We start from the raw sequence: 144,179 nt of genomic DNA on the forward strand, positions 1-144,179 counted from the left end.
TTTTTAGTTTTATTTATTATAATATTTCTACTTTAAATGAAAATGAGAAATTTGGCAACTAGTTGAAATAAGTTTTTATTTATTATTTTATTTTATTATTTTTTTTTTTATTTCAATCAATATAAAAATAAAATCTTATTCAAAATATTAACAAAAAAATAATAATAATAAAAAACTATAATAACAATGATACTAAAATAACATTGGATAGAAGCACTGCCTTACTTGTGAAAAAGGTATTTCATGGTTACGTTAACAATAACCCTGTTTCCCTCCCATGTGTTCAAGGAAAAAAAAAAATCTTTATGTAAATATAAAAATTAAAAGAAAACTTAATAATTACTAACTAAAAGAGAAATAAATGAAATGTACATCATGTAAATAATAAACAATGTACTCAAATATTCTTGTAGAAGCTACAAAATCAAGGAGAAAAGGACTTTATTCATTGTACCAACAGACTTTGGCAAATTAGCAATCTTCGCATTTGGAAATGCTTTTTTTTTCGGCAATGTCAGGGCTGAAACAAATAAATAGCACATTTTTTGCAGATGTACATTGCTGGAATAAAGATACATTGTTTTTCCTAATCAAAAGACATACAAGTGTGGTGTGAAATTAATGCATCAGCTACTAAAACATGATTTTCTCCTTTTTAAATAAAGCTTTTCAGTTTCTTAAGTACCTTCAAAAGCATGTTTTAGTAAAATAAATAGAATGATCTCCATTTTTAACATGCACAACTGATTTGTGTGGGAAAAGTATATATACACATGGTTTGAGCTTTCAATGACAGTACCTTACCACACGCACACACTCATACTTGTACACACACACACAGGCCGAGGAGACTGGAACACTCATGTACACACACTCACACACACTAACATACTTACAAATGCAGATACACTATACATATTTCCCCCTCTAAGCTTTTCTACATCGTCTTTCAGAGGGCTAACCTATCAAAGTGATAAAAATGCAATGTTGAACATAATGAAAAAGAGGAAATTCTGAGTCCGAACATCACATTTTCAACATCTGAACAACACAAGTTTTTTTTTTTCATTTTAGTTTTTTTTTTTTTTTTTTTTTTTTAACGTAACAATCACAAAGATATGGATTCATGCATTATGAGCTTTGTGTCTTGATCTTCTGCCTCTCCCGGCAGGAAATCATAAGTTGAGGCTTGATGCTTCAGTGACGTCAAACTGTAAATCAGTACTCTTTTTTTTCCACAAGCCAGTGAGAATAAGATGAAATGCTACTTCTGAGAAAGTCATGTACAAACAATCTACAAGTAACTAGAAAAAAATCTCAGCCTCAGGCGCCTGGGCGTCCAGAGCTGGTGCTTCACTGCAGAAAAATAAGGACGTAAGTCTTCAAGTTCACTTGTCTTTCCTGTTTGTCTATCTAAGACGTTTCGTCTTTGAGCTTTGTTGACGATTCTGTTGTATTTCCTTGATAGGCGGCATCTGACTTGTGAGCTGCAGCGAAGTGACCCACTTTTGCATTTCCTTGTCTGTAAAGGGTTTTCATGAAGCAAAGTAGGAGCTCTGCATGGAATAGAGTCGGTCGATGGGGTTCCCGACTCTCGCTTGCATTGAGCCCGCCTCAGAAGAGGCCATGAAGCAGTCACTAAGGCTGGTCAATGAAGTGTCGCTGTCAATGTCGTGGAATATTGAGTCGTTTCCTGTGGTCAGAGAAAAAAGCAAACATAGGTCAATATGATGCTCTTTTTGTCTGAATCTATTGATTTATAAAGAAATACAATAAAAGTAACACTCATATATACAATGACCTAAATACACTCCTTTTGTGATGATCATGTTTTAAATTTCTGTATTAAAAATTTATTTTTTTAATTTTTGGGGGCAAGTCAAAAATGGCAGAGTGATACAACTGTCCTCATAATGAAGAAAAAAGCCTCATTGAAAAAATAAAAATAAAAAATAAAATTCTTGAAAAAACTTTGTTTGTTCAGCGTAATCTTTTATTATTACTATTATTATTACAACCCCAATCCCAGTGAAGTTGGGACGTTTTGTAAAAATGCTATTAAAATCTAGAATGATTTGCTCATTCTCTTTAACTTTTATTTAAATGACAAAAGTACAAAGAAAAGATTTCCAAAGTTTTCACTGACCAACGTATATGTATTTTGTAAATAAGAACAAATTTTGCTTTTGATGGCTGCAACACATTCCAAAAATGTTAGCACAGAAGCAAAATAAAAGTGAAAAGGTTATAGAATATCTACTTTAGACTGTTTTGAAATAGCTCACAGTAAGCAGGTGAATTTGTAATGGGTTTGGGTATAAAAGGAGCATCTTAGTCTTTGCCAGCAAAGCTGGATCATAGCTCATCACTTTGTGCCAAATTTCAGAGAAGTGTCGAACAAATCAAAAATCACATTTCGCAATGCAAAATTGAATTGAGGTCTTCCACCAACTGCCACACATAATATTCTGAAAAGAATTAGGGAATCCAGAGAAATCACAGTATATGTAGGGCAAGGCAGGAAACCTCAGCTGAATGTGCTTGACCTTTGAACCCATAGATGGCATTTCATAAGAAACCATCATGCTGCGGTGCGGTGTTACATATAGCCACATGGGCTCAGGGGTACTTCAGAAAACTGCTGTCACTTAACAGTCTGCTGCTGAATCAAGAAATGCAACTTGAAACTCTGTAACTCTAGGAGAAAGCTGCACATCAATTCTATGCAGTGATGCCGCTAGGTTCTCATCTCAGATAGTCAAAAAGACAGTGAAAATGTGTGCTGTACTCAAATGAGTACACATCTCAACTTGTTTCCGGGAAAAATGGATTTCGAGTTCTTAGTCCCAAAGACCAAAGGGACCATCCAGACTTTCATTAGCGACAGAAGCAAAAGCAAACATCTGTCATGTTGGAGTTGTACAGAGAAATATACTGCTGTCAAGATGATGTCTTTCATGAGAAGTCCATGGTTATTAGATCAAGACCCATTCTGCATATGCTACGGCAGCGTGGTTTTGTCGACTCAGAGTGAATGTGCTAGACTGGCCTACCTGCAGTCCAGATCTGACTCCTATTGAAAATGTATGACATTTTGTATCACATTTCCAACATGGAGAAACATATTACTGTTAATTTAATATCACATAGATACTATTGTCACGTTTATTAATACTTTGAATCAGTTTTTATATTTAAACTTTCCATTTTTATTTTAATGTTAATTGTTAAAGTTTGAGTAATATATAGTAATATATAGATAGTGGAGTATATTTCTTTTTCAGTTTTAGTTTTAGTATATAGATGAGAAATGTGGACATAGGTAGGTGAAAAATATATTTTATCAAGTAACAGATTATTAATGATTTTAGATTTAGCTTCAGTGTTAGATTTAGTTTAATATAATAACCCGGAAACATACAGTACAGAAAAAAAATATCATAGAGAGACCCTTGCAGATCATCAAGAGTGTGTGTAAAATCAAAAATTTCTAATAATTTAAAATATGTGTGTGTGTGTGCGTGTGTGTGTGTGTGTATATATATATATATATATATATATATATATATATATATATATATATATATATATATATATATATATGTATGTATAATGATTGAGAGTCAATCGTCACAAAAACAACAGAAAATTTATGACTGTTCAATTATGTATTTGTATGGGATCCCACATTCCAAAAAATCGTATATTGTTAAACTAAATTGTTTCCCACTACAATTTTCCCACTACAACAACTGAGCTAATAGCAAATGTTTACTTCTGAGCTAATCTTCCTGCTCTATCATTTTCCTTGTGGGCACAGTTAGCTGTAATACGCTTTCCAGTACTTAATGACACCATTCCGCAAGACAGTGACAGGTTGATGGGCTATGGTTTTTTAATGAGCTGGCAATGTTGTCTGTCCCTGCTGCTCTCCCATAAAACCCAAGCTGGAGTGTGATGAGACCGGGGATTTGGGCCTTGCCATTCAGAAGAATGAATGACAAGACACTTGGGACCTGTTCTTAGGCTGCCTGTGACCGATGTCTCCAGATTTATGTGGCTAATGCTTGAAGTTAATGTCAATAACAGTGAGAACAACTGGAGTTATGCAGAAACAGCCTCACTCTGTGGAATTACAGTTCGCTTCTTACCCAAACTTTACACCAAATTTTGACGAATGTAGCTAGCTCTCAATGGTTTTGCTCAGTGTGTTGTTTTGCTAGCAGACCCATGGATGCTTTCCCATGGTACTTTGTGCGTCAGTCATCATGGTTAACCATTGTTGTTTTACATGGCGCACCACAGATCATCATTTGGCTCTTTTACGAAAATCCAATAGACAGTGTCACACAGCATAACAGACTACACCATTAATCCCTATGAGACTCGGGTGAATAAACCAAATGGGTCGCTCTGGGAACAGTGGATGGGGCGAGTATGGTTTTGAAACACACTGAATTCATTTTGGAAGGAAAACTTCAAAATAAAGTGGTGCGTTTGTGTAATCTCATGAGGAAAGAAGGGTGGTATGGTTGCATTCTGTGAACCTTGTGGTCCAAACACATGCCCCAGCTTCAGGGAGCAAACATGACAGAGCTCATGGGTTGATGCTCACCATATGGGTTCATGTGGTCACCGGGCATTTGAGGAGGGGTGAGGCCCTGCTGGAAGGGGTCGGTGCTGTAACCGTTCTCCATAGCAACCATCTGTTGTTGGGCTGGAGCCAATGGCGTGTAGGAGTTCATCATTCCCTCCATCCGATTGGACATCACCTCTGGAAGGGGGAAAAAAAAGTTGATGTTGATCAGCCTTTGAGATATTCTCACGGTAGGGATGACTGACATCATCTCTGCGAACTGGAGAGCATAGTTAGTTTAACAACTGTACATAATGCAAAACATTAATGCTTCGTTTAGTAAGAATTGTTCTTTCTAGTGGATTAGGTTTCTCCAAAAATCAAGGCTGGGTCTGGTATCTGGCCTTGAAATCAAGTTGAATTTCATGAAAACCAACAAACAAGAAACACTCTTGTTCTGTAGCGGGAGAAGACGCAGTGACACCAGCCCTATAGGGCAGTACTCTATGAGTCATACTCAATGCCGAGGGCTAGGAACGACTCTTGTGGCTTCCAGTCTGGAGCCCACCATCTCAGCCCTCTGCTTTTGAGTGGTGAGCACTCGCAAGAAAGATGTCTGCATTTCATTTCTACAGGCTTCCACAAGTTTCCATTACATCTTCTACTCTTATGCAAAGACATCTGATGTTGAGTTTTACCACACTGGCACTTTGCTAACCCATAATCCATGATTCTTCAAGTAACTGAGTATTATAAAAAAAAAAACTAAAATTAAAAGATAAAGAAATAAAGAAAAAAGAAAGAAAGAAAAATAAATTAAATTAAAAATAAAATAAAATAAAATAAAATAAAATAAAATAAAAAGTATAAAGTATTCTGTTCACAAAATCAAAAGTGGTCCAACCAAATATATATATATATATAATAGAGAGGACTAATGCAAACCCTTATGACTGTATATCAATAAGTCTTTTAAAATATTACAAAATTTGACCTTTTTATGACAAGACAAAGCCAGTTCAGGCTGTAAAATGTCATGTGTGCAACTCTTGAAAAACATAATATTTATGAATTCCTATTTTATGATATTTGTAGTATTTTTCCCCTTAAAACATAGTTTAAATTTAAAATTAGAATAAAATTCAATTGAAACTTTTCGTGATGGTGTAAATGTGGTTTTCAAAGGTTTTCATGATTATCCACTAAGTATGTCTTCATCTACAAAGCTTTTTTTTTTTTTTTTTTTTTTTTTTTTAATGTAAAAGATTTTTACTTTCCTTGCTTTTACTGACCCAAATACATAAAGTTGTAAGGTTGCGGTTAAACTTTGAAATACTCTTGAACCACAACATGACGCAGCAAGTCTTTTCTAGAATGTTTTCACACCAATCACTGGCCCCATAGCTGAAACTATTGGAAAACTGACACTTATAACCAAGACAGATAGGATTTACGATAACAAATATAACAATGTATTAACCGTGGGGCTCCATTGGATGACATATTCCAGCCCAATTCCATGATTCATGACATCATGGACTACTCAAGACCGCTATGGTATTTCCCAAAGGGGAGTCTGACTTCACAAGACTTCTCAATATCTCAGACCACCAGAATAGTTCATCTACACCTAGCTGTCTCTCTCGAGTGTCTCCATCACCCTATCATTTTCTCTCGTTTCTCTGAGAAAATATTTCTATTGGTTCATGAGGGCAAGGTTCATGACCAAAGATGGATCACTATCTGACTTGAATTATCCCATTAAATGTGACACAGCCAGACAAAGAGAACAGAGAGACAGAGAGAGAAACTAGTGTCAATGTGATGACTTTACACTTCTGACATTCGGCAGTGGTCTTTTTGCTCTACGCAGCAGAGTCGAAGCTCCATAAATGAATGCATCGTGAGAATAGTCCAACATCGGTCTATAAAATAAAAGTATTATTGCTTGTGGTTTATCACTGAAGATGATTTAATGATCGCCTGGATTATGGCTTTGCAGGAGAGCGGGCACAAGGGGGTCTGTTCAGCAATAAAATGTCAATATAAACCATCAGTTTTATACAAAATAAAGACAGAAATACTAGCTTTTATCTCAAACAACAAAAAATGTGTTTATATGTCTCTTTAAGGATCGAAAATGTAAATAAAATGTGCTAAGATGTCTTAAATATACTAAGAAATATTATAAGCCACATATATTCAGTGGAATTAATATGTTTGATTATTAAAATTTTGCTCTGGGAAGTACAACAACAAAAATTTGCTTTACGAATTTAAAATGTAAATAGGCTATGTGTTCAAATTAATTTCAAGGTCTTGAATTTATTAAGCAATGTTATTATCCAAGTACACAGAGTATAGTAGGCACTGAATGTTTTGATTATTAAAATTTAGCCTTAAGTACAAGTACTTTTATCCAAGACAGCCATAAGAGGAAAATGTGTTCTCTGTATTCAAACTTTATCTCTAAAATAAAACTGCTTTACAGTTATTTCCACAGTCTCTACAGACAAACGCAGAGAGTGAAGAAATAAATATGACTGATGGAGGAATGGACTCCACTGCCTTACAACAAATATTTGTACAGGAATTAAGACTCTTGAGCTGTAGAGGAAACATTTGTCCTCCTCCATAGAGCTTGGAATAATATTCTTCATGTTTCTATTTTCCAGACAGTCTCATCCAAACTCATCTGTTACAGAAGCTCAGTTGGATCTTCTCAACAACATATTAACTGTCCAAAAAAGACGCTACTTGACGGATTAGCTCTTTAACAGCCTAAAAGATGGTGTTAATACATGGAATGTTGCCAAGCATGACCAGAAACAGATATAGTCTTATAAATGTAAAGGCCATGAACTCGATGAGTGTAAAGATAACAGACACTCAATGGCTCATCCTTTGCGCCCGGCTGCATGGCAACTTGAGACAACCACTTTACTGAAACCGGGATTCTGGGCCAATTCCAGCAAAGGAGGGAATGGGGTGGGTGGATCGGTCAAAGTGGAGGCAACTTCAATGTGATTATGTTGTAAATTAATTCGTCCACCTCCACACTTCCTCCTCACACAAGAGCTGCACTCGTTTTTCGACCTAATCTACAGTGACCAGGTGTCATCGCCTGTGTCACTCACCCTGTTTTTGGGAGGGTGGACACGACTCATACGGCAAGGGTTGATGTGAATGGAGGTCAGTTGGGATACCTCACTTTCTACCATTAGATATACTTTTAAACCTAGATATTCTTTTGGACCTATGCGGCTGCCTTTAGGGTCATGTCAGGACATTTTACCTTGGCCCAGCCTTTGGGAGTTCTGCTGCTCCTGTTGCTGCTGCTGTCTCCGCGCCAACTTCTTCATCTGAAAAAATAACGATAAAAGCACAATCAGAAAACTTCGCGACTCCCCAGACCAACTCTCGGCTATCTAAAGAGAGATGCTCCTTGTTGTTCACCTCTGCTTGAACTACGCCAAGCTTGATCTGGCTGCATTATATTATCCACAGCCTTTTGAAGATAAAATCAGGGCTCTGAGGTGGGTTTCAGACACTAACGTAAGAGCAGGATGGATGTGAATACATCTCTCTCGAACGCTTGGGGAGTTTTTTGTGGAATGCGTCGAGAGGTTAAGCTTCAGGCAGATAGCAACTGAGATTTGCTGTCTCGAGCCTCGCTTGCTTTTTCCCTTTTGGCAGCAGTTGCGAGGAGTTTAGTGCGCTGTTGGAGGATTACTTGAAAATTGTTGTGTTATCTGGTCCTTGGATGTACATTATCAGGTTTGTGTGGGTAATACTGGATGATAAATAAGGTAGTGTACAGGGTCTGGACTCACCTTAGCTCTTTGGTTCTGGAACCACACTTGAACCACACGAACACTCAAGCCCGTCTCCGCAGCCAGCGTCTCTCTCACCTAGATTATACAATGAAAATAATTGATGATTCTTTAGTGACAAGTCTGTGTAATATATGGAAGCCCATTTCCACCTTAGAGTGTTTAAAAAAAAGTTTTTTTTTTTTCTCATTATCATGTCTTTATTTCAAAATATATTTCTTAGAACTAAATCTCACAATTGCAACCTCATACCTCACAATTGCTAGTTAATTTGACCATTTATTGCAATGTGACTTAACATCTCACAACTGCAACTACATATCTCAACACTTTAACATAATTGCAACTATTTCTCACAATTGCAATTTTATTTCTTACAGTCGAGACTATCTCACAATGTTACAGTAATTATTTATTAAAACTATGACTATGACAAATCTCAGTTGCAGTTTCATATTATTTCACAATTCCGAGGTTAACTGCAATTTGTCACAGTCTTTATTCCATGTAATTGTGACAATGTTACAATATGACTATATCTCACAATTGCAACTGCATATCTTGTAATTGTGTTTTTTTCCCCTCATTTTATTTTACACAATTGCAACTTGATATTTCATAACTGTGACTTTATAATTAATTATGTTACAGTGTATATCATAACTCTGACTAAAAATGTCAATTGCAACAGTTGCAACTTTCAAGTAATTGTGATATCACAACTGCAAATTTATATCATACAATTCCTTATTTTAAACATCATCTCATAAATACCCATTTTATTTTCTCGGAGTCGCAAATGACTTCAATAGAAAGATGGTGTTCAAGAGATGGAGGAAACTGATCTCACCTTTCGGCAGGGTTTGGAAGAAACCTCGAAGGATGCCTTGAATGCACGTCTCTGCTGCGTGGTGAGGATGGTACGCGGTCGCTTGGGTCTTCTTGGGTCTTTCCCATCATCTCCCTTCCCAGTTCCTCCCGAGCCCTTCTCCGGCTTGATATCCAGCTCCTCATCTTCGCTTTTCTCTGGAAAGAAATCCATCATTCACAGGAATCAGTACTTGCTTTTAAAACTCTGAAACTTTTTAGACAGCCTACTGATGTTTTTGTTCTTTTCAATTGTAAGCGATCTAGTCACACTGCATCCATAATGAAAGGAGACACATGTGGTTTTAATACTTTAGTTATCAATTTATTAGTGCATGAGTGGGCCACATCCACAGCAAAACAGCAACTCTGACTATGAAGTATGTGAATTTGTCATTGGACTGGACATTGTGTCATTTAAAATTAATAGCGCACGGCTTTGGCTGTTTTACACTATATAAATCTTTGATAAGAATCCAACACACAAGGGATGCAACATTTTGGGTAAGGTATGAAAGTGGAGTACATGGGAAATGAGGTCTAATATCCAGGGGAAGTGAATCAGATAGCAAAACCACAAATTCAAACAGTGAACATGCTCGCAAAAAGAACACTACGTGAGCAGAATTTGAGCTCGCCAATCCATAAAGTTCAATATCTCGCCTCATATCACAAAATGCACACTGCCTGTTCATATGAACTAATCAAAGTGTCTCAATTAGTCTAAGGTGATCCTCGGGCGGGTTAATCAAGCCTGCCCTGTGTCGTGATAATCTCTCTCAGTAGGTCCAGCTAATTTGCCATATTCACAAAATGGCTCCTGGCTTTCCTACTGTAATTATTATAGTCAAACGGGGGATTGGCTTTATTGTTCAGTGGGTGGAGGTTTCATCCAATAAGCCACATCAGCTTGTGTTTAATAGAATAATAATAGTAATTAAAAAAAAGGTGCCAAACTCCATAACGTGGCCTGGTTTGAAAGTTAAAAACCCAAATGGGCACGCTCCCAGTGTGACTGTTTTTCGACATTAAGGGCTTCTGCAATTTGGCACTAGTGGCTTTTGTGGCATCAGCAATGAACATCTCTGGCGATTAGGCCTGCAAATGGTTTGGCCTTTTTAAGTGATCAGCGGGAGATACAAACATGATGGGCTGATTTGGTCCTCTCTCTCATCTGTTTCTGATCTCTTTTTCTGTGGTGTAATGCAAACTAAACAAATTCTTAGAAATTACACTTCAGTTCTTGCATTCAGGTCAACTTAGAAACATTAAACATACAGTACATACCAAAAAAACTTACTAATGAAGAATAGAAAAGAGACAAATGTCCCAGAAAGTTGACGGAGTCTTGCTGAAGCATCTGACTAAATTCTCTGTGTTTGAGAGAGTGGGCTGTGTGCGTGTGTATGCGTTTAAATGAAATCCACATGGAGATGGTAAAAGTGAAGCTTGGTGAGATGCCTCATTACGGTGAAGTGAGGGAAAAGGAGTCTGAGGGGCTGATAAGAAGTGAGCAGGGCCTAAAATTGTCACTCACAGAGATTCAAGCTCTTCTTCTTTCCAGCAACTTATTTTGCCCACATCAAACCGCACAGTGTGACTTCTTTCTGTCAGAACTGCTCTTCATCTGCTGGATGTTGTTTAAAGGGGCTATATTCTACACTTTTGTGTGTATTTTTTCCCTTTTTTCCTCTGTAGCACACGGAAGAATATATTTCTAAAAATAGTTCTAGTGTTTTCTGTCCATACAATAAAAGTCAGTGTTTTGGCATTCATTGTATGAACAAAAAAACAGTTGAAGCATTCCTCAAAACACATTCTTCTGTGTTGTACAGGACAAAGAGAGTCTTCTGAAACTCCCCTAAAAATATATTCATGAATACGCTGGCATCATGGTCTGTGGCGTAGAGATTAGCCTGTATTCATACCTGAATCTGAGTCATCAGGGCTGACAGAGCCGAGGAGGTCTTTCTCCCTCTCATAGTCATTCTTGCACAGCAGCTGTCCGTCCTTCAGTACAAACTCGTCCCCTTTCCTCAGCTGTCGGTCACATACACAGCAACAGAAGCAGTTGAGGTGGTATACGCACTCGAGCGCCCGCATCACAAACTCTGTGGGGGCAATTTTCTCCAGGCACCCACTGCATTTGGTCGCAAATAACCTGAGAAAGTGACAAAGAGAAAGAAAGAAATATGAAAATGATAAAAAAAATCTGTCTGAAAAGGCATAAGGTCAAAATTTAGCTATAAACCTACACTACCATTCAAAAGGTTTAGGGTTGGTATGATATTTTCAAAGCTTCTTAAGGTCTTTGCAATGAGTCCGAAATTCTTCGCATGTAAAAAAATAAATACGACCGCACGTTGTGTCAATCACGTTGCCACACATGCTTGCAAAACTTTCATCTGTCATTAAAAAAGAAAAAAAAAAGGATCAGGTTCATTTTTCTGCGTTTTCGCATCTGTAGCAAGCATTTTGATAGGAAAGGATGACAAAAAAAAAAAAACATAAGAAAATTATGTACTCAGTGTGCAAGGACCTTTAGAGTCATTTAAGCTGGATTTATGTGATCAAAAATATAGTAAAAATTGCAAAATTCTGAAATATTATTACAAATTAAAATTACTGTTTTCTATTTGAATATATTTTAAAATGTAATTTATTCCTGTGATGGCAAAGCTGAATTTTCAGCATCATTACTCCAGTCATCAGTGTCACATGACCCTTCAGAAATCATTCTAATAAGCTGATTTGCTGTTTAAGAAACAATTCGTATTATCAATGTTAAAAACAGTTGTGCTGCTGAACATTTTTGTGGAACCCATTACACATTTGTTTATTTCTGGGATTCTTTGATGAAGAGAAAGCTCAAAGAGTTATTTATTTGAAATATTTCTTATATTATAACCATCTTTACTGTCCTTTTTGATCTATTTATTGTGAATAAATTGTCATAATTTAAAAATAATATAAAAATCTTACTTGCCCCAAATGTTTCATGGCAATGTACATGTCTCACAAACAATTGAATTCGGTCATATTTACTTTTCAAATATTTGCACTACTTTCATGGTGGAAATACAAACAGCATACTGGTTTGAAATGACATAGCAGTGTGGAAATAATGATAGAATGGACATTTTTTTGAGTGAACTTCCCCTTTAAGAGATTTAAAAATACAGTAAGAGTAAAGCATCAGAAGGCATCACAGCACAGTGAATGTCTTTACATGTGCTTGTCCATCATAGTGTGGTGATTAAGGGGGCAGGGGGCAGGGGGCATGAGGTTTTTGCCCCTGAGCGATCTGCTTTGACACTGGCTCATCTGTTAATGCAGCCTGGATAACTAACTCCTCAACGCTTCAGCAGAACCCAATGGAAGGAAATACGGGATCACCTCTCGACCCAACGCACCAGCAAACCTCAATCAGCGACATGGGCCCTCAGCTCCACTGGCTTTACCCCGCTCACTGCAGTGATTAGACAGGCTCCAGCGCCACTCACACAATGCTACCATGACTGGAAGTTATTTCTTAGGGAAGAGATTTTGTATTTTTATGTGATTAGACAACAACCTGTTGATTGGAGAAAATAAAAAAAGCATCAAATATTAAAATAGAAACAAAAATATTTTTCTCACTCATATTTAATGCAAATTTAGACTATGTTGCTATGAACTGATCTCCTGTCAGATAAACTCTAAAATCGTACGCTATGCCACAATACATTTCTGTTTACATAACAGACCGCGGTCACCCCCGCAGCCTTCATTTCCTCCGAACGGTGTCGATACAATCATTTTGGTTTGATTACAGGGAGAGATATTGGCGTCTCACTCTCATCTTGTGAGGTTCAGCGGGAGCCCACCTCTACAGGAAGCGGGTGTGTGACAGTGTCCAGCCCATAAAAGCTGATTTATTAGCCTTGGTTCTTTTGTTTGCTCTGACTGGTAGGACAGCTGCCCTGGCGCTTGTGCGTATCTCTGCATTTCATCTGTGGCATTGTTCATCAGGAGGGAGAGACAGGGAGAATGCCCATCATCATCATCATATTCTGTTGATGGTGGACAGGGTTGGTTGACAGTGATGAATATGTGTTAATATGAGTTCAGATGAATATGTGTAAATATGGTGGGTTTTGTGATGGTAATTTCATTGTGAGATGGTGATGGGGGACTGATAATGACAGCCCGCTGGACACACGACCAGCTGCATCGCTGTTTGTTGGAGTTTTGTATAGCTGGGTATTTTTTGTTGCGACTGTTGTTTTGCCTGTCAGACTTTCTATGGGCGTCCTTTGAGATGTCATGAGAATAAAACGATATGGCATACAGTGGAATCATCTTGTCATTTATGGAGCAGCATCATTATTAATGCTGGGAAAATAACTGGCAAATACTAATTGCCAGATACTGTAGGTTTTATGTACTATATTATGCACTATTTTAATCATTGCCGTTTCTGTATTTTACTTCATTTAAATGAGTTTATATTTTATATTTAGTTCATATTTATATTTACATTTTCAAACTGGTGTTCCAAAACTTGAAATAAATGTAAAAAAAATCAAATAAAAATAAATAAAGCCAAATGAATTATATATGAATATAAAATAAGGAATTTTTGTACTACTATATATATATATATATAATTTTATATATAATATATATATATATATATATATATATGTATATAGTATATATATCTTACTATTAATGGGATTAATAAATGGGATTTTATTTTAACTCCTTCACAAGTTGGTCATCATATTTTGGGATCTTTGGGATCAAAAACTTTGAGAACTCAATTTTTTGGGAGAATAACAATATGATTACTGGCATTAGCAGGCTGAACATACGCTTATAATCTTTTATTTATTGTGGGACAATAAGAAGATTAGAAGATTTTTATTTGCCATTGGAAAACTATTAATCCTAACTAAACTGTTGGCATGCCAACAACTCTCTTGTCTTTGTGTGATATCCATCTACCTGGCTCCTTTCTCCAATCTGAGCGGAGGAAAAATTCTTAGAAACACTCCATCATTCTGTGTTTGGAAATGGCCTGATCTGTTGTGGTTACTCCCAATTGTTCAAGCAATTACGTCCATACAGATTTCATTAATCACATGAAAATAGAATTATATTCCCCCCACAAATCAAGTATTGAGCAAGTATTGAAGATTAGCATGGTTGTAATTTTTGGCACGCAGACCACAGTGCTGTGATATGATCTTAAGAAACATCTGTAAAAAAGATGAGTTGGTAACAATAACAAAATGATTTTGCACATTCCATCATATTTATGGAGTTTTTGTTGTCTAAACACATCCAAACACTCACAACGTTCGCATTAAACAATGGCTGACGTAATATTTTGGCTAGATTAACCAGTTACACGCCGGATCTGTCAAACCAGTCAGACAGAATAATGAATCTGTCATCATGACTCAGTTTGAATCAAACGTTCATTCAACAGTGCGAATCCTCGTCAAAGACTCCAGGGTGAAAAAGGCCGGAAAGCACAGGAAATAAATGCTATTGAGCAGTGGTGACACTTTCTAGTTTCGCCCGCTCACCTCGACACCGCCCCGCTCTCAGGATCCTTCTCATCCAAATGAAAACATTCCCTTTCATCCGCCTCTTTTCTTTTCACCTCCTTTTCCCCCACCCGTTCTAATCTTGTAAGCCATTATTTTTCTATTTCCCCTCTCTGTCACTTTGCATTATTTTTGCTGCTGTAATTCCCATTTGTTCCTTCTGGAATCTTCCTGTCCTGGCTTTGTCCCGGCATCTAATCCGGACTTTTTGGCTGTCGTCAGCCCCCCTGATCTGTTCCCCATTCTCAGCGGGACCTCTGATGGAATAGCCACGCATGACGCCCCTGCTATAGCAACCCCACCTCTGCAGGAAGGCGACGGCTAACTTTTCGGATGGGCAGAGAAAGCCTTTCACAAGCTGGCAGCAGAAGTAAATCCTTCTTGGAGGAACAAGGGGAATTAGCAGGGAGCAGTGAAGTAGGGTTTAACCCTACCCCTTTTTTTCTTTTGAAAGGCACAGTCACTTCAACTCCCACTGATCGCCACAATCAAACAGGGCAGAGGCAGGGGGTAACAGAAAGAGAGAGAGGGAGGCGGCTGGGATGAGGGGGGTGAAAGAGAGCAGCCCAGTGAATGATACAAGCGCTGGATTGTGGAGGAGCCCCTAATCCCACTTTAATACCTTTCCAAGTTCAGCGCCGAAAGAATGCGCTTTAAAACAACACCGCAGTGTGAGCAGGCGAAGGCTGACCGGGGTGGGGAGGTGGGGGATGCGTTGCTTTCAATCCCCCGTAACATTACCTGATTAGCCTGGGTGAGCAACGGAGTATTGGCACCCAGGGGTAGAGCGGACCGGACGTTAGGACAGACGTAAACAAGGACAGCGCTTACTGGGATGCCGCATGTCTTCTGGAGGGGATTTCTGTCCTGTGGTTTGAGATGAAAGCTGAAGAGAGACTAGAGAGTAGCATCTCCACATCTGGGCCTTTTTAATAAACCTCTACAGTGAGGGAAAGTACTACAACCACACACAAAACACAAGATCTACAGGCCCCAATTTTTCTGCTATTGGTCTCAAGAAGCAAAACGAGTCTGAAGAATCATTTACCTTATTGAGCTCCCTTATAAAACACTTAAAATAAATAAAATAAAATAAATTAAGTACTAATAATATGTTGTTATAAAGAAATATGACAAATAAGCAAACAAACAAACAAACAAACAAAAAACCTTCATGGAACGTATAAATTTACTCTATCCACGCTATACTGAACAATACCAATGAAAATGGCATTTTATATGATTATGCTTTTAAATAAATATGCATTTGAATAATTTGGAAGTTAAAAAATAAATAAATCAGGAATAAGGATAGTGAACAAAGCAGCATATATTATAGATATACAGTACCTATATATGTATCGTTCACTGATAAAAATTAATTGCAACAAGCTCAGTAAAAAAATTAATCCAAGATGGCGTACAAAGTGAAATTATTATAAATATACATTTCATTCATCATTGAGTAAAAAAGTGTCCAAAACAATTCGAACAACTCTAAAATGGCTTATTTTACTCAATTTTTGCATGTGCTATGTATTTTAATGCTCATTAAGAGTATTGTGGTGTTAGCTTAGCAACATGCTAACACTAAACTACTGAAAACAGGAGGAGTCAAGTTATCAATGCAGAGTTGCTATGTAGTTGCATTTTCATTCTAGATGGAAGGCATAGTAAACAATAGACTACAAGGCAGCTGCTATGAGGTACTATGAGGAGAGTGAATAATGTGTGTGAATGATGAATTATAAAGCCAAGATTATATATTGAGTCATTGATACAAATTACAACAAAAAAGGGGAAGAAAAAGACAGACCCAACAGGATTGGGGGGGTGGGGGACTTTAGTTCCTCAGACACCCAATTTGTTTGTCCTGAGGATGTACACTCCCTAGCAAAGACTTGAGCGCACAGATTAGCAGATAAAACCCTCACATTTGGATCAACAGACACAGTTCAGGCATCGGCGTGCCAATATTGATTCAGACCCTCCCAGAGCCAGACCCCACGAGTCAAATCAGAGATAATCCACACAGATAACTTCAGAAAAGCTCATTATCAGCTTCCAGACTCTCACAGTCCAGTGTAATCGCCAGAAGAATCGGTATTCATGCACCAAGACTGCATGTTTGGTGAGAAGAAATGTCCACCCTTGGAATCTTAGAGCAACAGGTACCAGATTAAGCTCAATAATTTTTTTTTCCCCGTTAAATAAATAAAAAAAATAATGGTTTGAATCTGGCATGTGCTATGTCCCAAACTCATTACCTTGTACATTACATTCATTTTTCCCTGCAGGGTCTCTGGATCTTGCACGGACAGAGCATTTGACGGCTCATCAGAGGAAGATATTTCTGTGACAAAAAACGTCTAGGCCCTCACCTTCCAATTCTTCTCAGAACGGTTGCCGTCGGAGTATGCACTTTCTCTTTGAAAAGCTTATGAACAACTTAAAGTGTGACAACATCTGAAAGCTTTCACCACATGTTGCCAATGATTTCCCGACCACTAAAGACCTTCCCTCAATGCCTCTAACTCGCTGATAAGGATCACATACCCAGAGGAGATTAAAGATGAGTCTAGAGAAGGGAGAGAGGTGTGGGGGAGTGTGCGGCTTCATAATTGTCGTACATTTAGCAACACATGCTCTCATCCCCACCTATCCTCTTGTCTGTACTGAACATGCATGGTAAAAAAAAAGAAAAATAAAGCCTGTAACAATTCGGAATGGATTCTTATGTCACCACATTTCCATCAAAGGCTCTGTCTAACAGCTGTAAACAATCACTTTGAAAACAGTCAGTCCCCCCAGGCTTCTTCAGCGGAGCCCCCCAGGCCTGCGATGTGTTCTGGTCGTGTCAATCATGAAGACACGAACGCTGAGGTGTTTGTGAGGGGGGTCGGTTGAAGGAGAGTTGATGGACACTGCATCTGGGAGCTACCTGGTTACAGGCTACATGGCTTCTATGATCTTTTTTTTTTTTAATCTGTGAAATCTTGTCTCCTGGATACCAACACAGAAAGAGAGATCAAAAAAAAAGTGAGAGAAAACAGTTTAGGCCAGCTTCACAGTTACAGATTAGAAGTGGAAAAAAAATCCATCCATCCATCCATCCACCCACTTTACTTTTCAAAATAAAAATTAGTTTAATTTCATTTTAATTTTCAAGGCATTTTCTTAAATTTGAATAGTACATAATCCTGTCATTAGAATCAGAACTGATATTTTATTTTTATGATATAAATCTTTTTTTTTTCTCCATCACCCATCGTTACACTACTGTAGAATGATTTGCACTGATTGCTGAGCTAGGAATCTGATTAAGACACGCTGTTCCACTTTCACACATACAAATTCTGGTTGCGCTTACACGCTGCTGGTTATACTGCACATTTTGCAGTTTATAATCGAAAAGACTATAAAATTAAAGTACATTTATATTACTTAAGTAAATATGAGCACTAAAAATCAGCATGTGAAACTGAGTACAACTCCAAGCCAATATCATGACTTGGTTGTGAACGACCAACATAGATAAAGTTTCTACTGGTTTAGTGTGCCATAAAATCTTTGCTCTTTAATATCCTTTAAGAATAACTGCAATGCTTCTACCATTTTGGGGGGTGAGATTAAATGCAATTGATCATAACTCAAGTCCTTAAACTTTAAACACAGACTAAAAAATGCTGTTTCATTAGACCGATACCATAATCATTAAAGTAAAACTTCTCTTTAATAATCCATGAGGAAATGGGCCTCTATTACTGCTTAGTATCAGCGTTTCTCTTCGGCGTGGAGAGATTACAGTGTGAACTAATGAAGGCAAATAAAGAGTATCTTCACCACGTTCCCCAGAGCAAGCTCAAGTCAATGCTAAGAGCTGCTTAATCACCTCCCTCTCTATACTAAATTAGCATAGTAATGGGCTTTAAATTGAGGCTCTTTGTTTTTTAATTAAACTCCCAGCAGGTAAAAGTAAAACACATTAGAGGAGAATGTGCACCTTCATTACTGGCCCAGAGGTGTTTTCCTCCATCAAACAATCTTTGGGCTCTTTTTCTCTTGAGGAACACTGAGGGAAGATCTCAGAAGACACGTTCCATTTCTCACTTTGTCCCTTGCTCGTTTAAAATATCTATCAAATTAGAAGCAAACTGTTTTTGAAGCTTGTGGGGTGTTGATGATATGCCTTGTGGCTAACAAATGGCTCGTAAGCCGTGGTATGAGTCACCATCCCAGCGAAGAACGTTGTGTGATCATCTACCTCGCCGTGATGGATAAGCGGATTTGCCTAGACAGGTTCTCTTTGGTCTATGGCACCATTGTCTTGTGCATCTAAGAATGCTGGGAGGTTTTTAGCGTAGGTAGGTGGCTGGCTGACTTTAGGGATTGTTATTCATATTTGTTTTGCAACAGGTGATTTATTACCACGCAGAATTCAACACCTGAATTGTTATACGGCATGCACATGAATTCCCACAATCATGAATCTGCCATTTAAGACTATTGAAATGAATGATGAGCGTCACAAAACATCTAATCACCACAATCAATGCGACGAGGATGTGGATCGATGTCGCTTTATGCTCTGAAGAAATCCCCAACGCAGCTTTACGGCCATCAACATCGTCAGCATACACAATTTGACTGGTAACTCTCATTATACAACATATTTCATGTTCAATCTGTGTTTTTGAGTGTGCTTTAGATCCAAAAACTCATGTGATATTTGAGGACTTAAATGAAATCAGTGCCTCAGGGTTCTGTCCTACTCTTTTGGAAAGTGGTCATGTTAAATTTTCTCTTTCTGTTCACAGAAACACATGTTTCGTGCGGCTCCTGACAGGAAAATATTCCACGCGTGGCTGAACGCGCTTATTGATCTGACAAACTGAGCTGTATCACAGCGTGAGGAGATGTATTCAAAAATACGATGTGTTTTCTACTTGGTTGAGCGGTTAAATTATTCTCAGGCGTGATCATCAAAAATGCTTTCTGCTCCGGTGAACTGAAGGATGTAGTAACTTGAGGGGTCATTCGCAGAGGTAAGAGGCACGGCTGAGGGAGAGTATCAGTGTCCAAACATGTCTACACACTTACCTCAATGCCTCTCAGTGAAACACATGGCCAAGTGCAACATTTACAGGCCAAGTTAACACAAATCAAGCTGTCTTAACATATTTCTGTGAGAAAATTTTGATGTTAGCATGTTGCTTAGCTAACACAATATTCTAACTACACAAATATCCATTTAAATAACATGGAACATTACATTTATTATATATTACCTTATATGTAAATGATACACGTCAAGTTTATATACAATCAACATTTTGCCTTGTCTGCCATGTTTATTTTTTTCTTCAAGATTGCATTCTGAGATTGAATCTTACTATTTTTGTGGTGATACTTTTGGATGAATAGATTCTATTTTTGGATGAATAGATTTTTGGAATCTTAATGACCCCAAACTTTTGAATCATATGGGGATAAAGGAAAAAAAAATCAAACAGTTCACAAAAAAAAAAAAAAAAAAATAGAATGAAAGATGAGTGTGGAGAGATGGCTGCACTGATATGAAAAGGACAGCAGGGCCATGAGCGGTGGAGGTTGAGTACACAGCTAAGCCTGGGCATCAGGCAGACAGGTACACAGTGTGTGTTTGGACAGCTGTAGATCTCCAGTGAGCATGTTCAATGCAGAACCACAGCTCCTATGTACAAAGAGACAGTGCTGCCTCTCACAAAACATGAAAGAAAAGGGGGATTGTGTGGGCGTGAGCATGAGGAACTGTATGCAAGATCTGACCCATCTGAATCTGATTTACAAATAAACATAAAATGCTGAGAGTTTGGAGAATCATCGGTTGCTTCATGATAATGCTGATTACAAGTTTAGATCAAACAGCATTCAAATCCCTTCTGAAAACAAAAAAGCTTAAGGTGGTCTGTTTTGATGGTTTAAGGTGAGAATTTGAGCATCTTTCCCTGGTTAGGTTGACCAGCTAAACACTTTTAGCTCCCTGTTGATAAAAAATGACACTATAGTTAGTATTTAGGCTGGTCTGGTATCTAGTATTTAGCTAATTTAACTGGTTGACCAGCTGGTTTCCTAACCTGGATAGTTAAAAACATGCTCAAAACCATAAATAAAGACCAGCCTAATGAGTTTGGCCATGCAGGCCAGGAGACCATCCTATACATCTTAAGACCAACAATCCAGCTTTTTAGAGGTCTCTTTCAGCAGGAGAAAAGACGAGATTCATAGATATAAAGATCAGTGAATTTCCCCCTTTTAGCATCTTCCGAACTCTTTGTCATTGTGCTACAGCGTGTTCCCTTGTAAAGGAGGCAGAAGTGCGTGAGTTACAGGCAGAGCTCTGCAGACTGCTCTGCTTCTCATCACAGCGTTCTGCTCTGTAACTTAAGCCTGCAGTAATGCTCATCTCCTCTCTGGCCCCGTTGGAGACCTGACATCTTTACAGCACATGCACTGCAAATGAGAGAGCATCTGAAAGAGAGAGAGAGGGGAAAGCGGGGACTCTTGAATCAACTCTATTTTGAAAAGCACTCAAATAAAGCGAATGAGAAAAAAAAATGGAAGGAACAAAAGAAAAATGGCAGAGATTTTGTAAAGCAAACAGACAATGGCCTCCCTGTAAAGTTTTCTGTATCTATTTAAAAATACTAATAACTCAGTGGTTCACCCTTCCAAGCCACTTTAAATGAGGTCTAACAGGCCTTCTTGCTGCACAGGCCACAGCAGACAATCTGCTTACAGTGGGACTAATAACTCTCAGATGGCATAACGTATGCTATGAGCCATAACTACCCATAGATAGCCTAATGAAAGGAACACTGGTCGGACCAAATCCTTGGCATTAGCGTCAGTGGGTGACATACTTTTGGATGAAGAACAGGGGCAATGTTAGACCACCATATAATTATGACACTTAAACTCCAGACATATGGTGAAATATTAAAAAAAGTCAAATTTAAAAAAAAATGTCTACATAATAATAATAATAATAATAATAATTTAGATATTATTTTAAAGTGATATGACATTTTTTCACATTTAATTATTGAAAAAATAAATTATACATGTTATACAGTATATGCATACAGTATATACATATAGATAGATAGATAGATAGATAGATAGATAGATAGATAGAAAAAGTAATTTATAATACATATTCAACTACATTTAGATAAGAAATCCAATTAAAAAAAATGCATTACTATATTTTCTGAACATGTAGCATTAAGTATATCAAAGTACCACTTGATATCATGAATTGGTGCACAGATCTGATTCACTGATCTAGTGTACCGTTCCCATCCGTTCCTAAAACACACTTGAGAAGGAAAACAATGAGCGGAATTCTTCAGTGCTGAAGTGGTTAAAAAGCAACATTTGGAGTAGAGGGCTTCATAATTACTATTGACCCTGGAGGGCCTTCTTCTGAGAAATAAAACAAACAGTAATATAAGGTGTTCTGAAGCAAGGGCTCTGCAAATATGCAAAGGCGGTATTCGGTGAAGAACGTCACGTGTTGGCTCCTTTTCAGGGCAGCCTAATCTGTGGGCCTACACAATATTAAGATGGCTTTGGAGCCACTTGTGACCCAGCTGTTCACTAATGAAAAATTCCTTAGCTCCATACTGGAGAAGCTTGTCTGCTAACATACCCCAACCCCCTTTTCCGCCATAGAGAACCGTGCCCTGTCCATCTTGTGAAGTTTACCCGGAATGAATAAATAGTGGATTACCAAAAGCAGAGTCTGGAAAGATGCTTGTGCGCATATGTGTGTCCTCCCCTCCTTTCTCTCTGCCCCCTAACTCCCAAAAAAGTGAAAAAGAAGAGTGTTTACCTTCGTTTTAATTAGCAGGAATGACCCTGTCATTATTTGGATGCTAGGCATGTTGAGGTGGGGGGTCTGTTTACGAGACAGAGACTTAGTTTAAGCTTGAAATCAAGAGAATGCGTGGTGACAAGGGCTTAGTCGACGTGGAGATGAACCCGGACTCGTTTGTTTGCACTGTCACTTATTTCTTTATTCCTATAGATTCCTTCTCCTGTTTCAAAAGGGGGAAATTCTCCACACCCACAAAGTCAACTTTGACTCTGAAAAGGAATATCACTGTTTATTTCTTTATTACCTGGCCTTTTAAATTAAAAAAGACTCTTTAATTAATAGTAATTGGGTGTTTGTGTTTTGAATGTTAAATTGGTCACGCTTATGGAATCTTATTCTCTCTATTAAACAAATAGTTTGCTGAAAAAATATGACCTGTATGATGCAAAATACGATATTTTGAAGAAAGACTGTTTTTTCTTTGCAATTAAAATCCAAAAGTTCAGTGTTGGTTTTGGACCCCGTTGACTTTAACACTTTAAAATCTTCCAAAATGTATATTCCACAAAAGAAAGAAAGTCATACAAGTTTAGAAAAACATGATAGTGAGTAAATTCATTTTTGGATGGACTATCTCTTTAAGAGTCAAGATGCTGAAACCAGGCTTTCTTTGATTTAAGATCGCACTTATCCAATGTGACAAGACAAAATCATCGGTAGGTTTATCTTCAGCTTTGTCCTTTACAACTGACGTTCAATAGACATAATACATTTTAACGTAACTGTAATATTGCATGTGCTTTACAGTTTCAACATAGTAAAGGACTGTAAGGAAAAAAGAAGAATAAAAAGAAAGAATATATATGACCATAAAAGTCAATACAGTCCCCATTCCCCATTCTTTACCTCTATAATGACACTTCTTTTTAGCAAGTTATATTTCAGTGGAGTTAACAAGAGCATTCCAAACTTGTGTACCCCTTTCCCTGGCTGTCTTGTCACTGTCTGGCTGCGATGTGGCAAATGCACATTTAATAGACCTGTTTAAAGTCTGTAGCTAGCTGTGAAACGGCAGGCTCTGCAGAGTTATAAAGTCAACAGGTGCTCTCTTGACCCCATGAAAAGCTGCTGAAGAGGCCCATGTCAGTTCACGGGGCAGTGGGAGAGATAGGAGCCGTGGAGGAACGCACGATTTACTGACAGATCGCCCCTTGATGAGTTTGTTGGGATCATCTATACTGTGTTCTGTACTGTAGATATATGTAGTACACATATTCACTATTAACTAAGAGTTTTCCCTGAACAAACTTCTAATTTGCTGATTATTAATAAGGTAGTTGTTAAGTTTAGGTATGGGTTAGGATTGAGGGATCTAAAATATGGTCATGCAGAATAAGGTATTAATATGAGCTTTATAAGTACTAATTAACAGCCAATATGCTAGTACTATGCATGCTAAAAGTGAGCAAGTTAATAGTGAGAATCGGTCCTTAAAATAAAGTATGACCTGTTTGGAAGATTGAATCAAGATTTTATCATAAGAACTGCTAACAAAACTGTTCAAACCAGCCAGATCTAGTTTGTTGGTTTTTGAAGATGTCTGTTTTTAAAACTGCTTAAATCAGCCAAACCTGGTTTGCTGGTCTTTTATTTAAAAAAAATAAATAAATAAAGGGGACAGAGTCTTTATGTTTATTTTGATAGAAATGTACATTTGATTTTTTATTTTTTTTTGAAGTTTTATAGTTTTAAAAGTATATAATTAATTCTTTTATTCAACAAGGATGCATTAAATTACTCAAAAGTGACTGTAAAAACAATTATTACAAAAATGTCTAAGTTTTATATATATAATGGTCTCTGTAATAATATGTAGCAGCACAAATGTTTTCAACATTGATCATAATAGTACATTTTTCTTAATCACCAAATCAGCATATTAGAATGATTTCTGAATGTTCACATGACACTGAAGACTGACGTAAACAATATACTGAAATATATTAAAACAGAAAACACTTATTTTACATTCTTTTATTGTAAAAAGTGTATATAAGCTTGGGAATCAGCGGGTTATACTGTGGCCATTTAGGTTTAGGTTAGTTAGCAATTCATTACCATAAAAACCTGTTAAACATTCATATTGTACTCTTCTGCTAACAGCTCCCAGCTAATACAACAATGCTGTAAATGTTGCCCAGCTTCTACACTCAACACAAGAGGCCAAAATGCCTCGAGAACTTAACCTGAGAATAACACTCTTAAAAGAACCTGGTTAGAGATTGTTTTGTACAGAGCCTTGTTGCCATGGCTTCACTAGCAGACTCGCTAACATTAAAGCCACCAGTGATGAATGAGAAAAAGAAGCTCGGTTTGCAAGAAAGAGCCTGGAGGGTGCAGGGAGAGCACACATCCTCCATGATGGATATGTTAGCCGTAGCGGGCATATATTAACCAAGCCGATGTCTGGGCGGCTGATGGCTACAAGTACATGCTAAGACCAGCTGCTACAGGGGAGCAGAGGGCAAAGTTCACGAGGAGATCCTGGTCTTGGTGCATTGCTGGGTTTCACTATGGGAACACACTATGGATATTCGGTCGTGGACGAAAGAAAATAAAGCTCTTGGTTATCGGTTTAACTGCGTCATGGTTCCTCGGTGCTGGTAAACAATGCTACATTTGAGGGGGATGTGCTGGAGAAAATGAAAAACAAACAAGGTTTTTTTTTTTTTCTTGCTGACAGGATGTTTCGGGACCCAAAGGCTGGAGGATTACCAGCCAGATTAGCATAGAGAAACTATATTTGAATTTGTGCTCAGCAGGCCCCTTCAGAAAGCTCAATTCCAGATTAGGAGGTGTTATGCTGAAAAGCGTCTTTCATTGTGGGGCCGAGTTACACTAGCCAAACAAATATCACTGCATTGTGCTGGCATGAAATGAATAGATGTAAACATCACAACCACAGCAAAAGTGAGAGTGCGGCGGAACGAAGAGCGATGGTGGAATGCGGGAAAAAGACACACAAACACACACCAGAGACCATCTGAGACCACCACTGAACAAAGGATGTTTTTCCTCTGTTGCCTTTGTTGCATTTTGAAGATGGTCTTTGCTGTTCTTCTGACTCATGTGATAAACATATATACTGTAAAGGAGACTGGGGCTAGTTGTCATGTGGAGATGATGTCACAAGGGCTATATATACAGTACATATAGGGTTTTGAGTCAAAAGCAAAAGGACAGAAAGGTTGAACTGTCAAAAAAAAGAAAAGAAAAGAAAAGAAAAGAAAAGAAAAGAAAAGAAAAGAAAAGAAAAGAAAAGAAAAGAAAAGAAAAGAAATACAACATAAAAATATGTGGATTAGAAAAAAATATACTAATATAAAATAATAATAAACATAATAATAACAATAATAATGTGACAACGTACCCCATTTCGTGTAACAACATGCCTTACCTTGTATTTAATAAACTTGAATCTTTTAGGTGATAATGTTGAAAATATGGATAATGGCTGTTTTGTAGACTTGACTATAAGGCACGTGTCTATACACAAATCACCTTTCAAAAAGAAATGGATCATGAAAAATATTCAGGGGAGGAAACAATATGCAAAAGCGTTCAGACTCTGAGACCAAAAAAACTTGGAGCAAATCTGCCTAAAATAATGGGCCAGATTTACACACACAAAAAAAAAGTCTGAAAAAAAAACTGCAGCTACAAAAAAAAGTGGCTCTCTGAAATATGTAAGAATTAATATTTATGCCTATAAAAAAGGTTCTTTATTGGCATTGATGGCTCCATGAAGAACCTTTAGCATCTATGAAACCTTTCCAATGCACAAAAGTGTAAAAAAAAAAAGGTTTATTAGATTACTAAAATGTTCTTCAAGCGAAAAAACAAAACAAAAAACCCTTTAAAGAACTGTTCACTGAAAAATGAACGTATATGGCATCGCTGTTAAAAAAATAATAATAATAAAAACTTTTTTTTGAAAGGTATAGTATTTCAGTCTTATTTGTGTTACGATATGACAATGCCACATACAAGAAAACCTTTTTAGTTTCAGTTTTTATAAAATACAAATACCACAGATGTGCATTACAGTGCAGGTTTTTAAAAGTGAGTGAAACACGTTTCAGGGTCTGGATGCTTTTGTGAAGGACTGTATCTGTAAAACAGCAGGTGTGTGCGATAGAAGGCATCCAACAATTGTTTCGACCGGCCAGGATGATGTCCAGAAAGGAGGAGTCAGTCTTCTCTCTGCTTTCTTTGCCCTGAGTCTGGGCCAGTTGGTGAGGCTCCAGGCGTGACGGGGAGCTGGCTAGGTTTGAAAGCCCATCCTCGAGCTGCAGAGGACAGGGTCAGATGTGGAGATGCCCCTGAACTCCTCTGGTATGTGAGGGAGAAAGCAGGAAGAGCACAGTGGTAAAGGATCCACCATGGACACAAAGCAGGGCAAGAGGCAACAGCAGGTCTTCACGCTGAAAGATCAGCATGCATTAACACCGCACTTCTCTTTCTCTCTGATGAACAAGTATTTCTTTAAAGCGAAAACATTTTGATGTGCTGATATAGATACCGTAGCACCTATAGTAAAAGTTCTCTTTCCTTTCAAACTTAAAAAAAAAACAGTATGTCACCATATTCCATTCATCTGAAATCAAGCAGAACAATACTTCTGAAGGCCGTCATGCATGACCTTTTGTTTGGAAAGAGCCAGGCCTTCAGATCTTTGTTAAAGAAATTTCACATGGCTGGCACAGGCAGGATGAAATGAAAGCCCCTGCTGGCACAGACTGGCGCTGGTGCGTGGGCACCGGGCTATCACATGTCCCATGGGACAAGGCACGTGCCAAACCGACAGACTTCCCCTCCAATCAGCCACTTACCAAAGGCTCTCCATTTCAGCCCACAAAGCCACTCTAAACACACGCATACACTCACACACAAATTCGCATACACAGATGGAGCTGGCCGCAGCTGACTGAATTACAGTTACAAATGCAATTGGAGAAGACTTTCAAGTTTGATTCAGAAAGAATTTCCCTGCTGCTAAACTCACTTCTCATGTCATGTGCTCTGATGCAGTGATAGACTGTTAAAATCCTGTGTGTATGTATGTAAATATATGGTAACTGAAATGCAGTCTTTTTAAGGACACTTAAGAAATTATCATTCATAATATATGTTTGATTAGAACTATGAGCACATTTGCCTAAAATGATATGCCAAATTTATGCACAATATGTCTGTAAAATTTACCGGAAAAACATGTGGCTTTAATATTAAAATGTATGAAATCAATATTTATGCCTATTCCAGTCTTATTTTTGTTATATTGGGACAATGTCCCATTATAATATGCAAATTTTGAGTTTAAGTGCTTAAAAAATTTCACAGAGCTAAATATTTGCTTAAGGTGTGCATTAGATGATGCAAAGGTAATCTAAATGTAAAAAAAATAAATAAATAAAGGAAATGAGAAAAAAAAAGCCAAAAAAGATGAAAAAACAACAACAACCCATTTTTATTGCCTTTTGTTCACCACTGATATCTGTTGACCAAAATTTAATTTAACATTTATTCAAAATACATTTCAATAATAGACTAACATTCCCACATCCGATTGTCACTGATTATTACATTTCTACCCAGTCGAATTCCTCAGTGCCCTGATCCTACATGAGATCATTGCGTCATTGCAGCAACAAAACAACAACATACATCAGTACTGGTGGAGATGAGTTAATACAATTTTTTTTATCTTAGAGGTAGAGCATCGAACCCAACACATCGTAATGTCTAGACATTACACCATAAATACTAAAGCAGAAAAACAACAGGCCGAAGAGAACAATAAATTAATTGTAGAAGATTTTGCTTGCTTGCTTGCTTAAACACGTCCAGTGTATCTGATCTGGAGGGATGTTTTATCTCTATAATCGCAATGGGGATTTTCTTTTTCACCCATACCATCTAATGTTACTATGAATCTATTCTAGTCTTCTCAACCCTGTGTGTTCAACTATGTATTTTGCCTCAAGTGATCTGGCAGTGAAAGTAACAGGAAACCCTCCATCTGAATGTGGGAATTTCTACTTTAGCCTTTATATAACAGTTCAGAGATTCATTATTTTGTTATCTGAAATGACAATTACAACTCAAAATGCAACTACAAAACACATGACGGACACATGTTGATCTGAGCACAGCAGAGTTCCTGCAGCTGTCTGAAGCACAGCTCATGTAAGCCCACAGGAGGTGCGGCTCCGTCACCTCCCTACACGGTGCGAATGCTTGTGTTGATCAGATATGCTGTCTCTTATATTGTTACATGCAGACAACGCACTCCCTTTAACAAACGGAGGGAGTGTGTGCTTATTCATGAGCCAATTGGACATCCTTTGAGTTTGGGAGTGTGTATGGTGTATTCATGGGGTGATTTTACACAGTCTTGGCCTGTTTTGTTCATATCAGTGTGGGCTATTGTTTACTCACGCAGCCTGTCGAAAAGCAGCTGCTTCTATAATGCAAAGGCAGCACTTTGTGCCACATAGTGACTAATGGCTGGCAGTGAAAATGACTGGCACACACAAACACACAGCAAGAATTCAAAGATACAAGGGTCTCTATGAGATACAAGTGTCCATATAAATAAAAAGGAAAATAATTTAAAATACTAGAAATCTTTTTTTTTTTAATTCATGTTGTTATAGTTTAATAGTTAATTTCAATAAAAGTTGATGAAATTACTCTGAAACTATAAAAATTACTCTAAAAATGTCATGTTTTTTATTCTTACGTATTTTTTTTTTTAAACAAATATCATGAACTATTATTTCATGAATATCAGAAACTTGAACTTGACAGTCATAAGGATCATCATGTATTTTCTCTGATATTATATTGAGATTTGATATTGATAATTTATATTATTTATTTATTTATTTATTCAGTGAATAAAAATGAAATTAAAATATAGGATTTTCAAACAAAATAATGCAAGATTATGTAAAAATACCTAATAAAGTTAAGGCGTTATTCTAGCAGGACAGTTATATATCACCTTGATAATTTTGAATTTATACCATAAAAAAAATTAAAATTTAATAAAAAAGAAAAAAATTAAAGAAAGAAAGAAAGAAAGTTTATAAATGAAAAACATGCTCATCATAAAATAGTTTTACAAATAATTTCCAATGCATTTTTGTATAAATTAACATTTAGGACAAAAAAACGATGAACATGTCATTGACCCAAAAACAAAACCAGAAAAAGTGGCAAAGCAAATAAAGAAATACAGCAGAACACACAGTATTTGACTGAAACTACTGAACACTAGCAAGTCAAGACGTCAGACATGTGATTGATATTTCTAACATGTCCCACCAACCCTGGGCTGGTCTCTGATGTCCCTCGACCCCGCTGAGGCTCTTCGGTACCCAGTGACCCGAGGGCTGTCATCAACCTCCAACCCTTGTCGAATGACAGCGCCTCCGGGCCCCATCCAAACCCCTGACCCCTCTCCCTTCCTCCAGGTGTCTGTCAGTGGGGTCCCCTGCTCCGTGACAGTGCCGTCACCCGTCCTCTGAAAGCCCTCCCCCTGTGCAGTGTCTCCCCGGCCCTCAGGCCAGCCTTTGATATGACCTGCCTCTGTGTCATTGTGTGAGGGCCGCTTGAATAAGCCTATTATTTCAACTCAATTTAGTGTGAGTAAACTCTGAATGATGAGGCTATCCCTCACACGCTCATTCTTACCCTCCACCCCTCCTCTCTCGCTCTCTCAGGCTGACCGTAGCGCTATAATAAACACAGACGACAAATCGCCTCTCTTATTCCGCTTTCTATCATTCTCTCCACAGTCTCGCTCCCGGATTCGAGCCCCAAGTGGAGGACAAGTGCCATTTGTGGACACAAAAGTGTGTAACCAAATGCTTGTTTTGAAGAGGCAAGATTAATTACCTGTAAAAAAAAAACAAAAAACAAAATAGGGACACTTATGTATTTAGTATTTGAACTGTAAAGTAATTGGTTAAGTGGGAAGTTTAACCAATTATAAAAAAAAATTATTTGTCAAGATTAGTCATTTTTGTGTAATTTCAAAACCTCTACAACATTTTGTATTCATTTAATTTATAATGAAGAATATTTCAACCCCAATAAAAGTCAGTGGTCCAAATCAACACTCAAAATATCTTATTATGACAGAAATTATTTTGGTTTATCTATCCCTTTGATGGGATAGACACTTAATAGATGGGAAAGTTAGTTTTTCCAAAAAACAAACAAACAAAAAAACATATAAAATAGATAAATAGTAAACACATAAAAATGCAGTTTCAACCTGTTAATGTTTACCTCGGCGTAAAGACGCAAACTCCCAAACCTTGATAAACACAAGGCCCAAATCCTAACAGCATAAATGTGCTGTCTGATTCATTTTATAAAGAAAAGTTTCCATTTAAAGACTGTTAAAGAGCCTTTATTTGCAAAAGGCTGCAGTAGTATGTCTTAATTACAGTGAATTAGAGGCTCGCTTTAAGTGGCGGCCGTTTGTACTGTAAGTCTATGGAGTTTGTGTGTGTGTGTAGTAACGTGATTACCAGCTATGTGCTTTATCTTGGGCCGAAAGAGTCTGACACAGTGCTAGAAACTAATGTGATAAACGCCAACGCTATCAGGGCTCCACTCACGGATCTTAAAGCTAACTGTTTATGACAAGCTAATAACGTGGCATGCAAAAGTCAGGGCCGTAAATTGGTTAGTTAGGAGCATGATGGATGAGGGCTAGCCTAACCTTATTTCCAATAGTGCCGCTTGATTTCCAGACCTGCGGATAATGAATTTGATTTAATTACCCTGTCCCTCATCTAATTAAGAAGGTAAAAAATCTGACCCCGATTGTAGTCGCAGCACACTCTGCAAAACCAACACAACACATACTCTCTCTGGAAAGAGAAAGTTTTGAATGACTGTACTGCCCAGACATATTTCTTTCTGATGATTGGCAGTATCTGAACCCTTGGGCAAAAATTCTCTCTTTTGCTTGACTGCACTGTTTATTTCATTAGGCACACATAATGGCAGGGACTTTTCTTTGGTGGTTCTCATGCTATGTGGTAAAAGTGAGCTCTTTTTTAGGACATTTCTTGAGAAGATCTGACACAATATCCAGTACAGGCAAATTGTTTTTTTCTAGCAGCTTCCAAGACATTCTGATGCTGTGTTTTGCAGATGTATGTGGTTAGGACAACAACACAAGTGATAAAAACCCACATTAAATCAAGGTTATACCCTATTAGTATAATAGTAGCCTGTGCAAAGTATCAATATAGTAGAGCCAAATACAAACTCAGCTAATTTTTTTTTATTTATTTATTCATTTATTTTTTTCCATGAGTTTAAGCAAAATGGTTAAACTTAAGCCAGATAAAATGCAGGGTCAAGGCTATGAAAAAACTGACAATAACTTCAAAAAATCAATTAAAACAGATTTAAACACATTAGCAATTTTCAAGAAGTTCATATTTTCATATATTTTTTATTATTTTAAATAAACACAATTATTTAACAAAAATGCAAGGAGCACATGATGCCAATAAAAAAAAAAATCTGATCAATCAGAAATATGTATGGGTCTTGAAAAAGTTTGAAGCATCATCAGTCAGTGCATCTGGTCATAATTTCATTAGTTTCAAGTGCTTTATTGTCAATTTGTATTTCAGTATTTCACTTATATATATATATATATATATATATATATATACTGTGTGTGTGTGTGTGTGTGTGTGTGTATAGGAATATATATATATATATATATTAGAAGTAGTACCTAAACTAGCAATCAGTCAATCTCTAATTCTATGACAAACACTTAAACTGACAACGATTAATGGGTTCCATGACTTAAGGAACTGTGGGGGCCCGCGGTTTTACCGTGTTTTTTTTTCCATTTTTTTTTCTTTTTTTTCACTCCTGTGAAATTATTTCCACTCATGCTGAACCCCTCAGATTTCCTTTGCGTTCTCTACCAATTACTAAAAAAGCTGTACTACAAGAATTCATAGTGTAAGTCCAAATAACCCTCATCTAATGTCATGACATTCTGGCACTGTTGGTCCACAGAAAGAAAAACCCATAGTCCACTGGTCTTTACCTGAAGTTAGCTCTGCAGCTTTGTAAATCTAATTACCTCCAATGTACACTTCAGTTTATCTCTTTGCAGGTCATTATCTAAATTGACGACATATCATTAGAGTACTCGGTTGTGAAGTGCCCCTTTGTGTCAGTGTACATGCAGTTGTTGCATGCGTATTGATGTGTATGTGTGAGTGTGTTTACGTTTGCTCTATCTCTTAATAGGGCCCAAAGGGAGGGTGTAGTTTGGTAATTAATCCTCTGTAGGCCATACAGGAACAGCTTCGTAACTGTTTTAAAGACGGCAAGCATAGAGCTGAACACAGCCTTTATGCAGTGAACGCAAACGCGGCTATCAGGAGACACAGAATAGCCTCTTGTTGCCTGGCTTGTGAGAAGCATTCATTAAGCAGTATTCTGAGGAAAGCAGCTCCGACTTTAGTCGGTACACTCATTACATTAGAGAATGTAGACGTGATTGATGCCAAACATTCATGCTCAGGGGTCTTAGAAGAGTAGTAATAGAAGATAAAGCAGTCTTCTGTTTTAGCTATCTAAATTAGCATAAAATATTTAAATCTTGTTAATTTAAAAAATATATATATATCATAAAGAAAAGAAATGAAAAATGAAAATGAAAAAAGACTATCGGAATGTCAGTCTTCTAAAAAAAAAAAAAAAAAAACTGTTTAATTCTATAGAGTGGGTCACCCCATGATGGGTGCCGCCATTTTGACATCACATGATCACTGATTTCATGCATTCGACAAGACGTTACTACCACTATGTTTAACATAAAACAGAAATACAGAGTGCAAGATTTTGAATAAATGAAGGGCATCAAGTGCTGAGCATGAACACACAATGGAATGGTGACTACTGTCACACCGCAAAATAATTGCAAAGTGGCCAGTAAACTTCATACATCCAGGCCAGTAGGTGTCAGCATAAAGTCTAAAACCACTACTGGGACAAATCTGATTTAGTTAAACTCAAGCAAAACCTTGTGTGCATTATTAAACAGTGTAAAACATTATATCACTAGTATTATTAGTGAACTGTATTAAAATATTATAATTAGGTATAATTAGGTACATATATATATATATATATATATATATATATATATATATATATATATTTACTGTTATATATTATATGTTAATGATTATACTATAACAGGAGTGCACTTATCAATGATTATTGCCAAACCAGAGTGATCAAATTTGTGACTTGTGGTGAAATAATACTTTTAAAATAAAATGCTTAACCTCAGTTAAAAAGAGCTACATTTAGTTAGAAACCTAACACAGCTTGGTTGAATTGTGATACATGGGAATACATAATAAACTATGCAAAATAACTGTAATATCACAAATCAACTCTGAAATGGACAAAATACCAGAAAACCATATATATATATAATTCAGAGAGAAAAAACCTGAAACATCTGATCGTTACCCAGCCTCGCCTTTTACAAACCCTGGATATGGGAGCGAAATTATTGCTGTCCTCCGAGCCAACTGGCCCAAATGACTCAGTATATCATTTAGAAAGATAAAGGCTTCATGTCAGTCCCACTCTTAAAAACAAACCGCTATGGTGTTGGCTCTCCACAGCATTCCCACTTTGAGGTTGTTTTCGCTCTTTGCCTTATGTAACCCCATGCCAAGCAACCCTACGGGAACTACGGCATGAACTACAGCTACTGCTGTTACAATACGATCAGGCTTGGCTGGGATTTGTACATCGTCATTCAGGAATTTCGGAGTGATTCGTGACCTGAGCCATTAGATTAAATTCCACTGGAGGAACACTTGCAAAAGGGCCTCGTCTACCGGTATTGTGAGGGACACACGGACGCCCGTCGCCACCGGTGTGTTTATTGGTAACATAATCACAAGGACGAAACGTAGAAGGAGAGCGGCCCTCGTGTCCACAGAGAGGTCCGTGTGCAATAACACTCTCGTCTGACAGACCGACAGCTAGATTAGAGGAAGTGACAGGCAAACAGACAGAGATCAAGCCGTATTCCCCTCGCCCGTCATCTGGCTATGCTTTTCTCAGGTCAGTAAAGCTAATTTAATTCCCTCGGTCCTCCACCAAAAGGCAAGTGCCACTCAGGAGAAGCGACGGTGGTGAGAGTGGGAAGGATGGAGAGAAAGAGAGGGCACTGAATAATTATGAATCAAGGGAGCTTAACCTTCTGGGGAGTTAATTTGAAGAGTGGCAGTGATGGGTAGTTTGAGTGTGTGAAAGAGAGAAAGAGAGGGAGAGAAAGAGACAGCTTATTTCCCAGGGGTGTCCCTATAGCCTTTTGTGTGAGTATGAAGAGATCAGAGCACAGAGCAATATTATGTCTGTTAGCAACCATATGACGAGCTGACCCCTGCAACCTGCCCTGGCGACCGCACCTGCCATCATCATGGCTAATTTGTTAAACAAATCAATAGCGCTCTATTGGCCCGTTCACACCAGCCGCTCTCTCTTCCCCGCCTGATTTCATCCCTCTGTTCTGGCCAATATAGTATTGAGTGCCAGTCAGTCTGTCAAGAGCAATCCACAGGTTCAGTTTCACACAAATACAAAAAACACATTTGGCTCGCTGTAACTTGTTTAACGCAAATCTTTGTAGCATTTTCAAATACATTATTTACAGACAATAAAAGATGAGGGCACAAAATATGCCTCCAGAAAGTTCTTTCATAAACAGAACAAAGCAAATTAGATTAAAAAAAAATATAAAAATCTGTAAAAATATAATGGTACATTTACAGGACATTTCTGCCTACTAATTGCAGTACTTTCAATTTACATCTAAATTTTTTTTTTCACCAATTTTTTTTTTCACTACATTAAATGACAACTCTAAATGGAAATTACTTATCATGAATGACTAAATAACTGTGACTAATTACTATAATGATTACTTCAAAAAACTATTTACATTACACTTTTAAAAACATACTAAAAAGTGCTACTTTGTTATTACAGAAAATGACCTAACAGCCACTGATTTCACAGAAAACCTGTAATTACATTATGCTGTTTTTGTAAGAAATTGCCTTTCATTTTTTTCACATTGGCTATTAATGCTGCCATCAAGGTTTTCAAAAACCAATTATTTTTTTTCATTAATGCACACTGGCTGTACACTGTTATTGTAGTAATGAATACCTATGTTTGCTTAAAAAAAAAAAAAAAAAAGACATTAAAATATTGCCTATATCCAGAGTTTGTGATGATTTTGTGAGAAATGTTCTAAATGTTAAGAAGGTTAATCATTTTGCAGGCTGGCTTTTCATAACCTAATAATAATAGAGTCAAAATTAATTTATTTTCATCATCCTTGTGCCCCTAAAACATTTGCCGCTATCCAGAGAAAATAAATAAATAAAACAAAATTATGACTACAGCCCCTTCAGCCCAGTTTTAGCGACACATCTGGTGCTACACCTCAGTCAGAGCGGATAAATCAGAATGTATTTCTTTTCTCTTTTTTTTCCACCACACTCTCTCCCGCAAATTCAATCACATTCCTCTGATCTGCCACAAAGATCAAATTAGGGCAGAAAGTCGCTTTGGGGAGAGAAGGAGGGATGGAGCTGAACAGAAAGGCAGAGATGAGGAGAAAAGAGGGGAAGAAGGATGAGACGAGACAGATGGGAAAGCAAAAAGAAACAAAGAAAGTATTAGAACTAAAAACAAGAGAAGAGGCAGATATGGAGGAACAAAGTGATAAAACAAGGCAACTCCAGCGCTGGTTAGTCCACCTTATGATTCTGAGCTCTGGGCTTTGTCATTACTGAAAGCAGTCAGAGAGTTTTTCTCATTTATTGTGGCGACTTGGCTCGGCAGCACCGCTGGGCTCCAGCACGTCTCATGGTGGTGTGTGGTGCTTTGCGGGCTGAGAGAGGGGGACGTGTGCATGGCAGGAGGGAGTGGAGGCCCTGCTGAGACACTCTAGCAGTCTGGTCAGGGCCCTGTGGCAGCCCACATCTGCTTCCAGTTTGGCACAAACTGGCTAAAAGGAGGGCCCGCTCTGCCAAGGGGAATCACAGGCCTTTGATTGTGCAGCTCTTTTGACTTGGTCTTATTGTCATCTCTCATTATACAGTCAAAAGGTGCAAAGATGGAGCAAAACGATGGGGAGGGAGCAATGTTTTCGTAATCCTGGAAAATGGAGGGTACTAGATAGAGTAACAGAATAAACAATAGAATGAACAATAATATAAATGAACAAAGGAACGAACGAACGAACAAACGATAGATAGATAGATAGATAGATAGATAGATAGATAGATAGATAGATAGATAGATAGATAGATGAGAAAATAAGACAAAATAAATGCATGGATTAATGGATAGAGGTATGGATGTATGGATGTATGGAAGGATGGAGTTCCTCTTACCCTACAAATTCAAACCAAATACTGCTTGAGACATTACAAAATAACTATAAGAATCAAAGTCATCAAAAGCAAAACATTCAGTGAATTAACATGGTCATGAGAATCAGTGAAAGAGCCTCATAAATTGTGGAAAAAGTCTCCGAATGAATTATATTAGGAGTGGTGAAGTTTTGTACCAGTAGCAATTGCTGGAATGACTGAGAATCGAAACAATATGTTTACAGTATTTGAAGGACACACTGGCCCGTCATCAAGATTTATTTTGACAGCGTGTATATTCTCATTTGTAAATGATGCAGTATGTGTGATTACACTGATTTTCAACACCCAAGTATGCAAGAATCATTTCCCAACAACCTAGAGAAAAATAAACTTACGAAGCCACTGACTATTCAATGTCTGAACAGCCATTGTCTATTAGTCGAGAACTTCTCATCATTTTTATGTTGTTCCTCCAAACCATTTAGAAGTGTTACAGTATTCCTTCAGTCAATTTTAACCATACTACAATGAATCACTGTCACCTACATCTGACATCCTTTTTTAATTATTTGCCATTGGATGAGACAGCAGTATGAAGATATAAGAGTCTAAATTGGACAAGAAAAGGAAGAGTCTCTAGCTTCATATATTAGACCTTTTTTGTTTTGGCCCCCATGGCTCTGCGGTTTCTCCTTACCCTTCTTAAACTCTCAATTTATTATGCTGTAATCGCAATACAAAGAAGCCACATTGAGTGCAGTGCTTCTGAAAAGCCTCCTCAGGTGTTCGCAAAGACTACGTGCTCAGTGCTTAATGAGTCCAAAGGTTGGTTTTTACCTCAAGGTGTTAAAATAACTATCAACACAGAAGCCTTCAATTACAGCTGGGTAATCCCTCCAGCGATGGCAGGTATGTATCAGGTGAGAACAGGTTAAGTCACACACACATACACACACACATCCCTGACAGGCTAGGGTGTTGCCCTTCTTTGATGTGTAGCCAGTTTGTTTGAGAAACACTTTGAGCTGCTGTGACGTGCCCGAGAGATCACCCCACACATGATATGTCCCTTGTCTGCACTTCCTTGACATCCTGGGAATCTTGCACACACTCACTACATTGTTTACCAAATATCCCCACAAGGATAGTAAAACCTGACATTTTTGACATTTTTGACGAGGGGAAAAAAAGATTAAAAATAGTAAATTATGTTTATCTGAAAGTGTAACAATGCAAACAGGTTTTCTGTAAGGGGTAGTAGGTTTAGGGGATAGAAAATATTGTTTGGTCAGTATAAAAGTAATTGAAGTCTATGGAAAGTCTGCACAATTCACAGAAGCACACACACACACACACACACACGCACGCATGCATGCACGGACACACACACACACACACACACACACTCATACACTGTTGTTCAAATGCCAGCCTTGACCTGTATTACCAATATTTTTTTGACTGTTTACAAAAAACAAAAAGCATATTTCTGTGCAATGACATATGATGCTACCATAACAGAATGAAAGACCATTTCTTGAACTCTGAGCACTGTTGGAAAAACACACCTTTTAAACTCTTTGGAACAAAAGGCAAAGATTATATATATATATATATATATAAATATATTTAAATAAATGAATAAAAAAACATATATATAATATATATATGAATAAAAAAACTTAAACTTATCTATGCATTATATAAATATATTTAAATAAATGAATAAAAAAACTTAAACTTATCTATGCATGTGTGTGTATTTATATATGCATGATAAATAAACACAGTTCACACTCATATATTAAGTAAACAAAAAATTTATTTTTGGATGTGATTAATTGCGATTAATTGTTTGACAGCACCGTAAATGTATGTATGTATGTACACACACACACACACACACACACACACACACATGCATACATACATATACATACACACACACACACACCCTATAGATCTTAAAAAATATATATTTCTGAAATGATTCTTATGTAGTAATATATTTACATATTATTATGATTCATTTGAATGATTTTAGAAAGTCTGGCTCGGCAAAAATGATAGCACAATAAAATATTTATTTTTTAATTATATATTAAATTCTTTATAATAATTATTTTCAATATAAAATTGTACTTATTATTTTACAATTAATTATCATTTGTGTCCATTTAAAATATTTATCATGATTAATCTAAATAATGAAATCTATGCATAAAAGGCATCTGAAATTAATGCATGAAAGTAAATGTTGAAAGCCTAGTAAAAAGTTTGAAAGATACACTGAAACAACAAATAGGGAAAAAAATTATTATCTGTAATCTGTTAGTTATTAGTTTCTATAAAAATCAACCATGGAACATTAAAGTGTCCATAGTTGAAGAAACACCCAATTATGCTTATCCATCCTTGCCCTTCTCAGTCACAGTAGACAGGAACCAGTGCTCTAATCTCTTTTCAGGTTGGTTGCAAAGAGCACATTTCTTTTTTTCCTCTCTCTCTAGCTCTCTGTTTGTCAAGCGTGCCATCAGATTAGCCTGCACTCTGGTTTCAGTGCTAATTGTGCTCGTCCACTTAAAAAGCTGACAGACTCTTGAGTGTGGAAAATCGCAGGCCTTGGGTGGCTTACCGCTCATCCATCATCAGCAAATAGATCCCTCACAAGAGCTGCACACCATCACCATTAGCACGCGGCACACCATCACTATTAACCTGCAGCGTGCTCCCCATCAGCTAGTGCTCAAACACGTCTAGCGTGGCTTGTATAGGACACTTAGACGTGAAGATTAATGTACACCTCAGAATAAAAACGGCACGAACGAACAAACGAACTGCTAAAAATGTCAATGTTCGAGGAATGTTTGGAGATTCAATGCTGAAATAACCTTGTTTCGATGCAAATCCGAACAGTAGCACAAATAATTCCCTCCATTTAAACAATATCTTTCGAAACAAAAAAAGTAGCATTTTCCACTCATGGTATTCATTCAATCATTTATTTTATTTATGTTCCTTACATGACGCTTTTCCCATTTTGCCTGTCTGGGAGATGTTGCTATACATCCTAGCCGAGGCTTAGCTTCCTGTTTCTTCCTCTGAAATACAATGCAACTGTAATTTCATATTTCACAATGACAGAAAACCACGGCAAGGATTTTTAATTAAAAACCGAATGAGTGAAATGAAAGTGGGAGGAGAGACAATAAAAGCAGAAATGTGCGCATCCGCGGACAGATTCCCAGCGTATTTTTTTATTTAAGACCAGCGCCTGTGCGCTAACAGCATTAATGACATTATAAAGAATTATGAGCAGAAATCGAATTTGCTTCGCCACTTGAGCGCCACTAAAATGCCAAACAATAAACTACCAGATTGCAAATTAGATCAGTAAAAATATCAAACACATTGCGGTGGTGGGGGAGAGAGAGAAAAGGGAGAAGGAGGGGAAAAAAATCCATAATTGTGTTTAGCGTCTGGACCCCAGGGAGCGCAGACACTAAAGATCATCAGGGCCCGACGTGCGAGCCTGCTATTGACAGTGTGCTAAAAATCGACAGGCTAACTAAATAAACACTGCAGGCTCCATTAAATATTCAACAGCTGAGATTTGACTGAACTGCCTGTGTTTCGCTTCTGCGCGTCCCCCTTGGAATCGCTACTCTCTCCTGTTTTGCCTCTCCTTCTCTCTGTCGCTCTCTCTCTCTCCGTCTCTCACACCCTCTACTCATCACCCCATCTTTTTTCCTTCCCTGACTCTTGACAGCAATAAATGATGTGGAGCCTGAGGGCCTGACTCAGAGGGGAGAGAGCGGAGGCCTCAGCCTGCTCAGAAAAAGCAATAGAGGAGAAACAGCCAATGACCAATGCTCATCACGCCAGCGCTGAGGCGAAGATCAGTGACATTAAATAAAGGCTCCGTACACCTCCCGCTACCAAGATGGAGGACCTGTCATGGGCGTACACATCCACAAAATCTACCCAGCGTGCACTCTGTGCAGGCAAGGCTGGATGGATGCACAGCGTCAAAGAAACCGGGAACCATTTTGGCAAAGCAGATGTTTATGATGGCTGCCATACAAGGTCTTTTATTCAGTGTTAAACAAACAGATTTGTTAACCATATGATACACTGTTTAAAAAAATTATTTGATTGTACCAGCAGTGATTGATTGGGTTTAGAAAATGGAAACGGAATGAAGAGATGGTAGTTTTCCTCCACACTCAAACGTTCAGTGATCATTGACCTCCAGCTCCATTTCAAGTTTTCTCAATCGCTGAATAAAGGAGCACGGCTCCAAATTTGCTTCATAGCTAAATTTTGTCTCTGTTACAGTTCTATCAACATATTTTATATCATGCAAATGAGTGAAATCATTTTTGTACAATTTCCATATAGGGCTATAGTTGATCTGAAAGTTTTATTCAGTCAATTTTTCAATTATTGGAATTTTTATCTGTTCACTGGGGTACAAATTATTTCACGACAAATTCAAAGTCAATTTCAAAATTAATTACAGAGAAATGGTAAGTAACACACTGAATTCAAAGAAAGACTTAAATACTTTTATTTCCATCTCTCTTTTATTCAAACTGCTTGAACATTTGTAACAAAGATTGCAAAATTATTTATTTATTTATTTATTTATTTCATGGCTAGGTTTAGGTTGGGCTTGCGGACATGCAATTGCATTATGGGCTGCCACCCGTTATGATCATGACAGAGTGGTAGTAGAGTGAGAGGGTCCACAGAAGGTTCAACTACCTAATCAAAAAACAAAAAATATGTGAACCACTCATATACTTTAGCTAAGTTTCCTGAATTAATATATCAGAATTTCAATGAAGCCGTGTGATCTCAACTGACATTCAAGGTCAGCTGTGTTGCACCAAGACAGACCTCTCAAGGACCATCACCTTGCATGTGTTTTAATCATATCAGCATCCTGATACTGATGGTCCAACTCAAGGGACAATCTCCTGTCCCTCCTCTACTATCCTAACACTCCGCTGCTGCCCACGGCATTATACATCTGTGTATTTCTAGGGGGATAGATCAGGACAGATGACGGTGCGAGCCGAACCCGTTAATCTGAACTGAAAACCAAACTCCTCCAGGTTTCTACTCCTCTGTCTGTGCTCATCTGCTCCCACGAGAGCAGAGAAGCACTTATGCAAATGAGCAGTGACAGCGTTATTGTGGAAGGAATATCAATGGAGTAATTACAGCACAGCCAGCACTCCTTTCCCCACCATCCCTGCCCAACTTCATCTCACATCCCAGCTATGGCTCTCCCTGAGGGGGGAGGAGGAGACAGCAGCCACACTCTCTGGATCCAGAGCTAATAATGGAGGAACAGGTACAGGCACTGAGGGAGACAGCCCGGGGGTCCTGAGATGCAGACGTGGCTAAATGTTGCCCGTGGTCCCGAAGAGTGATCACAACATGATCTAATGATTAATGTGCAGTGAGCTGTGTTTAAAGGCTCCAAACAGTGTGAATGTAAATCTATGTATGCTCAAGTGAATTGAGGTGGTGAGTTTTGAAGGCACCTGTGCTATTGCAGGATGCCAAGTCTCAATGGTAAACTGCCACAGTGGTATATACACTTAATAATTAACTTTGCAATGGTAAACATTAATGAATTTGTTTAGCGTTTTACATCTGTTGAGATCACCTATATTTGTAATGCATGATATATCTGTATCATCCCTTATTTTAGAATTTTTTTATTTATCAATATTTTTTTTTTTTTTTACATTTGTCATCTGATCCTCACTAAAAGTTTGAAAATACTAATGATTTAATGCTACTCTTAAATGTAATATATGGCAAATTTCCAAATGAATGTCTATTATTCATACTGTACAATATAATGCAGTATGCCTAAATGTACTTGCAGCATTTAAAATAATTAATTTTATAGTGTATTAGTATTGTATTATATATCCGATAGTGTATTTTTAGTCTTCTATTTTTAACAATTATCAGCTTATTTTATCGGACAGTTTTAATTAAATTACATTACTAATATATATATGCTACTTTACATTCTTGGGGTGGGGGGGGGGCAGATATGCACACTTATAATATACATATTGTCTCTTCAATAAAAATACACCAAAAATATTGATGACTCATCTTGCACTCATCTACACTTTCAAGTTTTGTGTCTAATAAAATGCTGTAGATTACACACTTAAGGATATTGACTATTTAAACAAAAAAAGGACAAGCCCTTCAATACGTGATATGTCAAGTTCCAGCTTGGTGTTTCGATACATTAGCACATCTAAACTGCACTCAAAGTCATGAACAATCACAACTGCACATCACAAAATTTCAGAACGTCATGTTGGTGTGAATGAATTACTGTACATAAAACATTAAGCTTCAACGTTGACCTTCAAGGGAAAGCAAAAAAAAAAAACAGTAGTTTTTGTAACTACCCATGAAACATCACAGCATATTTCAGCAGTCTGAAAATATACTGTTCGAAGCAAGATTTACTTTAGCTTAAAAGAATAAAACAAGGTCTAGAATCTTAGCGTACTTTTGCTTGCTTACAGGATTAGCGTTCATCAGTGAATCTAAGGTGATTTACTCTGACAGGCTCTGGAAACAAGTTGGCGATTGTCCAATGAGCAAACACTTTTGGCATGTAAGAGTTGTCTAATTTAATGCTCAAATTTGTCTCTTTGTGCTTAGGGAAAGCACTCCTAACCCCATTAATCCATGTGAAACAACAGTCATGCGCGCCTGAAGAGCAGTAATCTTTCATCCTCACCATCTATTCACAGGTGAAGGATGGGTACGGCCATAAATAACGAGGCGGAGAAGAAAAAAAGGAGGCAGGAGGGATCAAGGCGAATTCTGGGAGACCAGAAAAAGTAAGGGAGAAAAAGCATAGGAGAAAGAGGGGATAGCTTCAAAGCCACCACATTCCTTAATACCCGCCTTAGGCTGAGCATTAACACAGCCAGGACTGGAATGCTCCTGTCGCCCTATGCACACCATCACTGGCATGAGCGATACCCCTAAAAACTCTTTTGTAAACACTTCTCATACTCTTAAAAGTAAAGGTTCCTTACTGGCATCGATGGTTCCATGAAGAACCTTCCAAAAACAATTCCATAGAAGAACCATTTTTGGTTCCCAAAAGAACCTTTCAGTGAATAGTTCTTAAAAGAACCATTTTGTGTGAAAAACATTACTTTTCACTGAAAGCAACTTTGGGGAACCCAAAATGGTTCTATTGCATTGCTACGAAAACTTCCTTTCAGAAGAGTGCAGCTATCAACAGTTACAGAACAATGCAAAAGTTACAGAGAGTGTCACACATCTGTTTTAAGGGGAGGGGGAATTAATTAATGCGTGAGAGATCAGGAGATATCTTCAGAGGGCAAGAGGAGTGGAGCAGGGGTCAAGCCCAAGACCCCAAACACATTCTGTTACTACACGGCACTGGCGATGTCCAAGCACCTCATAGATCAGAGTGCGCTTATCCCCACACTTATCTCACCAGCAATAACTCCCAATTAATACTCGAAGAGAGTAAAACAGATGAAGTGAGAGACAGGAACCAGAGGTTTCCGAGGCCGTTCGCCCCTTCCGTCTGCACCAGCCTCTTCATAAGCACGTGTTTGCACTCCAACGGACAGCCAAAACAAATCGCTCGTGACCCCACTGGCATATAAATTCTGATTATAGGGGTGAAATGTGCTTGTGGATTCCTACCACACATTTCTGAGGTCTGTGTGGCCGTAAATAAATCAGAGAACCATCCCTAGTAGTTTGACCTGATCCAAAAAAACGATTTCTAATAAAAAACTATGTTTTGCTTCGGATGGGAATCATTTTACTGGCTTTGAAAGTGGTAAATGTATTGGGATATGCAATGGTGATATAAACAAACAACTGTGTTTTCATAATGATAACGGTTGGAGAACAGATACGCGTGGCAATCAGGTCAATTAAGACTTGCGGAACACGAAAGAATTGGCATTTATTGCGAAAACTTGCCTGACACACATCGTATCATTTATACAGCGGATGGATGAATGTTTCCATGCAAAGCAAACCTGAAAAATAAACAAATGGGATGGTGAATGTAGGAAAGAAATAAGCAACTGTCAAGTATGATCTTCATTTGCTCACTGGCCTTTCAGAGAACAAATTGTTACAGTGCAATAAAAAATATGCAGAAATAGGATATAGGTCTGTGGTGTGAAGTTTCGTGTTTCTTTTTCTTGTTCACTTTTAACTGCCATTGTTTTATGTTTAAGAGGTCTGTTTTGCATTTTCTCCGTTTTATTTTTCTTCATGGTAATAAAAATAACGAATTAAAATAACGGGTAACTCTCCACAGCATGAGCCCCCGCCATGGGAGGAGCTGTAAAGACGATGCTAACATGATTAACAGTGTTGACAACGAAAAAATAAAGAGTAAGAAAAAACATGCCCTCTCTATTTATTTTTCCTGTTCCCTTCTATGCCGTTTTTTCCTGCTTTTCTTTGATCCTGTGGGTCTTATGAACCTTCCACATAAACAGCTACGTGCGAAGGACACTTTTAGTGCATCCTGGGCTTGATGCAATGCATCTGCATGGACGTCCCCAGAATCAGAAATCTTGAGGATGAAACAGACATCTACACTCATGCAACCTCTGGAAAATGACATCTCTTTCTATCTGAAATATCTTAAGAATAGGTTACATGCTCCCGGTCTAGCACCTAAATGCATTTGGAGGACAGCGGGCGAGCGCAAGCTTTGAAATATCAACCACTTGGGCAATTACCTACAGTCCTCTGGTGGTTTGCTGCCACAGTGCGACTGTCCATCGCGAGGAGTACAGCTGAGACACGAAAACCAAGATAAAGAATGTGGACATAACAGAAATCAGTCTCTGATGTCCACATCTCTGAAATATAATCAAGATACAAGCTTAGTCATTAAAGGACCAAGGACAAGGTGATTTATAGGTAATGTGGGAATTGTACATGTAGGATGTTTTTGATATAAATAAAAATTCTTTAAACTCTCTAAATCCCAGGTCATGACTGTTTATAACTGTTCAATATAATTTTCCTCTGTGGAATTAGAAGAAGAAAAAAAAACAGCTCAGCTTTGCCTAGCATTTATGCATGTTGATTGGACTACAATTAGTCTTGGCATTGTGCATGTGCACCAACTGTCTACTGGAAAGTAAAAGTATATCATTTAACGTGTAGAGGTCCTCAAAATCTGCAAATACTGCCACTTTCCTCTTATACTACCCTCAAAAGACACCTATTAACCCTAACCCTGGACATACTCTGTGCACTCCTGTGAGAAGACGTAGGTCTCTCCATCAATTTTCCAATGAGGTCCTCATCCCCACAGATATCAAAGACTCAGGGTTAAATAACTAATCAAATAATAACGAAGGAAACAGAAATACAAATGCAACAAGAGAAGAAATGAACACTGATTACAGAGGCCAAGTAAGAGTTTCCATTTGGGGTTGCCAAAGCACCGTTAAATGTTATGGGCACATCAGGGTGCAAAGAGAGCCTGTTGGTCAGCCCAGAGGGGAGTATGACATCTGACACAGAGCAGAGGAGTTCTGGACCATGCAGACTCCATGCTTCAAAAGAACCGCATGGGAAACAGACAACACCACAGCATCTGGGTCACAAACAGGACCTTCCAGCAGAAAAATAGAAGAACTGGTACAGTATCATAAGGAGCACAGATTATACAATCCTAGTCTTTACCGAATGCAAGCAAAAACATATCCTAACAAAGTCATGTGAAACCTTAGAGTGCGTGCTGCTTACTTATTTAACTTGCTCTGACTTTCACCAACTGCGGTTGAATTCAAACCCAAGGGCCCCAATAGTTGTCGGGTCTCAGATGCAGTATGGCTTGAGGGCCGATCTCCAATGCTGTGTCAGGGATTCTGCTCTAGTTGTCAGTTCACTTTTATAGCTTCCTTGAAATATCTGTAAAAGAGGAGCTGGTGAGCTAAAGAAAACTGCTTTAAAACATTAGGGTGTAAATCTCTTTTAATACTACAGAACCCTGTGTTAATACTGCCTTCAGAAACCGCTCACCGTATTTCTCTCTCACCCTTTTCCTCATTTCTTCCTCGCAGCTCTCCATTCATTAAGTACAACATGGAACTAAAAGACCACATTTTCAAATTCTGCACAACTAGAAGTGTTTTTCAGATACACTACGTGAGCTCCGGCCAAGAGTCCACAAACTCTTCCTGTTTGGCTCTCAAGCTGCTCGTTTGTCTTTCTCTCACTGGTCAGAAGAACGTAACATTTCAATTATGGAAAAAAAAGAAACTTCTCATAATCCTTGACGAATGTCCGCTGAGGTTCATCCGATGGCTGGCAAAAGAGTTTCTTCGCAGCTGCTTGCATGTCTCCCACGGAGGGGAAAAAAACCCACATGGGTGGGAGATACTTGGATTTCTCAAAAAATGATGTTTGAGCCTTTTGATTGATCATACATCTCTCCCTGGAGTTTGATACGGTTTTTGGGAGACTTAAAAACCTGACAGAGAGAAATACAGCCTCAGAGAATGAGGAGAGGTCAGTATCGAGAAAACATGCACTGGAGTAATGTAAGGCCTGTCTGAACAATAGACTGTTTGTGAATAAAACGGCATGTTGTACCTGCAGTGACGTCATCACTACGAAATAACAATCAAGCAGAAAGGAGCATTGGGACAAGTGAAGTGAAGTGACGTGTGGCCAACTATGTTGATCCATACTCAGAATTTGTGCTCTGCATTTAACCCATCCAAGTGCACACACAGTAGTGAACAAACAACCCCGAGCAGTGGGCAGCCATATTTCGGAGACAACCGAGGATCACTTCCGGACCCAATACAATCACAAATCATCCCACCTAAACAATGTTAAAGAGGTCATAAAATAACCCCACTGACAATTCCTGCCGGACCTAAGACTCGAACCTGCAACATTCGGTTTACAAGTCCTACTCGCTAACCTCTAGGCCGAAAAGCGGCCCGCAAAGCCGATGAAACCCTGGTGGAAAATCAAGGCTAGTTTTTCCTTCTCTTACACTCTCAGGGCTGCGGTGAGCTTTAACCCTATAATAAAATAATGCACAGCAGTGTGTAGTGGATCTCTGTTTGAAAAATACTTGTGGAGAAAAAGAAAAACACATGGTCCGTAGTGTGGCACAAAACATATTTCATGCATGACTTTGGAGAATGTTAATAAGGATTAGAAACATACTTCAACTAATGTTCGGGTTCCTCATGGGGCCATGACTGATTTTTACTCATGTTTCTCAAATGGGGAGACATAACATCTGAGGTAAAAGTTAACATTTTTAAAAACAAAAAAGGTAGAAAATGCTTTTAGGGGTATAATTTGTGAGCACAGTACGGAGAAAAGGAATCATTCTTCTCTCTTAATAGCTAATTCTGAGCGGTTCTCTTGCGTTCGCTCTCTTTCTGCAGTCTTTATTTCATTAGGATGTCATGTCAGGGGCCCTCAAGTCTCCCTCTGACCCCACACTCCGAGCACGGCTTCTGGTTAATGTTACATTGATACGGCTCTTGTAAAAAAAATGCTTTAACGTACAATGTATGTTCGGTTTCCAAGGAAAGATGGACCAATTAATCTGATTATAGTCTCAAATCCGACAACATGTGTACGCGTGTATCTAAGCATGTGGGATGCAGATGTGTGGTGCGTATGTGCGTGCCTGCAAGCGTATAACTGGTGGATCAGGCCAAAATGTTGAGAAGATACAGCAGCTGCCCTTCCACTGCGAATAAACTGTACATAAGCTCTTCAAAAAGCTCTGCAGCCTGTCAGATACTGAAACATCGGCACTACTTGAAAACCACGAAACCAATACGCCACCATACGCAGTCACTTTGTTAGAAAAGCAAAAACCCACAGCACAATGCCACTGTGTGCATGTGTGAGCATCACATGGTATATACGGTGACATTTTTCAAAATTAGGTTGGAGAACTGGTATGTTGTGGACAACAGGAGAGGAAAAACTATGCTAAAGGTAAATAATAAACTGCAGCCAACCATGAAATTATGTATAGCATTGACAGAACAATAAAGAGTGTTTCCCAAAGGATATAAAAACAATCAAAATTTGCCACAAATCTGCACCCCAAAGCAAAACTAGTTAAGGTTTAAAGGTTTACTGTGAGCATATCCACTCTTGTTCATCACATAACGCTGTGTAATCATGTACAAAGACAACTTTAGCAACTGTATGCAAATACAGCCCACGTTTGAGTGACAGACAGCTGCTCTGAGACTGGGAAATAATGACAGGAAAGAGCAATGAAAGGGATACAGAAGTGAAATCATAAACCTCTGTCCAAGCCTTCATGCTCCATTTGATATCATAACACTAAAGCACTTAACACTTCAGAGCAGATCATTTGTATTTCTCCACTTACATCACTGGGTCCAACGTTATGGACGATATGTTTGCAGGACTCTCTTATGAAAGCTATGATACAGTACATTTCAGTCCTTGCTTTGATTTTGCTTTGTTAATAGTATGAAAGTTACCATCTTACCTAGATAAATTATTCTTAAGTAGTGGTTTGTGATCCAAAAATGTGTTGCAAGTTTATTCTAATATATCAAAACACTGGTCACGGAAAAACAATGCTAAATGCAAATTTTAAACAAATGCAAAAACTGGTGCTTCTGCTGATGGGTAAAACATATCACACAGATTAATAGAAAGAGAGGAGAGGTGGGAAATGGCAAAATATGAGAACAGAACATAAAACACAAGACACTTGCCCTAATTCAAAATTACCCTTTAAAAAAGGTAAGCCTGTTATAGCAGTACCGTGGTAAAGCGATGGAATCAGATGGTAATACCATGTTTGGAATAAACATCATGGTATTGATCGTTATGACAGTTCTTGTACCATAATATTTATATTGTACATGTCCAAAAATTCAAATATGTTTCTTTTAATTGATTTCATACATTTTAACACAAGTCACAAACCAGTTCATCAGTTTGTCCTATTCATTCATTCAGAAGAGACTCAAAGTAATGATTCATCCAAGAATCTTAAAAAAAAAAAAAGACAATGTATAATATTACTTTAGACCTTTATAGTATAACACATTCTTTTAGTCCATTAACTCCTGTAAAGAATACTTATGCAAACAAGGATGAATGTGACATCGAATTGTTTGGATTGCAGCAGACTGTTTATCTCACAGACGGAGATGTTTTTGGGCGCGTGAGGCATTCAGGCTTTGCCCTCAGGTGGTTTGGCACCGTGTCCCACTACTACAGAGCTGAAGAAGGAGGGCAGAGGAGAGTCTGGCGCATGGTGTCATGTGGAGCTGGAGGTCAGGGCTCTGCCGCCTCTCCAGCTGAGCACCAAGCGCCACACACCGGCTCTGGTTTCATGTTCTGGGCCGGGGGTCAGGATCGTTTTCCCCCTGCTAACTGCAGGGGCAGGGGCCGCTCCTCACGCCTGACAACAGACAGACGCCCACCTCGGGAGGGGGGAATAGACTTACTCACTCACTCCCACGAAAAAACAACAGAAGCAGGGAAGCCAGGAGAAGAGATGGATTGGTCTGAGATGGAGAACCTGTTTGAGGCCATAACAGAAATGTTTGACTCTTTTTGGGGGCGAAATATGCAAAAGTCAGGTCTATCTATTCTCCATATGTGACTTGAGTAAGTTTAGCTTTGTTTCTCATTCAGTCCTTACCGCTGAATAAGCAATTCTAAGGTTCAATGTTTCTTCGAAACACTATTATGTCTGAACAGCATGTTTGTGTTTGTGGTTATGAATCCTGCCAAAAAGGATGGCCATCGAGAGGACTGGTAAAAAGTGTACTATCAAAACAATAACATTCACAAGGTAAAACAGAATAGAGAGGATGCATTGTTTGACACAAAAACAAAGAATATCTCGCGTAATATATCTCAATATTAATCAGCCAATATTTAGTTTTTTTTTTTTTTGCATCACTTGAATGTAAACACAGACACATGAGTCTTCATTAAAATGGCACTGTGAATAAATCATTTTCCTTTATTCAATTTTCAGAAATCCTCAATATTTCATTCCCTCATCCACCTTTTTTTTCCAGACTAGCAGATCATTTTGCTGCACTTGCGAGTGGTGGAAATTCCCAAGAAGATGTATTGTGGCTCTTTTCAGAGAAATATTCCAGCCAGGAGAGACATGGAAATACAGCAGAGAGGGGGAGAGAAAGGAGGGGAAAAGGCACAGACGATCAGTATCATACTTTCAGGAATTGTTGCTGTTTTTTTTTTGTTTTGTTTTTTTTTGCCTCACAAAGGTGGCATCCATTTCTAAATAGCAAGATGAGACCTGACCTAAAAATGACAAAACAAATAACTCAAAACAAACCCTAAAAAAAAAAAAAAAAAAAAAACAATGATAAAAACAAACAACAAAAAAAGACCCGTTCTTTTTCTATTAATATAATATTCTGGGTGCAATAAGTTCAGTTGACAGCATAATGATGAGTGCCACAAAACTTTATTTTGACTTGTCTCTTGTTTTCTTTACAAAAGCAACAATAAAGGTTACAATGAGGCATTTACATTGGAAGTAAATGAGGCCAATTTTTGAATGACTGAAAAAGTATATATGTAAATCTAATAATTTTAGAAAAGCACTTACATCAATTCTTGTTTAAACTTGTATTTTATGTTAGCTGTAAAGTTTTGTAATCATTATGGTTGCTTAATTTTTTTTTTACATTGTCGTGGAAACAAAAATGTACTATACAACTGTACAACTGTTTCTCACTATAATCACATTAACACAAACTGTTTTCCATTGCTTTTCTGTTTAGCAGTTGGTCTCATTTACTTCCATTCTAAGTGCCTTGCTGTAAACCAGATTTTGTTTCTTTCATTCCTTTTTTTTCTTTAAGAAAAGCAGGGACAAGCGGATTTGTTGTAATCAACATTACGCCATTGCTGTTGATCAGTGTTAACTTGCATTGAACCCTGAATACTCCTTTAATTTCTATGCCAATAAAATTTAAGCCAATTGTGTTTACACTGCTGTGGCTTTGTGTTTAACTCCTCTGAATCGTCTGACAGAAGATTATTAAAATTTTAAACATCTGCAATCCAGTTAGCTGCTTACTCAACTCTTTTTTTCCATTTCTCAACTTCTTCTTTCATTCCATTCTCCATCACTGTGCCTTCTATTGACTCCTTCTAACATCCAAATATTTCCACTCTCCACTTTTTGAAGCCGCCATGGGTCTTTTGACCTCCAGCACAAATCATTTTAGCTGCTTGCGGGGGGCTCGCAGTCCCATGGAGGTATGGAAATACGATCCCCACCATCTCCTACTCACGTTTGTTTTCCTTGGTCCAGTCAGCGATGGGCCGATCAGCAGCGATCCCGATAGCGACAGAAGATCAGGACCGTGGGTGGGAAAACCGAAGGTCTTGCTGGTCAGAACACTGTTTTTTTTCAGTTTACTTAAACCTGTCTTCTACTTCAGCTTCCCCTCAACCCCGGGAGGGAGATGAGGAATATTTAGACCGCAATGTTTAGGATTCAGGATTTTGTCCCGGATACACACACTGAGCATTGACACACTTGCTTTGATGCACAACAGGATGAAGCAATTTAATTTTCATATAGCAATGAAGCACACACACACACAAATGTGACCATGGACCACAAAACCAGTCAGAAAGGTCAATTTTTTGAAATGGACATTTATACATCACCTAAAAGCTGAATACATAAGCTTTCCATTGATGTATGGTTTGTTAGGACATTATTTGGCCGAGATACAACTATTTGAAAATCTAGAATGTTAGAAAAAAAAATGGGAAAATTGAGAAAATTGTCTTTAAAATTTTCCAAATAAATGTATAAAATTAAAAAATAAATGGATATTATTAATCAAAAATTAAGTTTTAATATATTTACAGTAGGAATTTTACAAAATATCTTCATGGAACATGATCTTTACTTAATATTCAAATGATTTTTGGCATAAAAGAAAATTTTATAATTTGACCCATGCAATGTATTTTTGGCTATTGCTACAAAATCGTGCGACATATGACTGGTTTTGTGCTCTAGGGTCACATATGTAAAACTCATATTATCATGTACAAGGCATTTAAGAGGTACATGATTTCACAGTTTTAGTAATCAGCCTAGGTTTTCTTGGTTTTGAGCAGAAGCTTACTGTATAATGAAGCATTTACAATAGAAGTCAATAGGGCCAATTTTTGAAGGATTTAAAAGCAAAAATATGAAGTTTATAATTTTATAAAAACACTTACATTAATTCTATGTTTAAACATGTATTTTATTTAAAATGTCTGCTTGTAGAACAAGCTTAAGATTCTTCTCATGAAAACTGAGGCTTATTTCTAATATTTGATCCAAAAAACAAAAAAAAAAAAAAATCAAAACTTAGAATTCCATCAACACTGTTTAATGTTACAGCCACTTAAGATATTGCTGCCAACCAAAATGCAATCTGTCATGTTCACTGCAAACACAAGGATGTGCTTAATTGTAAGAATTCAATTGCTGACCAGAGTAACTTATCCAACATTTCTGTTTAATTTTCCTGAAAGGACCATACAAGTAGAATGACAACACTCAAGAACGTTTCAACTGCTGAAACTGAAGAAATATCACAATGCGGAATGTGAAGCTTTAGAACTGTGGTTGCGAAGAGGAAGGTAATTGGCTGGTTGAGGTAATCAGATTGGTTTCAGAGCATCTGATCTGGAGTCTAACAGACTTCCAACTAGTTGAATGAGTAAATAAAGAACTGTGGGAGCTCCAGCTGAAGACAGATTACTTCTAGCTCCAGGAGGGTCCGACCCGGAGAAGGCTTATTCCACGTGAAGGAAAACTGAGCGGCCGCAAAAGACCACAAAGCATCCAGCAAGAACCAGCAAATGTCATTCTTTCAAGTGACCCTTAAAAGGTTTTTACATTTAAAGTTGACCCAAAAATGAAGATTGTGTCATCATTTACTCAACCTCATGTTGTTCCAAATGTGTGATTTTAGTAACGCTTTATTTTAAGGTGTCCTTTTTATGCATGTTACATGTACTTACTATAGTAATAACAATAACTTATGCATAATTACATCCAAGTAACCCTAACCCAAACCGTATAATCCTAACCCTAACCATATAGTAAATGAATGTAGTTAAATAATATTACTCAGTACTTAAATATATAATTACACTGTAACAAGGACACCTTAAAATAAAGTGTTTTTTTATTTTTTATTTTTTTCATCTGTGGAACAACACTGGGGTCCAAACTAAGTTCTTAAAATAATAAATTTAAAGACATATTTTGTGTTCCACAGAAGGAAGAAAGAAAGTCAGGTTTGTATCCACATGAGGGTGAGTAAATTATGACAGAATCTTCCATTTTTGGTGGAATATCCAATGGTACACCTGCCAAAATTCCAAAATGCTACTCAGATATTTTATATTTCTGGACTTTTCCACCATAGAGAGCTTTGTACTTTCTAAAAATGCATTCAGAACAAGGGTTAAATGCAGGGAGCAAACTGCCTAATGCGTGTGTGACTGTGCCTGAGCTGCATAAGATCCCTCTCATGCTCACTTGGCTGTGAGAGAGGTTTCGGATGGAGGAAGTGGCAGTGGTGCCATTCCAAAGCACTGTCCCATTCCACCTTATTCTTCTCTCTTTTCTCCCTCTGACACAAATAAGAGGATTAGGGCACACAGCTTCCGTCAGTCCCTCTATTCAAGACAAAGCGGTGAAGAGCTTAGTAAGATACCCTTGGATAGCGGAGCAGACCTATCATTCAAATCAGCTAGTACTATGGTGGTTGGGAGGCTAATCTCATTAGGATATGAAAAAGAAAGAGAGGGAGAGAAAGAGTCTGAGAAGTCCAAGATGAGATTTGATTATCATCCTCATAACTTGCATCTAAGACATGCGCCAAGCTTAAATCTTCTTGTCTATGACAAGACAGTTGAAACACTCTCACAAGACAGCTTAACAGGATTATTTTGGAGGATGTGGAGACTTTGAAAGAAACCAATAATTGTTATATCACTGGATTATGTTGCTGTTGTTTTTGCATTTACGAATTCTATTTTTTTTTTTTTTCTTTGCTTTCATTTGCAAACTCAAGATTCTTGTTTTGAGATAAACCCACTTTCAAAATGTCTTCATGCACAGGTAGAATGTGTTAGGTGGGTGTGATAGTGGGCGAGCCACATGCCCCGTGGCAGCACTTGCCATCCCAGCGCCAGTGTTTTCTAGCATATCTGTGAAAAGCCTGTGTAGGAATAACACTGTGGAGACACTGAGCTTCATCATTATGTTGAGAACACTGTGGAACAGAGACAAGAAAAGAGCCTACAGCAACATTAGAGAGGAATGATGGAAAGATATCGTGCTTATGGCTTCTTAATATTATGCTAAAACAGAAAGAATCTTTTTATTTGCGTAGTGAATGATATATCCGCTTATGTGTGCAACGAAGTAGACCAAATTTTAAACTGATTCCCCTGAAATAAACACTGTGGCTCAGCATGTCAGCCAGTCCCACTCAGAAACGGATCTTAAATTGCAATTGGGGGGCAGGGTTTGCTCAACCAATGGATGAAAAGGGCGTGATCCTGTCATTATGTATGCAAATCATTTTGGTGATGTTATAATGGCAAATAAATTACATACTTGACATTAATGATCTAATACAGGATAAAATTACCAATGCTTAAAATTATAGATTAGATAAGTTTTAGGTGATTTATATGAACATTTGATGCTACAGTAATATCTACTTATTTAAGCATATTCTTAGCAATCATTATATAAATAGTACAACAATATATACAGTGTGTGTGTGTGTGTGTGTGTGTGTGTGTGTGTGTGTGTGTGTGTGTGTGTGTGTGTGTGTGTGTGTGTGTGTGTGTATTTCTAAATCATTAAGTGTGTCAAGCTAGAGTCAACAAAAACATCAAGGTCAATGCAAATAAATGAAAACTAGTGGCTGTAACAACATTTTCATAATCTCACATTCATAATATAGAGTGGTTCAAGAAATGTTAGCTTCTGCAAGTACTATATTTATAATAGTAAAATGAATACCCTTTAAAGTTGGCTCTGGCTGGCACATTAAGCATATAGACATATTTTCCATGGTTAAATACTATCACAGCTGTGGAGTTACATATCAAGGACATTAAGTAACAACAGTCGCACATCTAAAAGAGGAGAGACACACAGAGAAAACAAAATAATATATTCCACGGGTGAATTTAAAAGCAAAACCCAGTCATCTAACGCTCCCCTCTACACCAGAATAACATCCCGTTAGGTCAAAGCGTTAAATGTCTGGTGGTGGGGGGTGTGTGGCATAGTCATGAGATGACAGATGATTGCATCATTTTAATGCTGCCAGGAGAGGCTGGGCTAATGTTGACACAAAACCTAATACTTCCTTGCAGAGGAACAGGCTGGCTCAGGCTCGACTTCATCCCAGAGCAGAGCGCTACGAAGGCCTTCAACACGGCAAGCAAAAACCCCTGAACTCTGCAGGATTAGTACCTGCCTCACTCCTCTAAACATGCGAGCACTACCTTTTCCTCACATGTTCATCGAAACACTGCCTTTTTCATTTTTATATTTATACGACTAGCCAAACAAGTATTCAAACACATAACAAATCATTAATAAACCATTGTGCTGATCTACAGGTTAGATTTTAATTGAAGCAATAAATAGAGAGTAAAGGCATTCTTGGTAAAAACACAATGTCAGGGTGTACTGGGAGGGTGTACGGCTCCAGTCATGTAGAAAACACACTGCCAGACCCAAAATCCACTCATGTCAGCGGGAATGCAGCATCCCGCTCGCAAAGCAGAGCTAATTAAAAAACAACACATCGCAGGAGGACGCCCCCACAGTGCTAAAATAGAACTATCAGCACACTAGGGGGTCATCCACAACTTCCTACTTCAAGCAAATTATCCCTGGACCAAGACTAACAACAGACTTGAGCCAGGTTCCACTGACACTAAAGGCCAGGCAAGAACATGTGAACATGAAGCATTTGAATAATACAGAAATATAAAATCTTCAGTTAAACAAAAATTAATAAAATTGAACAGCAGAAGTTGAGGGATATCTATCTATCTATCTATCTATCTATCTATCTATATAAATACAACTATCCTAATATTTCCATCTATCTATCTATCTATCTATCTATCTATCTATCTATCTATCTATGCACACACAAACCATGAGTGCACAGAAACCCTCCTTACCTACTTCTCTCATGGTACAGAAATCCTGTTGTCTATTTGAGAATAAATCAAATCACAATAATGAATTAAATACAACAGCAAGAAACATTTAGTCTCTTTCTCACATACAAATTTAAATATATATATATATATATATATATATAAAACATATTTATATGTAGGCTATGTATAAATATATGAATAGGCTATAAAAAGCTATTATAATAACATTTACGGATAAGAAAATAACATTTCTAGCTTCCATGCATTTATAATTTAATTTTAAGATAATAAAAAGCTCTTTGTCCAAATAGCCTACTATGTAAATGTTTTTAAATTACTTTATAATGACAGACGATTTATAATATTCTATTTAGGTTATTTATTCATTTATATTTCCAACTTTAGGAAAGAAAGAAAGAAAGAAAGAAAGAAAGAAAGAAAGAAAGAAAGAAAGAAAGAAAGAAAGAAAGAAAGAAAGAAAGCAGGCTGCATGGAAGTGGCGTTGAAATTCCAATTAATTCCGATTAATTTACAATACAGGAAAGAGAATTCCCACTAATAGCTTGAAAACACAATTATATTTCCATAACCTGTGTCTTTAATTGGCGCTAACGCGATGGTCTGCTCAGCCATTTAAAAAACATTATATGCAGATCGTAATTCCAAAGCTAATCCTCTAATAACGAAAGCCTGTTATTCCAAGTTACTCTTGAGCTACAGCGAGGTGAATTTTTTTTGCGCCAAAACAAGCTATAAATTCCTGCCGGTAACTCGTGCTGTAAATAGCTGACAGAGAGGTGTGAATATGAACGTTTTCCTAATGTTGTGATTTACGGTTCAAATGATTATAGGGCATGAATCTATTGATGCTAGTATGTCATTAGGCGGGGTTCCACCAGAAACGGCCAAAGGCTTCAACTTCGTGCCACGGGCGCTTTACGGGGTTGACAAGTACAACCCAAATTAACGTCATAAAAGTCAAAAAGGTGGCAATTACATCGACTAAGTGGCCCGTCATTGCGAAATAAATAAACAAATATTACCTGTGTAGCGCGCGTGTGAGAGAGGACCCCCATAGTAGAGGTGTGAAATGAAACGGCTGTTTATGAATTGGAAGGTTTTGTAATGCGAGCAAAAAAGGAGATCAGACCAAGAAAATATGATTTACACGAACCTAATACCTGACTGACATTCACAAGGCCGTGGAAAATACAAGATTGCAAGTGGATGCAATGAAAACAAAAGTGAGAATAACAGGTTTTCCAATAACAGGTAAATCGTTTTAAATATGCTATGTAGGCTAATCTAGACTAAATATAATACCATACTAAAAGAAAAACGTTTTCACATGTTTGGCTTTTGTCAGTGCTAGCTGCTGTCTCCAGGGCAATTGAATATAAGACCAGAGCTATGAAATTAATTTTGTTAACACTAACTCTTCACGGTCAAGCTGAAAGAATTGGTGACTATTAAAGTCAGGCGGTAGATATGGCCCTTTAATTATTGCATGGTGTCAGACAGGGACCTCCCAGTTATCATCATGAGAGAGGGAGCGATATTTCAAAACCCCTGACACAAGAGCTTGCAAAAGTAGTGACATACATGGGGAGAAGACATGCAACATTAGGCGCCCCGCGGTCCACTCACAGCTTCAGGACCGGGTGAAAATCAACACAGCACCCACCCACTGTGCGAATTCAGACTATACCATACCATGAGTACACACGATTTTATAACCGAGAAATAAGAAGTACGATTCGTGAAGATTGTAATTGTTTAAAACGGTGTTTAAAAATAGGCATTTTGCATCTGCATCACTCATGGCGTTTGTACATTCTTGATGGCATGATTAGGTGTTAATTAAATCAAAAACATTCTGCAACACCACGATAGAAATGGCCCACGATTGCTAAATACAATAACAACAACAATAATCTAATTAATAATACATCTAATAACAACAATTAGCTAAACAAACTAGCCTAATGCAATGAAAATATAAAATAAAAGAAATAAAAGATAAAATATAAAACAATAGTGCGTTATTAAAAACAAAATAAAAAAACAATGGTGCGTTTATTTAAAGTCAGTCAAGAAATGAATGTGTGTGTGTGTGTGTGTGTGTGTGTGTGTGTGTGTGTGTGTGTGTGTGTGTGTGTGTGTGTGTGTGTGTGTGTGTGTCATACCAGAATTAATAGGCTAATGCCAAATGTCTCACTTAAATAATTTCTAACCATTTATGATTGGCATGTAAAAGATGTAAATAAACGTAAAATTAAAATGAGTTAACCAGCATCCATCTGCGGTAAATGGACATGGGCCTACTGCATTACGACAGGTGATTGATCGAATTATCTAAAAAAGAATAAATAAAATGATTAAATGAAATCGCATAATTTTGCTTGCCATTGCGTTGTAAAGTATCACAGATCACAGGGAAAAAAAAATCCAGTGCAGCATAAACTGAAATGAAAATTCAAGCCAAACTATCACTCATTAAATCACAGGACTGACGCGTCTCAGTTTAGAACTAGACAATGCAGGAACTAAATTCATTATGGCTATAACTTGCATAAATGCCTAATAAATATAAAGACAATTCTTCGACAATACCACAGTGCACTTGGCGTCACAACTGTAAAACCAACAGAATTTTAAGATGATGACAAATTCACCAAAATCATACCGTCAACGCCACTAATCAGTTCAACTTTACGAAAGGAAATATTGTGAGTGTTAGTGCGTAAAAACGAAAGATTTGTCACTCTCTTTGCTTGATCACAGTTGAATAAAAACAAGTCAAGCAGAAGCAATGAACCTGCGTGCCTGACACCAATCTTTCAAATAATCCATGCCCTTACTGTTGGTAGTCGTGTTTGCAGTAAAGTTTCCTCTCCCGGAAGTAGCAGCTGGTGGTGAGCGGTTGTTGACACACGGCGCATTGCAAACACTCCTCGTGCCATGAAGATTCGTTGACGCGCATCAGAAAGCGGTCGGATATCGGCCGCTGGCACCCCTCACACACCGCCTGGTGATGGCACTCCGTCCCTGGAGAGCAAATGCATCATTTTAATAACACTGTAATTTCATCTGAATGAAAAAAAAAAAAGGATACATAAATGGGCTATTGAGCAAGTGGTTATGATATAATTTTGTAATAGTAGGCTTCATTAAATAAACCAATATGACACGGTGAAGAAAAACAACAAATGGTGTGTGAATAATAACTGACATTTTACGAACACAAAGATAAAATGTATTATTAATATTATTATTTTTATTAGGCTATATGCTTACATTTTAAATAACGCTCAAACTATCAGCCAAAAGACTAAATCTAAAAAAATAAAAAATAAAAATAAAAAAGTTTAAATGTGATACTAAAATGACTGGCAATATAGCCTAATATATTTGTACTTTTTATTTATTTACCGTACAAAACATTTTTAATCAAAATTATAAGCCATAAAAAGATTATGGAATCCTGGACGTGTTTTGTTGTGCGTGTTTGTATGTGTGTGTGTGTTTGTATTTTTTATTTTTTTATTTTTTTGCGGTAGGCTTATTTTTTTGGCCAGCATTTAGACGTTAGACAGACATAATGAAGCAGCCATAATATTTGTGTAGATGTTTGAAAGAAAAATAAGTATAACGGTTTGTATCCAGAAAAGACAATACTGGAGCATCGAAATAAATATATAACGTTGTCCATGAAATGTAAGAAAAAATGTATACGTCAGTTGTGTATTGGAGTTATTTTCTTTTAGAAATAGTCTTTTTTATTCGACAGATATGCGGGCGGCCGGTAAAATGCATGGCACAGGAGGATGCATCTCAGCCGTCTGCATAGCTCGACTGCCACAGATCCAGCTTTGGTTCTCGCGTAGGCTACGTCTCGATAAAAACAGCATTATAAAATTCTCTGAAATGTTATTTTTATTAAAGCAATTAGTGTTCACAATAGTAGGCTATAATACTTTAGACAATGAATCATTTACCCAGCATAACTCCAAGCGTAGCCTGTCCCGACCGCAGCGGATGGTCTTCGATTTTTATACCGTCCAACATCTTTAAATATCCCCACTGTTACCAGCAAGGAAACGCCGTCCTATTGACTCAGGACCTGTTGTAATATCCACAACAACACATTTGTCAGAGTTGTCCACGCTTCAAATCCCAAAACTATAGCACATAACATTACAGAAATCTCAATCTCACGGCTCTGCCGCTGAGATGGCCAGCTCAAGAAAACTTTTCATTGCAATTGCCACTTGCAAGATTAGTATTTGCTCTCGATCAAACCTTGACACAGAAGGACAACAAGACGTAACTATAAAACTTAAAACACGCACTAAATCACCTGTTAATTAATGACCGAGTCAATCTTGACGTTTTCTGCACGAAGCGCAAAGTTTGTATCCCGGCAGTGCTGTCACGAGCTGCAAGGGAATATCCCCCCTTTCCTACACCGTGCACAAGTCGTCTCGTCCCGCGGAAAGTTTTCAGGAAATTAGTAAAATCCACGAAAACATAAAGGAGATGTCTAAACGTTAACTCTTAAATTAGTGCGCCATTCGGCTCCCTGCAGCTTGAGAAAGCTCAAAACTGAGATAGGCTTGAGAGAAAGCACCCTCCCCTTTTGGTCGCGTCACTTTGCAGACTATTGACTGACATAGGGATGCTATTGGTGCGCCAGTGTTCGTGCACTCTGCCGAGTGGAACTAAATGCGTTCCGCCTCCAAAATCGCATTGCCTCCCAAACTAGAGGCGCACAAGGATGGTAAACAACGTTACGAAAATTGTGGTGCAACAAATGAGTCTAAAAACACAGTCAAATTCAGACAAAATCTTGGCCTAAAGAGAGAGAAAGAAAGAAAGAAAGAAAGAAAGAAAGAAAGAAAGAAAGAAAGAAAGAAAGAAAGAAAGAAAGAAAATAAGTTTACATATTCATACATTAATATAGGCTATATTCGTGTTTTTGATCATTTCATGAATTTGCCTGAATGCATGACATACTATGTAAAATGTTGCATTTTAACCCCTCAAACATTTTTCTAAAACAAGTAATGCGTTTATAGACAGAACAGTTTGACACGCATTTGACAGCATTTTGGACAATATGCGATTTGCGTATTAATGAACAACTGCTTCTGTAAATTTAACGAAATTACAAAAAAGAAAAGAAAAACGGCAAATGCGTTTTATCTGTCAACAAAACAACAACGATGTACTATTAATGTTCATTTTATTCTTAGTTATAGTAGTAGTAGCAGTAGCAGTAGAAGTATACTTTTATTGTGTTAATGATACAGTGCGATTACGATGAATACACTACCGTGTAGTTTGTATTAATCTGTGGTAGTGCTTGCAATTACGCGATGGTGTTTATTTTGTAACTAATCACAATAACCTTCAATTTGTAACATGCCTATTGTAATGTAAAATGTTACTGTTATTGTTGTTGATGTAAATAGATATTGTCACTTCAAACCTTGAAGCGCATGTTACTCTTTGGTTTTATTCCGAGGCCCTTTCCTCCCATGCAGAGGCTGCTGGCTTTGATATCAGGTAGCGGAGCATCACGCCTGGCCCGTCCGCATGCTTTGTGCTTTTGTGTCCATTATGAAGCCTCGAACCTTCTGACCCTCGTCTACGATGCACCTGGAGATCAGGGCTGATAACTACAGACAGAGTCCGATGAAATAAAAAGCAAACCCTTGTGCAGTCCTATAGGATGGCAGAGATGGAGTAATAATACTACTGATAACACAGCAAAGATCAAATCGAGTTAATGAGTTAAATGTCCCAGATTTTATTTAGTGAGCTTTGTGGTTTTGTTCCGGAGGGACCGCTTTGGTTAGATCTATTCTCATCAAAAAACCAATAAACCAATAAAAAGAGGACGCATCTGAACAAATGAAACGATGCAACAGATAAGTGATGAATCTTTTATACATTATTAAAATGTGTAGCTTCTTTGTAATTGTATTATTCTGTTGTCTTGGCAGTTTACTCAAGAGAGTAAACTCCAGTAAATCCATCCATTAGACATTTCGTCTTATTAAAAAACAACGAAGTATCGCTTAACTGTTTAAATGACAAATACATTCTGCACAGCATAATTTATAGCAGTATTGTAAAGGAAATATTTTTGCTTACCGTTTTGATCATGAGGGAAAACAATAAATCAGCTGTATTTATGGCAGCTACATGCTTCACAAATGTTTGACGCAGGCTAACAATAGCCATGACTACCAATGATATACATTGACTACCTATTGAGAGCAATTGTTAGGATCCCAGTGCTGGATATTTAGGTTGAGAACCACAAATGGTTGCGCCTTTCATCTTCAGGTCTTTATTAATTGCATGTGTCCTCAGTTGTTGCTAAGATTTACTACACTCAAGTCAAGTCCTTGTTCTCTCTCTTTATTTATTTGGAAAACTCAAAGTATAAAAAGCCCCTGTTAAAATGCTTAAAATTCGTCAAAATAAGAAAAGATAATGTGCAATATTTATTTAGCTCATTCCATATTTCATAACGCATAATGGGATTTGGCCACTCAAAGGTCAGTTTTTAATATAACTAATACTTGCCTTCAATGTTATATAGTTATATACTCAAGCATGAGAGTCAGCACGCTCTTTTCCAAGCATCATACAGCTACACTGAGAGGGAGGAATGCACGCGCTTAACTCCTCGCTTTATACGGAATTCGTCACGCTCCCCTGTTACCGCCTCACTCCCGGGATTCCGTACTACCTCCGAGCCATTTAGGAGACTTCAAGCAGTCGCCAAGTGAGATACCTACGACGACCCTTTATTATCGAGTAACCCCCCACCAGCCCAACACCTTCAAAAATAAATATCTTCAGCTGACACTCAGAAAACCATAGGCCACGGCGGCCAGTTCATTACGGTCCCCTAAACGGTTTATTCTCGGTCGAACTCAGCTGAAGATGTATTTTTAGTACGCTACTTCCTCTATTAGCCTAGACTGCAGTCTCATGATGATCAGAAAGGCTACTGATTAAATAATCAATCGAATACAGGAGGTGAGTCATAGGACGAACTGTAAATGTCGGTAACAATGATAAATTGTGGGTATATTATTATTATCGTTACTATTATTTACTGTAACAACAATATAGTTTTATTCAGTACGGAGGCGAAGTGTACACTAATACGTAAAATAGATAATAATGCAAATATATTAAATGATAACAAATATAGGCCATATAGCCTGATTTTCATTGTTATTATTTTTTTAATTAATATTTATATTATTATTTCATTGTTATATTAAATATGTAGGTTACTCAATAAATTATTTAAAAAGATGTTTAAAACAGATTTTAAACCCAGCCTATTTCTGAAAATATATTTCAAAGGTGGAAGATTTCATGGAGCGGGTCGCCTGTCACGATTGCCGCCATATTGAGATCACATGACAATTTTTATTTAACATATATTAACGAACATTTCCCGGTTTAGAATAAAATAACTAGCTTTTTCTGAGGTATCGAAGGAAATTCGCAAAATGTTTACTTTGGTGATGTTGCATCCTTGTAGATCTAATTCAGACCACCAAAGGGGAAAAAATAGCGAGTGTGTCTTTAATAATAATAATAATAATAATAATAATAAAATGTGACACTATTTCCTAATTTAATGTAAAAAAAAAAAAAAAAAAAAAAAACCTCGTGACTCATCATTAGGGGAGTTCGATGGATCATTTACCTTGATTGAGGTTCATTTAAAAAAAAATATTAATTTAATTTACACAAAGTTTTTAAGGGAAGCTGGATGCAATCAATTTATTTTAGCTACATTTAAATAAACAAATTTAGTTGACTATAATTTCAACATATATTTTTATTATTATTATTATTATTATTATTATTATTATTATTATTATTATTATTATTATTATTAAATGTAGCTAAAATAAATTGTTTGTAACCACTTACCTTAAAAGTGTTCACTGAACATCCTTAGTAGTGAAACTGGAGCCCGAGGGTCATGCTTGTGTCTAAACAAGATTTGTGCGAGACTCCCCCTTGCGTTTCAATTATGATCTGCAAAGAAACGACTAGGTCTATAATGACAGACAGATTGCTTTAGGTAAATGTTGAAAATAATAATAATAGCTTGTTATTTAAAAAGATATACAATCATGAAATGAATGAATAGCCCATGTTTGATGCACAAATTCTCTTGCATCACTGGTTTAAATGAGTATTGTCTGTTGAAAAAGAAACACAGCTTAAACTAGCTTAGGCTTGGTTAAGATCGCCCAAGAAGGGTTGTGCTATGAAGAAAGTAATTGCTACAGAGAGGAGTGAACTGTGTCCAAGGCCGTCAGCAATGTGCTGGTGGCGTGACTTGTGTGTTTCAGGGACTTGGCCATTTGTTTGGAACTCTGGTTTACGAAGTGTTTCATAAAGACGGATCTCATTGGACAGGCATGAAAGGCAATCAGGGCGAACGCCGTACATGTTTAGAGTCCCTTAAAAGTCGTTTGACTTCCGTCACTTGTGGCGCAAAGGCCCAAATGTTGTGCCCACAAAAGTTGAAAGGCTTTTAGTGAACGCACGATATGGGTTCTGAACTCTGCTCTCTGAAGAATTTTGACAACGAGGCCCAAAAGCAAGAAACGCAAATAGATGTGATTTATGTAATGTTGCTCGAGAAAGTCTCTTTAATTGTTTTTTTTTTTCTCTCTCTTTCAGACACCCCCTCCCTCTCTCTAAATGGTGCGCCTGAGCGGCAGGTGTGTGGCACGTGCACCATAGTGAGCGAGAGAGAGGGTGAAAAAGCCAATCTAAACTCAATAAAGGTTTGCAAGCTTTGCTACACTGTTTTAGTTAAACAACTCGGATAAGTCCAACACAAGGTAAGAACAACGCAACACGCATTAAGAGGACTTGGTTTGTTTATAAAGAAACCAAAATAATGCAATTATGGGGAAAAAAGAAAAGAAAAAGAAACATTACTATTATAAATTCCAGAATATAAGACTGAAAAATTGTACAATGGCAATGAAAAATGTTTAAAACATTTAGATACTAATGTATGGACCTTTTTTTATTTATTTTTTATAAGCGCGTTTGCATGAAACATGTTTACAAGACAAATAATATAGCTAGAATGTATCAAGATTTGATTCCTGTATTCGGGCGCAAAAATTAGTTTTTTCCATGCTTTAAAAAAAGAGGTGAAAATATAACTCATAATGTAGGCTATCTACTCAAACAACCACCAACTAGCTAAATGACAGATTGAAAAATAAATTACGCTCATCAAACGAAAATATACTATTTAAAGAAAGGGTGTTTTGTTTAGTTTCTATTTAAAAACATACATGAAAAAGAAACAAATTGATATAAAATTGCCAAATAATTTCGTTTCCTGAGGGGAGCATTCCCTTGAAGTGTAATGCGAGATATTAAATTAACAGCGAGTTCACATTTTTTAACATTGTTAAATTTGCCCAGCCTAGATTTATCAATATTAATCAAAGAGCGCTTTACAATAAATTGCATATGGTTATAATGTAAACTAAAATTAAAGCAGCGATAACAATGTAATACAATTCTGACATAAGTAACAACAGCAATAATAATAATAATAATAATAATAATAATAATAATAATAATAACGGTTACTCTGTATACAAGGAATGTGCATAAAACTATTGTATCATAACTCTGTAAATAAAGTATGTGAAGTATGGGATGTGTTTAGGCTCTATATGTCATCACAGACTCTAACTAAGCCTGTCTCTCGCTGAAATGATAAGCAGTGTAGCGTTCACAGCTGAGACGCGGCGCGAAGAGATGCGCTCTGAGCATCACTGCTATCTAACGATGCTTACGTCTCCTTTCACTGCAACGAAATAACGTCATCGCAATTGATTAATACACAGATTTACATATACACATATTTAGATTATTATAATATCAATTGAAAAAAAATTGCAAAAGGCTACTAGATATTGGACAGCGCCAGCGTTCTGTACTTGCTTAATGTAAATAATAATAATAATAATAATAATAATACAAAACAACAATTCGTTAAATATAAATTTTACGAAACATTTGTTATGAAACAGTCAACAACTTGTGCTAGAAACGCGATACAATTTTAGCTGTATAACCGCGTTAATTTCTGTGCTAAAAGTTGCTAATGATGTTCTAAAATTATATGCTATATATATATATATTAGTTTTTTAAAATATAAAAACTACAAAAAATATCTATATATATATATATTAGTTTTTTAAAATATAAAAATTCTCAAACTTTGCACATAAGGCTAATGAACACAAGAACGTAGTAAAGACACATGATAGATGTTAACCTACACATAATATCTTGTATTTGGTTGCGGATAAATCCGGGAGCTGTTTGGAGCATCCTGTTTAATCCTTTACTTGTCTGAACAATTCCTGAAAAAGAAAGCAAACCCTGCTAATGGCAGTGAGAAGCAGACACATACAGTAAATTGTACGTGGCAGTGAACTTTCAAGTTTGGATCCACTTTGATCTTTTAATGAGTTTTGGCTATAATGAACCATTGCACTTTTCAGAGACTTGAAAACAAGATAAAAGGCAGCTTTAAGTTATTTTCAATCGTTTGAAAATATGCGTTACAAACGCCACTGATAAATAATTAAATTAGAATAAAAAAAAAATCAAACAAGAATTAGTACTTATTTAACGGATAGCTTATTGTATTTGGTGTAGCATTCAATTAAAAAATGTTTTTCTCTGTAAAGGTCTCTTTCTGAAAATTTCATTAATCTAAAGCCACATAAATTCTCTCTTAAGATTATTTTGTATGCTAACAATAAAAGCTTTTACTACAATAATAATAACAAACAATTGCACTATACGTTATGCATGGTTGAACAGAAAATGTACTTGTTTATTGGTTTTTAGTTGTCATGTTCCTTCATAAAATTTTGATTAACATAGTTTCATATACTTATTTTTTTTATTTATATTACCTACTAATCTGTATTAAACATAGAGTAATATTGATAAATGATTTATTAAACAATAGTTATTACTTCTTTAGCTCCGAATGCAGCTCAGTACAATTTGCCCCGGATGGACTTGTCTTAATTCTCAGTGTTATATAGATGGTCAATATCGCCCTCCAGTGGCCAATCTACTTTTAACAACTTCAGTTTCACAGACACATGATGAAACAAACATTTTTTTACCAATCACTGCACTAAAAATGTTTAATATACTGTTAGCTGTTATTACCTTCAAAGGGGTTGACCGTCACGAGGTGGTCTTCGTCGGTTTGAGTTCCCACATGAAAAAATACTATAGTGTAATTAATAAATACTATAGTATTTTTGAACCATACTGTACTGTTGTGGTAATTCTATAGCTGCTGTGGTAATATAACAATTATAGTGATATAAACAAATTACTTTACCCAATACTGTACTAAGTTTTCTATAACTATAGGGTATATTATATTACAATACACCACAGTTTACTGTAGTAAAAACTAAAAAATATATAGTATATAATAGTATACTAAAAAGTATACTACTGTATTTATTACAGTTTATCAGTTCACTAAAGTTAATACTACAGTATGCCATAGCATTCATTAAAAAGTGTTGTAAATACTATAATACAGTATAATACTATTTACTATGGTATGTTTCAACAACACTACAATGTTTACTATACATTACTAGTATTTTTTTTTCATGTGGGTTTGCACAGTTTTTTAATGCACATACCAGTAGTATGCACTATGATCTAATACTGTACATGAAAAGCAAACATAGAGTGTAATAAATAAATAAATAAATAAATCACATTAGACTAATTTTTGACTCATATTCAATGTTTTAAACATAAAACAACTAACATTTTGGTAACGTGTCTATTCAGACAAGGTGTAAGCAAGAGTTAATTTCAGCTACTTTAAGAAGATTTCTTGAACTTGAAATAAAGTTAGCACACTTCTAAGGACAGGAGGGAGAATTAATAAAGAAGACATAAAAAAGATGTAATCATGGTTACTCAAACTGTTAATCTTACATTGCAATGCACAAACTCTTTGAATAACATAATTCCGCAGGTCCAGTAAATGTAATAATTCATGAGCAAATATGGGAGGACGGTTCATTTGGATGCGAGTTTGATTCGAACATGCAGGAATTAAGAAAATAAAACAACAGGTATGACTGAAAGAAACAGTTCACTCAATAATGAAAATTTGCTGAAAATGTACTCATCCTCAGGCCATTCTGTGTAAATGAGTCTGTTTCTTCATCAGAACAGATTTTTGGAAATTTAGCATTACTTTATTTGCTCACCAATGGATCCTCTGCAGTGAATGGGTGCCGTCAGAATAAGAGTCTACAGCTGATAAAAACATCACAATAATACACAAGTAATCCACATGACTCCAGTAAAGTGAAAAGCTTCAAACTGTTGCTTTCTGCTAAAATACTACTATCCTTAATATAGTTTTTTTTTTTCAGTAAAAAGGTTGTTTTGTCTGAATCAGGAGAGAAATATGCACATATCAAACATTGTTTACAAGCCAAAACAGTTTTAAACAAATATGTTTGTGGATTTTGATGTAAAAGGACAACAGGCTTCTCAGTCAACAGACCGTTAATTGACATTATGGTTTATGGACTTCTGCATTTTTGCCAGAAGCAACAGTTTAAAGTTAATCTGCCTTAATGATGGATTTGTTTCTTACAAACACACAGCTTCTTGCTCAACAGACCGTTAATTGATATACTGGAGACGTGTGGATTGCTTGTGGATTATTGTGTTATTTTTATCAGCTGTTTTGACTCTTATTCTGACGGCACCCATTCACTGCAGTGGATCCATTGGTGAGCAAGTGATTTCTCCAAATCTGTTCTGATGAAGAAACAAGCTACATCTTGGAAGGTATGAGTAAACTAAAAGCAGATTTTTACTTTTAAGTTGATGAACATTCTATAAGTGCCAATAAAATAAGGTATAGATGACATACTACATAAAACAAAAAGGATTTAGAGCCAAACAAACTGCACTTGTATTAGCAGGCTTTCATCCAGACTTTTTTTTTATCAAAGGTCAGGATCTGACGCAGATCAAAGTTAGCTTAAGATGAAACAGACTATTTTAGGTACAGCTAACAAAGACACTGTGTTGAGAGAAGATGTGTTCGATTTATCCGTTGAATCTGGGAAATGTCACATGGAAACACTTTTAATTTTTGGCAAATTTGCATCCTTTTAATGCTAAAGAATACTAGCACACACAGCTAGCTACAAATAATCTTTTATCAATGCTGGTGCATTGTAATGTCACAATTAATCTATCAGCATTTGCATTGTTGTTATGGAAAAGAGTTAAGGCTTTTGTGAGGCCTGCAAATCCTTACAGCGCAACTGAAGGGATGGAAACGTTTCCCAAACTAGACGAGATTTATGATGCTTTTCAGCAGATGGTTGTCTTGTTCATGGGGTTCTTCTCCAGACTGATTTATTCATCCCATGGCAAAGCGGGCTCAGTGGCGGCTCCGAGTCTGATTTTAGGATACGTGCCATTTACAACATACATCCCCTGTTTCTCTTTTGTGGGAGGAATAACTTCAGTCAGAGCTCTTGAAATGAAATGTGTGTAACCAGTCCTGTGGCCTGTACACTGAGAAGTTCTAAATAGATTTGAGTCGCCACATTGAGGAGAGCTCATGTCTGAAAATTTGTCACTGGTTTGTAATTATGGCAAACTAACAATGTGCCATGAAGATTAAAGGGGAAACGCAGGGATCAAGGTAACTGCTTAATGTTTCACATCAAGACTTCAACTTGAAATTTCAGGTGCTTCGATGACCTGGCCTCTGGTCTCGCTCTTATTATTTTCAACCTTGTTATTACTACTCTCTTAAATAATAATAATAATAATAATAATAGTAATGAGAATAAAATTAATGGTTGTTGATGCATGTCCATGTACCATGCTATTTTTTTCAACATTAAGATTTTAGGTTAGGTTTTCTTGACAAATTCATTTTTAAAAATGCTAATATTCCACATTAAATGAACATGAGGTTATTACATTTCTTTTGAAAAAAAAAAAAAAACTGTTTAACATATATATATATAAAACACCACCTAAATCAACAAATGTGACAATTTCACAGGCCGCATTTGCCATTGGCGTGTTATAAATGTAACTGTCTGTGTCAATGTCTGTGTGGGTTGCTCCAGATGTTCCTCAGCTGGCTGGATCTGGAGATGAAGATCTGTGCAGCGTCTGTCAAAAGCGAGCATTTCTAATCTATCCAGCACCCCCTCATCTCTATCAACACATTCAATGCTCCCTGCATGTGCTGACCTGAGCGTCTCCATGTATCCCACGAGAGCAAAAAATGACTTTCAGAGCACTGAAACCAGTCCAAACACTGATCCTTTCCCCGTGTATTTAAGATCACTGATAAATAATGACCTGGAGTGGAGCTGGTGATTTCCGTTTTATGCTGGAACACAAAATGTTCCAGAAAATATACTTGAATTGCAGAAATGTACAGATATGTGAACATAAAGTTAATTTTGAATATGTTTTTAGTATATGGCCAACATAATATAGATACAGTCAGAAGTGTAAGGGTAGCAAAGCAGCTTTGGTTTAAACTCTTCAGATTTGTAGCCGTGTCCTGGCCATCATTTACTGGTCCATCTGCTCGGCTATTAGAGCCTGCAGTTTTGAACCCCCTGAATGGTCAAATGTAGTTAGCGGGCTGAAACATGAAGGTGTGAGTGGATTCTGCACAGGATTTATTGCTGGGGTCTCCCTCATCAAAGGTCAGCATGGAAGATGGGTTACAGCCTAGAAAAGAACAGACCTGCGGCATTAGAGCTGTGAAGTTCTCAGTCTTATGTAGTTTCCAGGTGTCTAATTGACTATTTTAAATAGTGCGGCTCTGCCAGATTCAAGACTTTGGGTAACAGAAAATATACATGATTTCATATCAAAAAGTAATATAATTGAAGTATTATATTATATCAAGTAATATATACAATTATTAGAAAATATTACATGATATAATAATGTTATTTCAACAGCATTTCAATTTAAGGACATTGAAAATGAATAGTGCTTATGACTTAGATGGGGATGAATTTTAAAATAATTATCCACATCCACATCTAAAATATATATTTTTAAAATATTTCATAATAATAATAATAATAATAATAATAATAATAATAATAATTTCCAGTTTATTTTTATATTACATAAAATACACACACAAACAAAAGTATTTGCCATTTGTCATGATACAACATTATTAGAAGATAATAAATAATATGATTATTTCAATAGTACATTCAAATTTATTATAATACATTAATGATATATAATACAAATAATAATAAAAAATAAAAATAATAATACATTTTGACTTTTAAAATAAAAAATGCTCTAAATTAATTGCTAAATGTTATATATTTCATTGTGTGTGTGTGTGTGTGTTGTGTGTGTATATAATATATATATATATTATATATATATATATATATATATATATATATATATATATATATATATATCTATATTATATATATATAAATATATATTACAATGCAAAAATTCAGAATTATTACATTAAAAAAGGTCTTTGCCACTAAATTTATGATTTAAGCTACAAGGTCTGACCACAGACCTATATATCAATGAACAGGAAATATGTCAATCCTAATGAAGTTATTAGAGCAGCCCATCTGGACTTGTGTCATTGCAATTTAATTTACAAACTTTCAGTGGAGTCTAGCTAATTCTTTTCTATTGTAGTTCATTCCGATTTTCTGAACTAAATGAACTACATCTAACAAATATGATACATATATGAAACAAAACCTAAAACCAACTGACCGATCATCAAATCACCCCAAACATAATTAAACACAGTTTAAAAAAAACATCTAAATGAATCCTGTTCTCCCCATGGGTTTAATCAGGAAAAGAGGAGGGAAAACAGCTCTCTGGGGGAGTGTTGGAAGTAACAAGAAAACAAGCTCCCTCTACAAAATCCCTCTCTCTGTAGTTGTCAGTGTTTTCCCCCTGGACCACTTTTTGAATCATAAACATCTTAACAGGCCCTGCCTCCCACGGGAGCCCCTGAGAGTTTCCTACAAGCAGGCTCAGGAGCTGTGCTCTTATTGCATCCAGGTGGCCATGGTAAAAAGTGCTGGCCTACCATAAATGTCCCATAAAATGCAAGTGGCACCTCCAGAGGTGGATAGGGTCACTGCACCTGTCTGTGGACTGAGACTCGATGTTTCCTCTTCCGACTCCACTCTCACGCTCCCTCACTCCCTCACTTTTATCGCCTAACACTGACTATCATTTTTTTATGATTATGATTACTATAATAAGTAAGGAATGAGAAGTTCTGTGTTGCTGGCCTCCAAAATAACACCATTTATAGTGAATATCAAATGATAAGTATACAGATTTGTGGTGTTTTTATAGCATACTGTTAAATCCATAGCATGTGTCCAGTGGTGAGTTGTCCATGGGGACCAGCATCCTTCTGGTCAGATTTAATTGGCCTTCATGCCTCGGCATAGGGGCACGACGCTTTGATCTCACTTAAAAGAAGCTAATTGATCTCTGTGTTCAGGCCACTTTGTGGTGTCCTAAAGGGGAGAAAAGAATGAACAAAAGCAGGCAAAGTTTTTTTTTTTTTTTTTTTTTTTTTAAGAAATGTAAGAAATTCCCTATGGAAAATGGACATTCAAAATTTAAGTACTAAGACTAAAATAATTTTTAATAAAATGTTTAATAATACATTTTATAATAATATATTATGATATATTATAAAGTTATTATTATTATTAGTAGTAGTAGTAGTAGTAGTATTAATGTTTAGCAGTAAAACATTAAATCAACATGCTGATAATAAACGTGTTGATTATAATATAAAAAATATATCAACAATCATCAATAAATGTATTAATAATTATAATAATATTATTAATTATTATTATTATTATTATTATTAAAGATTTAGTATTAAAACACTAAATCAACAAATGTGCTTGTTATAAACATGTTGATAATAATATTAGTAATATCAAAATGTAATCACACACAATCAAATAATCAATACATGTATGAATAATAATAATAATTATTATTATTATTAAAGATTTAAAATTAAAAACACTAAATCAACAAATGTGCTTACTATAAATGTTTTAAATTTTATCAATAACAATTAAATGATTAATGCATGTATGAATAATAAATAATAATAATTATTATTATTAAGGTTTAGTATTTAAAACACAAAATCAACAAATGTGCTTATTATAAACATTGATTATAATAAGAAAGAAAGAAAGAAAGAAAGAAAGAAAGAAAGAAAGAAAGAAAGAAAGAAAGAAAGAAAGAAAGAAAAAGAAAGAAAAAATTAAATGAAAAATCAGACAAGACCGAGAGAAAATGATTGGAATGATGAAAAAGAACTGGAAAAACATGAAAGTTAAACTTCCAGACTTAGACAAAGGTAGGATATGGGCCGCTGGTGGGGGTAAGTGTGTGGGACAGGACAGGGGATTGGAGCGAGCAAGAGAAAGAGAGAACGAGAGAGAGAGAGATCACCTCACGCCCGGGTCCATTGCTCCTCAATTACTCTAATGTGCCTCATATGGCTGAGGTACTCTGACAGAGAGAGGGAAAGAGTTCTTGCACTTGCCTTGCTCTTTGATATCACTTTTTGCTCTGTGCCAGATCCAGACTTGATGGTTTACGTCTCCCCCTCGAGTCCAGTTTGAGCTTGTTAAGGGAGAAGTGCAGTGAAGACCACACAGTTCAATCTCCCTCTACACTTTTCCTGCAACAGCATGATCTCTTAACCTCAACATGATGTCATCAACACAGAAAAGCATATATAATGTGCACGTTTTATGGCTTGTCATAACAACTCTTGTTAAAGGTGATTGGCAAAATAAGAGTGTATGGATGCTTGTGTTGAGCAACAAAGTGCTCAGTCAGTCAGAGTCCTCATATACTTGTTCGAGTTTTTCAGTTTTTTTAAAGGTTTTTTATTCTTAAAAACTTTAATTTATCAAGGACACATTAAATTTATCAAAATGACAGTGACGTTTCTAGCATATTAGAATGATTTCTGAAAGATCATGTGACACTTAAGACTGTAAAGTAATGACTGTTTAGTTTTATCATCACAGCAGTAAAATCACATTTAAAAATATTAAAATAGAAAATAGTAAATTTAAATCGTAATAATATTTCATAATATTACTATTTTCAGTCTTTGTATCTTTAATGCAGCCTGGGTGAGCAGAAGAGACTTTTAAAAATTAAAACATTTTACAGACCCCTAAATTTAGTCTTTTAATATTGTTATCATATATTGTAATTAATGGGTTTATTATTCAGTAATTCTGTGAGTTACATTTCAGTCATCTTTGCTATTCTTTAAACCTAAGCTAATTCAGATAAATCATTCAGTCAGAATTCACAGTGTTGCGATTATGACATATCTTCATTTAAAATATTGCCAAATTATGTATACAAAGCATTCATATGCAATGGTGTCATAGAACAAATGCACCTTTCACATGAATCTTTTTTTTTTTTTTTTACTGGGATTCTACTTTGTCTGTCAATGCTTATTCAATTATTCATCAAAACTGTCAAAACACAATCTAAAATAGATATTTGATTTATATTTAAAATACAATTTGAACATAAAAATAGATATACAGTAATTTGAATAATTTTCCATTTTGTGCTTTGACAACTAAATTACTAAATGCTTCATTCATTGGCTGATGCATTATCATCCTGCACATGCTAAACTTCTAAATATAAACATATTATAATTTAAAAGTAACTGCACATTATTATTCAGGTTAGCAGGGTTAGAAAGAGCTCTTTAAATGTATGAACTGCACACTTCTATTCATTTATAGTGTTATTTGGACAGTTTGACTCATTGTTTTCATTAACATCAATTTGCATGCTTCCAAGTTAAAGAACAAACTCTTGAACAACACGATCATTTCCACAAGCGTTTGTCATCTCAATGTAGGACTATGAATGTCTAATGCACATTGCAGTGTGCTAGTGCAGTGCATGAGGAGTTCAGCCTGGGTTTTATCAAAAGTTTAGACTCTGTAAATTTCATTATGTAGATTCCTCCTCAGAGACTCTGTCCATCCGAATGCATGAAAGACCCATCACGGGATTCCAGCTTATTCTCATGGACAAGTTTCCATGTATTCGCGTACTGTATGTCTTACTTTGAGTGTGAGTGTCTGTGAAAAGAAAAGAGAGACTAACAAGGTTGGGTCCACGTGCCCAGCGATGGATGGCTCCCTCTGCTCTTCTCTACATTGGAAGCAGATGACTATATCAGCGGTCTGTCCGTTCATGCACACCGAGTCATAGTCTGACAAACCTCTCATCTCTTCCTCCCTCCATCTCCTATAAAATAGAGAATAATTCAAGAAACAGAAACCAATTTCTCATCCTGAATGTGCATTGCTCATTGATCAACTAGAAACACATGAAAAGGAGTTTGTTTTCTAATTATAAGTATTTGATAAATAGACTAGCTGAGAATGGTTTCCTTTCATATTTCATGCCAAACCATTCCCTCCGAACACACATGGATTAAACACACTAAAGGCTCTGACCAGTGAGAGAGCCAGTCATTTTCATTTTACAGTGCGGTCTCAGGATATTATTATTTTCCCTATCATAAAGTCATAGCATGGCTGAAAGTAAAACCATGTGAGGTGGTTGTTTGAAGAGGCAGTGATGCTGTGAGTGGGAGTTGTGGTGACCTAATATTAAGCTCCATTTGGAGGTGAGGGTCCATGGTGAGGTGATCAGAGGTTTAGGGACCCTGATCACTTACAAGAGGGCAAATCATGGAAATATGGATTTTCCTGTAATAAGAGCATAACATTTTACAGTTATGTACGTAATTATATGTATGTAATATGTATTTTACTTCAATGTATCATTTAGGGGTAAATAAGTTAAAAATATGTACCTTTTTGCATTTGTACCTCTACTAAAGCATAAAAATACCAAAAACACCAAAACAATGCTAGAGTCAGTTATTCTCCTTTGAAAATGTGCGTTCCGGGTGGAAAGTCTGTATTTGTTTAGGTTTCTGAAACCCGCCCACTTCCAGTTTACCCAATTGTATTTCGACACCCCGGGTTGCGAGTTGGCGGAAAACACAGCATATTTAATTTCATTCATCGTCAAGTGCGCTCTTTCTTGTTGGTGTCGTCAATCTGGCAACCTGCGTGTGCGTCAAGTCTGATGAGGAGGGGCCGGGTGAAAAAACCCTCTCCAATATTTTGAATTTGGACTGCAATACCTAGTTCAACCACTCAGTGACAATCCTACATACAGCACCTTTAAGGTACAAGTAGGGCTGTCACAATATTAGATTTTTCATATCACGGTTATTGTGACCATAAGAATTCACAATATCAATATATCGTGATAACTATAGAAACCTTGGGGGGGGGGGGGATATATCAGTCAAATTATTTTTTATTTTGTTAATTGAGTTTTTCAAACGACATAAGGATACTGATAAACGTCTGGCTTTCTCCATCTTCTCTGAAGCTCCTATGAAATAACAAGCGAGAAAATACTCAACACTATGATGAATAAATATTAATGGTAACACTTTACAACAAGATGTCATTTATTAACATTAATGTATTAACTAACATGAATGAAAAATTAACAACACATTTATTACACAATTTATTAATCTTTGTTAATGTTAATAAAAATAGAGTCGTTCATTTGTTCCATGTTAGTTCACAGTGCATTAATGTTTACAAACACAACTTGTGATTTTAATAATGCATAAGTAACTGCTGAAATTAACATGAACTAAGATTAATAAATGCTGTGGAAATATTGTTCATTATTATTTATGTTATTTATATATGTTAACTAATGTAATTATCACTATTACTCTGCAACAGTATGAAAAACACTGATACATAAACAGTCAAACATAATACACTCTCAAAAAAAAAAAAAAAAAAAAAAAAAAGTACAAAAAGCTGTCACTGGGGCGGAACCCAAACAAAACACACATCTACCTAAAAAAAGAATCAAAATAGTAACCTAAAAAATGAGCATATTAGTAGCCTACCTAAGAGGTACAAAAGTGTACCTTTTGAAAAGGTACCACCACAGTGACAGCTTTTGTAGAGAAAATTTGAGGTTCTTAAAGGTACAGTAGCAAATATAGCCTACTTTATTCTGCAAGTCAGTCAGAAGGTTGAAAAATGTCATCATACATTAAATTACACTGTTTTTGGTAAAAACAACAACAACAATAATAATAATAATTTACAATAAATAAGTAAATAAATAAAATAAAACTAGTTCACAACCAGTATAGGACCCACTAGGGACCTCAACAAACTCCCAAGGGGCTTTCAGGATGACTAATAATTATCTATATATCTATCGATCTATCTATACAAAGTTCTGGCATGAAACTCTAGATGGCTCTGTCCAATAGCTCTAACTCAGTATGACATAACATCATCATCAAGCACAGCTGATTGGTTCTCTCCTGTATTGGTAGTTAATGACCTTGCTGCTCAACATTAAAATATTTAACTAATGTATGCTGTGGGGAGTCATTCATGTTATATGTGCAGCAGTATTTCTTACATGCTCACAGCAACATGTTGTGGATGTACTGGCAGTAGCAAGTCTCTGTACTTGCAGCAGCAGCAGCGTAGCAGATCTATTCTGCCAAGACCAAATACAATAAAGTGCCCCTATTATGGGTTATGAAAGGTTCATATTTTGGTTTTGGGAGGCCCCAACAACAGGTTGACATGCATGCAAGGTCAAAAAACAGTTTCATTTTCTTATAATATGCATTTTTTTTTTTCCTTACTTGCTCAACGACTCCCAAACGATTTGCTCAATGATTAATATTTCCAAACCCCTCCTTTGTGTGATGCTAATCTACAGTGATTGGTCAGATTTCCATTTCATCATGCCTGTAATGCATAATAAAGCAGCATTTGTGAACACATTTTTGCTTTGTGTACAGCTGTTACCGGGGAAACATCTATTTTCATAGCTCAAAAATAAAACCCACCACCTTCCCCAGCTCCACCTGTATAGATCTGCTGCGGCACCTAGTGGCAAAGAATGAATTTGCGTTTTCATTCAGACCAAGGCTACGTTCCAGTTCACTTTTAGGGGGAATCCCCGCCACCATTTTGAAGTGTGTTCCACTTTGTCAAGTGGACGAGGGAAGTTTACATAGACATACCCTTGACCCCTTGATTTTGACAGAGGGAGGGAGTCTGCTTCAAATGCACACTTCAAGCCACTCTATAGACCACAATGCAACACGACTATGATGTCATCGCAGATCACGTTTAATTTATCACCACCCCAAACAACTCTATAATATATAAATTATTATTATTTTTTTTACATTTATAACAGCCCAAGCGTATCTATATACATATAGAATGCTGCACAAATTTGTAATGGGAAACATGTAAACAATAATCCAACTCCATAGAGGATTCTAAGTGATCAAGGGCTTAGGACGTTCCAATTCAGCCCATTCCAAGGGTTCCACCAGAAGTGGGCACTTATGCAATGTAATCAATGGCGTACATCTGAGTAAACAAGACGGAGGGAAGTTAGCGAGTGAAGGTCATAAAAAAGTGAACTGGAACGCAGCCCCTTTTTACAAATTTTCCTGGGTATATACATGCATGTATGTACTGTATGTATAGGGAGCCTTTGTCAAAATACACTGATGATATTTACTTCACATGCTTTGGTTGGTGGATTACCTCGGAAAATAAATGCTCTACCTGTTCAAAGGAGTGTGAAGTGAGTTGATGGGAAGGACAGCCGTGAGATCCTCCTGTCCCAGGGTTCATGATGTCTTTACGGGCCAGTGAGATAGAACCTGTGCTCTGGTGCAGCACCTGTTTGTCTCCTTTCTGAAATCATCAACACACTACTGACTCTGACACCCACACACTCTAGAAAGCCCTATTAGCTTGTCTGGGGAGAAGAGCAAGAATGACATGAACAAAAAAAAGCAAAAATGCATCTGTGGTCACAAATAAGAGAAAATCATCTGGAAGAGCAAAAAGTCATTACCTTAAGTTTTTATTTCTTTATTGTATGTAAAATTTCCCACAAATGCAAGGCACTATGGAATGAATTGAGGTTGATTGGCTGTAATGTTGTGCCAAAGGAAGTTTTTAAAAAAATAAATTGCACCAATAGTTACTAGAAATCAGACTGAAAACAGGATGAAGGATCATAAGACTGGGGCTAGTTTTCACACTTTTTACTTAACATTTGGAAAGGAAGGAAAAAGTAAAACATATTAAAAGCATAGCCCACATACTGTATAGTTACAGAATTAAAGCCCTTGTGGCAAAAAAACCTAACCCTAACCCATAGTTCACTTGAAATGTTGTTACTGCAAAGTACATTTACATATACATGCAGTCATTTAGCAGACACTTTTATCCAAAGAGACTTACAAATAAGCACAATAGTAGCAATCAAACCAACAAAAGAGCAACATTATGTAAGTGCTATGACAAGAAATAAAAAAGTAGATTGAATAGAAAAAGTACAGAGTGCTAGTGTTAGAGGGTCATGTTTTTAAATAATGAACAAAAAACAAAGATAGAATAGAAATAGAATAGAGAATGCTAGAGTTATACGTTTTTTTTTAATTAAAATGTCAAATGCAAAAAATCATTCTAGAGCTTTTAAAAATATTTTGTTCTCAAACTAAATAAAATGATATTCAATAACAATTCATATTCATGTGAGTGTAATTACTGTCCTTTAAAAATCAAACTTAAAAAATAAAAACAAAATTATAGGCTATTTTATGGCAGACCACATCAATAAAAATCTTTACTAAAAAAAAAACAAACAAAAAAAAACCTCCCTGAGAACATTTATAAATGGTTTATATCCATTTGAGTTTTATCTATTTGATCATGTAAAGTCTTTATATGGTACAAGGACGGAGGGACATTTTCTGAAAAGAAAACAGTTCCCAATAATACCAGGAAGAAGAAAGATATAATGTGTATATACCCTGATCTTTGCATTTTCAGTTAGATTAGTTAGTTAGTCTGATTCCTTATACCAGTGTTAATAGTGAATCTCCACTTTCTGAGTCACTGAGTCCATGTGAAGGCTGCAGCGCTGTGTTCAGTGTTGAAACAATAGTTGTACTGCAAAACAAACAGAAAACAAAAAGAATGATGCCTTTGTCAATTCAACTGTAAACAATGGTGACAATGATAATGATTTTTTTTTTTGCCTTGCATTGCATTGTATTGTTACTCATTTTGTAGACTTAAAGCAGCATAAAAGTCAACACTGCATCATTTCATCCAAAAGCAATTGTTACACCTTAGACTTCTTCAAAGCCTTTTCATTTCTGTATTTGCCTAGTAAATGCTGCTGAATGGCGCCCCCTCTGTACATGTCCAGATACACAGCCACTAAATCATTAAGGTAAATTCAAACATATGAATGAACTGCTTTCCACAATACACAAAATCTCATGACTTATCACTTATTTAAGCTTACAACTTACCTAATAAAATGATAACATCTAGAGGCCCTGAAATTAGGTCTAAATACAGTGCAGGAAGTAGTCACTGATAAGTGTTAACATGAGACAAAACACAAACATAGACAAATCACAAAGAAGTATGCTGATTATGCACAGAGAGATCATATGATCACTCAGTTTACTGAATCACTGACCCCTGCTTCTATCTTCAGCTACATTCTGAATAAAACTAAATAATAATTATAGTGAAAAAATGTAATAAATAAATAAAAATGAATACTACTACTACTACTACTACTAATAATAATAATAATAATAATAATAGGAGAACTGGGAATTATATTCAATAAAAGTACATTACAAAACTGCATTTTCTCTTAAAATACATAAAAAAAAAATAAAGGGTTAATTGGATTTAATCTGTTTATATATATATATATATATATATATATATATATATATATATATATATAGATATATGATAAAAATAAAAGCACAAAAATCCTGCTTTTAACATATTGCTTTTAAGCTTTATAAAAAGCCCTTGTAAGATGTTATGCAGATTCACAGCACTAGGTGATGCTGGAGGATCACACAACAACCTTGTTCTTCCTTTCAGAAATCTCTCTCTTTCCTCCCTCCATCTACCTGCAGCAAAACTGCAAGTTCCACCAACATGTCACGTCACACACCGCTTAGTTATAATAAAAAGTCACACACAGCACCTGACTAAGTAATAAATAAACAAGTATGTGTGTGTGTGTGCGCACATGTATAAATGATGGATGGGAAGGAATGGGCTGTTATCACAGAGTGCATGTATCACTGCCTGCCATTTTTACACAGGCCCGTGACAGGACAGTGATATGCGGAACATGGGCGGCAGCCTCCGAGATGAGCAGATCTTCATTTCCTGTTCCTGCTCAGAGCAGGTGAAAATATGTGACATGTTGTCTTCATTAATTCCTCCTTCATTTGAATATCTTCCCGTCTGCTCTCTGGGTGTCCTCTCAGAGTCTCTTTCTCCCTCACATGACCAAATGTACAGTCACTCACACACACACACACACACACACACACACACACACACACACACACACACACACACACACACACACACACACACACACACACACACACACACACACACACACACACACACACACACACCCTTTAGAAATACATTATAGCATGTGATTGGTCTGGTTTAAAGTGTCACACTTTCATACATGCATGAAATCACACATTGTGCATATATATTTATATTATCATATTTTCTATCTAGGTAGCAGAAAAAAATGTATACACACACACACACACACACACACACACACGCACACATACAAATCATTAGCCTCCCTTCAATAACATTTTTTTCAGCTGTGCAAACTACATAAAGACGTCAGCTCAAATCACTAACTAATTAACACTTAAAAAGACACAAATTAGATATGCGTGGCTAAAAGCAATTATAATCTCTACGAGTTTTGCAAATCATTTGGGAAATGAAAAGAATGCGTAATTGCTGGAACCAGCATCTTCAACAAAAAAATGGCTCAAGTGATGCTTGTTAGAGAGCAGTCTTATCGACGAACCTGACTGTGATTACGGCGCTTTTCCGCAATTACATGTGCATATGTTTAATGTCACAAAATGCCTCTTTTTAATGAATGTGTTTTTAATAGAATTAGCAATCAGTCAATTACGATGTGCGTCAAGGCCCTGAGCAGAGAAGTTATCATCCAGAGACTAATGAAGGAATACGTGCCGATTTCTACTGGAAATATGTATTCAGCTCCCGGTCTGTAAATTCAACTGAATTATATTATACGCTCACTTAAAACTGTGACTTCAGTAACACTTTACATTATAGCATCCGTGTTATGCAATATTACATATTGATAAAATTGATTACTACGATAATAACGATTACAGTATGTGATTAAAAACAGCTCTACAAAATAATAACATTAACATAGATATATTATTTAGTGTAACACTAGGTAAGCACTGACACAGAAACTTTATTAAATAAAAAAAAATATATATATTTATACAACTATAAAATGTGCAACTGAATTTAAAAATACATGAACAAATTATTTAAAAAAAATTCTCTCTCTCTCTCTCTCTCTCTCTCTCTAAATAAGCACAACACATTATATTATACAATATATTATATTATATTATATTATATTATATTATATTATATAAACTGAATTTAAAAATACACGGACAAATAATTGGAACAATTTTCTCTCTATATACATAAACACACATTTTATATATAAAAAAATAAATTACTAATTAAATATTAGATATTAGACAATTAAAAATGATACACACACACACACATATATATAAATTTTTTATTTTATTTTTGAGTTTAATATATAAACTCAAAAATACATTTAAAAAGACAACAACAATAATAATAATAAATTTAACTTGTCCTTTAACTATTTTTTTTTTTATTTGTTCATGTCACAGGGTCATACACAAGCAATATATGACCAATAGTGACTGATTCAGAGCAAGAGTATCCCAGCTTGCATTTTTGACAGGGTGACAGGGAAACCACGTTCCAGGTCGAAGATGCGGCTGAAGAACAATAGCTGTGGATGCTCTCACACTGAGTCTAATTATCAGGGCAGCGCTCCGACTCCGTCGCCGTCAGCCCTCGCTTCTCCATTAATCTTGTGCTGTCGCCCACCTCACTAAACCCAGTGCTGTTACACTATCTCTGCTTTACTTCATCTGCGGAGCCTGCGTTAGGCTGTAATTAATGAATCCCCCTCCCCTCGTGCTAGGTCTGCTGCTTCTAATCACAGCCTGCTTCGAGGAGAGATGCGCCATGAAAAGTGTTGATGGGGAGGGGGGTCAATGTGATAGTAAATATGTATAACTAAACAAAGACGAACTGCCATCATAAAACAAAATCCTGTTGTTTTCTCATAATTTATTCCAGATATTCGATAATGACTTGTAATGAAATGAAAGCCATTATCAGTCTAGTGTGTCACCAAGTTCATTTTCTTTTGTTTTTAACAAAAAATTCTGGCCTCGCACTACTGCCTTTTTGCACAATATTTTTATTGCATTGCTGTTATTACTATTATTGTTAATATAACTAACAATTTGAACAATAATAATAAAACTTTTTGTTACTTCACTGCAGCTGCCTGCTCTCTCAACTTAATTATTGTGCCATTTTTGGAGTTTAGAAATATATCAAAAATTGTACATTTAAAAATATATACATAAATTATAGTAATAATAACAATAAAACATTTTTCACTTTATTGCAGCTGCCTGCTCTACCAACATCACAAACAACTTAAACCACATACAGAAGAGAAAATCAATATACTATATATATTATATATATATATCTTTAAATTTAAAATTAAATTTATGCATTTAGCAGACGCTTTTATCCAAAGCGACTTACATAAATTAAAATTAAATTTAAAATTAAATTTATGCATTTAGCAGACGCTTTTATCCAAAGCGACTTACAGTGCATTCAGGCTATCAATTTTTACCTATCATGTACATATAGAAAAGCCTTATAAGATAAATGTACACCAAAATATTTTTTTTAGAAGTTGCAAATAAAACAAAGTTTTACAAGAAAAAAAAAATTCTGTTTTTCATGTTACTTACCCTTTGTAACTGTTATTTTATAAATTGTGTGTGTAATTTCTACCAATTTTTGAGTGAAAAATCACAAAACAATACAAAGTAATGTATGAATATGTATGTTAACCTGATCACCTTAGTCTACCTGAGCATATTTGAACTTACTTCATCTTCAATCTCTTGTGGTGATTTGATGCTAATGTTCAAGAAATGGACTGGATCTATCTGGAAATAAAGAAAAAAAAAAATCATATGAAAAAAGAGGTAACAATATGGTGGTGACTATGGTTAAGTAAGCATCCTTAAGATCTTTAATCCTCTCTCTCGCTCTCATTCTCACTCCGACAATAAGAACAGAGCTCTTGTGACAGGGGCCAAATGGCCCTCCATGAGCCAGCTCTGCCTGGCTGCATGCATTCATCAGCTGCAGATCCATTACAGTAGTGCTGAAGGCTCGTGCAGCACGGACTCCACATCACAGCTCAACATCTGGGCGGGACGGGGGGTCTAGCAAAACTTCAAGTAGCAAGTAAAACTTGCATCAAGTAGCATAGTAACAGATCTATTTGAGCATCAGTGTCAGCGCGACACTGGCTCAACCAATGAGGAGGGACAATCAGTCTTTCCATCCAATGAAATTAACAATGAACTATGAACTAACAATGAAAAATACTAAATAAGCATTTACTGATATTGGTTTATGTTAATTTTTAGCCTTTACAAAATACATTATCAAAATGAAACATTTATCTATTAATAATATTTAACGGACCTGAGGTAACACAAACTATAATTAACTATAACTAAAGTTATTTTTTATATATTATATATTTTTTTATTATTAAATGTTAACAAATATTAATAAGCTCTTTAACAAAGGTATTGTTTATGTTAGCCAATGCATAATTTATGCAACGTTAACTAGTTAACTAATAGAACCTAAAGATAAAGGGTTAACTAGTTATTTAACAACAAAAACAACAACAACAACTATTATTATTATTATTATTATTATTATTTAAAGAAGCACTTACTTCATCTCTGGATGTGGAGGTAGATTTTTTGTAGATCATAAAGGGAATATCATCCATAGCTGGAAAGAGAAAAAAATATTGAAGTGAATATAGAAGTGATCATTACTGAAAGAACAAAACAAAAACAACAAAAACCTCAACAGGGTGATCAGAACATAAAGCCAGATCCTGAATGGGGTGTATTTAGAATATATATATAATATATATATAATATATCCTGATATATGGGGTGTATTATATATTTATATATATTATATATCATATATAATCACGATTATCACATAAAATAAAGTTTTGTTTATATATATCGTGGTATTTATATATGTATATATAAATACACATATGTATATATATAAGAATATATGTTTATATATAAAATATATATATAAAAAAAATACTATAAATCTAAATGTAATACATGTAAATATTTTTTAAATATAAAATTTATGTGTGTGTATAAATATTACATAATAAATATACCCTGTAACTACATAGATTATGTAAACAAAACTTTTATATTTTGGATGTGATTAATCGTGATATTCATTCGACAGCCCTAATATATATATATAATAAAAAAATACTTCCTAACTGCATGTTACATCAAAATGTTGATAAATGGACATGAAATATTTTAACTGATTTTTTTTTAATATATATATATATAAAAAAAGAGAAATCATAAGAGAGACGTGAAATGAGTACAGTGCAGGAAACTGACTGCCAGGAACATGGATCAAATACACAATCTTTACACAAGAATATTTGACAACTCCACTACTGACCAATCAGAGATCAGCATAATAAAATGCGATAAAAATAAATATTTAAATATTTCAAAAAACACCTTCAATATCGAGCACTGCTCTCTATGTTGTGAAAATGCATTTGACTTAATCTAATGGTCGAAATAGCAGAACACTGAAAGTTCCTGAATCCCCTCGGAAATTCGCTCAGACAAAGCGAGATGAAAGCCTTTTTTATCCTCCACTGTATTTGAGCCCCCCCGCACCCACTCTCCTCCCTCTTTCCCTGTTAATTACTCTTGATTATTCCTGATCCTGTCTTGTCAGAGAGACGTTCGACTCCAAAAACAAAGCCCCACTCGCACACGTCGAAAGAAAAAGGGGAAAGAGAGAGACAAAACATTCGCCGGATATCAATTTGCATGAAAATGAGCCAGAGTGTTCGGCTCTCTGAGTGAAAGCGAGAGCGAGAAAGAAAGAGAGAGGTGGATTGAAAGAGGACTTGCCAAGAGTGCGGTGGTATAATTAGCATTCTACCAAACAAACGAGCTTCAACAGAGCTATAATTAAGCAGGCCTGTAATTAAGTGTATGCCCTTTATCATAATGATCATGGTTAAAGCGCCTTTGATGGCTGCCAGTGGGTTATTAACGGCGTAACCCTGTGCCACAAGGCGCCCACGCAAGAATCAGGGTGTCACGACTGTCAGGCTAAAGAGCGCCCCTTTGTTTATCAAATACATTAGAGCCCAAATTAACACAGGGTGACACGAGCGCACAATAGCTCCCATTGACTGAACTGAAGAAAAATGTCCATCCCCCCAAAAAAAATCAGAAAGTGCCCAACTTTGTTCATGGAAAACATGTTGAGTATGGCATCTAACAGCAGCGCTATATATTAGCAACCGCGCATGGGATCTGCTGGAATGGAAACCGGAGGACCACTTCTCGTAAGTTACCTGGAGGTCTACGGTGTAACATTCGCAACTGAAGGCGGAAAGAATATCTTAAACTGTCATACGGTTTCATTACCTTGGCAAAAGCTGAATACTTCTTTGTCCTCAACCCTTCCACAGGGTGTCCAGTATACTTAATGAATATTTGAACATACAAGATGTCTTGGGGAAAAAGGTGAACATGTTATAAATGTTGACACTGTCACCCAATCGTGAGTTCAGCACATAAAGGGCTCCTCTTTTATAGAGGTTGGTACCGCATGATTCACATACTAAAGTATTTGAGTCAAGGATGTAATTAAATAATTAATTAAATGTAGTTATAAATAAAATAAGTTACAAAACAATAGGCATGTTTTTGATTTTGTAAAATTAAAGTCAAAATGTCAAGGTGATATACTTTTACAAAGACCTCATTTAAAAAATGAAATATGTGAGGGGGAATAGAAAAACAAGTAGTTTGGCATAATTTATATTAGAATAATAATAATAAAAAAGTATACTACTAAAAAAATCCCTAAAAAACAACGTCAAACAGGATCCAGATTATTTGATTATTAACTTTTGATTTATTTATTTTTGAGAATATATTTATGTTTGATTATCATTACCTTTTTATGACAAGGCAAGGTAATTGACATTTTCAACTTTTCTTGAAAATAATATATATATAAATACACATTACTTTAAAAGCAACATACAAAGAGTTTTTCAGGAACTGACAAGCATTTTAAACTTTTCTTTTTTAAAGATTTGTCGATTTTTTTTTTTTATAATCAAATTAGGCTAAAGTATTCCTTTGTACACCAAGCTGTATTAGAGCTGAACAAGTAACACAAAAATTAAATCTGTATGGGGGCTTTTTGAGAAGTTTTTTTTTTTTTTTTGTGACTGTGAAAGTTTTGTCGGTCTTTTGCCCATGTGATAACGTTTTGTAATTGTGAGTAAACCTGCTGTAATGCAAGACAAAATTCACACTTTGTCTGACAATAAAGTTATATTGTATATCGTATCTCACTTTATGTGGTACTTCAGAAAAAAACAAAAAACAAAACCTTGTATTAGTATGGTATCATACATGGTATCATACATTAATACTCATACTTTAATGCGGACTTATTCTACAAGCTCTAAAAAGAATGATATACAGTACAAGGCTAAACCATGTCACCGCATCCATTAACAATCTACTCAAACTGCTTCTTTGGGCTTCCCTATGAATATTTTTAACACCATTTTGGATACTACCTTTACGGCCATTAGACAGGCCTCAGGGAACATATCACTCGGCTCTAGAATGGACTATTGAACAACAAAGAGCTTCAAGAGGTCATTTCACCAGCAGGGCTCGGGTAATTGAAAAGAGGATGATAACGACTTGTTTCGGTCCATAAAAACAAGTGAATAAACATGTGCTAAAGCATCACTGAGCAACAGCATGAGGTAAGAGAGCAAGGCTGATGAATCGGCATGCGTCGATGGATGAAGGTAGGACTTGAAGGCCAGAGCGTTCTCTTTTATTGTTCAAGCATTGCCTTTTCAATCAGATTGAGCTTAGTATTCGCCTGCCATTCATACTGGGTGTTCCACACTAACACACACATACATGCACACACTTTTTGCACACACTCATGGCCTGATGGGAAGATTTGGGGGCAATTGTGAGAAGAGAAAAATAGATGTGAGTTTGGGGTCATGTTGGGGAGGAGTGTTGAGGTAATGTTTGTCCAGACTGCTGTTGCCTGGACTGAAGTCGTAAAGGTAAAGTATGGCGCCTGGCAGATTCAGCTCAAATAGGTTAGACCACAGGCAGCCTGATATATATACACTCCTCTGGAAGCACATAACTGAGATTATGGAAGCAGCTTAAAATGGTCTGTTGGTACAAATGCACCAAAATGCCAGTGTTTAGGAAATATACACCTATATAGTTAATGCAAATTGCTGGGTGAGATCACATTATGGAACACTGAGTTTTTGTGCTCTGAGCAGTTGTAAAGCATTTAAAACAGTGGTTGGTGCTTTAAGTGGTGGCCTGTGACCCAAACATGTTTTGCAGGTCACAGACAACAAGGAAAAAAACAATGCTAAATGCAAACAATAAAATGCAACCAATAATTATATAGAAACATGGGCTTAACATCTTATCAAATGGGAGAAGAAATGCTTCCCATTTTTTTTGTTGTTAGAGGAATAGTTCACTCAAATATAAAAAATTGCTGTTAAAGGGTTAGTTCACCCAAAAATGAAAATTAGGCCATAAATTACTCACCCTCAAGGCATATGACTTTCTTTTTTCAGACAGATCCAGTCTTAGTTATATTAAAAATCTGTCTTTGATCTTTCAAGCTGTTTCATGGCACTCAGCGGGTGTTGCAGTGCTTCAGTCCAAAAGAAGTGAAATAAAAAGCGCCCATCCATTAAAAAAAAGTGTCTCACACGGCTCCAGGGGGCCTCCTGTAGCAAAATCGATGCATTTTTGTAAGAAAAATAACCATATTTAAATATATAAATCACTTTAATCTAGTTTGCGCTCACTGTTTTACGCAGAAGCAGCTCCAGGAGGATGACGTATGAGGTCAGCGCTTAAAACATTAAAGATAATTTTTAGCTGAATCCATGGGCCTTGGTGGTTCATATGCAAGCCAACGTGTGCCATCACTTTAAGACGCTACGGATTACAAGTAATAATGTTTTAATTAAATAATATCCACTTTCTTTCACAGATAATTTTTTTTTTCACTTCATAAGACCTTCATAAGATATTGCCAGGAGTGGGGACAATTAATTATGTGTTTCCTGTATCTGCTTTTTTGACTCTGAAAGTGATGGCAACCATTGACTTATTAGTATATTATTAGTCACCAAGAACCATGGGTTAATAAGAAAAAAGGAAGGAAGCATTGTCTCATAAATGACAGACAATTCTGGTGGGGAAAGAGATAGGGCCATATTTTAATGATTTAATGCATGGTCTGAAGCGCACGGCGCAGGTGCACTCAGGGCGTGTCCGAATACACTTTTACTAGTTTAATGACAGGAAAACGGTCGGCGCACCCGGGCGCATGGTCTAAACCGGTTGTCCCTATTCTCTTAATGAGTAATGGGTGTTTTTTGGGCGTAACGTGCAATAAACCAATCAGACTCTAATCTCCCATTCCATTTAAGAGCCAGTTGCACTCGTGCCATGACGGATTTGCTATTTACACGGCGGAATTGGCAAGCGCAAAGACGGAATGTGTCTCAGATTTATATACATATAAATATACACAGTACACACACATATATTATGTAAACACATAATATATATTACTTTGGATGCAATTAATCACAATTAATCTCTCTCTCTCTCTCTCTCTCTCTCTATATTAGTTTTGTCAAAAGATTAATAGCGATTAATCGCATTTAAAATAAATGTTTTTTGTTTACATAATATATGTATGTGCATATTTATTATGTATATATAAATACAAACACATCCATGTATATATTTAAGAAAAATATGTTATGTTTATGTTCAAGTTTATATCTATCTATCTATCTATCTATCTATATATATATATATGATATATACATATATATATATATGAATATAAATATTTACATGTAAATACATGTAAATATTTTCAAAATATTTACTGTATGTGTGTGTATTTATGTATATATAATAAATATACACAGTACACATACATATATTATGCAAACAAAAACTTATATTTTGGATGCGATTAATCATTTGACAGCACTAATATATTAATGTAATCTAACCCATGACCTTGATTTGCCAGCTCCATTAACACAATGCTCTCTAAAAAGTTGAGCAACAGGATCTGACTGTGACCAAAACCCCTTGTAAGTACAAACGAGTTCATTGATCTTTACAGGGTTGATGGACACAGATTTGCAATTCAATGTTGCATGATATCTGTTTATTCAAAACAAATACTACAATAGGGATTTTCAGTCTGCCAATACTTGACATGCGGTTAGACCTGGTACACAGGCACTGTCATGACATTAATTGCTGATTAGAGTGTTGAGTTCAGCGCTGGGATCGGTTACAGTGAGTGAATGATGAGGGTATGCTGAAGTGAGTATGAGTGTGGCTATGAGGATCATTGCCTTATTAATAGCTGTGTCAGGTGTTGTGAAAAATTTCGGCATTGTCATCCCCACAGCCCCCGAGCCCTGACGGATGGCTGCTGCAGGCAGAGAAGACTTCCCTTACATGCTGCTATGAGCTCTAATCCTTCACACTTCCATTGTTGGATGCACTGTCACACAGGACATCCGCCAGCCATGCTCGCCACACCGGCACGCACACACATCAGATTTATATGTAGGCTAATCTTTAAAGACTGACAGATGGAGGATTCGGTCAGCCAGTGCCGCACAGTTCATGAAACAAAAAAATAATAATTTCTTCCCCAGAGGAAGAATAGGGGAAAAAATTGGTGAGAAAGAGAAATTCAGTGAATCTGAAATAATTCTTTAGGCTACACAGACTAAAACAGAGAGTTTGTAACAGTTTAAAGTAGCAAACAAGCTTGTATTTCATTTAATTTGTTCTTTGGATTTCTATATGACATAATATGGCAAAATATGAAGTTTGATGGGGAGAGGAAAAGACCCTAAAACTTACAATAACCCCCCCAAAATGCATAACTGTTTTCAAAATTAATAATAATAATAAATAAATATTTTTCTAGCACCAAAATAAACATATTAGAATGATTACTGAAGGATCATGTGTCACCAAAGAGTGGATAAGTCTGCTGAAAATTCAGCTTTACCACCAAAGAATTAATTACATTTTCAATTAAATTACAATTGAAAACAGTTATTTTAAAATGTAATAATATTTGTGTATTTTTATATAAATATTATACACTTAAAAATCCCTCAAATTTTGAAAGACAGCGAATACTTTAAATAAATAACAAAATATTAAAATTCCCAGTTAAGATATGCAGATAAAAATCAAATTAACACAATTTAAAAAATACAATTATTTTTTAATAAAATAAAAAATAGATACAAAGAAACAAACTAATAACTACATAAAATATGTAACAAATTAAGATAAAGATAAAATTATATTAAATTATAAAAAAAGGATAATACTTCTAAAATAATTGTAGATTATTTTTATAAAATGTGCAGTCTTAAAAATAGTATATATCAGAATATAAATCATTATATAAAATTATTACATAAATCACATAGCACATTCAAGAGAGACAACACACACACAAAAAAAAAAAAAACACACACACACACACACAAATCCTGGATGGGGAACTATGTATATGTTGAATTTGTTGTACAGGTTTTGGGTTTAAATGTCACATGCTAAACCCATCATTACACTACATTCTATATTATCCTACAGCCAGGCCATATAAGTAATTAATGCTCTTTCCATACAGCTATTCAGACCTTCCCTTACCCTTACCTTTTCACCCCTAACACACATTTAATCTCCTCACACCCACAGCTCACACTGACAACATCCCGCCAAACCACAGGAGAGCAACAGAGTCACTGCAGCGGCAGCAGCAGCAGCAGCAGCAGCAGGTCATGCATAAAGGACAATAGTGCAAGTGGATGTGAAGTCTAGAGAAGCTGATAGGAAGAGAGAGTTACCCAGTGGGTGTGAACTGCAGATTGGACTCACTGATACACAGGATAAGCAGAAGGATCGGTGGGTTGGATGGAACACTTTAACCCTAGGGAAATCCCAACAGCTCTCTCAGCACACAGACTGTCCTACAGAGACAAACCTTGCTTTTAAAGAAAAATTGTGCCCGCCGCCTGAAGACATCTTAGAGACATATTGTCGTTTATTTTGTCACCCGGGTTTGCCATCTGTGCCATTCCAATAGAGGCTGCTGCCTGGTGAAGCCAGAGCCTGTATGAGGAGGTCTGCCCGAGCCCCTCCAAAGCCCAGCCTGGTCATTAGTCAAATTGCCTAATGAGAGAGAATACAAATGGCCCCCTGCCCTGACAGGAGGAGTTTTGGAAGTGTCAGCGCTCCTGACCCGTGCTATGAGAACAGATGATGGCTCGCTGCTATTTTCAGCACCTTTTAATGACTCTGTCGTGGCCCTTGCCATTCCTCCTGCTTTCGTCTGATTTTTGTCGTTTACTCATTTTCTGTCTTAACTTTCTATCATTGTGCATCGCACTCATCTAGACAAGATTCAAATGAGAAGAATCAATATTTTGCTTTAAAGCAACATAGTGCCAAAACTCGGTTGCTCCTTTCAATGCTGTTATAACAAATATGGTCTGAGGTTTCAATATTCAAAAAGAACAAAAGAACACAATAGTCCTGTACAAGCCTGTAGAACTTAAAATAGATTTGTGCTTACATCAGTTATTTTATTTTTTATTTTTTTTAACGATTAACTTTTCCACATATCTTCCATTTGTCTGTTGCACACAAAAATGTAGCCTCATAAAATTATTGTTGAACCACTGAAGTCACATGGACTGTTTTAACAATGTCCTTACAACGTTTCTGGGCATTGAACATGTCAGTTTCGTTGCTGTCTATGTAGGGTCAGAAAGCTCTTGGATTTCATTAAAAATATCCTATTTTGTGTTCCAAAGATGAACGAAGGTCTAATGGGTTTGGAACGACATGTGGGTGAGTAATTAATAACAGAATTTTCATTTTCAGTAAACTATTCACTTTCACATTCACTTTGCTTATAAAAAAATTATGGAAATTATATCAAAAATTCATCTTTTGTAATAAACATCCAACAGGTTTGGAATGTCATGAGGTTTGAATAAATGATGACAGTCATTTTGGGTGAACCTTTAAGTGCATAAAAAGTTAATGAGTGAGAGGGAGAGACCAGAGAGATAAGGGGGCAGGGAAGATGTATTAAGTTTATTTAGCTGAGAATTGTTATTTTTCCATCTGGTTGACAAGTGGCCCTTGAAATCTGGTAGTGGTTCGGGTGCCAGTAGGCATCACCCACTGGGCACTGATCTGTCTTCCAGAGTGAAAGAGGAGCCAAATGCTCCAACGGATGCCTGGCATTAAGCACACACTTCAGATATGGTGTAATGTAATGTAATTCCAGCAGCTATCACCCATTCCATTCAGTAAGAGAGGTCAAGAAACAAAATCTCTAGATAAAAATAATCTTGAATACATTTTTTTTTAAAATAATCACAGAGAGAAATACTAAGCAATAATTGATGCTTTCACACTAAAGGTTTTGGAGTCTGGTTCTTGTCGTTGATGTGAAAGTGACCCCAGTCCTTTTGAAAAGGTGGTCTGGAGTATGTTTCATGGGAACGGCAATATAGTGCATAGGTGGTATGAATACAATCTAATTTAGCTATTGAAGATGTATTATAGAATAATGAATTTTTCACAATCTCTGTGAATAGACTGTCTTCAGAGAGCGAGTATTAAAAATTTATACAATAACCGAGTAATCAAACAAACAAACAATAAAAGTCACAAAATAAATGAAAAACTCAAAATAAAAAATACAAAAATGTATATGTAATACATATATATATATATATATGGTATGAAATATACAGTATGAAATATACAATATATATATATAATTATATATATATATATATATATATATATATATATATATATATATATATAAACAAAGTAAAAGAAGAGAAGAAGAAATCAGATTTAAAAAGGCTGCAATGGACTGTTAGGACAGCAGAAAGGATCATTGGTGTGCAACTGCCCAGCCTTCAGAACTTGTACAACTCCAGAGTGAAGAAATGGGCAGCTAACATCATCAAAGACCCTCTCACCCTGGACACAACCTGTTTGCACTTCTCCCTTCAGGCAGACACTACAGATCTCTGTGGACTGGAACATACAGGCATAAAAACAGTTTTTTTTCCATGCCATCTCCAGCTTAAACAGCTAACACATGAATCATTACCTGTGTTCTGTAATTCATTTTCCATCCATTTTCCAATTATTACCTCTTTCTCAAGTATTACGTAAATACATATGCATCTCTTTATTTATTCAGCTGTATAAAGAGTAAATAATGCACAAATTTGTAAATAAATCTATGGTTCTAGATTCATACACATTATTATTATTTATTGTTAACTCTTACTATTTAAATGTTTTTCTGTTCTCATGTCAGATGTGTATGTATGCATGTATGTATGCACCAGGAGCACCTTAAAAAAAAAAACCCACAACAAATACCTTGTGTGTTTGCGCACTAAAACTAATTCTTCTCTTCTTCTTCTCTAAAACACAATAAATAAATAAATATAAAATAAAAATTATATAAAATAAATAATAATAATAAATAAATACAAATAAAATAAAAGTAAACAAAAACAGAATAAACAAAAACACAAAAAGACACAATAAAATAAAAAACAATATAAATAAAAAATAAAAAAAATAAAATGAGCTAAAAAACAAATAAGTAAAATGATTTAAGCAAAACTAAATAAAAAGGAAAGGCAAAATACACGCACAAAATAAATCAAAGTGAAGTAAAAATTAATATAAACAAAATAAGACATTAAAATAAAAATATATAAAAGAAAATCAAAGAAAATAAAATAAGCAAATAAACAACTAAATAAAATAAACAAGGATACACAATAAATAAACAATAAAAACAAACAAACAATCAAAAACATTTTATATATAAAAGCAGGGGTAGGGGGTGGAATCAAACTCCGGTTTGAACCAAGCAATTGAACCAAGTGTTAAAACCTCCTAAGATAAGTGGTCTAGGGATTAATCAAATGTACTAGAGAGATTAGTACTAGCTCTGGCATGTGATAGGTCTAGTGGTACTGTAATGCTAGCATAGTGATCTGAAGTTGTTTTGAGACTCTAAGTAAATGAGCTTGGCCTCTCCAGAGCACGCATGAGCGGCAGAGCTGGCAACGGACCCGCCGCTAAATTGCATGTGCCGGATGGGCCGCAGCAGAAGGCACAATTACACCAAATCCCCTCTTAATTAGCGGTTCTGTGGGTATGCTAACTCACCATGCTGGAGCAGGAGGTAGGGCGGACTTGGAAAGGGATGTTGAACTATACTAGAAAGAGAAGCAAATTAAGGCAAGAGAATGGCATAAGGGTCACGCGATAGGGTCGGTGCCTGTATTTGTACGCTACAGTCCGTGTGAGAGCTACTTTGAGTTGAGCTAGCATCCCATACCTCCACTTAAGTTTCACTGGCACCCTACAGTAGACAATCACTGGCACAGAGCCCCAATAGATCCCCTCCGAGCTGGGGAGTGTTATTAAGTTTTCCATGTTGGCGGCTACAGGGCGATGTAAAGTGGCACCTCGGCCTGGTGAGTAATGATGTGTGCCAGGACTCAGGCAGGAGGGATGACAGCATGAGAGGCCTCGTTGGCAGCCACTGGTGCAGCCATAGGACCATTCATCATCTCCTTAAACCAATCCACCAATGCAGCACCGCCATTCCTCATTAATTATGTTAATCATTGTAGCATTACGTTCGTTGTGACATGAGGCTCAGTAGACACTGTAGCTCAGATGTGTCATTCAGATGCGAGTATGTGCATAAGATTTGACAGCTGCAGTTTGGCCTAACAAACAGTGCAAGTATGACACTGAGCCCTGAATGAAGCAAATGTGTAGACACGGATAGGAAGCAGGAGCCTGAGTGACTTAAGATGTCTGGATTTACATTCGAGGAACTGTAAAGTGCATGCTGCATGGAACTATAGACAAAACAAAACAAAACAAACAAAACACACAACGAAAAACAAAACATAAAACCAAGAGGCAAAGAAAACAAAAACAAAGCAAAGCAAATTACAAAAAAACTACATTAAAAACATATAATTTTTTCCCCCCAACAAATGGAACAACACTACAAAATCATAGATAAAAAAAGATCCTTGTGACGGTTTGTTACATTAAAAACAGATAATTTTTTAATGACAAAGTGGTTTAACAAATGGTTCACTCAAGGTACATAATAATTTTTTAAAAAAACTACATTTATTATTTTTTTCCCAATTGGTTACACAACATGTCATCAAAAAATTAATAAATCAAAAAAGAAAAACTTTTCTTGAAAATGGTATAAAACCAGGATGAATACAAATAGAACATTTCTAATAACTAACTAGCACATATATTTTATTATTTTTTAAGAAGACTTTTTTTTTATTATTGTTAACTCTCGTATATGTCATCTTCTCTTGTACCTCTTGTACAGTAAAATCGTGAATAGGAAGAAAAAAATTCAATATGACCCATGACTATGACACCAAAGAATAAAGGATGTTCATAAATTATGACAACACATACAATAGCATGCTGACTACAATAAGCGTTTATTTTGAGAGCATGGGTGTGGGAATTTGGCCATTGTTTCAGAGAATAAACTCTTCATACAGCTGTAGATGAGTCTCTTAATATATTTTGAGACAAAAGCAGGCAGTACACTTTCAAAACAGCCTTTGGGGGGCCCACTTCCCCCTTATCAGAAATGACTCCATTCCCCGGAATCTCATTGTGAGTTTAAATCGCACTATGTATTAGGGGCTCGTTAATAACCAACTTAACGAGTCCACAGACCCATTAAAAGATCTTTAAGAGCATATTTGATCATAAATCTCCTTAACCTATATTTAATGGCTGGATTTCGAGGGAAATATTTTTATCAAGTTCTAATTAGATGTGCGATAACAAAGACTGCTGAACATGAGGGCAATGGGAAGGCTAGACAGGCCCATCTATTGAGGGCGGCCATGTTTGATAGGCTGGAGACTAATGAAGGAACAGATCTTATTCTGGGCTGGGAGATGGACGGCTGAGGAATGATACCCGGACTGTGATTAGGCCCACAGGCACGTGCCTCTCATTAGTCTTATGCTTGACTTAAATCTCCAAGAAACTTACAGACACATTTAGAAAATAATAGAAGAGCACATTTATATTCATAGTGTGAATAGAAAAGAAAAAGACTAAATAGTTTTCCATTGGTAATGATTTTTATTTTATTTTATTATTATTATTATCGTTGTTATTATTATTACTCAAACATACAGTATATTTAAAAATTATTTACATATTTAAATAAAAAATAAATATTACTACTAAAAATAAAAATTTTATCTATCTATCTATCTATCTATCTATCTATCTATCTATCTATCTATCTATATATCTATATATATATATATATATATATATATATATATATATATATATATATATATATATATATATATACACATATATATAAGGGCTGGTAAGAAATTACATTTTTAATCTAATTAATTACATGATAAGGCGGTTAATTAATCTAATTAATTGCAAATTAATCGCACACCAAATTTGGCTGAGAAACTACTCCCAAAAATAATTTAAAGTCACTGTTGCGTAAAGCATCAAACAGACATTACAAAAAGTAGCTTCAGCAAGAAATATTTTGTTGATAAAATGTATTACATATACTCTTTTGGACCATGAGGGTGAGTGAACGATGACACAATTGTCATTTTAGGGTGGGTGAACTACACCTTTAATAATTTATTTTCTTAATTTTATTATTATTACTATGGAAATATTAAATAATTTCTTTAAAGAAATAAATAATAATCTAAAACTGCCAGTAGGTGGTGGTAAATGTCTTAATCATTAAGTCATTGAGTCATTTTTTTCATTCACTTGATTTGTTCAAATGGCTGATTCATTCAGGAGTGAAGTAAATGGTTCTTTATGAATGGTCCATTGAATCATTAGGCTTGTTCGACTTGAATTGGATCATTTCCATCAGACTGATCAGTGTGTGACATCAAAGTACCGTAAGAGCTATAGTGAGCAGGCGGCTCATTATGCTTTTGAATCGCTCTCGCGGTACTTTGATGTCATATACCGATCGGTCTGTGCAGCGCTGCTTCAAATCCAATGCGCCTGTGGCCAATGGTTTGATGCACCAAATGGTTCACTCAATTTGTTCAAAATGTGCATTAAGAAATGAAATACTGCTGTGTGTTTCAGAATCGACTCGCTCTTTTGAGAGACAATATCTTTATTTATCATGCACTTTTTTGATTAACAACTTTGCAGATTGTTTTCATTTAAGGATAGCTATGTTATAAACTGCAAAAGAGGTATTTTTCAAAAACCCATATGACCTGCTCTTTAAATTCTTACTGAACTATTGTGATATTGCATAACTATATGATGTAAATGTAAAAAGACAAAAATTCAAACGGGGCATTTTGCCCCATATCTTATTATTATTATTATTATTATTATTATTATTATTATTATTATTATTATTTATATGTTTAAATAAAGCATGCATAAATAAATAAATAGAAGAGTATCCTATACTTCAAATAAGTTGTAGATCAGTGGTCTATAAATTATTGTTTAATGTAAAATGATTTTTAAATAGATAGATAGATAAGTAAAACTACAAATGTAAATGTAAAAGTGTATGTACTTTGACAAAAAAAAATAAAAAATCTAATTATTTTGCAATGGCAGCATAAAAAAGAAAAGAAAAAAGAAAACCTGTAAAGAGGGTGATATGGTACAATGTGCATATTAGTATAGGCGCCAATACTCTAAAGGAAGAGACCCCCTAAAGGAAGACTGAGAGTCTTAAATCTGGATTAATCCAGAAACAAAACTTCAGATGTCACATCAGTCAAAGGTTTAGTGGTATTTGCTATCATGCACACGAACCAAGCAAGTTGTAAACCCCCTCTGCATTTTCCCCAGGCTCCCTCTCTACGTAGGCCACGGGAATAAATCATTAATGGCTTTTTTGGAAAAAAAAGCTGTATGCAGTCTTTCATGCCCTGTCGCCAACCTGAAGTCCTTGGCTCCCTTTCAGAACGGTTTTATTGCCCCGAAATTGCGCGGCTTAAATCGTGTACCCATCGAAAGTAAAACACAGCTGTAAATCTGGTCTATGTCTATTCCCCTCCTAGTCCCCCACCACCACCCATCAAATATCCATACACAATTCATTTAGGGCAATTTAGCTGATGCTAAACAGAATCAAGGTGAACTTTCAATGGGCCCTCGGCTATGAGAGAGGAGGAGCAGAAAAATGGTGGCCTAGCTTTGGGGGGTTTTAATCAACCAGCTCCTCAAGGCTAGCCATCCAGCCATGGAGCAGCCGCACTTAGCAGATGAGTTTTTGTGTCGCTAGCCCGAGTGCGTGTTCTCTAATCCTTCAGCCTAAAGTGTTTTGGTATTGTAAAATATGGCCACACGGGTGCGGAGAGCTGCCGGGCTACACGAGATTAGAGTCACGATTAAAAGCCTACGGGATCCTCCTCGACTGCCAAGCGCTAGCTGGAGCGCTAGTCACGGCGCAGTCTGCAGCCGGAGATAAGATGGAACTTTTGTTTGAAACCTGATGAGAGGCTTCCTAATGAAAGTGCTGGCCCAAAAATAATCTTTTTTCTCTGTGTTAGTCAATCAAAAAACAGTGTGGTCGGGGACGGTGAAAAAAATAAAAAGTGGGGGAAAAAGAGAAGTCATTTTGCATAATCAGCGAGCACCATCTGGAACAATTAACGAAATTCCACAGAACTTGGAGGATCAGTCATATTGGCTTATTAAAGATCCTGAATTATAGGAGCAATAAATCCGTGGAAAAATGAAGCGTACCCCGGCCTGTCATCACTATTTTAACTTCAAATACGCACGAATATTCGATAAGGCTGAAAAGAAGAGATTAATATATGCAAATTAAGTCAAGCATTTTAAAAAACCCCCAACAACTGTCTGCCATTTTTTTCCTGTCTCTTATTACGAGCCTTTATGTTTTATTCATACACCAGCTCACCTGTCATTTCATAAGCTCTAATATTATGGGGGTATTATTAAAGTGCGTAAAGTGGCGCTTTAATTGGAAAGCTCTGTTGCATTTTCCAATTATTTGGAGCAAATTAAAAGCAGATGCACATACTTTAATAAGGGGACTAATATCAGTTCCGGAAAATCTAAAATCATTGTCACTCGCTCTGATATTTTGCAAACTTAAGGTAATACTGAAACATCTCTGTATTTTTATCTCTCTCTCTCTCTCTAGCCACCTCTTAATTGATCTTCCTTTAATACACCAAGGAATAATTGATTGGCATTATATATAATCTTTAATAAAGGCATTGTCATTCTTTTTGTGATTAATGCAATAGATATGTTAATGTAACTTACATGGGGATATTGAATATCTGTGTTATTATGAGTATCTGTTGCTTTTTTTATAGACAAGAATGAAAATGACAAGTGGCAAAGGTCAAGCTCCTTACCACATATAAAAAAGATATTAACAATATGAAGTTCTCTTTACAAAAAATCATTTACAGAATCACAGCTCATACGACGCTCATTTCTGATAGACTAAGTATTACTTCATTAATACTCCCCAAAAATAATCTATTCAAATCCATCACCTCACAGATGTTGCAAACGGACTCTTTTTCACACTGATTCCTTCGCTAATTAGGAAATATTTCCTTCAAGCCATCAAGCTAAATGAAAAATAAATGACACCAAAAATCTGCTGAGATTCAAAGAGGCGGTGGTGAAACAAAGTAAGAGGTTGTGAAGTCTAGAAAGACCCAACTTGTTAAAATGAGCATGGACTGTCAAGTGAATGAAGGTTGCCAAATCTATGTGAATTAGTTTTTAATACTCTGCTAATAAATGTCAAAGCAGCGGCACCTAAAATCCGCACATAATGTGGCTGACGATGACAGATTCCCAGACATGTCGAGTCTCCTGCGCTAGGCTAGTCTTTAATGCGCTGGTCTTTTTTTTTTTTTTTTTTGCATGTGTGTGTTTTGTTGGAAAGTGACGGAAGGTTTAATCAAGAAAGCAGGCAATTCATCACTCCTGAAGGAGCTGGTGCTACGAGCCTGACGGGGCGCACATGGTTTTAGCCCAGCTAGAACCTGGCCAGCTGTCAACATCCACGCGCATACATATATGCACATATGTGAGCGCACAGAGTCCCCAACGATTAAGGTAAATCCAGCTGTCTGTTTGAAACCCCACACTTGTGCTTCAGGTCATAACTTAATTCATGAAGAAAATACAACAAAAGTCTCTAACAACAACAACAACAACAACAACAACAACAACAACAATAATAATAATAATAATCCTACAATTTAACTAAAAAAATAAATAAATGCAGAATTAAATAGATTTAACAAATTATTATTATTATTATTATTATTATTATTATTATTATTATTATTATTATTATTATTTTGTATGCATGCTGGGTTCCCAGTGATCAAGGTAAATCCAGCTGTCTGTTCAAAACCCCACACTTGTTTTTCAAATCATAATTCATGAAGATTAATTGTAATAGAATTCTAACTAATAGTAGTAGTAGCAGTAGTAGTAGTAGTAGTAATACAGATTTCTATAAATAATCATATTATAATTATATGTAATAAGATATGTGTGCCTACTAATTTGTGTGTATATTTATAAATTAAAATGCAGGTCTTCTAACATGTAATTCTAATAGAATTAATTTATAGAAATACGTGTAATTATACAATATAATTTACAATTACATGTTATAAGATATATGTGTGCATGCTAATTTATATAATAAATATATGTAAGCATGCACATATATCTTATAACATGTAATTATAATATAATTTGTTTATTGAAATATGGGTAAGACTATTTTAAGGTGTCCTTGTTACACATTACATGTACTTACTATTATAATTACAATGAATTATGCATAATTACATGCAAGTAACCCTAAGACAAACCCTAATCCTAACTCTAACCATAAGTATATGTAGTTAATTAATATTACTCAGTACATACAGTACATGTAGAATTTACACTGTAGCAAGGACACCTTAAAATAAAGTGTAACCGAAATATGTGTAATTATACCATAAAACAATAATAATCATTATTATTTATAAGAAGCTTAAGGCAACATTGTCAGAACTGTGGCATAGCAGTTTGTGTACACATTCTCTGTGTCTCTACTATCTCCATCAATAAAAAAATACCAAAATATCCACTGGATAACTAGACCACATACTGCTCGGCTGCTAAGCTCGCCTGTGAACACAGTTCCTGACGGTTACAGAGACGTTGCTAAAGGAGGATCAATAGAACACACTACTTGTGGTGACAGAGTGATGATTGGTGGCAGAGCATGTGTCTGCATGTCAGTCAAATGGCATTACCATGGCGACAGGGAAGCAGAATGAATCAGCCCACGTGCTGACAGAACCTTTCCTTTCTCTTTGGCCTCACTCGAGAACAAGTCAATCTGCTGTCGTTTTAACCACGTCAAATGCAAGTGGCAGAGTTTAATGTGTCAGTCACTTATTTTAACCACTAAAGCCTTGATATGATCAACGTGCCTGTAATCGCGCAATTACAGTATGCATAAAAATCTATATGTGACTTCCTGAAGTCTCCTTAAGGCTGTCGTAAGAGCAAAGAGGTATTAATGCAATTAATGAAAATACAAACTGAAGCTAACATATAGTAAATAATAATAATAATCAAAAAATCCAAATCAAATGAATTGAGGGTCAAAGACGAGCAAAAAATACCTAGCAACTTGTACATCATCTAACTTTTTTCTTCTCCAGATCTCCATGTAGCAACACATGGTATATTCTTCACATTAAGCCACTAAAATTAAAATACGAGGAATAAAATCATGATTACAAGTGCAAGTTATACACTGTATGGCCTGCACATTTTTTCATGAATTACCAAAAAAAAAAAAAAAAAAAAAAAAAAAAAAACCTAAGCTTTAGATCTTGATGCACCTCAATACAGTGTGATTTCTTCCTCTGTGCTACAGATTAGCTCATCCTCACCACATGGTGTCTCTCTCCAGCCAGAAAAAAGCACACAAGCATGCCTTCACATCCCAAACTCAAGTTATATTTTGGACCTGAAAGACAGGTCTGCAGAGTGAGGTGGTCAATGGGATTTCCTGAAGCGCACATATCACATTCTCCTAATGTTTGCATAGAAGTGCACACGTCATTGGTGTATTTTTTTCTGCCAAAATGAATGCTGAACTTTTGAGATAATAGTTACAGAGGGACTGACCTGATTTGGTGTAGAGGTTGTAGATTTGGTGTTCATAGTCTGGCCTGACCAAGTTCTTTTTAGTAGGACTGGATGCCGGAGACTCTGGAAGTATTCTAGGAAAGAGAGGCAGAACTGACCTCATTAACAATGTGCAAAGACATAGGAAATAATTCATGGAAATATTGAAAAGAATCACTGTGTTCAGTAAAACGATTCTGGAAGGAGATCTCACACAGCAATTCAATAGAAATCTTTCTGCTTTCTAGAATTTCTGGGGTGTTTATTTACACATGGTGTCTGCAGAATTATGAAGGAATTATACAAATCAGATAACAATGAAAACACGGCCCATAAAATCTGACATGAACGCAGTTTGCACAATTCAAATCTTCAAAGTGGCACATTGTGAACGACGCGGCAAACTGATGAGATCTGGCGTACTTTACTGTACAACACGGTGCTCCACAAATGAATCAGCTCTTTAAAGAGCTCTTGAAACTAGAATATAAATATGATATAAATATACCAGGAATCATTAATGTTAGGGACTGTGGGTCTCCATCTTTAACCACTGTGAATCACTGACTCCATCTGATCATTAACCTCCCATTTTCTCTCCCTCTCTGTCTGTGGCTCTTACAGTATGGGCATGTGAGCAGTTGTCATGGAGTCAGTGGTAATAAGAAGGGTTTCCTAAGCCAGTATGGTATAAGATACACACACACACACACACACACACACACACACACACACACACACACACACACACACACACACACACACACACACACACACACACACACACACACACACAACAATAGCAGTCCAGAAATGGTCCTAAATCTTATACACACAATTATACACACACAACCACCTCATCAGTCCAAGGAGGGTGTCTGTGGCTAGATTATTAGTGTCAGCTTGCATGGACAGTTAAAGTGTTGGACTTTTTTTTATTATTATTTCCTTGGAGCATCACACTAGATTGCTATTATACTATAGGAGTGCCAATGAATCTAATAATGTTGCAGTAATAATGCTGAAATCATTCAAACCAAATTTTCAGAAACCAATTTTCAGATAAACAAATTAAATCCAACCAATAGTTTATAATAATGAAATTCAATTAATATAATTATATAAAAAATAATAATAATAATAATAACAGATTATTATTATTATTATTATACATTCATCATATACATTCATCATTATAATAAAATTGAGAAATAATAATTTATATTATCAATATTATCAAATATTATTTTATATTTTTATAATAAAATGTTTATTAAATAAAATGTTTTATAATAAAATGTTTATTATTACTACATTTATACTTTCATACATGCAATTTACTATAAAATATTTTATATTTCCACTATAATTATTTATTATTGATATTAATATTAATTCATACATTTGCATTATAATTCTGCATTTAGACTTGAATGAAAAGAGAAATAAAAGCAATGAGTCAAAGAGAATAATAATACTAATTATTATTATTAAATATTTTGCATAAAAGAATCCTCTGCTGGTCTCATGTCAAACTGCTTATCCATATCAAAGTTTTGGGAAAGAGCAAAAATAGCGTGCGTTGCACTTCATGGACAGTTTGAACTTGCTCTCCTCATCAATCAGGCGCTGGTGAATTACACTCTCTGACTCACTCACGAGAATCAATAAATTCAGTGCTCGCTGCCTGAGTCTCTCTGCATCAAGAGCGCTGCATAATTCTGCTTTAGACATGCTTTGAAGACCAAATGAGCATCTCCAACAGGTTACAGGATGCATCAGATGCATTAAAGTCAGACAGAGTCATGTTTGGAAGAAGATTAGGAGCAAAGTGACACCGCCAAGGGGAGTAAGATGTCATTTAGCCGGCGGAAGAATCTGAGTTTGAGAGTAAGTTAGGAAGGTAAGTGCAGAAGTGGATGTTGGAAAAGCTTCTGAAATGTGATATCAATGCAAAGCAGGAGATGCCTAGATGTTGAAAATGGAGGAGGGGTATGTTTGAAATAAATAGATGAAATGGTTGAAGCGCTCGGGCCGGGCGAAGACGCAAATGCAAATCCGGTTGGTTCCTTTGGTGTAGAAATCTGCTAAGCAAAACCCAAATTAGCAAAACACAGTCATTGATTCTTTTTGAAAGCACTTTTTTTAAGTCAAACTCCCTGTCCACCAGAAATCTACTGTACAGTACATATTCATCTGAATTAATGAATGGGAACTGTGGGTCAGCTCTAGTATTCAACTTGTGAGTAAACTGAAGACAGGTCTGCCGTGAGTGGCTACTCTGCATTTCTATCAGGTGTGATGAGATAAATAAATGCAGTAATTTCTATCAGGGGCCATAAAACATGCTCCCTGACAGCCTGTGGTATTTATGAACTGAAGCCTGCAACTCAGATTTATTTCTCTCGATGGGGCCGACTTCTCCCTGTTCATCTGCATCAGCATTTGCCCGTGTTCAATTCGGCCCAATGGTGAATTTTTAAAAGGTTGGCATCAATCTTGTGGAACCGATTGCCACATTTAATGAAGACTTCCCTTCGTTTGCAAAGGTTGACTCGAACGCAGGGGGAGAGAAAGCCGGGGACATGGCTGTACGTGGATCCAGACATTTCACAAACAGCCATAAACTGAAAGAAGACGGTCCGGATGCTCTTTCATCGAAACTGGCCTCAACTACCCCAGTCACTGGAGCAAGCCAAAACAATAGCGAATGATACCGAGCGATACAGAAAATGGAAATGAGATATATTCAGTGAAAAGCCTGTTTACGACACACAAATCTATTTGGACGTAAAACATCACCAATTTGATAAGGTCAATAGAGATAAGAGCTGGTCTTCAGAAAATCAACCATTTTAAGATGATCTAATGTCGTGTATATGTTAAAAATATAAAACTCAGAAAAAGCACCCAATCTCCAAAACTTTATGACTTTGAGCTGCCTCTCAAAAAGTGAAATAAAACCATAATATAAGTTTCAGGAGCAAGCATTTCCCTATCTTCAGAGCTGTCAAACAGTGTAACCATACTCAATCCCAATTCTCTGCTTTTAACAGTTTAGGGTACACTGGGTTTGGGTAGCATATGGCATATCAATTACACATCTAATTCTTAAAATACAAACATGGCTACATAATCAACGGCAACGCGAGCTTGCATTATGTTGGCCACTGGAGTTTTGACTACAATTAATCATCATTCAAACCCATCAGAGCCACACTGACACAAATCCCAATTTTTGAATATCTAATTATACCACAATACCTCCCAGAATTAAAGCAGAACGGGGATTACAACGTAAACAATTTAACTCATACACCACAGGATAAGCCTCAAATGGTTTGTTTATCTTATGACATTGTAGATCTTCAACATGCTCCACTTAGATCTACGGATGATGATGAGTTCAAGAAAGAATGGAGTCTTTAGACAGACGAAGGTCTCGAGGCACAAACCTGGAGGACAGTTGATGGTTGATTCCTAATAAGGCCAAGTGGACACAAAGACAAGCACTCAGGAACAGTCTTCAAATGAGGAGACAGGCACTTCCAAAAGGTGTATGTATACTGAATAAGACCAAATTGCAGTTTGATTACAAACAAACAATAATAACAAAAAAGTACTTTAAAACTTTTCCATGAACCAAAAGGATCGTTAGCTTGTACAGTATTTACAGGCAAGGCAATATTACAGCCTGGGAAATTTCAAGGATCTTCAACATGCTCCACATGTGTCTCAAAGCACATACTCAGAGGACAGTTGATGGTTGATTCCTAATAAGGCCAAATGGAAGACGAGTGGACACAAAGACAAGCACTCAAGAATATCACAATCCCTGGTAGGCGGAGGAAGAGGCTTGACTTGGGATGAAGGACTGGGTAAATTAGAGCAGAGTCTTCAAATGAGAAGACAGGCACATCCTAGTAGTGTAGGTAGACTAATATAAGACCGAATTGTGGTTGGACTACCATCAGTGATGAAACAGAAATAAACAACTTATAATATAAAAAAATTTCTTAAAAAAAAAAAAAAAAATGGTTGCTAACTTGTACAGTATTTACTAGAAAGGCAAAGATACAGCCTGGGAAATTTTGAGGAGCCTCGTAAAGGAGCCAATTAGTCAGGGTAATCTCAATATCAAAAGCCCAATCCCACATGCTGGAATCTCCACGGGTGGCTGATGAGAAACTCAAGAAGGCATTGGTGTAGAAGCGGAAGCACAAGTCCGTCTTGGGGAGGAGACGTCGAGAACATCTGTCACACTGTGGACAAATTCGCCAAAGCCTTCGGTGAGGCAAAGACTGGGATAAAAATGATATATAAAAATAATATGGCGCGAACTGAGAGGAATCTGGAAGCCGGTGTTTTGACACTCATCCGAGATCCTCGATGACAACACCTCAGCGCTCGCTCCGAGCAGGCAGCCCACACAACCCACGGCTTGTAGACAGCTGCTCTCTGCAGTGGCGGCTTTCCCGCTTGTCATTACCCCACTTAAAGTTCCATGTCAGGTGTGGAGAAGGAAGAATCTTGAAGAATTCCACGGCGGAATATGGGAGTGTAGAATCTCTAAAGCGCCACAGATCTTTGCTGATGATTCTATTGTTTGTGGCACTGCTCAGTTTGAGTTTACTTGATGTGTATGGAAATTTGCACGCTTTTTAGGTCTTTCTGGGAAAGGGTACACACGAAGAGTGTCGGAAAAACACATTTGAAGATGGTGTCACAACAGATCTCATACAGGGCCTGCCTTCTCTGAGAACTGGTAGATCAGCCGTTGTTTGGAGAGCTGATGTTGAGTAGGTGACATGGAGGTCACAGAAACCAACAAAGAGCGGGAACACTGACACCCGTCCATCAGTGCTACTCATAAGCTGTATAGAGTACTCATAATCCAAGACGTTCCCATATATAGCCTGTCCCAGCATCTATCTATCTATCTATCTATCTATCTATCTATCTATCTATCTATCTATCTATCTATCTATCTATCTATCTATCTATCTATCTATCGTTCCATCATTCCATCATCTATCCATCCATCCATCCATCCATCCATCCATCCATCCATCCATCTTTAGATAGAACTTTATTCCAAAGTTCAGCCAATATGATTTTATATTTACTGACCTCCAGTAGTGAATCAGTGGAGTGAATCATGGGAAGGCATAAAAAAGCTTCCTGCTCACAATGGGAAATATGCTTGACCTTTACATTTATATTGTTCAGCTTTTGGATATAAAAACTTTTCCTGCCTTACTGTATATGGCCCTATCATTCAGAGAGAAATGCCTGAAACCTTGATTCTATGAAGAAAAAGAGAAACCGAAATATTAGCACAAGGCAACTTTATGTTCTCTGTCAATCTAGAGGTCAGATATCAGAGCGAGAGATGACAGTTTTATCAGGACGACAAATGGCAGCGCAGACTGGAGAAGCTGCTCACCCTGAAGAACAACAACCCTAAAATCTATGGTTTGGGAACTGGATTGACCGGGCCCAGTTTGAAAGAAATGGGGGTCACATAATTGACACCAGGTAATTTAATGGCAGATATAGTATGGTGCAATCATAACACCTAAAGCATAAGGCTATTGGTAAAATAAACTACATTGCAGATTATAATTTTATATATTTATTTTATTTATTTTATCTTCACAGAAATTCTTTGAAATTTCAAACAGGCAGCAAGGGAAACTACTTTACACTCAGTAGTCTGCACACACAGTGATTAGAGTCCTTGTAGCCCGAGGCAAAAGGGTTTATTTGCAGAACCACCAGCATTCAAAGTTAAAGGGGTCATTAAACATTTATTCCTTATTGACTATGTTTAAAACATCTTTCCTATAACTGTAAAAAGCATTTAAATTTGAGGGCATCTTAAAAGAGTCATACAAACAGTAAAACATTGATGGGACCGCAGAGTTTGTGTGATAGGAGGTGAGAACAGCATCAAACCTTGTAATGCGACACACAATGCAGGTTTCCTATTCTAAAACCTTTATTTTCCATCATTCCTTTGTTTTTAACAATATATCCTCTTGCCTTTAACTCTCTGAGCCTCTTTGTTTGGGGTCACACTTGGGACCTTCACAGTCAAAAGCCTTGAAATGTACCTTTTTTTTTTTCAGGAAAATCAATCTAATATATTTTTGTTCAATAATATTTTTAACTATTATTTAGAATTTTATCATACTATTATTATTATAGTATGCAAAATGTATTTTATTATTTTATTCTATTTAGATTTTTCATTAAACATTCAAAATGTATTTTATATATTTTAATATCATTTTTTTTAGTATCATTTATCTTATTTTAGTATAATATAGTCTTTATTAATATGAATTAGCTTTTATTTTTATATTTTCAGTTTTAATTTATTTTTATTTTAATTTTAGTACTAATTCAACATTTTCATGCTAGAATTTTTCATTTTTCATCTAATATTTACATTTTATTTTATCATTTAAATAACCAAAAATTATTTTTAAAAGCTTTAGTTTACAATAACAAACAAAAGGTGGGATATTCTGGCCATTTAAATGGACAAAATGAGTGTCTTTTAGAAGAACAATACCATATAAATGACCTCAAAGCTAACTGACATAGACTAAAATCAGAAAAGTGTTATTTTGTAGCAGATACATTCAATTTAACGTAATGCTTTAAGTCGTGAAAACAGGAAAAGTCCAACGACGTCTTCAATAAAACACTTGGTTACCTCTCGTGCCTCTTAAACCAACAACATTTTCACAGATTCACAGACTGCAGTTGGACATTCATGCAGACGTAGAAGCATGAAATGTAATAATAACACAAAAGTGCACAGTCTGTGATCACAGCAGGTATCGGAGTGGGGAGGCGCGGATCCTCGCTTGGAGGTACAATTTATTCTTCTCCAACTCGAAAAGTGTCTTCAAAAGAGTGAGGAATTAACAGGGTGAGACGAAGTGTGTGAATGAGTGGGACTGGATGTAGGATGATTCAGAGACATCAAACACTTCTCTCCTATAGCTGCCCCTTCCAAAAAACACATGGCACAAAGGGCTTTATTCAAGCCGCGAAACCACCGTATGTTTCAGAGGTCGGTCTTGTGCAAAAGTTCAAAGAGCAAAACTTCAGACAGTGTTCCAAGTGGAGCCCACTGGAACATCTTATGCTCATTTTGGGATGAAAGCAACCAATGATCATGGAGAATTTATGTGAGAATCGACGCCATATTTAATCTGAAGTGAACAAAACTGACGAAAAAAGATAGTCTGTTCAATAGTTGGGTCGTAGTTCACTGACAAGCTAGTCTGTTCATCTTCATAGTTGGGTTCTGGCATGTTTTGATTATTCCATCTGACAGGTGATACCGATTTGGACAACGATATATGTTTTGTCCACTGAAATGTGGCTCAAAAATATATCATCTACAATTCCAACCCAAAATAAAGAAATTGCCAGGACATTAAAATCAAACCCTCACACCAAAATACAGAAATCAGTCTGCAGAAATAAAACTCCAACTAAGCTTTATGTGTACTTGTCCTAACTGCAGTGCCAGGACCTTCAAAGCCTTCTGGCACACTCAAATCTGGCATTTTCATTTGGCACAATCGCATACCCCCACCAACCTCTCCACTCTATCAACTATAGGACGGGAGCAGTGATTGTTTATTTACTATTTACAGAGGAAAAACCCCACTACTTCCTGCTCATTAATAATTGACATGTTTGAGTTGGATGAGGTACAAAGTCACACTCCTTCTCTGTCTTCTTCCCTCCAGGCTGTGTGGTTGTGTGTGAGGCCGCTGGGCAGACTGTGTGTTTGTGTTGTGTGTCAGAGCAGACGCTTTCCTTGTGGCGGTCTCTCCTGCTTGAGCACTTTCTGTTTTGTCCCTGCTGAACTTCGTGTTATCAGTGGAAACACACTCAGTTATCTTATGCTACATTCTGTTCTTGAACTTGAAAAGGAGAAATTTCCAACTTCTTACTTAGAAACTTAATTTTACAGATTGTTGGACTATCCCTCATCCGACAACACTCAATGAACAATTTCTCCTTCTGTGTTAAGGAATATCCTACTTAAACAGGGAATATAGTTTATGTATTCTTGGTGAAGGGTCTTACCTGGCAACACTAGAGGTAAAGGGGGTTTTGTGCACTGTATCCTGCGACTTGATGACTTTTCCCAGCTGATACCAAATCCCCAAACCATTCAGCTCACTGTGGACAAAAACAATTGTTTCATTATCAAGAACATTTAAAATTATATGTACACTATTGTCTGAAAGTCTTTTTTTTTTTTTAAGAAATTAGTTTTATTCAGAAAGGATGCATCAGACTGATCAAAAAGTGACACAAAATATATTTCTAACATTACAAAAGACTTTCAAATAAATTCATTCTTTTGACCCTTTTATTCATCAAATAATCATGAAAAAAATTCTCAGTTTCCACAAAACTATAAAGAATTACAACTGTTTTTAATGGGAGGGTGATATAGATATGATTAACCGGTAGAAATTTGTCAACTGGTAGAGATTTTGGACTACTGTCTTGTACAGATTTTTTTAAGCATTGCAGGTTTAAAAACAAATGAATTTAAGCCACTGAAATGCAACCAGCAGTGAGAGAGAATTAATTTCGCTATATGTGCTCACTGTCTGAGAGACTGTTTCTGAGCACTGTCAGCGAGGCACGTGCAAATGAAGCCGGTCCTCATAGAGTGTGGGAGTACTGAACTGTGTTATTTTTGCTGCTTTATAGGCCTTGAATGGTTAAATACACACACTGTATGTGTCAAAATCCCTGTCTTTGCAAGAATCCCTGTAAACACAGTAATTTTGGTATTAAGTGAAAGCAAACATCTGAAAAAGAAAACGTTGGTAGCTCTTAAAGTGACAGCAGTCTAACATTCCTACTGTCTGTCATTCATGTTAAACAACTAAAAGGGAGACAATCTCCTACTGCTCTTGACTAAATCACTTTTGTAACTTTAGCAAGGAGAAATATATATTTAATTTACACAGTGAAGAATTTTTAAGCATTTGCTTACTTTATACAATGTATGCAGCATTTCTTATTTCTTTGTTCTACTGTAGTTTTTGTCCTATTGCTGGTAATTAGTTGCGTATTCTTATTTAATCTTATTTTATGACTGTTTACCTGTCTTAATTTTTTTTTTCGGCTATTCGTTTTTTTTTTGTGATATTTACACCAGTGACAAGACTCATGAATTTTCTATTGCATCCAAAATTTTGATATTTTAAAACCTTATTTAAAGCAAAAATAACTATACTGTGATATATCGTTACAGTGAAATAAATGTATTCATATCGTGATTTTGGTCATATTGCCCACCCTTACTGTACATAATAATGCGAAATGTTTCCTGAGCATCAAATCAGCATATTATAATGATTTCTAGAGGATCATGTGACAATGAAGACTGGAGTAATCATAGGAGCAAATTACTTTTTATATAATATAATAAATATATTCAAATAGAAAAGTTACTTTAAAATGTAATAATATTTCACAATATTACTATTTTACTGTATTTGTAATCCAAATTTGATCAACATATCAGAATTTAAATACATTTAAAAAAGATCTTACATTTGCTGACCTCAAACTATTGAACAGCAGTGCCCTAAACAAACAATACTTGCTCACTCTATATGGTATGAAACACCATATTGTCAATAAAAGACATATCAGAGGTGACTTTAAACACTTTCAGAAGAGCAGCACCAGTAAAGCAAGCGCCCATAATGCCTGTAGCAGGCCGCAGGCACTGGGGTGCACTAAAGGAAATAGGAGCCGGTCAAAAAAACACACACACAGACCAGAAGAAAAATCCACTTCGGTTTAAAAAATGACGATTCAGACAGCATAATAAGCATGGCTCCAGGATATTTACTTTGGTACTTCTTTAACCTCACTGGGAATAGTGACCAAACCATCTGCATCAAATACATACACATAACTCTCGAAAAAACATGCCATGCTTGTCATACCAAAGATATGATATCTTACCCTATAAATGTATAATTAGTGAGGCTGTGCTTTGATTTCCCCTGTATAACCACATCGCATATAGCCATATCAGCGCTCTGCCTGGGGACCAACTTCACACACAGTCTCTCCTTCCTCAAAGCCTGCTCCTCTGAGAGAGAAAGAGATATAACAGTCATAACATAAACAGCCCTAATTATGTCTTTCATTTATCAGCAGTCTAACTGCATTTAAACCAGAGTGCTTTTATTTGCCACAGTCCCATATAATCATAACTAAAACCTACATTATGCATCAATTCCCCCACAAACATTGCCTGACCTACAGTATTTGTCCTTGGGAAGCCTTATAAACAATGACACAACAATATATGTGCAAAAACTACCTATTTCCTAACAATTTATTCAGAGAGACAAGCTAAATATATGTGTGCATTAATATTTGAACACCACATAAATGCAACCTATGTGATGTTTTGAGGCTCAAGGCACATATAAGTATATGAAAGCCCATCATAATTGCATAAAAATGTCATTGGGTGCTAGAGGGGAATCTTCAGAATCAAATATGTGCATAAGAAGGATATAAGGGACTTGACTGAGAGTGAAATGGCAATACAGTGGCTGAGGCATCTATTAAACATGGCTTTGCTACAATAAAGCAGCACATTAAAACCAGCGCCCAATGAGACTCCGTTTTCTTTTTAGACATTCCTCCAGAACCCGCTACCAGACTCTGCCATATTACTCCTGAGCCCATCCCATTCGTTTCGAGGCGGCACCGGGGCGAGGGCCGTGTAAATGCAATAATAATGAAAATAATAAACATGCTGCCCTCACTCCCAATGCCAAAATAATATTGCGGCGTTCTCAAAGGCGCGGTGAGAGGAAAAGAGAGAAGACGAGAAGGGGAGAAATACATAGCACTCAAAAAGCACTAAAGCATCAAGGGAATGCATTTCATTAATATTAGATAACCACCATCCACTCCCGCTCTGCACAAATAAATACATAAATAAATAAGCACATCATAAAGAAAAGCTGGGTTCTGGCAGAGATAAACAATGACTCATCGTTCTCCTCTCCTCCTACCTCCGGGGCAAAATGTTTATTTTACTCTCTCGCACTATCATAAATTAAGCTAAACCTGAGCCCATGAAACATTCACATTCACAACCTCTGGAGAAGCGCTCCCTCAGGATGACTACAGAGAGGAGAGAGAGAAAAAGAGAGGATGAAAGCGAAAAAAGATGGGAACTGTGCTTACGGGTATCCGTGGTGTCTTGGATCGGAGTGAAGCCCTCTGGCAAACAGTCCTTCAAGTCGATCAACTTCATGTCCACGACCACGTTGCATAATTGCTTCTGCCACACAAAAAAAATAAAAAAATAATAATAATAATATTTTGGATATAATAATGATTGTATGAGTTCAAACCAATGAGCCAGTTTAATAAAGGCACTTCTAGAAGCGGGTGGCTTTCCATTATGCATGATCCGTACCTACAATGAAAAGGCCGCTGTAGTATTTTGCAGACGCGCACACACAAATTTGTTGAATCGCTGCCCTCTTTTAAGCATGCAAGCACCTGTGCGCTAGCCATCATCTTCAGACATGGCAGCCCAGCGCTCGGGCCAGTCGGTGGCAGGCCAAATTGCTTGTGCTTCAGAACAGAGAGTACTTGAAAACAATCAGGAGCTGTTTAGTTGACATTTTCAAGCATGACTTTTTCCCTTAGCCTTCCCAGCCCGCACTCATTATGGTTCTATTTCTCGCCGTAATAAATAGCAATAATCCAGCAAAAGCCCTGAAAGTGTGCAGCTAGCGTGGCGTGACGTGATGAGTCCGACATTCTGGATGCCATCACTACTGTTACCCGGCAGTTATTACCACTACAGACTATTTTTATTCATAGTTCTGACTTGAGGGTACAAATATGGATGAATGCTATTACTATGCATGAAGCCTGTTTTTTTTTAACACTTTAAAAAATTTTTTATAAAAGACGCAGGAGAGATTTTTCCCATCAGGACCTGACAAAGGGCCATCTACCTCCAACCCTGAGTATGATAAATCACAAACTGTTTACTTCCCACCACATAATTCACTGGCTAATTCTGTAGAATCTGTTTTTGTCATAGACAATTACAGTGGGGGCCACTTTGACTGACAGACAAAATAGCCTTTGTTGATGGCGCTGCCATGTTTTATTAGCGTCAGGGACTTCAAAACAGTGCAGACACACATTTTAAGACTCCACACTGGAGAGGTGGCAGAGGGGAATGATGTGCTACATACTAAAACTGAAGCTCTCATTGAACTTGATCAACAGGCAGAAGCGTGCTGAAAATGGCCAGGGTAAACCAGCCACAGCGGATTACATCATCATTTCTGAGTGAAAACTGTTTGAATACCTTTTTTTTCTTTTTTCAGTGGAACAACATGCATTAAGAAAGTTAATAGGGTAAATTTAGATTTTAAGAAGGGTCACACAAATTAATAACTAACCGATAATGACTAAATGAATCTGGTTATGGCCAATAATCCTCAATATTGCCCAAAATTACTGGTTTGTCCAACAATCTGTATCAGTAAACTTATGAGACATTTACACGTTTTAAAGAGAAATAACATTTTCCTGCAAAGATAAATATTTTTTAGACCAAAGGTTAACATGAGATTAATGATTTACCATGTGATAAGGGTCGTGAATGTTTAACCACGTGTGTTACAGGGTATTGAGCGCCCTTGAATGTGGCATAAAATCCCACATTTATCATGACATTTATTAGTCTACAGAAAAGGGGTTTTCAAGAATTTTGATGCTTTAATTATATGATGCGTTCTAAAATATAAAAGTCTATAACCATCAATAAGGGTGAAAGAAAACATTTATAAAGAAAATCATTCGAATTTTTTTTTTTTTCATAAAAACGTATTAAAAATATTTCTTAATTAATCAGTAAAATGCGTTTTGTTGCAACAGCACATATAAAAGAAAAAAGGCAGATGCACTGGTGAGATATAGTAACACTGAATAACAATAACCCACCCAAACAAGCTCATCAGCCACAGCCTATTTTCACACCATCCTCACAAACCCTATACAAGCAACCCGTCAGCAGGCTAGACTCAATTATGAGTCCATTTAAATAAATACATATATTTAGGAACTTTAATCCTAGACTGAGAATAAGTTTAGAATGTTTCCCAAAAGTACATATGTTATTTGTTGCCTTCGCTTACACAGCAAATGGAGGAACAATAAAGGTAGGGCAGCTCAAGCTTTGCATTGTTTACGTTAAATGAAGACCGATAACCTGACCAGCATGACTGGGCCACCTGTTTCATTTCAAGACAGATACCTGCACATAAAAAGGCGCTCATTCTCAATTTAGCTCAGCCAAACGAGAGGTAAATGTTCAAATAGTTTCAACTCACAGAGGAATCTTTTAAAATAGGTGCTCCTTTAGCAGGCATATTGGATGGCTGTTTGATGTGTCATATTTCATAAGCAAGAATCCCCATAACCAAATTTTGACATTTTTTGGATGTTTTCTTCATCTTTGATGAATGACTGGGAGGTATCCAAACTGTCTGCAGGGACCAGGTTAATTGAGCCAAATGAAATCATAAACTACTAACGCGCAGAGTTGCGTTTATGAATAATCATAAACCAAACTCCTTCGGGAGAACTGGAAATCATAAACAAATTTTCAAATGCAAGCATGCTGGGACTTCATACATCAAGTGGGAAAAAAAAAAATTCTCAAACCATTCTAAACTCAGAGTGGTATTTGCATTCGGTTTAGATACTTCACTTTTTGTGAATATTTTGAAGGAGTTTGTGATCAAAGATCTGAGCAGAACCTTAATGAGGGACGGACTGAAGCAAACGGGGCAAACGCACCCTAACGGAGTGTGAAGAAACTGGAGAAAAACTTGTAATGAGCATGTTAAAGCGTACACGTTTTCACTTACATTTTTGGAGGTGGCAGCCCGGGTGAAGCAAAGATAGCGTGTGACCTTGGATTTGAATATGCTGTCCTTCCACAGGTTGGCGTCGAAGCCATCTGTTGTTTGTGCAACCTACATGAAAATAAAAAAAAAATACACAGAGAGGAGAATGTGCATTGAGGTGAGATCCAATTAATATATGGACGTGTGCGTGTTTCCTTTTTTGCCTTGCTCTGTGCATACTTGGCTTAATTAAGGCTTGCTTGAGCTCTCACTCCATCTCATTAGAGCCCTACACAAGTGGAGAAGAATCTTCAGCCTCCAAAAAGGGTAAAAATACCTCAGGTCCCCCATGGGACAACAAGGATGAGACAATACCTCACAAAGAAGGCCTTGAACAAGCTAAATGAGACTTCATTGTGCTCTGTAGAGATCAAGCTGCCTTTCTAAAATAGTTAAAACAATTGTAGTGATGCAATCACTATTTAAAAATTTGCATGAAATGACAAGAAGTGGAATTGACTGATTTGAAATTCAACAATCACACAACAGAAATTTCATTAGCAAAACACATTTTTTGCTATTTATATAATATAATATAATATAATATAATATAATATAATATAATATAATATAATATAATATAATATAATATAATATAATATAATATTAGTTATCTGCTCTGTGCAGGCTTCATTTATTTAAAAATGCATATATCATTGCCTTTATTTTTTGATTCCTTAAAATAACTAAAAAAACTATAAATTACAAAATATCAAAACTTATATAAACTAAATAAAATGTATCAGAAAAATGTGTATGACTATAACATTTCATTTATTAATTTATTCTGAGAAATCAAATGTATTATTAAAAAAATGCAAATACAGCAGTTATACAAGTTGTATTTTAATTAGAAGTGAAGAAAGTACAATTCTGCATCCTGTTTCTCTCAATTCAGAAACCAAACTGGAATTAAAGGAATAGTTCATCAAAAAATGAACATTTGCTGAAAATGTACTTACCTCCAGGCCATTCAGGATGTAGATGAGCTTGTTTCTTTACTGGAACAGATTTGGAGAAATTAAGCACTACACAACTTGCTTTGTTTTGGATTTGTTTCTTACAGAGGCAGTAATGCTAAATTTCTCCAAATCTGTTCAGATGAAGAAACAAACTCATCTACATCTTGGATGGCTTGAGGGTGAGAACATTTTCAGCAAATTTTCATTTTTAGGTGAACCGTTCCTTTAAATTACCATTTTAAATTCTGTTTTGAATGACGCACAACTCGGAAGTGATCTTTTGTGAGGTCTTGACAGGCATACATTAAACTTTCAGAAAAGACAGACAACCTGACAGGAAAACGGACATCGAGTGGTGGACAGAGACAGCAAGAGTCTGGTGGAGCTGCAGCCGTTGGCTAGGACGAAAGCTCTCAGGAGGAGTCTATACATCAACCACAATATCCTCCCCTCCTTCATCGTCTCCCTCCTCCCTTTACAAGACAACCCGTCCTGGCCACTTTTTCCAGGTCAGTGCCCCGCTCCTCTTGTCAGCGTAAACAAAGAGCCGGAGCTGTGAAGCCCAAAGTCAAACAGGGAGGAACCAGGCACCAAAGGAGTCTGTATGCCACCACGCAACCAGGGCAGGCAACGCAGTCTGAATTTGGAAACAGTTGCTAAGCACTGGGACTAGTAAATGGAGAAGTATGAAGAAAACTCTTCACAATTAATTAAGTGAAACTTAAGTATCTGTTTTGAGAAAGATCAGAATTGTAGCTAAAACAAACAACAATTTTTGTTCGAGTAAATGATATTAATGATAACAAATAAATGTGGACTTTTTTTGTTTGCAAAAGAAAAGTGAAACAGTTGAATGATGAATGATAGTAATAATAAAAAAATAAATTTCAAAACACTTGCTGAAACTAGCTCTTAAAAACAAACAAATCTTTCAGCTTTTGTTTATATCTGGTTGTGTGAAGGTTGTTGTATTTGTTTGCGCAAATACAAAACAAAATAATTTCATCCTGTTGGTTAGACAAGTGCTGTAAAAAACTATTGATAATCAGTTTAAAAGACAAAGCTTTAAAGTCCTAAAAAAATTAGTTACTTAAAAAAAATACATATTTGGCTACATAAAGGTTGTTAATAAATAAACATGTTTGTTTTAACAAGCAAAGTGAAACAGTTGCATCCAAGTCAAAATTTCAGGATTTGCTCAAACCAGCTACTGCAAAAACAAATAGCTATGAGTGTTTGATTATATTTGGCTGTGAAAAAAAGAGATAAGTACTATTGAAAGCTGTTGATACTCAAAGTTATTATTTTTTTTTTTAGAAAAAGACACTTGCTAAAACTAGCAGCTAAAAAACTAACATTATGTAATTTAGATTAGATTTGGTTGCACATTGATTTAATAAACATGTTCATTTGTGCAATCAATGCAAGACATGGATTGACAGAAGCTGTTACTAATTTAAAATTAATACTTGCTAAAACTAGCTACTAAAAGATGCATTTTTATATTTAGTCATTTGAAGGTTGTTAATATATTTGTTTGCACAAACAAAGTGACAGTGGACAGATTAGACTGTTAGAAGCTGCTACCAATAATCAGTTTAAAACAGTCAGACGTGAGAACACTTACTAAAACTAGCTTTTAAAAACAGACAAATCTGGCCCGAGCACCGATGGTGCGAGCACGATCCTGGGTTAATTAATAAATATGTTTGTTTGTGCAAACAAAGTGAAACAGTTGCATCCTGCTGCATGTGATGGAGGGAAAGGCCAAGCGGAACAGGGCCTCTGAGAACACGTTGGTACCATGTGGCGTACACCGGATCCTCAGCGCCAGTGGGCAGAACCCCAGCAACGTGCCAACCCACAGACAACCCGCCGGAGACGGCAACAGTTGGGGACTGGCGGGTGGGGCGGGAAGTGAGAGAGAGAGAAGAAAGAAAACGGAGGGAGAAGAGGAAAGCGGAGAGGAAGAACTCTAGCTGCCCGTAAGCTTTACGCAGAGTTGTTTTATACAGTGTTTGCTTTGTGCTTTGTTTTATTCACAAAACTTCCCCTCTCTCTTTCCGCCCTGGTTCTTTCTCAGTGTTTTTGAGGCACACCCACATACACAACAGATACACACACACACAAAACATTTTCCTAGAGGCCATTGATACTGTTGTCCTAGTTTCCCGTCTCAGCGCTCTGGGATTGCTGAGAGTTGCAGAAGCGCAGCCACCCTTGTGTCAGTGCCATCTGAGTCCTAAACAAACACAGGGCACTGGTGCCAAGCTCTGTTGGAGGCCTCATCTGAAAGAGTTGTTAAAATCTATCCTCAGGGTAGGCCAAAGGATTCACGGCTTTTAGCCGGCCAGAAGAAGAGCAGAAATAAAATCAAACCCTATCAATAAATTAAGTTACTGCCTTTTGGGAAGGAAAGAAAATAAAAACTATTTACCTTTTAAATGTTCAATTTTGAGTAAAATTGCAATTTTACAATGTATAACAAGTCTCCAGCAAGTTGGAAACTGAAACCAAATGCAGATTTATTAACATGAATAGATACTGTATTAACTACAAAAAAAGACAAGAACTTACCAATCAATACCTCATCACTGAACAATGTTTGATATAGGATAAGAGAAACTTGAAGCTAGAATACACTGAAGCTAAAGGGCAAACAAACTAGAAGGCAAGAGATACAAATGAGAACCAATCACAGAAAAAAAAAAAAACGAATCTATAGATTAAACCAGATAAATGAATCAATGATAATAAAGTCCACGCCTGAACACAAAAGAAGTGTGAACACACAACCAAGTTTTAAAATAAAATGACATGAGTTTGTGAACTAACCCAAAAAATGTACAAATCATCACTGTAGGAAATTCTAAATATCATGATATGGTAAAATGTTATGGTAATATATATATAAACTGTATGTTTCCTGATATTTTTGTTATGATTTACTGGGAAAACAACAATACTATTTAAAAATGCTACTTAACTTTTTTTTTTTTTTACATTTATAGAAAATAAATGTATTTTTACTGCAGTATACAGTAGAAAAATATAAATTACAATTTCATTTATAGTGAAGATTTATATTACTTTTAAAAAGAAAATTCATGTAACATTACAGCACTGTTAAAACTATTTTTTTCTCATTGTATATAGTTGTTATTGGATTTTTAGATGACATTTTTAGTTTTTTTATCTTTTTTTTTTCTTTTTTTAATGTACATGTAACTGGATTAATGACTGCCTGTGCCTATTATATTCTTATTTATAAATTTATGGTTTTAAATCACACACATATTTGGCAATTGGAAACTCACAATATAGTAGCCTGCTGGAGGTTCTTTCTTGGATGCCAGCACACCAATATCAGTTACGGCTTCAGGCTGCAACTCTGCTTTACCATAAGAAATGTTCTGAAGATCTGCCATGCTTGCTGTGTGAAACAAATAAAAGTGTAAATGTATTATCACCAGAGCATCCATATAGACTTAAGCATCTAATTTTATTTTCATATTAAAACAATCTATAAATATATTAAGACTCTTATTGTGTTTCCAAGCTTTTGCTTTTTTGCTTGACGTAACTAGCTGGCAATCAGAGCACAGCCTCTCAAGTACATTATTAAAAAAGGTTTGGCAGACAAAGACACAACACAGACCCACACACATATGCACAGGTGGAATCAAAGAGGTAGGAGAGTGAGAGGTAGAAAGATATAAATATATCAAAATAAACTTTCTCATAAAGGTTTTTCAGAACCAGACTGAATTCTTAGTGTCTGTAAACTGAATGACAGTCATTGTGCTAATAGCCGAGCATATGAGCCTCCTAAAGCCAGAGAAACAATCATGCTGCAGGTCTCGTTTGTACACTAAATAAGCTGCACAGACACAGACAACAATACTGCTGAGGGCCCAATTAGCAGGGTAATTAATTACTGCAAACCTTTTCCCCCTGTAATGAGCTTCAGATATATGGAGTGGGCTGACATTATGTTCTGAACTGTTTCAGATGAAATGGTTTTAGTGGCGGTTGTATATAAAGATGAGCGATCTTCATTCTCGCATTAAAGAGTGGGAGTAAACTTTTCACTGCGTAAATGCCACCAGCAAATCTCTGGAAATGAGGTGGCGCTTGCAATAGTTATGGCCTCTTCTCTATTTAGTCTTGTCTTGTACATTTATAGAGATGTTTAAAAAGATTTCCGTTAGATATGCAAAAACATTAAGATATTTATCTAAAAAGCTTAATGCATAAAGGTGGGAATTTACTAAAAATGAATTGTGCAAAAGAATGGCAATGTTATTTATTTGCACTTGCTGTCTGTGTTGTTTTAGAGCATGATTCACTAAAGGAATTACGCAAATCAGGTAAATATGCAAATGCATTCACTAAATTAAAATAAAGACACCTGAAACAGCTGTTTAAATGGCAAAAAATGTGCTTGTCTACATTGCACTATAATTTGCTAATTTACATAGAAAGGATGCATGGTTGCCCTGAAAAAAGAGAGATATAATTTAAATGCTATTAAAAAGAATAGTGAATGAATATTCTGTCATCATTTATTCACTCTCAGGTGTTCTGTGCAACACAAAAGAAGATACTATGAAAAACGACTTCTCACAATGAAAGTCAATGGAGTCCAATTTTGCCTGGACCTCATTTAGTTTTAAAACATATTCTTTTGTATTCCACAGAAGAAAGAAAGTCATTCAGGTTTGAAACAACATGAAGGTGAGTAAATATTTACAGAATTTTCATTTTAGGGTAAACTGTTTTGTCAGTGCATTTAACATCTGGTTAAACTGGTAGTTTATATGTAATATATTGTTTTTGTGTTAAAATTCTGAACACAAAAACATGACGCAACTGCCTAGCTCACCTCTAAGACAAAGAACTAAACAGATAAATGTTGTGGTACACCTTTAAGGCTTTGAATGATAATAGGCCTATGTTAAGACCCAGTGGACCCAACACAAATGACCGGAGATGGAGTAGCAATACAAACATAATTAGGCTCCACCAAGTGAAGTCTCTCTAAACAACAAGCCATGGCGATCAGATATTTTCTAGGAAATCTAGATCAATCGTTGTCTATTTTCGTCCCGAGATGCTTCAGCCTAATGTGTACGCATGGATCACCAAGGATTAGTGACTAGCCTATGTGGAGGGTCCTTTGCCCTTTTATTAAATTACGTTTAAAGCAACCTACTGGAGTAAATGACACAGTTATTGCATTCAATCTAAATGTTTACTGAATTTATTGCAATTATGGTTATTAAATCTACAGGATTTACTGAGGCAGTGGAGGGTCTGTGTATAAAAAGTCAGTCGGAGGGACTTATTAAGGAGAACCGAGGATGGCAAATTAGCTTATGGAGGGAGAATGATTTCTTTCTTGTGTTAATTTGTACACTAATCAATGCAGCCTTTTCCTAACTGTGCTGGGCTATTTGATTGTAAAGCAACTTTAATTGAAAAATGGAGGCCAGGCTGTCCAGACTGGGGGCGACTTTCTGTGGCACTAATGATGCACACTCATCTTATAGTGTCTTTATGTTAAAGATGAAAGAGGATGGAGCGGATCAAGCTTGCATTGCAACAGATGAAGGAGAATTAGTTAAAGCAACATGCCACATGTCTTAGGACACCATCAAACCATTGCAACTGAAAACACTCAGAGAGAATGAATGGTCATGGTCAAATCTATACCTACTTATGAACATAACATAGGGGCACACTTACATAAATTAACACAAGATAAATAATAATAACTAATAAATACTATTTACCAGACAGAATTGGTATTAAGCGTTTGCATACAAAAGGTACTTTTGACTTTAAATGGACTAAAAACGTTTATGTTGAGTTGTCAGCTATGTGTAAAAGTGACTGTTTTGATTTTATGTGAACATTTTACATGGCTAGTGTAAATAGTAGCCTATGACCAGAGCTGTTTAATTACAGTTTTCCCATAGGCCTACTGAAAATTTTATTAATTATAGTAAATCATTAATTAATTAATAATTTAAATCAAATCAAGATCACTCTATATCATAGAAGAGATCACTAGTAAATACATGTAAAACATGTTAGTGGTCACATTGGTGAGAACCCATGTTGAAACTGACTGGCGGTCCTATTGTTTATTTTTATTCTTTCATTCTGTAGATTCGTCTAAACCTATTGTTTTTTTCTATAACTGTCTTTAAAAGTATTTGTTCTGTTTATACGCTTTCAGATGATTTAAATCAATACGAGTCAGCCTTTTACAAAGTTATGAACATTTTAAAAAGAAGTCCAGTTGGTTAAACGATAATTGGAATCCGCATTTCACTGTCATACCTACTATAAACAGACGTCACTTATTTGCATCTTCCTTTATCCGCACGCGATGTATACGTCATAACGTCATCACAGCCGATCAATTTGAAGGACTAAACTATGCGAGTTAATCGTTTTTGCTTACCTGAGGGAACCAAACAGCACAGATCGTTACGCGGATATCACGACTGACGAGATAACATACTCAACCTTACACCGTCCTTTTCACTTCCGCAAGTGTTATCAACGTGACAAATTATTGACTAGGAATGTTGAGGTAAGGATCAAGAGTGACACCTGTTGTATATTTCTTACCTAACAAAGAGGATGCAGATCTTTTACATTTATATAGCCCCCGTCCCGAGATGGAAAACGTCAATAAATAAACAAATAAATAAATAAAACATTAAAATTATCCTAATAGGCTAATTGCTGCATATTATTATTTGTCCATTATTTATGCAAATGTTATCTGATGTTGTTTTGATTTGATGTGGACATGTTTATTTTACCCAGTATTACGAGATAAAAGCAAGCACAGCACATTTCCTACTTTGCACGCAAAATGTTGAAAGTAGTTTATCAGATATAATATTGGTAAAATATTAATACAATAATACAGTTTTAGACATTGTGAATACATGAGTAAGTAGACCTATAAACAATATGCATTTTAGTATCAAATTATTTTCCTTGAGCAGTTTACATCTTATATTTTTTTAGTCATGTTGAAATTATGAACATGCAATGTGTATAGTTTAGAATACTTCTCCATATGTCCAGTATACTTCACATGTGTTTTCTGGCACTTTAATAGCTCTGTCATCAATTTGGAGCATCATTCTCATATATTATGATGCAATATGGCCTCTATATGTACACACACACACACACACACACACACACACACACAAAGAGATATTTAAACACTAATCATTAAAATAACATTGTTCCTCAGAAAACACTGTTCCATTAAGACATACAAATCATTTTCTATGTTTTCATTCCTTAAATTTAGACAAGAAACACTGAAATTCCAGAAAATAAATATTCCATAATACCATCCTTGCATAGTAGAAGATGAATAATCTGTGTACATGAGTAGGGAGGCTCGTATACCCTCGTGAAGCACAGCGAGGTGGAACAGATTACGCCACAGCCAATTGCGTGGCATAAGAATACATCAGTCTGCATCGTCTAATGGCAGCCGCACAGTGGCATAATCCTGATGGATTTGACTCTGTCATTGCCTTGAAATAAGTTTCAGAGAAGTGAAAGAACACAGAAACAACAGCAAAAAGCATCTGTTATCAACCCAGTGTTCTGCTGGAGCTAATAATGCACAATAAGATCTAACACACAGGAACTAAACAAGATTTAATGAACATAATAAGGTAATGAGACCTCTTACGCTCATCATCATTCATGGAAAACTGACAATGAATCAATGCCCGTGGCCCAGAGCAGGCGCCCGCCACTAGTGTACACTACAGACGTGTCAATGAGAGACTAATGGATGCCATCTCATCTGAGACTTGCTGTGTCAGTTTGGCTCATAACCAAACCGCCCAAAAGCTGGAGAAAGACGCGTGGCAGATAGCGAGAGCGCTACATGTGTTTCATGTCAGAGCGTGTATACAGCGCCGAGGCACGTCAGGTCACGCTGCAGCAGTGCCACCTGCTAAGATTCTCTATGCATAGTGTGATATAATGAGCCTCTGTCAATATTTCCAAGCCCGTTGAGATGCTAAAGAAGCTTATCCCGAAACAGTATGGCACTGTACATAGTAAAAGCTATTTCTTTGGTAACTGTACAGCAGCTAACATAGGCTGTCAAGCGATATCTCACGCACTTTCTGCAGTACAAACATCTCCACTAACTCCCCGAGCTGTTCTCCTTCATCCTGCTGTGTTATAGTGTCAGCTGAACTTCTCAATGTCACACCTGACTCTCCTGACAAGGTGGGGAAAAAAAGACTACAAGCTTTCCTCTAACACCTCAGCTAGATTTCACAGACAGGCTGAAGTTGATGAAATAAAAAGTGGAGTGTGGAGAGATGTTTTCAGAAGGAAGGAGGAAAGCAGGGACGTGGCACACCTGTTAAAGTAATGGTCTAATTATGGAAAAGGTGGTGAAGCACTCAGCGCGAAACAGTCAGCGATCAGCATTCTCACACTAACTGTGAAAGCCGTCAGCCATTATGGGCTGGTTTTAATGCGCGCCCCGACGCATGCTGGGGATTTGTGGGTAAGATGAATGATGCCCGCATGTGTGAATGCATGTGTGTGTGTGTGTGAGATGGGGGTGGAGATGGTCCGCTGAGCGATGCAGATGGTACATGGGAGGGGGGATCATTAGATATGAGGGTGCTTTGTTTGCAGTGCTGCAATTCTTACATTCCAATAAACCGCCTCTTCGGGTCCAGTAAATGCCACCCGTACAGTTCACTTTCACGGCCCTAAACTTCCTACAAAAGACCCTGTGAAAGGTACTGGATAATAAGGAGTTGCAAAATTCACATAATCCTGTTTAAATGTCATGGGGCTCAAGCAAACAATGAAATGGCATGTGTATCTATATCTATAGAGCATGTGCTGTGGGAATCTGTGGCTTTAGGAAGTTCTCAAATTTCCGCAAAATGAGAATGCACATCATCCCACATAGCAAACAGACTTGGCCCAAATGTGGCCTCAAGCTGGCACTGCTGGCCTCCTGTCGGCAATGGCATGTACCCTTTCAGCCAGAGCTGGGCCATGTGTGGCAATGACGGCAGGGCGGGGATCCGGCAAACAATATGAGGGCCGATTGTTGGTGGGAGGAGTGTGGCCCAGATCAGTCAGGTGATATGTGGCCCAAATCAGGCTATGATCTGGCAGCATATTATGTGACCCATGATAAACAAGATGCATGATAATGGTTAAATGATCACATACATTTTTAACGAAGTGTAGTATTGTTAATATGTAGTCTTTGAAATGGCAAGTCAAAACAGAATGAAACATTATCATTTCAAAAATTAAGCAAATTAGTCAAGTGCATTAAACTGCACTTAATTAAAATTTTATTAAATTTTATATTATTATTCTTGGTACAAATAATCTTAGAATCCTTACATGAAGAGAGAGAGAGAGAGAGAGAGAGATCATTTAACCATCATGTAATAATTATTTGGTTTACCATGAGGCACATCATTATTATTAGTATGCTGTCATGCACAAGCATTAAATAAATGATCATGAAAGTATTTTATTTTTTATTAAATCCTCTGTATCCATGTGATGCTTGGTGTGAGGAACAGAACAGATCCAAATTCAAACCGCTTTCGTCGGCGATATGTATCTCCTTCCTCTGTAACTATAGTAACAATTTAAAAAATGTGCCTTAATAAGTTTTACAACAATTTTTACGGCACGCGATATCAAACGCTCATTGGCTCTCGCCGGTTTCGTCATAGATTGCGACATGCCGTGTTTCCGGTGATGCGTGTTTTGAATGTGGAACGCGCGCCTTAACAGAGTGGATCGGGATAGTATTTTCAGCGTTTAACAATTTAGATTATTCCCTGCTCCTCGCACTACTATTATATTCTGCCAGAAAGGACTGCAACTGCAATGTATCGTCATTTGGAGCTACTGTGGTACTGCTCTTTGACACACCTGTAATAAATTATTATGATTAAGTTACATGTGTCTATCTGTTACGTTTCTCTTATAGAATGCATTCTTTATATACTCACTCTTTATTGGTTGATTTGTTCTTTATAAAAATAAATAGAAAAATCAATGCAAAAGGTTTTTTTATGAATTTATTTTTTTAATTGCACAGTTACATGATGTGAGAGTTTTAAGTCTGATTTTCTATTCAGTTTAATGTACTTTATTGGCATAGTTTGTGTGTACATTAATGTACAGATGTGGGCCGGATCTGGGCCAACACTATGTTGCTGTCTCGTTTACCAAAGCATGTCACAAAATGAATAATTGTGATTATAGTAATATACAAGGCAATAATCTGAAATATTAAGATTCTGTATTCCCAGACAGCAATATAGTGTTGGTCCAGATCCGGCCCACATCTGGCCCGCATGAAATCCAAAACTGCTTGCTGTCTGGGTTGGGTCTGGGCTTCAGGTGTGGCTCAGATTTGGAGATTCTGGTTTACTTAAGGCTGAGAATTGGCACCAATAATAAAACCTGTTTTGGCCCAGTTCAGGGGACAGTTCAGGGTGATTAACTGGCTGAGATTCGGCCCGGTTATGGCCCATGTGTGGCCCTTGTCTGTAATCCAGTTCTGGGCCACTTCAGGGCCGTCATTCTTTGCGGCACTTGGGCCGAGGGAAAAGTGATTGTGTGGCCCGGATCTGGGCCAGAAGACATTTGCTATGTGGGATGCATGCTTCTATGCATCCCATGTGGAAAATAAATGTTCTTTTAAAAAATATTTTGGTATAATGTGTCTAGCTACTAACAAGAGCATAAAACTCTCAGATCTGATTAGCCCATTTTATCACATGCAAATCAATTTATACAATTTGTCAGATTTTCACAGAAAAGTAGTGCTGAATATGCCGAAAAGTTAGCAGATTTCTTCTTCCACATCCAGAAGCCCAAACAAGAGTTTCTACATCCCCATCCAAAGAGATAACAAGATAAATGAAATTTGCCACTTTCTCCACCTGTTGTCCGCCGATGGTAATTGGGACTCTTGAGTTTGCATGACTGATGCTGGTGACTTTGGTCTTCTGTCAACTGATTCAGAGTCCAGCGCTGGCCGCTTGATTTTCTAGGGCTATATTGAGATCTTGTAGGGCAGGTCAAAATTGACAATATGAAAATAGACTGTTGCTATTATGCTGTGGAAAGCACAGAAAAAGAATGAATGAATTATAGACAGAATGAAGAGTATTTATTATTATTATTATTATTCTTCTTCTTATTATTATTATTATTAAGCCCATGCCATGTTTGTGGCATATTATGATAGTCTTATTAAATTCCAGTATTTTAAAGACATTTTTGTTCATGTTTATATGATGAACAATTTTGGTATGTTGTTGGGTCACCTTTTGTATATATATATATATATATATATATATAGAGAGAGAGAGAGAGAGAGAGAGAGAGCAGACACATACTTTGGTTATCTTAATCTATCTTAATCTTATATTGTCAACATTACTGGATGTTTTCCAGCAGCTATTTTCTTAGATGTTCAGGAAATGTTTGATGCTGTCAAGCCTTAGGAAAAGCATTTGGAAAAAGGCTGCAAATGCCTCTCTTCCATACATGTGAGAAAGAAAGGTCATTGCCTGTGTTTTCTAATTTACCAACACTTGTCTGGGGACCTACTGAGATGGAGATTTCTTTGTTACCAGGCAGTGTAATAATATCCTTATCTCGACCTGGGAAATCTACAGAAGCCCTGGTGACCTCCGTCTCCACGCTCAAGCCATTACTTGCGGAAGAGTGAAAAATCCGCCACGCTCTCTTCAAATATGATCCCTGCCTCGCTCCCTTGTCCCCCCTTTTACTAGCAAGCATATGAAAAGACCCTGTGTCTCTTGAATAGCTTATAATAATGTGTTTTAAGAAGCGCAGCCTTACTGCACCCAGAGGACACAGCCAAGTGCCTGGATGTAATATCCATGTATTTTCTGCAAGTAATTAAAGGTCAGTTTGGGTTAGGCTACAGTTGCCTGGCTGGAGAGAAGCACTCCTGCTCTCTTTTCCTCTCATCAGCTATGATGCTTTGCCAAATGTGATTACGTCTTTTTTAAGCCATCTGTTTTCTTGGCACTACCAATGCATAAGTTAAAAATGTACCCTTATCGCTATTATCGAATATACCATCGCAACTCTGTTGCCTTTAATCAAGCAAGCTATGGTGTTCATTTCAACGCTAATGTAATAATGCTTAAGGAGACTAAACGGTTTGAATGCTGTTGCGAAATGATTCAATTACATTTATCAGGACTCCACTCGAATCAAAATTAATGTGGACTCAACCTGGCATAATATTTCCCGACATCTTCATTGTTTGATCTTAACCCGAGTTAACAAGGTCAGATTTGCAACCCTGACTCCAGCAGAGGCCAACGATACTCTTTTGCTGATAGATTCAGCTGCCAACCTTGCCTCGGTCACACACACACTGACATCGCACACACAGAATTCACGTATTCGCACACACATATGCATACTCCAGCGTCTGGCAGGAGGTCTGGCTCGCTTCGACTGGCTGCGCCTCGCTGCCCTTGTGCAGCGGTGTGCCAGTTGTGCCTCCCCCCCATCGCTGCGAATGCCACCATCTGGTGAGCCACGTGGACATCATAATCTCCCCTTAATTACATTAGCGCCGCAATCAGTTACTGCATTACAAGGCCCGGCGAAGAGCTTTTAAATCTTGGAGGAAATCATAAATAATTGCACTAAGTACCCGGCGCCAGATGTGCGTGCCAACTTGGCGGGCATGAGATAAATAGTCACCCCTGCCGATGACGCTGTTCAATATTGGTGGGTTTTTTTGGACGATGTCATCCTTTTTTAGCCTTTGCTCTCTTTGCTCTCTCTCTCCTTCCATCATTCCATAGTCCTCTTGGCTCTCCTCTCTGCCGCTGGCATAAGGAATAGCAAGCGCTTATCTTCCATTACGGTTACGCTGCTGGACCTGTTGCTGCAGTTTTGCAGAGCAGTGAAGAGTGGTCATCCGGATATGATCAAGTATCATGTTACTTCTTTGGTTGTAGAACTTATTTGGGGAAAGATTATATTATATGTTTTGAACACTTTTTGGTGTTGTCATCTGTCATTAATTTGGATTATTACATCAAAATTGATTTCATGCATTGCTGCCTTGTCTCGCACCTCATCTGTGTTGGTTTATGTCATGATCACAAATAGATGTTTAATGTCTAAATGTTCTGAAGGAGGGGAAATGTCATTGTTAAAGCTGTGATGAAGTGGTGACAGATCTTTTCTTTTTGTGATGTACATCTGAGCATCGTACAGGGAGCGATGGATCCAAGGACGAACATGCATGATCATCGACGAGCAGCACGACGCCAAGCAGGTCCGCGACCAAGCGTCCTCCGAAGACATCCGAGTCACAGCTGAAGCGGCATATCGTGACCTCGATCGCCAAGTCAAGAGAAAGTTGCCACCGCAACAAGAGAGAGTGGATCGAGAAGTAAGGCAATGAAGCGCAAGAAGCCGCCACACGGAACGAAACAAAGACAGAATTGTGCGCAAGCTGACGGGATCCAAGACGGGCCAGGGAGGCCCCATCAAAGACAAGAATCGCAAGCCCCTGCTAACGAGGGACGAACAAGAGAGGCGATGGGTCGAACATTTTAAGGAAATGTTCAACCAGCCACTCCTGCCGACCACCTTCCCAGACGAACTGCTGACACCAGTGGACGACTTACAAATCGAGGTAGGGCTAATCACCATGTCGGAGACGACGACGGCGATACAAGCACTCAAAAACGGCAAAGTCACGGGGTTGGATGAAATCGCCCCTGAAATGGTCAAGTACGGAGGCCAAGACGTGGCCAGGGAACTCACACGCTTACTGAATGCCTGTTGGGTGCTAGCCACAGTCCCTGACGCATGGTAAAGAGGAGTCATCATCTGCCCCCCAAAGATGGTCAACCAATCAGATTGCAACAACTGGCGAGGAATCACCCTGCTGTCGGTGCCTAGAAAAGTGCTCTGCCTGGTCCTCCTATGACGTCTGTGTCAGGCTGTCGGTGCAAGCAAGCCGGATTCTGCGCTGGACGATCCTGTGGCGAACAAATATTCGTCCTACAAACAATTATCTAGCAGAATCTGGAGTATCAACAGCGGCTGTCGATAAACTTCATCGACTTTACCAAGGCCTTCGACAGTGTTCACCGTGAGACCCTCTGGAAGATCGTCCATGTATGGCATTGTTGTTCCTTAGGCGCATCCTGAAGATCACATATCGAGATCGGGTGACCAACGAGGTAGTGCATTGCCAGACGTCAACTCGCCCGTTAGCGTAAAACATGGTTGAGCGTTTAATGCGGTTTGCCGGACACGTCCTCCGACAGCCACCAACCAGGCTCCCATGAATGGCCATGCTTTGGAACCCACAGCAAGGAAAAAGGAAGTAAGGACGCCCCAAGATCACGTGGTGGAGGACATTCATAGAGGATCTCAGAGCCGTCTACCTCTCTTTGTTCTATGCATCATTTGTTGATTGCATTTTGAGATGTAGGTGTTGCACTCAAAAGTGGAGGCAGATGAACATGAGTTTGCAGGGGTTCAAGCAGACTAAATAACTGAAGAAGCCCTACATACTGTATGTCACCAGAGAGAAGTCTGTTGTTTTCACAGGAAAGTCTAGTTATGACATTTTGATTAATCATAAAAAAATAAATAATAATAATAATAATAATAATAATAAATAAATAAATAAGTTAACACTTTAGTATTGGGACCAATTCTCACTATGAACTAGTTGCTTATTAGCATCCCTATTAATAACACACAGGCTGTTTATTAGTACTTATAAAGCAAATATTCTGCATTACCATATTCTACATCCCTAATCCTACCCAAAACCTAAACTTAACAACTACCTTACTAACTATTAATAATCAGCAAATTAGAAAATTATACATGCAAAAATCATAGCCAAATATTTTTAAAAAGCGAAAAAAGTACCTTTAAAAGTGTGAAAAAAAAAAAAAAAAAAAAAAAAAAACTAAAATCAAAGAAAAATATTCAGGTGTTAATTGTTCACAATATCTAATGTGAGTATCTGTAATAATGTAAAATCTATAATATGCATTTAGAAACTAGATAGGGTGAATTTTCATTCCTTGTTGACTTTAAACATTACTAGGCCTCATATACTAATAATTAATCTAATTTGCATATTTATACTTATGCAGCAAAAGTTCTCACAAAATTTCAGATGGATTCACAAAAAGTGCATACATTCGTGAATGTGTTACCTTCATTCTGATCTTGACTATTATGGACTATTGTAAATAACAGTGTAATAATAATGATAAAATCAACAACTTTAATTTATGTAGCATCTTTCTCAAAGCACTGTAGAGTATAAAAAAAAAAAAAACACTCACAGATGGTACAATATCAAAATCAAATTACATCAATGAAAATAATAGGACGAACACATCAGTAAAACTCACAAAAAGCAAAACAAAAGTCAATTAAAAGCCATTCTAAAATAAAATGTTTTTTTTAAGACTGGATTTAAAAATACCTAGGGATTTTTCTGCCCTAATGTCAGCACAGTTTTGGGGCATGAGAAGAGCATGTGTAGCCGCAGCTAGCAATTTGCACAAAATGCACCAATAAATAACTATTATAGAAATAATATATGATATATAAAATAATTATTACATTCAAACATGTATTAGTGTGTCTGTGTAAATGTTGCATCATCTGTAAAATGTCCACAGTTCCATAAATACAAATAAAATGCAAACTTAATTTAGAGCTGTAGCACAAAAAGAGGTGCTACAGTGACAAATGGTCAATTATACAGTAAACAATTGTCTTTTCTAATTGCTTTCTTATCTCTCAGTTTGCTAATTGTTTAGAATAATGACAAATATCCAAATTCGACACTCGTCATTTTTAAAGTCCTCATGAACTATAATGTCTGGCAAGAGGAGGCAGCACGGAGAATGATTCATTGGACCTGAATCGACTTATTCACAATTATTCGCTTATTGTGAAAACACAAACGACTGTAGCATTCATCATATTCAAATGAGGCAGTAAAATAAATGATGCCTGTGTTTTGGTGAGGAGCAGACTGCCTTTGGCATTTGTGAGTGGGAAAAAAAGAAAGAAAAGAAAGAAAGGAAGAATGAAGAAAGAGAAAGTCTATGTGTTGGAGAAAGTGATGTTGACCTATCATGTTCATTTTCATCACTAAAGCAATATGGCTCTCAATTATGAAACGGATTGTAATTCACTATTAATTGGATTCAGCTCTTTTTTCAGCCATGATGATTCAGAAATTAATTCTATACATCTAGCCAAGTGTATGTACTGTGTGTGTGTGTGTGTGTGTGTGTGTGTGTGTGTGTGTGTGTGTGTGTGTGCATGTGCGCGTGTGTGACCAGAGGCACTTTACCTCCTCTCATTTGCTTTCATTCCAAGCAGACCCTTGTTAGAACAAAAACCAGAGGGGGTTGACGAAGGAGAATTCCAGGTATTGACTAAATATATCTTTTCATTTATCATAATTTCTCCTTCCCACTTTGTCGCAGCTTCACTGTTTAAGGAAGATGGATGACACAAGATGTTGTCTTGCCTTTCAGACTCTTTCTGCTTGGGTAAGTGTGTCCAATGTGGAATTATTTTGCCAGTTTATTACTCTCCAGTAAGCGGCTGTCACTGTGTTCCCACTCGTGTCACTTCCTGTTCAAGCCTGTGTAAGGGCTTATCTGAGTGGCATCAGCTGTCAGATGGCTTGTCAACCATTGTGAGTCTATAGAAACATAGCTGCAGTGGATCCCAATTGTAAATCAGCATTTAAATGGAGCGTACTTTTAAATATTTGTGTTTTTCTGGTCTCATGAGCCTCATACATTTAGGCTCTGCGCTTATGAAAATAGACAGTTATTTTTAGCAAACACTGAAATCAATAATTCTCATCTATCAAGACACCGGAGCATGTAGAAGTGGATGTTTAATAGCTTTATGTGGCTGGTGTATTGTAAACTAATACTATTGATTCGGAAATGCGGCATGTTCAGGTGCCAATCATCCAGACAGCAAAGTGCCAAAAAAAACTTTAGTTGTTGGAGTTGGATAGCAACCCTTGTAAAAAAGAAGTACACTTTATCATACTTAAAAAAAGTATTTATTACAGAAATATAATGCTTTAAAAAATATTTTAAAAGAAACTACTTAAGTGTGACATAATTTCATGTAGTTTACAATTAAAGGAAAATGTTATTATAGTTTATATTATTGTTTGAATTTATATTAAATGTAAATAGTTAAACTTAATGATTTTTTGACCCACTTACGTAGGACTGAAATCTTTATGTAATTTCAGAGTTAATTCTATTGTCTTTGAAATATGGTGAAGTATACTGCTGAATGTACTTACAAAAATGTATGGTAAACTAAAATATACTTTTATTGAAACCAGTATATTATTTGTTTAAATATGCTGTATGTAGGATTGACACTGAGTGGTTGAACTAGGTATTGCAGTCCAAATTCAAAATATTGGAGAGGGTTTTTTCACCTGGCCCCTCCTCCTCAGACTTTTGCACATGCAGGTTGCCAGATTGACGACACCAACAGAAACGAGCGCACTTGACAATGAATGAAATTAAATATGCTGTGTTTTCCACCAACTGGCAACACGGGATGCCGAAATACAACTGGGTAAACTGGCAGTGGGCGGGTTTTACAAACCAAAACAGAGACGGACATCCCGACCCTGAACACACATTTTCAAAGAAGAATAACTGACTGTAGCATTGTTTTTCAGATAAACAAATATGTTAACTCAGCATGTTTCTTAAATATCTGCAAACATATTATGGTATTTTTATGCTTTAGTGGAGTCAAAATCTTACATACAGTACCTTTAAATGTGCAATTACACATTTGTAATGATGAAGTTACAATTAAGTCAGTATAAAATATAGCCTATTAATTTTAAAAATAATATCAAAACACTATAATCAAGTATAAAATTATAATCAAGTATTTGACTTTTTTTATTTTATCTTAGTTAACTCACGGAAATAAGTGTACTTCTTACATTAGCATTAGCATCTGCTTTAGCATCATCACAGAAGTAAACAGTGGCCCACTGTGTATATCCAATCAAGATGCTGGAAGTGTAAACCAGCCAATAAATACTTTACACATCTTTGTTTCAACTTTTAAATTATGTATAACATAGAGTTTGAAAACTGCAGTGTTGCCCTTAAATCCCTCCAGTGTCTCCCATACTCTTTCGCCCTGTGCCACAAGGGCAGCCATTAATATCACAGGGGGACGATTCCCCTGGTACTGTGACTTATGACAGGGGGTCTCGCTCGCTACTGTGACACAGACCCTGCTGGAGTGGAGAGTCGTGGAAAACGCTGACTTCCTCATAAACCAGACATGAACCCCAACCATCTGCTCCACCGCTAGTTACCTTCAACTACTGGTCTTACCGCTATCACCTGTAATACTTCATCACAGAGCAGCTCTACAGTCAGCAGTTCACAGCATCCAACTTTTATTTCAACTCCTAGCATTTTCTGGAGTGCACCTGTTTCTCTCAGAAGGTCAGTAACTACTGTGGTTAGCATGTGGAATATAAAGTTAAGCAGTGTTTAGCATTTAGAACTTGGTTTTTCAGCACAAACACAGATTGTTGTTTTGTGTTTTACAAGAAAATACTACTTCAGTCTTTCTATTTCAAAAAGTGTTACTTGCTGATTCTTTGTAATTAATTGTGATTTATTTTTCTTCCCCCAGTCAGTACACTACCGTTCAAAAGTTTGGGGGTGGCAAGATTTTTTAACGGTTTTGAAAGTGTCTGTTGCTCACCAAGGCCAAATTCATGTGATAAAAAGTACAGTAAAAGCAGAAATATATAAACAAAAAATCCTTTCTTCATTTCAATATTACAAACCGTGTGCAAGCAGAAGTTTTCCAATATATAACATAATATATAATACACAATACATAGATTGAGATGGAGGAAACCAAAAAAAAAAAAAAAAAATGTGTTTTACTGTGCTTAATTACCATATGTTTAGGATTGCCACCTTAGAAGTCTTGGTTGAAAACGACCCTATTAACTCAAACTGGCAACTAGTCCAGGATATTTTGTCACTGAAAGCTTTACTTTATTGTATCTCATACCTCTGCCAAACTGCAATCTATTACCGAATCAAAAAGCAGTAACATTTGGTAGCCATAAATCTATCAACAAAATGGAGACAAACAAATGCTGAATGAAAACACGTCTACAAAAGAAATGCCAGAGGATTAAAGGCATAGTGACTGTTCACCAATAAACTCAAAAGGAAACTTTTTTTTTTTAGTACTTTCACCAGGGTTGCCAGGTTTTCACAACAAAACCAGCCCAATTGCTACTTAAAACTAGCCCAATCGTTTTCAAGGGGAGTCCCCTGGTAAAAATCAGATCCAGGGGGTAAAATACATGTTTTTTGCAAAGGTTCCCCAGATTAAATTAGCATTTTAGGGGATAAATATCACATTATTGGGGTCACTTAAACCCACAGACATGAAAAACAACTCACGGCATCAGTGTTAAAGTAGCCCAATTACGCAGGAAAACCGCAGACTTGGCAACACGGACTTTCACAAACATTAAGACTTACTTTATTTATTTATTTATTTTATATTATGTTTAAATAGTACAGTATTTGTCACTATCTTTGTCACAAAATAAATAACCTGAATAAAGTATAATAAAAATCATGAAATGTACAATTATTGTGGAACATTTTTTTAAAAAAAGATTTTAAAACCAGTTTTCTATTATTTTCTATCACAAGCTATGGTATTATAAAATCCAAAGTGCGTTTGACCTCACATAGCATATAATCTCTATCACTCACAACAGCAATAATCACAAATAGTCTGTCAATTAGCATTGCATTTAAACACTAACAATGCCATATAAACTCACACACAAACATTCACGCACATCCGCACAAATCCACCAGACACTCCGTAACCCCCTTCCCAAACTCGCCCAACATCTTCCCCTCGGCATTGTGTTATTTCCATTATTATTAATATCTGCCAGCTTAATTTTCAGCCCTGTCATAACGTGACAGCCTAAATGACTAGAGACAATCGCTTATTGATAACTTTCCCAGCAAACCTGCCACTGGAGCCAGCTGATCGGGCTGCTCTCTCACGCTGCGGGCGTCTCACATGGTTGAGATAATGGGCCACTGCTCCCATGCTGAAACAGATTGAATGTGCAGTCAGTCACTGTCTTACTGAATCATACTCCAGTCTATCAGTCAGACAGACTCAGATTATCATTTTACTGAGGTGGGGGAAGAAAGAGAGCGAGGGAATGGGAGAGAGACAAAGATACCATGCATTATGTCATTCAATTTTGTGTTCATCCTGGTTTCATATTTAAGCCCAAGACATCAGACTGAGCATGTTAAGCGAGATTCCGATATTCGATATTCAATTCTGCCTCCAAATTCCTGATTCGCGATGAATGTCTTCCTCTGTCAAGTGTCCCGTCACTCACATCAGTGGAGAAATCTCTATTATGATAGCCAACATTGCTGCACTACTCTGTCAAAATCAAAGTTAACAGATCGGGTGTCAATAGGACACCATGCATCCGCTCACTCACTCAGTGTCAGACCTGAGAGTCTGTATGACACATAGACAGATATTTCTACAGCTACACAGGTCCAAAAATGTCAGTCTCAGTAGCAGTCGGCTGGACTGAACCAGTAATGGACCGGTTTTCCACTGGTGTCAGGACTCAGGTGATGTACCTTCTGCCCTGACAACTTTAACTGAGAGAGAAAAAGTGCTGCCTTTATGAAAGATGAATAAACTGATAAACAAACAGACCATTAGACTCTGACTTCGCTGAAAGTTTTACCACACTATAGTGAAAGGTGATTAATAATACATTAGGATTAGAGAACCAGACTGGATGTGAGATATATGAGAAATATGGGAACACAAAAACAACAAAAGAATACTTTTTGTTTATATAAATGTATGTATGTATGTATATAATAGCTTATGTATATATACAGAAGCTGGATGTTTGGAGGAAAACGACTGCACTTTACTTCCTGTCAGCCTCTTTGTTATGAAAGAGGGAGTTTTTATTTGTTTAAAAGAGTCGAGAGGAGCTATGAGAGAGAAGTAATTGGCACGGAGGTGTAAAATTCCCCCTCTTCAGTGCCAGCTGTTTAAAATATGGATGGTGTGTTTTTTTTTTTTTTTTTTCTGCTGGGGTGTGCGGCATTACTCTGACCTTTTTTTCGAAACACTGGAGAAGTAAACAAAACTTTACAATGATGGTTTCTCTTGTGGCCTGAAGAAGTTTTTGAGATTTTTTTGAGAAAGTTTTTCTTTTTTTGAGGTTGTGTGAGAGCTGACTTGTGTTTCTTATAAGAATATATATTATATCTACAATACTTTTGCGAACAAATTTCACAAATGATGAGCTGCTTTTAGATAACTGAAAGGTGAATTCATTAAATGCGTATTAGATATAGTATGGTGTAACTGTTTTTTTGTATAGCCTCTTTAGTTTCATTAAGTTAAATTGATGATTTCATACCTGAATTATGATTTCATATTTTTATTCAGAAAATTATCATTATTTTTTGTATGAAAAATAAAACTTACATTTTTTAGTTTAACTGATGAGTTCATATTTTTATAAAATATTTAATATATATATTTCTATATTGTATATTTAATATGTATATCTGGATTTTTATTTTCTTCATGGAATAAATGAATGAATCAATCAATTTGTACAACAAAATGAATGAATGAATGAATGATTGAATGAATAAATGAATGAATGAATGAATGTAGTACCACTATGATATCAAATATCTGATACCGGACAAATTACTTAAGCTTGAATATTTTGGCTATACACGCCCTAATTGTATTTGATATCATGGTGGGTGGTATCTGCTTCGACCTGTGTGACATCACTAAACACTTTCCATGTGCATTGGCTAGCTCTGTCACACCATTACACTAATCTTCATCTGCTTGATTTGATTCTCTCCTCGACATCCCTTTGTTAAGTCTTGCATAAATGCATGGATAACAAAATTATTAAATTAAAGGGAAGGCCCTTGACGTTGCTCACTGTCGCCTTAAATCATGCATGAACGTGATAATTATCCAGGCAAGGCTAAGAAGGGCCCATCACGACTGCTTTAAATCCAATAAACGTCCTGACCCGATCATTAGAATTGACCATCTATCAGGACCATCGAGTTGCACATTGTCGTTAGCCGCCGCTTATAATCCCTCTTGATCAGCACTAATTACACATAGCGGGGGGGAGTGACCAATATTTTCAGTCGACGAGCCGCAGGAGGCATATAGGGGTTTGGCTTTAGCTACACAAGATTCTTCAGGTTGGAGATAATGATGGTGAACACATTTTAAAAGTCTTCAGCTTGAAATAAAAAGGTACTCGGTGGTGCTCATATGGTTTCAGGTGACAGCAGCTTGGCAGTATGTCTTTGTTCACAGGGAAGATGGCTTGACTACAAGCAGTTTTTAGTTGTCTCTCAGTGTGAAGTAAGAATCTCAGTCGTGATCATTTTGGGTATGAAACAGAGAAGTGAAATTTAAAAATATTTTTTAAAGCCTACGCTAGTAACGAATAGAAGTTTTTATTCATGTTTAATGATATTGAATGAACAGTAAAATGTACAAAATATCAAAACATTTAGATTTATTTAGAGTCACACTATACTGTGCGAAGATTTTTAAAAAGTGCAAAAAGTATTTTTCCCCATAATTTGTTGTTATTATTACATTTAGTCATTTAGCAGATGCTTTTATCCAAAGCGACTTACAAATGAGGACAATGGAATCAATCAAAATCAACAAAAGAGCAATGATATGCAAGTGCTAACATTTATTTTTTGTAAATAATATATAAATAAAAAGAAAACAGATATAATAGAAAAAGAATAGAGCAAGCTAGTGTTAGAGGTCTTTTTTGCTCAATTGTATAATAAATAAAAAAGAAAACAAATAGAATACTAAAAGATTAGAAAAGCTATCTTTTTAAAGAAAACCATCTGTAAATGAATAGTGCAAGTCTAAAAGGGACAATTTTTATTTATTTTTCCTTTATTTATTTATTTATTTATTTATTTATTTATTTATTTATTTTTTACAGAATATAATTAAAATAGAGAGTGCTAGCATTAGAGGGTCAAAAAAGATGGAAAATATGTTTTTTTGCAGGACTCAGCTGCTCGGATTGAGTTGAGCAGGTCATTCCACCAGGAAGGAACATTTAATTTAAAAGTCTGTGAAAGTGATTTTGTGCGTCTTTGGGATGGCACAATAAAGTGACATTTACTTGCAAAATGCAAGCTTCTAGAAGGCACATAA

The 144,179-nt window shown here is 36.5% G+C and overlaps 2 protein-coding genes and 1 long non-coding RNA gene across 4 annotated transcripts; all 3 read right to left on the minus strand.

The window, feature by feature from the left end:
• Positions 1 to 413: 413 nt before the first annotated feature.
• lmx1bb (LIM homeobox transcription factor 1, beta b) lies at positions 414 to 62,284 on the minus strand. Its single transcript, XM_042729972.1, has 9 exons — positions 61,942 to 62,284; positions 61,580 to 61,704; positions 60,443 to 60,629; positions 11,205 to 11,437; positions 9,260 to 9,435; positions 8,410 to 8,487; positions 7,872 to 7,938; positions 4,616 to 4,774; positions 414 to 1,693 (listed from the first exon to the last, which is right to left on the minus strand). The coding sequence occupies exons 2-9, from the start codon at positions 61,647 to 61,649 to the stop codon at positions 1,536 to 1,538; spliced, it is 1,128 nt and encodes a 375-aa protein (XP_042585906.1). The 5' UTR covers positions 61,650 to 61,704; positions 61,942 to 62,284; the 3' UTR covers positions 414 to 1,535.
• Positions 62,285 to 75,241: 12,957 nt separating this feature from the next.
• LOC122138177 lies at positions 75,242 to 77,899 on the minus strand. Its single transcript, XR_006155361.1, has 3 exons — positions 77,445 to 77,899; positions 76,939 to 77,082; positions 75,242 to 75,466 (listed from the first exon to the last, which is right to left on the minus strand). It is a non-coding gene; the product is annotated as an uncharacterized LOC122138177 (long non-coding RNA).
• A 3,445-nt stretch (positions 77,900 to 81,344) lies between these two features.
• mvb12bb (multivesicular body subunit 12Bb) lies at positions 81,345 to 127,328 on the minus strand. Of its 2 annotated transcripts, none has more exons than XM_042729974.1 (10): positions 127,059 to 127,164; positions 124,028 to 124,143; positions 119,710 to 119,817; positions 116,996 to 117,092; positions 115,751 to 115,880; positions 113,840 to 113,935; positions 105,722 to 105,816; positions 86,917 to 86,975; positions 86,048 to 86,107; positions 81,345 to 81,893 (listed from the first exon to the last, which is right to left on the minus strand). In XM_042729974.1, the coding sequence occupies exons 2-10, from the start codon at positions 124,136 to 124,138 to the stop codon at positions 81,837 to 81,839; spliced, it is 813 nt and encodes a 270-aa protein (XP_042585908.1). In that variant the 5' UTR covers positions 124,139 to 124,143; positions 127,059 to 127,164; the 3' UTR covers positions 81,345 to 81,836. The 2 variants fall into 2 exon arrangements, with proteins under 2 accessions (XP_042585908.1, XP_042585907.1); XM_042729973.1 differs by lacking the exon at positions 127,059 to 127,164 and adding an exon at positions 127,183 to 127,328 and having other exon boundaries at positions 81,346 to 81,893.
• Between the last annotated feature and the right edge of the window lie 16,851 nt (positions 127,329 to 144,179).

The sequence above is a fragment of the Cyprinus carpio genome, chromosome B8 (genome assembly GCF_018340385.1).
Source record: "Cyprinus carpio isolate SPL01 chromosome B8, ASM1834038v1, whole genome shotgun sequence".
Lineage (NCBI taxonomy): Eukaryota > Metazoa > Chordata > Actinopteri > Cypriniformes > Cyprinidae > Cyprinus > Cyprinus carpio.

What these genes read in the sequence shown, in the direction of transcription:
- lmx1bb (XM_042729972.1), bottom strand. Translation starts at nt 61,649, where the DNA reads ATGTTGGACGGTATAAAAATCGAAGACCATCCGCTGCGGTCGGGACAG. An exon ending in TCCAGAACCAAAGAGCTAAG is followed by an intron (nt 7,939 to 8,409) that starts GTGAGTCCAGAC and finishes TTATTTTTTCAG; the next exon opens with ATGAAGAAGTTGGCGCGGAG. An exon ending in CTCCCAAAGGCTGGGCCAAG is followed by an intron (nt 4,775 to 7,871) that starts GTAAAATGTCCT and finishes TCCCCCTTCCAG; the next exon opens with AGGTGATGTCCAATCGGATG.
- mvb12bb (XM_042729974.1), bottom strand. Translation starts at nt 124,138, where the DNA reads ATGGCAGATCTTCAGAACATTTCTTATGGTAAAGCAGAGTTGCAGCCT. An exon ending in GGGCTGCCACCTCCAAAAAT is followed by an intron (nt 117,093 to 119,709) that starts GTAAGTGAAAAC and finishes TTTGTGTGGCAG; the next exon opens with AAGCAATTATGCAACGTGGT. An exon ending in CAACCTCTACACCAAATCAG is followed by an intron (nt 86,976 to 105,721) that starts GTCAGTCCCTCT and finishes TTCTCTTTCCAG; the next exon opens with CTATGGATGATATTCCCTTT.